The sequence below is a fragment of the Somniosus microcephalus genome, chromosome 6 (genome assembly GCF_052327205.1).
Source record: "Somniosus microcephalus isolate GS21.2 chromosome 6, FLI_Smic_1.0, whole genome shotgun sequence".
NCBI classification, from domain to species: Eukaryota; Metazoa; Chordata; class Chondrichthyes; order Squaliformes; family Somniosidae; genus Somniosus; species Somniosus microcephalus.
Genome location: NC_140992.1, coordinates 31,047,012 through 31,191,190, shown reverse-complemented (window position 1 = coordinate 31,191,190; position 144,179 = coordinate 31,047,012). Strand labels below are relative to the sequence as shown.

Genomic DNA, 144,179 nt, shown 5'->3' with positions numbered 1-144,179 from the left:
GGGCACGAGTAGGCTGCAGCAAGGCCAGGGGGAAAGGGTAGCTCAGGGGCCCGCTCCCCGGAGGGCGAGTTTGCGTGTGAGTTCTGCTGCACAGGACTCAGATGAGGACCTCGATGGGGAGGCCTTCAGAAGAAGGGTGATGGGCATGCACACGGAAATGATCGGTGCAATGGCAAGGCTGCCAGAGAGCCTCTTGGCAATGGCAAGGAGTGTGAAGGAATCCACCTCCAACATTGCATGTGGCTCTGTACAGAGCTTGGAGCCCATCATTTCCAGTCTGGAAATGATGGTAGACTCCCAGAGAGACTGTGGCGACCCAGATGTGATGGCGCACATAATGAGTGATGTCGCAGCTTCCATTGCAGCACCAGCAGAAGCGACCCAACGTCTTAGTGCAGCATTGGAAGCTCAGACTGCTCTCAGCTTGATGCCACCCAAGCTCTGATTGCTGCCATCGTGGCTGGGTCTACCACTGTCGACCGGGGCTTTCACAGTTTCGCAGCAGGCCAGCAATCTGTGCTCCAATAGATTTTAGGAATGCTGAGGTGCCGCCCCGGGGGAGTGGCAGTGGGTCAGTGGAGCAGGAACCTGCTGTCCTCTCTCAGGATGACAGCATTCCTACTCCCATCACTGCCACTCCGCCATTGCCCTTGCAGCTGCCTGTCAGCCAGCCAGCCCAGACTGCTAGCTACCGCACATGCTGCGGTGGTGCAGTCTACAGGTGGGCCTTCTAGGTCCACAGCTGGTCGAGGTCGTCCTGCAAGGCCATCTGAAGTCTCCCGCACGGACACTCTGCAGCCTTCCACTAGCCGTGCTGCAGCCACTGGGGGAGCACTGTGGAGGAGCATTAGCATAGGAAAAGGCACATGATCGACGGGCACTAAGGGATTGCACGAGGGTGACTAGTTATTAGTATGCTTGTAATATGTGTGATATGTTTATAGATAAATTTATTAATTGTGTTTGGAATCTTTTATGGTGTCTCTCACTTCAGCTATGCGCCCAGGAGGACGCTGTGATATGGCGTGAGATGGGGATGTGGTGTGCAATGGGGATCTAGGGCTTCATTCACGTGAATCAGAGTCTGATGAGCTGCTCATAGACAGCCCGTCTGAAAGGCCGATTGTCTCGATGCCTCTGCCCTCCCTCCTGTTCCTCTTCCTCCTCGTCCTCCTCCTCCTCATCATTCTCCTTTCCCTCGTCCTCCTCCTGAGGTAGTCCCGCAATCCCTGGTGGCAAGGGCTACGCCCTCATGATGGCCACGTTGTGGAGCATGCAGCAGACCACCACGAAATGGGATACCTGCTTAGCCGAATATTGGAGGGCTCCTCCCGAGCGGTCAAGGCAGCGGAACAGCCGATGGTCTGCTGGATGATGTTCCCGGTGGCAGCGTGGTTCTCATTATATGAGTGCTGAACACGAGTGTTCGGGTTGTGGAGGGGAGTCACGAATCAGGTGGAGAGTGGATAGCCCTTGCCTCTGAGTGATCGGGAAGCCAATGCAGTCCCTTCTCCTGGTGTAGAGAGCCTCTGTGACCTCCCGGATGCAGCGATGGACAGGGAACTTTGAGATGTTAGCTATGTCTCCTGCTGCAGACTGGAAGGATCAGCTGGTGAAAAAATTGAGGGCGATGGTGACCTTGGTGCCACTGGGAGAGCTGTGGTCGCCCTGGTCTGAGGCTGGAGGTCTGGTTGCAGGAGGTGACAGAGTTCTGTGACCATCTCCTTGGTGAAGTGAAACCATCTAATACACTGCTCCTTGCTTAATTGAAGGTAGAAGAAGTGATGTCGGAATACCCTCGGAGGGTAAGGCCTCCTTTTGAGAGCCCTGATGGCACTCCTCCTCCCTCTGCGCACATGTTCCCATCTTTCTCGTTGCCTTCGCTCCCTCCACCATAGATCCCGGCGGGTGAGGTCGATTGCCAGCACAGCCCCATTACTTTTAGCAAGTGTTGTAGGTTGAAGCGTTTCAAAAATAATTATGGAGTATTGTACTTGCCACAGAAAACTCCCTGATACCAAATAACCTTGAAATGACTAAAGAAAACTCTTGCAGTTGCAGGAAGTAGCTCACAGCCACTCAAACTGCAAAACCCTGGCAGGTGCGAGTGATTGGTGATGATCCCTTTAAATAGCATCACTGGAGCCGGCTTCCTGCTGTTGCCGCCACCTCAACCTGCCGTTGCTTTCTCCAACTGGTAAGTTCAATGGCCAAAACGAAATTGGGAGATCGGGCGTCAAGTGAACATTGCACACTCACTGCCGTCATGATCACTGTGATTGCAATGTCCCCAGCGATTGAGTTTAGCTGCAGCGCTATCAGCAAGGCGGAAATGGCGTGCGGTGCTGGAACTGCCATCAGCTAGCGGTAGAACGTCCACTGACGATTTAGCACTAAACACACAAATTTCTCCCCCCAAAGACTTTGCAAAAGTAACAGTTTTTTTTTATTTGGTGAACGTTTTTAAATTTACTTGAAAGCTGCAAGAAACTGTGTGACACAAGCTGACATTGATTGGTGATGTTTGGATTTGTCTTCTTTTGAAATGCAAAAAAACCTCTTCACAAGCAGTTGTGAACTCTTTTTAATTCACTCAGCAACACCTTTTACATTGCTGAATGCAAACATTTTGGACATTATTACATTTTAAGTTTTTAATTTGAGTGGATATTTCCCCACAGTGATGGAAGGGAATCAGGAATTGACGAATTAACCCATCGGGATCGCAGGAAAGCCACAATGGATTTTTTGTTTTTTGTTTTAAACAGAGGACCATATGTGTGGTGTTGGTGCAATATTACCAAGAGTGGTTCTTTGTAGACTTTATGCTCTTATCTGCAGACAGTGATGGATCTCGGATGCCGCAGCGTGGTGACAAAATTGGACTTATGACTTTGCCTTTCCAATACTTGGGAGTCATTAGTTATTTTCCAAGACGCATTGCTTGAGGGGGGAGGTAAAAGACTTGCTTCCAAATGCAATTGCAATTACTCTTGTCTCCTTTGTAAAACCACCAAGCCTTGGCATAATTTGTATGTGAAATTAAAATTGATTAGATAAATTGATAAGAGTTGCTGTTCAAGCACTCGGGAAGGGAAATTTATCTGACGCTTAAGAGGATGATCAAATTTTGTTTTGAAAAGGTCCAGTCTACATGGTTCCGTCCAAACTGTGTATTAAGATAGCAGTTTCGTGGGGGAGACTGTAATGTTAAAGGTAACTAACATCCCTCAACTTGCAGACTGAATTGTTCTCTGAAATATTTGGAGGAATAAAAGGCCCAATAAGAGGTTAAGTGGTAATGATCATATTGTATTGGATGGTAAAGTTTCTCCAGGGCTCATGAATGAGATGAAATGGGAATATAATGGGAATTTTTCAAAAATCATTTCCCTAGGTGATTATGGGTGAATTTCAGGAACTCAAACAAGGGTTAGGGAAAGATGTGTGAGTGTATCCCTGAGTAACATAAATCACATTCTATTGAAAGCGTAGGTGAGAATCATTAATTGATAGGTTTCTCTTGGAGATGTTTGTGTCTTTGCCTCTACTGAACAATGAGGAAAATATATTTGATAGCCTGGTCACTACTCTCGACATTGGGACCATGCAGGTGGAGATGAGAAAAGATCTCCGATCTTTTGGTAAGATAACTTAAAAGCCCAGGAATGGCTTGAATCTGATGTCAAGTGTGGTATGATATTGGGATACCGGTGTGTGCGCAAATGTGATATGTTGTGCGTGAGGCAACTAGCATGTGGAAATGCATGGTGAAGATGCACTGAAGAACGGGCCTCAGACATGCTCAGTTATTTGACACCAGCACGACATGAAATGGTTAATGTGGCTCAGGGGAGCGTGACAACTTTTAATCAAGGCACTAACATATGCCCCAATGTGAAACTGACTTTTAATGAAATAATATAGATTTAAATGTACTGGTACCTATCAGAGGGATTAAAATTAAAAAAGAGGGACATAGAATTTGGATTTCTAAATTCAGGTTTGAATTCCTTTGAGTTAACAATGAAATTAGGATGAATGAAATCTAGTGGGAAATGTTACTTAGTAAAAATATCCACAAGATGCATAATGGAAAGGAAAACTAGAGAATCTTTTAAGCTCATGATTACTTGATGTTATGGTACGTTGTATCATTACCCAGATAACACCTGGCAGAAAGAACAGAGAGAAGAATTGGGGGAGTGTGGGAATGAGGGTTCACACTAACTGGGTACCTTGCTATTCTTTCTGGGCTTTCTGTGAGACCAGCACACGATGAGTTAAAAGTTAAAACAGCTTTCTGCTGAGCATGGGTTGTAAATTGTGTAAGGAAATGTTAAAGCAAGGATATCCTCACAGGTAAGTGAAATAGTAGAATGCGAAAGGGCCATTCAGCTATATCTGTAATGATCTGGAATATGTCAGCTTGGTCACTTGTGTTTAGATGTAAGAAATCACACAACACCAGGTTATAGTCCAACAGCTTTATTTGAAATCACAAGCTTTCGGAGCGCTGCTCCTTCTTCAGGTGAAGTGGAGAAATGCATTGTGTTTAGGGGATGGGAAGAGTTTTATGACAGCAATAAAATAATTAGAGCAGTCAAATGCATGTTTATTGGGTTTATGTTGTTATTCTGTTGTCATTTGTATGTATCTTTGATGTACTATAATTTATTGGTAGTATGCATGGAATGTAGTGATCAAAGGTGAAAATTGGTATAAGAAATGTAAGGGAACGGCTGTTTAGTAGCTCACACTGGGCTCTGGGCTGGATTTTGTCAATGGGGAGTTTTTGGAGGCGGGACTCCCACTTGTTGGGTTTTAGTCTCGCCTCCATCAACTTGTGGCCAACCCATGCTATTTTCCCTTGATTGACCTTGTTAAGCCCACCCAGCGGGCTCAGCAGGCCAATTAAGGGAAAGCCGGTTACTGGTGACGTCAGCGAGTGACGTTTCATCTGTCAAGAGCTTTTGACAGATGAAATGTCAACATTTGACGGCTCTGTGAAGCTCTGTGAGCACTGACAATCTGTCCTCTAAGTTCAGTCCTGTCACTCAGGCTCAGTTAGAGAGCTCTCCTGAGCAGAAAGCAGAGGCTGCAGCTTTTGACAGTTCAGCGGCCATTCTGCTTTCTGTGCCGGTGAGCTGAGGGACTCCCGAGACCTGAAGGGAGGAAGCCTGCAGGAAGAAGTAAAGTTAAGTAAAACTTACTAAAACACTTTACACACCTCACACACTTACCTCTGCACACATGCACCCATTACTCACCTGCACACCGGACATCTCGGCCCCTCCGACCCCCGCAGACCGATGGCCCGCCTCGCTGACCCTGGCGAGGTTCGGAGCCCTCAGGAAGCCTACAACTCAGGGCTCAAAATAGGGATTAGCCAAAAAACTGCCTGTTAACTACCTGTTAACAGGCAGTTAATTGGCATAAATCCCCTTCCCGCCTCAGGGAGGCGGGACCCGGCGAGGGTCGGCTACCCGCCTCCTGGCAAGATGGCATGGAGGCGGGTTGGGCACCCGCCCCCAAATTCTGCCATTTTCCCAGCAGTCCCGCCTCCAAACCAGCCTCCCCAGGGCTGGCAAAATCTAACCCATAAAATGTGGTGTCACAGCAGCTCGCTCTCATACCGGAATGGATGGAAAGACCTGAGCGATCATACTGATTCTGTGAAGTATGAAAAGACCTGTAAGCTCATACTGGCATCGCAAAGTGTGTCTCACAAAGCCCATACTGCTTGTGGATAGTATGAGGTTTCAGCAAGGTCCTGATCCAGCATTGCTACAATTGAGTGTGTGTGTGTGTGTGTGTAATCTGGCATTTAAAGTAACGAGACGAAAAAGAACAAGAAAGCCATCCAACATGGGGCTTTCATCTGCCTACCGCCCTGTTTTCGACATGAATGAAGTGGTAGTGGATCAAATGAACAAAAAAACTGTGTGTAAATGTCACAGGTTGGGGAAGCTCCTGCGCCTGCACAATGCCGCCAGTGTCCACCAAACGCTAGCTGTGATGATACGGCATAGGATTGTCTCTGCTATCCAGCACCAGCCTTGTTACGTCCATGTATAATAAGATACAGACTGCAGCAGAAACGGTACAACAGGTGTTTACTCAACGTGGCTCACAGTTGAACTGACTGTACAGATTACTACTCAGTGCTATATACAGGTGTGGTCACTGCCGGTACTACAGTATACATGAGCTGTAAAAAGTAGTTCCCCCCCTTAAAGGTATATACATTACAATTCCTCCCCTTTTAGATTAACAGTACCATAACACTCATTTAACAATTAAATATCAAACTAATTACAATGAACACTTTTAACATGCAACATTAGCTGAAAATAGTCTATTTATATATTCAGTCTTTGGGGAGGCCTCCTGATCCTTTCTGGATAGCGCCTTTCCCGAGTGTCTTGCTCTTGGTGCGGAGGCGATTCTGGCCCCCTGTCGTCGGTTGGTTCATCAGCTTCCGATGCTACTGTTTCTGGGGTAGATGCGACCTGTACGTCGGGTTCATCACTAGGTACGTATGGGCGAGGCATGGGGTTGACTTGTTCCTGTGACTCTAGGATCTGGTCAGCATGGCATCTCACGATGCTCTCCCCAACGTCCACTGTGTACATTAGTGGGCCCTGCCGTGTGCATATCGTTCCTGGCTGCCATTTTTCTGTTCGGTAGTTGCGGGCCAAGACTGGTTGCCCTACATTGAAGCTCCTTGTTGGCTTCTCATGGATGTGCTGGAATTGCTTACTCTCAACATCTCTTCGTACGTTTGGTCTGAGCAAATCCAGGTGAGATCTTAACCTTCGGTTAAAGAACATCATGGCCAGGGCCTGGTTGGTGACTGCATGTGTCGCATTCCGGTAGGCGAACAGGAAATTGTCCACCTTGTGCTGCAGCGGAATGTTGTCATTGTACATAGCCTTTATTGCCTTCTTAAAGGTTTGTACGAACCTCTCAGCCAATCCATTTGTGGCTGGATGATACGAGGCGGATGTGTAATGCCTTACCCCATTCTTTTTCAAGAACCTCCGGAACTCTTCGGACACAAACTGTGGTCCGTTGTTGGAGCAAATCTGTTCTGGCAAGCCATTCCTGGCAAAAATGGTCCGTAGGACTGCAATAGTTTTCTCCGTGGTGGTGGAGGACATTTTGATGACCTCAGGCCATTTCAAGCGCGCATCCACGGCTATTAAAAACATTGAGTCCATGAATGGACCAGCAAGATCAATATGCACCCGTTGCCATGGAGATGAGGGCCACTCCCATGGGTGTAGAGGGGCATGTGGTGGTGCATTTTGGACTTTCTGGCATCCTGAGCAGCTCTTGGTCAGGTCCTCGATTTGTTTATCGATTCCCGGCCACCACACATAAGCCCTGGCTAGGCTTTTCATTTTTACCCCTCCCAGATGACCCTCATGAAGCTCATTGAGCACTCTATCCCTTAACTTGGGTGGAATTACCACTCAGGATCCACACATCAAGGTCCCCCGGCACACTGACAGCTGTTCTCTCCTTGTCGAGAATGCTGGCAACAGTGAGTCACCATGTGCTGGCCATCCCTTCACCGTCAAATCATATACCCGAGACAGTGTCGGGTCATTTCGGGTTTCCTTTTCGATACAAGCGTTAGTTATCGGTAGGTATTCAACTATAGTCGAATGGAATATTTCGACAGGATCCACTGCTGGTGCTTCCTCCGCAGTAGGCAGTGGCAGGCGTGATAGCCCATCAGCATTTCCATGTTGTTTCGTGCCTTTATATTCAATCTCATAGTGGTGCGCCCCTAGAAAAAGTGACCATCTTTGTAGTCGTTGCGCAGTCATCACCGGAACACCCTTCTTCGGATTAAAAATGGAGACAAGAGGTTGGTGATCAGTCAGCAAGGTGAATTTCTGCCCGTGCAGATAGTGATTGAACTTTTTCACTCCCCACACTAGGCTGAGGGCCTCCCTGTCAATCTGGGCATAGTTACGCTCGGCTGAGGTTAGTGATCGTGACGCAAAGGCTCTTGGCCTCTCTGAGCCGTCCGAGAATTTGTGCGACAGCACCGCTCCAATGCCATAGGGTGACGCATCACATGCCAACCGAATAGTAATGCTGGGTTGTAATGGGCCAATACCTCTTTCGATGTGATTAGTGTTTTGCTCTTCTGGAAAGCTCGTCTACATTCGTCACTCCACTTCCATGGCACCCCAGTTTGCAGTAGGGTGTTCAGTGGGTGTAGTATTGTAGACAAATTTGGCAAGAACTTATGGTAGTAGTTTACCAGCCCAAGGAACGACCTCAGTTGTGACACATTTCCGGTGCTGGAGCCTTGACTACTGCCTCAATCTTCTCTGGGGACTTATGTAACCCCTCTTTATCGATAACGTGGCCACAATACGAGATCTGTTTTCTAAAAAACTCGCATTTGGGGCGGTTAGCTCGGAGCCCATATTGCTGCAATCTAGTGAGCACCTGCTCCAGGTTGGCAAGGTGATCACTGTCATTTTCGCCCGTGACCAGGATGTCGTCCAAATAACACTGGGTCCCTGGGATCCCTTGCAGGACTTGTTCCATTGCCCTCTGCCAAATAGCCGGAGCTGATGCTACCCCGAATACCAGCCAGTTGTATTGGTAGAGGCCTTTATGGGTGTTGATTGTGAGGTATTTTTTTTGATGCTTCTTCTACCTCCATTTGCAGATACGCCTGGGCCAGATCAATCTTAGTGAAGCGTTTCCCTCCAGATAGCGAGGCGAAAATATCTTCAATCCGCGGAAGTGGATATTGTACGGTGTGAAGGACCGGGTTCACTGTTACCTTAAAGTCCCCACAGATGCGAACCTTCCTTGGTTCCCCAGGCGTGCTGTTCAACGACTTTTTCATCACAGGGACGATGGGTGTAGCCCACTCGCTCCAGTCTACCTTGGACAGTACACCTGAACGTTCCAGACTCTCCAGCTCTGCTTCGACGGCTGGGCGGATTGCATAAGGTACCGGTCTGGCCTTAAAAAATTTTGGGCTTGCGTTTTCTTCGATTTTAATTGTCGCTGTCATGCCTTTTAGTGTTCCGAGTCCTTGCTGGAACACTTCTTTCGCATCAGTTAGGATCTTTGACAGTCGCCCAGGTGTGACATCGTCATCCTTTTTGTCAGCCACAGTCAGTGCCTGTATGGAATGCCAATCCAGTTGTATTTTCCGGATCCATTCACGTCCCAGTAATGGTGGTCCTCCTTCTTGCAATACATACAGGTCTAGTTTTGGTGTTTCCTTACCGTTATATATAACGGTCACCCTTATTTTTCCTTTCGGGTAGACTTTTTGCCCCGTGTACGTCTTCAAAATAATTTTTGTGTCTCTCAAGTGTATGTGTGAGAATAGCCGCTCGTAGTCCCATCGGTTTATGACTGTTAGGGCTGATCCTGTGTCCAATTCCATCTTTACCTGGACTCCTGCTATCTTGAGAGTGACCCAAATGGTTCGGTGATCCTCCGTTGTGATCACATTATGTAGTTTCAGACAACTCAGTTCCCTGCTTTCGGAGCCGATATCACTCTTTTGTTCGTCTGAACTATTCTCCGTCATCTTATGTACCTTCTTGTACTTTCCTTTGGTAGGTTTCTTATTGCTGGTTTTCTTTCCTGACCTGCAGACTCGTGCTATGTGTCCTACTTTTCCACACTGTCTGCACACTTTGTCTTTGATCCAGCAATCATTCTGGTCGTGTGTTGTTCTGCCGCAGCGATAGCACTTCTCTGTTCCATATGACATTTCGTTTGTGCCATATTCTTGCGGTCTCTGTTGTATCTCTGCAGCGCCCCGTGCTGCTGCTTCATATGATACCGCAATGCTGAAAGCCTTTTCCAGCATAAGGTCCTTTTCAGATAAAAGCCGTTTCTGGGTTCCTTCACTTTGAAGCCCACACACACAAACTTGTTCCTTAAGGTATCTGCCAGTCCCGCTCCAAACTGGCAGTGTTTCGATAGTTTGCGCAGTTCTGTTAAATAATCAGCATTGCTTTCATCCTTATGCTGGTTCCGTTTGTGAAACTTGAATATTTCTGCTATCAGCAGCGGTGTGGGGTTTAAATGTTCCTTTAGTATCGTTACTATGTCTTCAAAACTCTTTTCCATTGGCTTTGTTGGGGTTACTAGATTTCGTAATAAACCATACGTCTTTGCACCCATTAAATTTAACAATACCGACGCTTTCTTGTCATCTGACGCCTCATTTGCCTTGCAGTACACCTCTATTCGTTCGACATATGTAGTCCAATCTTCGACTTCATTGTCAAATGCGGTGATACTGCCACTCTTTGGCATTTTGGGTGTGGTTTAAAATGGCATCTGCCAATGGCTTAAAATGGCGTCTCCCGCGCTTTCCTTCCTCCCCCGCTCCCGGCGGTTCTCGTGGCAATGGCGGCACCCTGTAGGTTTCATGCGCTTCTCCTGCGCTGCTGCCAACGCCGCTCTCGGCGGTCCTCGTGGCAATGGCGGTGCCTCGCGGGTTTCTGCGCGTCTCTCTCTCCCTCTCTCCGACGCTGCTCGGCCCCTGAACACCGGCTGCGCCCTGTGCGCTCTGCCCTCTCTCTCTCTCCCCCCCCGTCGACGCTGCTCAGCCCTTTGCTGTGCCGCTCGGTCGGGCTCTAGCCCGCCGCTGTCCGGGAAGGGTCTGCGCACCACCTGTTTCCAGCCCGTTTCGCTGGACCACCTCGACTGGAAAGCCAAGCCTGACTCTCGACAGCCTCCCCCGCAATTCTCGAGTCTCTGCTGGATGACTGGGCGGTTGCCCGTGGTCGACGCCCGAGTCTCTGGCCTTGACCTCCAATCCACTGATCTCCAGGAACGAATCCCCGGGAGGTGATGCAGAGTTGCAGGTAGGTTCGAACCTGCCTCGTCGCCAATGTTACATCCGTGTATAATAAGATACAGACTGCAGCAGAAACGGTACAACAGGTGTTTACTCAACGTGGCTCATAGTTGAACTGACTGTACAGATTACTACTCAGTGCTATATACAGGTGTGGTCACTGCCGGTACTACAGTATACATGAGCTGTAAAAAGTAGTTCCCCCCCCCTTAAAGGTATATACATTACAAGCCTGATCATTCTTTTGTGCTCCACAGGTCAGAGCTATTTCAATATTGAAATCATTCCAAAGCAGCACACTATACTGCAACCTCATATTTCTTTTTCACATGTCCAAAGTGGACACTTTATCCAAAGGCACAGCTTTCATCCCCAAACTACTGTAAATGCTGGCCTCCTTGGCCTCTAGAAACTGAATCGCACCCGTACCAGCTGCTGGTGTATCAGCAACTAGGTATACCCTGTGTTTTTTTTTGCAAACCTTCTGCTGGCCACTGTTCACTTGTTGACATCAATGGAAATAAAGATCGGGAGAGATGTAAATTGGGCTGCCGATTCACTATCGCCCGTTTTACATTATCGCGCAAAGTCAAAATTGAGCCCATTGAGTGTACATACTGTGTGAAATTCCTTAAAGTTGGAACCATCACACATTCATTGGTAATCTCATATCTCCTGGCAGCTGTTGACTCCTCTCTTTTTTGCATCAACAATATTTGATTTCCATCGAATCGCCCCACTATGATCTGCCGGGCTGCACCAACACTGGTTCGCAGGCTACCAGCCAATGATCTGGTTTGGTGAGTTGCCTCCCTCCCGGTTGATCGGTGTGGGACTTTTGTTTTGACATTTATCCATTGGCTCCCTGAGTCACCAAAATGGTCAGCTCATTTGGCCATCTGACTTTGGTCTTTAATCAAACATCCATGCCCTTTAATCATGTAGAACCACTTCCTAAAATTATCTCAATACTAATTGATGTATTTCATCATAAGACATAACATTTCCCTTTATCTAACCAGCATCTATTTTTATTGCCAGCTTGCAGCAACTGCTGTACTGAGCTTTCAGGAACATTTTAAATGTATGCCTTTATGCTTCTGACATTGAGTCACAATAGCAAAATTTACTCAATTCACATCATACTCTTAACCGTACGTCAGATTTACTCAAAAAAATGCTTTTTCTGCTCAGTGACAACGCTAGCCTTTATGCCCATATTTCTCTATGCTGCCTATGTGGTTTGCTAACAGTTCAGAAGCCCTTATAAAAACTATCAAATGTCCTCACCTTCATCACAGTTTGGAATAAGGTTAGATTTGATAAAATAGTTCCACACAGCGGTAGCGACTAGAACCATAAACAGTTACTGCACAAAAAGAGTCCATTCAGTGCAATACGCCTGTGTTGGCTGTTTGCTGTAGCAATTCAAAATGAATCCCACTACCCTGTTCTCTCCCCATAGTCTTGTCTTCCTTTGCTTCAACTGTTTATAGAAACATAGAAACATAGAAGATAGGAGCAGGAGTAGGCCATTCGGCCCCTCGAGCCTGCTCCGCCATTCAATGCGATCATGGCTGATCATCTAAATTCAGTACCCTGTCCCTGCTTTCTCCACATATCCCTTTAGCCTTAAGAAATATATCCAACTCCTTGAATTCCACAGGTTCACCACTCTCTGGGTGAAGAAATTCCTCCTCATCTCTGTCCTGAATGGCTTACCCCTTATCCTTAGACTGTGACCCCTGGTTCTGGACTCCCCGACCATCGGGAACATCCTTCCTGCATCTAGTCTGCCCAGTCCTGTCAGAATTTTATAAGTTTCAATGAGATCCCCTCTCATTCTTCTAAACTCCAGCGAGTATAAGCCCAATCGACCCAATCTCTCCTCATACGTCATTCCTGCCATCCCAGGTATCAGCTTGGTGAATCTTCGCTGCACTCCCTCCATGGCAAGAACATCCTTCCTCAGATAAGGCGACCAAAACTGCACACAATACTCAAGATGTGGTCTCACCAAGGCCCTGTACAACTGCAGCAAGACATCCTTGTTCCTGTACTCAAACCCTCTCGCTACGAAGGCCAACATACCATTTGCCTTCTTAACCGCCTGCTGCACCTGCATGTTTACCTTCAGTGACTGGCGCACAAGGACACCCAGGTCTCGTTGCACTTCCCCTTCTCCCAATCTATTGCCATTCAGATAATAATCTGCCTTCCTGTTTTTGACACCAAAGTGGATAACCTCGCATTTATCCACGTTATATTGCATCTGCCATGCTTCTGCCCAATCACCCAACCTGTCCAAATCATACTGGAGTTTCTTGGCATCCTCCTCACAGCACACACGCCCACCCAGCTTTGTGTCGTCTGCAAACTTGGAGATATTACATCTACTTCCCTCATCTAGATCATTAATATATATTGTGAATAGCTGGGGTCCAAGGACCGATCCCTGCGGTACCCCACTAGTCACTGCCTGCCACTCGGAAAAAGACCCGTTTATTCCAACTCTTTGCTTTCTGTCTGCCAACTAGTTCTCTATCCAAGTCAATACCTTGCCCCCAATCCCATGTGCCTTAACTTTACACGCTAATCTCTTATGCGGGACCTTATCGAATGCCTTCTGAAAGTCCAAATACACCACATCCACTGGTTCTCCCTTATCTATTCTACCAGTTACATCCTCAAAAGATTCCAGTAGATTAGTCAAGCACGATTTACCTTTTGTAAATCCATGTTGACTTTGTCCGATCCTGTCACTGTTTTCCAAGTGCTCTGCTATTACATCTTTTATAATGGACTCTAGCATTTTCCCCACTACCGATGTCAGGCTTACTGGTCTGTAATTCCCTGTTTTCTCTCTACCACCTTTTTTGAATAGTGGGGTAACATTAGCTACCCTCCAATCCATGGGTACTATTCCAGATTCTATCGAATGTTGGAAGATGATCAGCAATGCATCTACTATTTCTAGGGCCACTTCCTTAAGTATCCTAGGATGTAGATTATCAGGCCCTGGGGATTTATCGGCCTTCAATCCCATCAATTTCCCTAACACCATTTCCCTACAAATACTGATTTCTTTCAGTTCCTCCCTTTCATCAGACCCTATGTTCCCCGACATCTCTGGGAGGTTATTTGTGTCCTCCTTTGTGAAGACAGAAACAATCCAATCCAATTTTCTCTGAACAGAGATGACTGTCCCTGCCTCAACCATTTCTCATGGTAAAGCATTCCATGCTCCCCACAACCCGCTGTGTAAACAAATTACATCGAACCTCTTTCCTCACTATCTTAGGGCTGGATTTTGCCAATGGGGAGCTTTTGGAGGCGGGGCTCCCACTTGCCGGGTTTCAGTCCCGCCTCCATCAACTTCTGGCCAACCCACGCTATTTTCCCTTGATTGACTTTGTTAAGCCCGCCCAGCGGGCTTAGCAGGCCAATTAAGAGAAGGCCGGTTACAGAGAACGTCAATGTATGATGTTTCATCTGTCAAAAATTTTTGACAGATGAATTGTCATCGTTTGACAGCTCTGTGAAGCAGTCAAACACTGCCATTCTCTGTAGTTTGATGAGTTCTTGAATACAAGACCTCATCAAACCTCTTTCTTTTGCAGAAATTAGATGGTTATTGCATTGGAGAATGCAACGGCCATTTGTCATCTCTGCCGTGGAGGTGCGAGACTCTCCGCATACCCACCGACTGAAGCCTGCAGGAAGAAACAAAGGTACGTACACTTTTTCTAACACTTTCCACTTACCCCAGATACTCACCTCTCCACACTTGCACCCATCACTTACCTTCACAGCACACTTTTGGACCCCCGCAGACCCACTACTCGCCTCGGTGACCCCTGCGGATTTTGGAGTCTTCGGGAAGCCCGCACTTGTGTGGGCAAAATGGGGATAACCCTCTTATGTGACTGTAATCCCTTCCCACCTCCAAGGAGACGAGACCCGGCGCGGGACAGCTACTCGCCTCCTGGCAAGATGGCACAGGGGTGGGCTAGGGGCGCGTTGGCCACCCACCCCCAGATTCTGCCATTTTCCCGGCAGACCCGCCTCCCCAGGGCTGGCAAAATCCAGCCCTTAGTGACAGTTATAAATTGATTACCCATAGCACTGGCTTCCCCAACCAGAGGAATTAGTCTTCCCTATTTACTATCAAAATCATTATAATTCTAATGGCATCTATTAAATCTCTTCTCAGTCGTCTCTGTTCTAGTGGAAATAGTTTAATTCCCCATAACTATAGTTTATCATCCTCGGCATCATCCATGCTGTATGCTCTCTGCGGTTTTAGTATCTTTTCTATATTGGGATGCCCAAAAACTACACATAATACTCTAAGTGTGGCCTAAGCAATATTTTGCACAATTATCATGACTTCTTTCTTCGTTTATTCTTTGCCCCTATTAAACTCAAAATGTTGTTGATGTTTTTATGGTTTTACCTGCCTGCATTTTAACTTTCAAGGAATTATAGCTGAATCAAGTGAACCCCTATTCATTAGTTACATAGTTGATAAACCTTTCTCAGTCAATTCAAGTGTATGTCCGTGTTGTTTTTCCTTTTCCTCTGTCCCATGCTGATGCTGAATCTCCTCGTGCTGGTGTTGTTCTTTTGCTGCACCGTTCCTTCTCACCTTCCAGTTTAAGTACTTTTAATCAGTGTTCACATGCTTTATTTTTTTGCTCTACTCTAGGTGAGCCAAATGTAACTCCTGGTCCACATCTTGCTGGGATCTTAGTGCTCATCATCACTACTGCTTGCATGCCCTAAATGGGCCATAACCAATTTCTACCCCTGTAAATTTAACTTGGCTTCAATTAGCTGCAGCTGAGACACAAAGGGGATAATTTTCAACTTCACTGCCTGAGTGATAATCTAGTGATGGGATTGTAGAACCTGCCCGATTTCATCCCATTGAAATCCTGGTTGTTTGCCAGTACAAGTACAAAGCTGTGTTGCAGTTGGCAATATTTGTAAAGTTTCAGTTTTCTTTTTCTTAATAGTTTCACTTGCATTTTCCTTTGTGCATTCTTGTTGCTGTATATGCCGCATTTATTGTAAGACTTTTACTTGTTAATCCCTTTTGCAGCTACAGTTTCACTTGCAGCAAAGTTCTCAAGCTTAGAATTCCTTTTGGGGACTCTATACAGTGTGCTAAAATTTGGAGAAATTCAAATTCATGGCAGAAGAAGAAAGACAGATTAAAGTACAGCTCAGGCATGATGCATGCATCCATATTTACCCCTGGACCTAGATTTACAGGCCAAGGCAAACCTACCTGGGCATCTCAGAAGAGACTTGTCGTCATTGTCTCCACTTCACGTGATAGGTTGTTTCAGAGCTATGTCATCTGCTCCAGGGCAACCTACAGACAACTTCACCAATAGGGATGGCTTTTAGGAACATATAAAGTTGACAGGCAGGAAAGGACCAGGAGGTCCAACAAGTCTGCCCCACACTCAGGATGGCTGGAGCACCATGACTAAACACTTCCTCCCTCCCTTTCTCCTTTCTCTCCTCCCCGCCCCACCCCCACCCACCATAGCCATATAATCTCTTGGAAGAGGCAAAAAAAAACAGGGCCAATAAGGGAAAAAAGACCCTGGAAAATTCCTCCCCCACCCGCTCTGTCCGAAACCAGTCCAGGAGATCACATGGACCAAGCATTATCTATAAAGTTATCATAGTTGTGATGGTTTTAAGCTTTTATGCAACCTTCCAAAACAATGCACGGGACATATGCCACAACTGGCAGTCTGCTTCCTGTAGATGAATTAAGCAAGAGAGAGGCCATGTTGGCAAAGTACAACAACTTAATCACTTTCTATATGGAAAGGAGGCATCAGCTGGACAGAGTACAGAGCTTTTACCAAGTGACATGGGTTTCCAAGCATGCAGGGCACTATAGCAATCACCCTCCTCACATCAGTCCCATGACTTACATAAAGAACAAGTGCCTCCATTCCATTGATGTACAGGCAGTGCTGGACCAGAGAAACGTGCAAGTCAATGGCCAATACCCTAGAAGTTCCCATTATAGCTTCATTTTGCACCAGTCCACTGTCTTCAGATTCACTTGAAGGCAAGGGGAGGGAGACCAGAGCTAACCTCTTTGGTCCTGGCTGATGACAACATCTCTCCCCCTCTCCTAGATATTGCAGAACGTCGGCTGAATGGACTATGCAAAAAAGAATAAACTATGCAGCAGGACTAAGAGGAGGTTCATGTAGAACTAGTGCCACAGGAGGACAAGAAGAAAGAAGAAAAAATGAAGGACGGTGACATGCAGTCTGGAAAAATGGTGCACCAGAAAACTGTTTGAATTAAATCGCTAATCTTGCCCCTGCACAGGTAATCCTGCCCAATTTGTCAACATACAACAACAACTTATATTTATATAGCGCCTTTAACGTAATAAAACGTCCTAAGGCGCTTCACAGGAGTGTTATCAAAAAAACAAAATTTGATACCGAGCTATATAAGGAGATGTTAGGACAGATGAGCAACTGCTTGGTCAAAGAGGTAGTTTTTAAGGAGCGTCTTAAAGGAGAAAAGAGAAGTGGAGAGGCAGAGAGATTTAGTTGAGGGAATTCCAGAGCTTAGGAGCTAGGCAGCTGAAGGCATGATCACCAATGGTGGAGCATTTAAAATCAGGGATGTTCAAAAGGCCAAAATAGGCAGAGCGCGGAGGTCTAGGGGGATTATAGGGCTGGAGGTTATTACAGAGATAAATTCCAATAAGCACCATGCTATCTATTCTCAACTATTCTACCGTAAGTTCCATGCTTGCCTATCCTTCCACCTACTGCTACCATAATACATAGTGGATAAACTTCAAAAGGCTATAATATTAGATAAAATTAAAACCTAGATAGCCATGGTTTAATTAAGGACAGAATGCATGGATTTGCAAAAGGCAAGCTGCGTCTGACAAATTTAATAGCATTTTTGACGAAACAGTGGTATTGATAAAGAAAACACAGGGAATGTTGTGTATGGATTTTCAAAAGGTGCTGCATAGAAGGGTTGATGATAAAATTAAGGCACATGGTATTAAAGGGAATGTGACCACATAGGTAGGAAGTTTGTTACAGGGCAGAAAGCAGAGAGTAGTAGTGAATGGATGTTTTTTGGAGTACAGGAATATAAACAGTGGTGTTCCCAGAGGCTAATCTTGGGACCATATGTATAAATGGTCTGGACTTGGTTATAGGGTGTGCAATATCAAAATTTGCAGATGATCCTAAAATAATAGAGAGCATGGTTAATTATGAAGATGACTGTAAAATACTTCAGGCGGGCATAGACAGGTTACTTGATTGGGAAGATGTCAGATAAAATTAAATGCGGAGAAATGCGAGATAATACATCTCAGCAAGAATAAGGAGGACATACACACTAAATAAAAGTGGACGGACAAGTTGGTAAACCTGTTAAAAATAGCATATGGGATCCTAGGTTTTATAAATAGGGACGTAAAGTACAAAAGCAAAGAGGCAATGAAAAACCCTATACAAATCTTTGATTAGACAGAGTTAGAGTATTATGCCCAGTTTTTGGTGCTTTACTTTAGGAAGGATGTCAAGGCCATGGAGAGGGTACAGAAAGGAATTATTAATATGATAGCAGAGATGAGAAGCTTCAGCTATAAGGAGAGACTAGAGACATCTAGGCCTTTTTTATCAGAACAAAAAATGGACTGCCAGTGTACCATGGCTGCAGTTTGTTCTATCTACAAGATGCACTGCAACTACTCGCCAAGGCTTCTTTGGCAGCATATCTCAAACCTGCGACCTCTACCACCTAGAAGCACAAGGGCAACAGGCGCATGGGAACACCATCACCTCCAAGTTACCCTCCAAGTCGCACACCATCCTAACTTGGAAATATATTGCTGTTCCTTCATCGTCGCTGGATCAAAATTCTGGAACTCCCTCCCTAACAGCACTGTTGGGAGTACCTTTGTCATGTGAGCTGCAGTGGTTCCAGAGGAAGGCCCTCCATCACCTTCTCAAGGGCAACCAGAGATGGGCAATAAATGCCAGCCTTGCCAGCAATCGCCACATGCTGGGAATGAATATCTATATATTTTTAAATAAGAAACATTTCCTATTATTTAAAAAAAAAATCATTTATGGGATGTGGGTGTTGCTGGTAAGGCCAGCATTTATTGCCCATCCCTAATTGCCCTTGAGAAGGTGGTGGTGAGCTGTCATCTTGAAACACTGCAGTGTGTGTGATGAAGATACTCTCACAGTGCTGTTAGGGAGTTCCAGGATTTTATCCAGCAATGATGAAGGATCGGCGATATACTTCTAAGTCAGGATGGTGTGCGACTTGGAGGGGAACTTGGAGGTGGTGGTGTTCCCATGCACCTGCTGCCCTTGTCTTTCTAGGTGGAAGAGGTCATGGGTTTGGGAGGTGCTGCCGAAGAAGCCTTGGCGAGTTGCTGCAGTGCATCTTGTAGATGGTACACACTGCAGCCACGGTACACCGGTGGTGGAGGAAGTGAATGCTTAAGGTGGTGGATGGGGTGCTAATCAAGCGGGCTGCTTTGTCCTGGATGGTGTCGAGCTTCTTGAGTATTGTTGGAGCTGCACTCATCCAGGCAAGTGGAGAGTATTCCATCACACTCCTTGCTTGTGCCTTGTAGATGGTGGAAAGGCTTTGGGGAGTCAAGAGGTGAGACACTCGCTGCAGAATACCTAGTCTCTGACCTGCTCTTGTTGCCACAGTATTTATGTGGCTGGTCCAGTTAGGTTTCTGGTCAATGGTGACCCCCAGGGTGTTGATGGTGGGGAATTCAGCGATGGTAATGCCGTTGAATGTCAAGTGGTGTTGTTTAGACTCTCACTTGTTGGAGATAGTCATTGCCTGGCACTTGTGTGGCACGAATGTTACCTGCCACTTATTAGCCCAAGCCTGAATGTCATCCAGGTCTTGTTGCATGCGGGCATGGACTGCTTCAGTTGAGGAGTTGGAAATGGCACTGAACACTGTGCAGTCATCAGCAAACATCCCCATTTCTGACCTTATGTTGGAGGGAAGGTCATTGAAGAAGCAGCTGAAGATGGTTGGACCTAGGACACTGCCCTGAGGAACTCCTGCAGCGATGTCCTGGGGCTGTGATGATTGGCCTCCAACAACCACAATCATCTTCCTTTGTGCTAGGTATGACTCCAGCCAGTGGAGAGTTTCCCCCCACCCCCATTCCCATTGACTTCAGTTTTACTAAGGCTCCTTGATGCCACACTCGGTCAAATGCTGCCTTGATGTCAAGGGCAGTGACTCTCACCTCACCTCTGGAATTCAGCTCCTTTGTCCATGTTTGGACCAAGGCTGTAATGAGGTCGGGAGCCGAGTGGTCTTGGTGGAACCCAAACTGGGCATCAGTGAGCAGGTTATTGGTGAGTAAGTGCCACTTGATAGCACTGTCGATGACACCTTCCATCACTTTGCTGATGATTGAGAGTAGACTGATGGAGCGGTAATTGTTTGAAGGTGCAGTGCTTGACATTCTGTGCAGGCTGATTTGGGGAGTGGCGATGGGGAGATTGTGGCAGGATACTTTTACATTGAACCATCGTACCAAAGAAAATATCAATAATGGGAATTTCTTTGAAAGATTTTTTACCACCTTTACGTTTTAAATGATCAAATATACCAACAGGTGTGAATAGGGCAACGATCCATCCTTGCAAACATACATTGTGGTTATATACTTTGCAGGTGTCATAGCAATATCAAAATACTACGGATGCTGGAAAGCTGAAATAAAAGCAGGAAATGCTGGAAATACTCAGCGGGTCTGGCAGCATCTGTGGAGAGAGAAACAGAGTTAACGTTTCAGGTTGATGACCTTTCGTCAGAACCTATAGTAATATCTAACCAATCTGTACTAAAACTGATTAAATGTTTTCGAACATATTTATATATTTCAGAAAGCAAATGGCTAGCTAATAGATCATCATTCTAAGTTTGAATAAAATGTTCAAAAAACAATTACTGAAACTCACTCTGTCGATTCCCTTTATTCCTGCTTTGTACTAGTTCCAGTAAACTTAGAAAACTATCATGCGCCAAACCTGTCCCATGCGGCCCCCAGTCTCCATACATAAATCTCACTTTACAAAGTTGACGAGGAGTCCTACTGTACTTTGCACGATTAACAGTAAGCTTACGGTTGCGAAATGGAAAGATTGTATCTTCGAATAAAATGACTTGTCAGATTTCTAAAAGAGCAGATTTATATACAGGAAAGGCGGCGTGTAAAGGCTCACAGGGTCACATTCTATGCCCTCAGTCTTTCTATATCAGTACGCTGCTGTTTAAAGTTGTTTCCAAAAATCACATTCTCCAATGGGTTTGTTTGTATCTTCGAACCAAAATTAACCCAACGATGATGTCTCTGGTCACCATCTGTACGGAGGGGCGGGGAGGAATAAAAGCTGGTCACCATTTATCATTTTACTGCGGGCATCAGAGGGTTAAAGAATCCTCTAAATTCACGGGGATAAAGTTATATCACCAGCGTCTCGGCGCTTGTGTAACTTGCTGTGGGAGGGGTGAGTGGCAACTCGAGAGGAGTCACGGTTTAGCGAGAGTGTGTGCGTCGAGGCGCTCTGGGCTTGGCGCTGTGTGATTCCCTCGCCGAGCCGATCTCCCAGCCAGCCCAGTGAAAACCTGCCTGTGCGTGTGGAGCCAGAGGACATCAAACGGCAGGACCCGGAGTATGTGGCAGAGCTGAGGACAGATTCATCTCATGTCAAGTCGCCATCTAGCCCGACACCTGGTGACTGCACAACAATAACTTCACAATAAGAGAATAACCTCCCTTACCCACCCCGGCGTATCTCTGCATCTCAAACGCGTTTCTCTGCACCTTTTAACTTAGAAGAGAGGGAAAAAAAATAAGACATGCAACAGACTCCAGGGCAAAATCTACCCCACGCTGGTTCCCAACTATCCGGTGAGTTCGTAATTGTGTAGCTACGAATATCTCTGAATTAATTCTTTTCAAATTATGAAATGTAAGTTCTCTCTCTCTCGTCACGGCACCTATGTGTTCATTGGTTATCGAGTAATGCGAATCCGAATCGAGGGGAATGGGAAGCGGCGCTTTCAATGTGTAATAAAATTACAAAACGATACATTAAATCGTTTTGAAGAAAGACATCAATCAGAATCCATTGGAGAATGTAATCGCGCCTTGTCTTATCTGTGTGGGTGCAGTAATGCGGTGTGAGGCCGCGTCCAGTTTTACTATAGGAGTTCTCACTGCATTCGATCCAAAGTTCAGTCTATAGGGAAACCCTTTAGAAACTGAAGACAGCATCGAACCTAAACTCACCGGCCCTCGCCAGCTTTTTTACTATCATTACTCAATTGACACCCCTACCCCCACCTCCCTAAAAAATCCCAGGAAATGCTCGTTTCTCGACTAAACACTTTATACATATTTAAATTATTATTAATCCGGTTGCATTTTTTAAGGTCATTTAATTACTTTTCATTGTAATTTTACTTGTACATTTAAGACCAATTGTATTCGTTTGGAAGGACTGCATTTACCGGAAGGGTTTAAAAGTCATTCGCATTAATCTTTGCGGGGAGTATACATTTCGATTGACGATACGAAATTTTGTACAAAAACTTTGCTGATCACGTTAGTTTGCGTTTCCCCGTTACTGTGCACAACCCCCACAACGTTACACACACGCACAAGTGTCACCGCTATAATATTCGGATACTGCACCAGGATCAATTAGATTTTTGTTTACTGAAAGTGCATTACGACTTTATCCTCCAAATAAACGGTTACAAACGGCAAGTTTTTGAGAATGCGAAGAGTGAAATTTGCAAATGCTTTCAAATCGCAGGACCCGATTTATTGTGCGGTTTGTATTTCGTTTATCAAACTTTTTAGAGGCTGCTATCATTTCTGTTCAAGCCGCCAGTGTGAACTATTAAAACGTTGAAAAGGAAATTCATCTTCTCCTATCGCGTCACTCGCCGAATTTATGTATCTTTTTTGTGTTAACCTTTCTATTTTCTCTGTGCATTCCCAACACTTATGATTTTTATGCAGGTCTGATGTGCTTCCTGAGCTTTACAGACACACATCAAAATTAAATAGTATGGCAAGATACTGTTTCTTACCGTTAAACCATTCAGAATTAAATAGGACAAGATACTGTTTCTTACTGTTAAACCTTTCAGAATTAAATAGGACAAGATACTATTTCTTACTGTTAAACCTTTCAGAATTAAGTAGGAAGACAAGATATTGCTTCTTACTATTTAAGCTCTCCATTGAGCTGAACTTTAGAGCTGCCTCACACTGAATGATTGATTGTTCCCCAGGCTGGGTGACTGGTCATCTCTCCCCTACATTTCACTGAAGCTGAATTTTTTGAAGGTACGTCAATTTGTTAAAACTGTCTGTTGGAGTGAAGCTAATTGTATTCGCCCCAAAAACAACATGCTGGAAATGCACGACAGGTTGGTCAGCATTGATAGAGAGAAAATACAGGTTCACTTTTTGGACAGGGCCCTCCTTCAGAACGTTTTTATTTCCCACCATGTCCTCTGATGGCTGAGTGAGTTTATTCAGTGAATAGCTGAATCATACAGACCACACAAGTCACAGTTATGATCCCCAGTCTGTACTGAATCGCCTGATCTCGGCTGGGCCAGATTTTCAGTGTGCTGTGAGGCGGGCTTTCAGGTGTGCGGGGGGCTAAAATCCCGAATTCAGGGGTCCCGACACCATCCCGCCCAAAACCCGCCTCCACGTAAGTTTCAAGGGAGGCGGGTACCCGCCCCGCACTGGGACCCGCCGACCCGAGGCGGGAAGGGATTAGTGCCAATTAACTGCCTGTTAACAGGTAGTTAATAGGCAGTTTTTAGCCTAATCCCTATTTTGAGGGGTGTCGTATGGGATTCCCGACGGCTCCAAACCACGCCAGGTTAGAGCAGGTGGGCCGTCGGGTTGAAGGACTTAGAGGGGTCACGATGTCGGTGTTCAGGTGAGTGATGGGTGCATGAGTGCAAAGGTAAGTATGTTTGGTGTGTCTAAAGTGTGTAAAGAAGATTTAATTACCTGTACTTACCTTAACAGCCTTTCTTCCTCTAGGCGTCAGGGGTCCATCACTCAGCGGGCACTGAAAGCTGAATGGCTGCGATCTGTCAAAAGTGACAGCCTTCAGCTTTCAGTGCCGGTGACAGTTCTAACTGAGTCTGTGTAGAAGGACTCAGGTTAGAAGTCAGACTGTCAGTGTTTGACAGCTTCAAACAGCTGTGAAACACTGATATTTCATCTGTCAAAAACTCTTGACAGCTGAAATTTCAGTCTGTGACATCACCTGTTGCCGTGGCCCTTAATTGGCCTGCTGAGCCCGCTGGGCGGGCTCAACAAGGTCAATCAAGGGAAAATCGCGTCAATTGGCCGGACGTCGATGGAGGCGGGACAAAAACCTGAAAGTTGTAGTCCCGCCTCCTTCCTGACAGCTTAATGAAAATCCAGCCCAGAGTGTCAGTCCTGGGCCGCGGAGTGAGGGGTGAATTCAACCAAAGTTCCTGATTCCAGCTGCTCTCCAATGAACCGGGCTCAGCCGTGATGTATCTCATGGTTCGTTGTCACACAAATAATAATAATAGCCAGCTGGGTGAAGTACTGGAGCGTGACAGGAATCTAATCGTACTCCAACAAGGAGCCAATGGTTTCAGGAATGGGAAACACATTGGTGAGGGAAACAAAAAAAAAAGCCAATTATAAAATTATGGGTCTAAACACTTAAGACTGCATTTAAATGACTACAAATGAATATGTTTTGAGGTTATAATTAAACATAGTGGTTTCAATACTTTTACTTTACGAAGGAGCATTACATATGAACGTAAAAAAAGGACTGACATATTGCAGATCAGAGAAAAAAATAACAGAACCTCATTATTTTCTAAACAGTAATTAAGTTGCAGCTACAATCACCACAGGCGACTCCTGAGATTTAGACTTTAATGGTAATGAATATCACAACCTATGTATTTAAATAAGTAAAACAAAAAGACTTAATATACATTTAAAGAAGTTGCAGTGAAATGAACATCCAAAAGGGTGGCAGACATAAAACCAAAGTATTTGTACATGAACTATTTTGTGTATTCATATTGCAGAAACCATGCAATGAATACAATTTATCAGAATTGTTCAATATGAACATATTCTGTGATTAAACATAAAAAGATGCTTATTCAAAAATGTAGAGCAAATGAATTGAAATTAAAAAGAAGACATATATTGAAATGTACAAAAGCAAAATACTGCCGATGCTGGAAATCTGAAATAAAAACAGAAAATGCTGGAAATACTCAGCAGGTCAGGCAGCATCTGTGGAGAGAGAAACAGAGTTAACGTTTCAGGTTCTGATGAAGGGTCATCGATCTGAAATGTTAATTCTGTTTCTTTCTCCACAGATGCTGCCTGATCTGCTGAGTATTTCCAGCATTTTCTGTTTTTATTTTATATATTGAAATGTGTTTTAAGCAATGCAATGAACTATTTCCCAAACTAAATTTGTTGTAGGACTCTTTACAGTGTAGGATAATTATATTTACGCGTAAAAGATGTAATACTTCTGTAGCCAAATCATCTACCGAATTAAAACAGCAATAATAAAATGTTAATAATAAAATGTATTTGTTCACATTACATGTGAGGGTGACAGATACTTGCAATGCCCACTTAGGAAAAGGCCGAGGTGGAGAATATCCATGCCGTTATTGGTGTAGTTTCAGTGCGTAATTGGGGCAAGAATCTTCTTGTGGTAGGAAAATGGGGCAGAAACCATTTTTGCCAGTTTTCCATTGCGAAATCAATCCCGCCAGCTTCCATTGTGCTTTTTGGCCGATCCCGCAGTCCGCCTGCGGAGGTCCAAGTGACCTCATTTGAATATATCATAAGGAGGGCCAGTGGCACCGCAGTTCTGAGTTTCACTCGCTCGGTAACTTGGACTGGGAATTACAAGGTCCAGCTGTTGCTAGCATCAGTTGAGACAGGTAGGTGAGAGAAGTTTCTTAGCCTGAAGAGTGTGGAGTTTCACTAGTGATTTCTGCAGCTGCAAACCATTTTTTGCAGCTTTTTTTTGGTGCCATTCTGCTTACGCAGATCTGGACTTGGTTCTCACTGCTTCTCACAGGGTCCGACCAACAGCAGATTGCTACCCCCTCCCACCCACCCACAGTGAGGACCTTTCTGGATGAGGTATGGCGTTCCCTTCTCAAGGACTACTAGGGATGGGCAATAAATGCCGGCCTTGCCAGTGACGCCCACAGCCCGTGAATGAATTTTTTAAAATGTACAGATTGTGTATGACAACATGCAAAGGATTCTACACATTCATGCAGTTGTCACTTTGGATTCATCCTTTGAAATTCAGCCCTCCATGACCTCTTCAGGGAATAAAAATCAGGTCAACGGATGCTTCTGGGTAACAATGTTTACCCCCTGCGCCCATGGATAATGACCACTGAATAGCGGCAGAAGACTGCTACAGTGAGGGAATGCCTCCACAAGATTGGTCATCAAGCGGATCTTAAAGGGACATTTTTGCTGCAGGCAGGAGGGTCTCTGCAGTATGCTCCAGATCATAGAATCACAGAACGACACCGCACAGAAAGAGGTCTTCTTACGATAGCAAAATACTGCGGATGCTGGAAATCCGAAATAACAACAGAAAACGCTGGAAAAACTCAGCAGGCCAGGCAACATCCGTGGAGAGAGAAACAGAGTTAACGTTTCACCAGGCTGATACCTGGGATGGCAGGAATGACGTATGAGGAGAGATTGAGTCGATTGGGCTTATACTCGCTGGAGTTTAGAAGAATGAGAGGGGATCTCATTGAAACTTATAAAATTCTGACAGGACTGGACAGACTAGATGCAGGAAGGATGTTCCTGATGGTCGGGGAGTCCAGAACCAGGGGTCACAGTCTAAGGATAAGGGGTAAGCCATTTAGGACAGAAATGAGGAGGAATTTCTTCACCCAGAGAGTGGTCTTCGTCGAGAGAATCAGAGTTAACGTTTCAGGTCGAAGACCCTTCGTCGAGAGAAACAGAGTTAACGTTTCAGGTCGAAGACTCTTCGTCTTAATGTCTCTTCACCTCTCACAGACCTTCCCTTTTGTTCTTTCATCCCCTCCCCCATTTCCCAGCCCCCAAACTTGCTTTTTCATCCGTTTCATTTCCTGCTTTTTTCTCAGTTCTGACGAAGGGTCTTCGACCTGAAACATAGAAACATAGAAGATAGGAGCAGGAGTAGGCCATTCGGCCCCCCGAGCCTGCTCCGCCATTCAATGAGATCATGGCTGATCATCCAAATTCAGTACCCTGTCCCTGCTTTCTCCCCATACCCCTTGATCCCTTTAGCCTTAAGAAATATATCCAACTCCTTCTTGAATATATTTAATGAATTGGCCTCTACTGCCTTCTGTGGTAGAGAATTCCACAGGTTCACCACTCTCTGGGTGAAGAAATTCCTTCTCATTTCTGTCTTAAATGGCTTACCCCTTATCCTTAGACTGTGACCCCTGGTTCTGGACTCCCCGACCATCGGGAACATCCTTCCTGCATCTAGTCTGTCCAGTCCTGTCAGAATTTTATAAGTTTCAATGAGATCCCCTCTCATTCTTCTATACTCCAGCGAGTATAAGCCCAATCGACCCAATCTCTCCTCATATGTCATTCCTGCCATCCCAGGTATCAGCCTGGTGAAACGTTAACTCTGTTTCTCTCGCCACGGATGTTGCTTGGCCTGCTGAGTTTTTCCAGCGTTTTCTGTTGTTATTTAAGAGGTCTTCTTAACTTGTCCTGACACCTTCAAAGATTTGTGTCCGGCGAAGAGACTCGAGGTGTTCGGCGCCTTCCCCGATGCTTCTCCTCCATTTTGTGTGGCCTTGGACCAGGGATTCCCAGGTGTCGGTGGGGATGTTACACTTTTTCAAGGAGGCTTTGAGGGTGTCTTTGAAGCGTTTCCTCTGCCCACCTGGGGCTCTCTTGCCGTGCCGGAGCTCCGAGTAGAGCGCTTGTTTTGGGAGTCTCGTATCGGGCATGTGGACAATTTGTGTCTCCACTGAACAGTGGGCAGGCTGGACTAATGAGCGTAGGCCTCATTTCAATATTGTGACCATTTCAGGACCTGTTTGTAAAATTTGTGAAGACCAGTTGGAGCTTGCACAGCACAAGCTCCGACTAGCTTTTCAGGATACAGCAGCCTAACCAGCAGTCCTTAAAGGGACCGAAGGATGTCGCTGAAGAAATCATGAGGGAAGTTTTTTTATACTTACCTCATTGTGGAGCCAGGAGGATCAGTGCTTTTCCTGCCTCCATATTAATTCTGCAGTCCGCTCTGCTGGCCTGCAGTAGCCCCCCTTCCTGTTAACCCCCCCGCCCTCAAGATTTACCTTAGGGCCGCTGCTGACAAGGCAAGCAGTTCAGATTTGCCCCACAGAGCGAGCTGCCTCTGGAGCCATGACAAGCATTGGCAGCTCATCCGAATTATGTCAGTGAGACCAGAGGCTCAAATTCTGTTGAGTTCGGGCACATGCTGGGAGTTATGTGCTCGGAAAATAGGACATAACGAATTTTCACTCCATTGCACCCTAACTGTTTTTAAGTATTGTACTCTTAGTGCTTCTCTGTGCCTTACTGGTTCTATGTATTATTCAACCTGTAAATTCATCTATTCGTTTCAACCTGTATGCATTGGTCTAACAGCATGGAATTTTCTACCTTTCAAAACAGTCACAAGAAATATGGTGGGCATCCCCTATGACTGTCAATCAACATTTTACTTTTATATTCTTGGGACTTAAATAAAGTGCAGTGTTCTGAGCAGTTTTTTTTCTACAGCCTTCTCTACACATTTTCTCCTTCTGGAAGGAACCACACTCCTGCAGGAGAGGAGGAGAGGGAAACAATTAGTAAGAGTTCTGGTTGAGCTACGTATGACCTATATTGTATACCAGTCGTTAGAAGTTGTGCAAAACGTTCTGGCAATATTTAATTTGTTCAAATCATCCTAATTAGAATGCATCCATATATAGTAAAACATACAGACAAGACTCAGGGTCTCATCTGTAAAGCTTTATTTTCTTGAACATATTTACAGTTGCTGACACAATAATGGATCAGTACTGCCTATGAATAAAAAAAGAAATCAGGTGTCTAATCCTGTGTCTAAGCTTTCTGATAAACTGCAGTGTGTGCCATCTACCAAGATGCACTGCAGCAACTCGCCAAGGCTTCTTCAGCAGCCCCTCCCAAACCCACGACCTCTACCACCTAGAAGGACAAGGGCAGCAGGCGCATGGGAACACCACCACCTTCAAGCTCCCTTCCAAGTCACACACCATCCTGACTTGGAAGTATATCGCCGACCCTTCATCGTCGCTGGGTCAAAATCCTGGAACTCCCTCCCTAACAGCACTGTGGGAGTACCTGCACCACACGGACTGCAGCTGTTCAAGAAGGCGGCTCACCACCACCTTCTCAAGGGCAATTAGGGATGGGCAATAAATGCTGGTCTTGCCAGCGACGCCCAAATCCCATAAACGAATAAAAAAAATAACAATTTTCCCTTGAATTGCACTGTGATTGTCACTAGAACCGAATAATTATTCCCTATAATTAAATATTCCTGTTTCTTGGCATCCACTAATTAGCCTCTCTTGTACTTCCTTTTCAAAAAATGTTTTCTTTTACTGCACTGCAATATATTCTTCCCATACGTGGATTGTACCAATTTTAGATGACAACAGATCATTTTAAAGATAAGAAAGTTGAAATTGAAACTACATTTTGTAAATAATTTTAGATTGAAAGTTGTCAGATTAGTAGAATGAGCAATGACATTCTCTGGAGTGTAAGAAAACACCAAAATGTTTCACAACCCTATTATATAAATGTGTTCTAATTGGACAGCTTGTAACTGTTAGCAGCCACCTGCAAGTTTACTTCCTGAATGTAATCTGGCATGAAATGGCAAACTAATTTGTTAAGTTTATGATTGAAAAACGACCTGTAAGGCTTAAAATTACTGGGATTTTCCTTTTTTCAGAGTTACTGATGAAAAGAAAGAAGAGGGCAGTGTGGCTTTCAGGCATTCTGCTACTTCTGTCACTTCTAATCACTGCTGTTGGTATTTTCACTGCAACAAGAACAGAGAATATCAGCATTATCGGCTATGCTTCCGGAATAATTGTAAGTGCAAATGAGAAAATCCTCCGACTGAACAAATGTAATAGTCACCGTCCTCATATAAACACACTCTCTCCGAGAACATAGGGCATAATACCAAATGCAGTTTGATGCACTTATGTTAATACATGTTTTGTACTATGTCCCTAGTCCTCCCTCAAGTTACTTCGCCACTCCCCGGATCCAAGTTCTCCTCGTCAGTTGGGAAGGTGGTGAGATACATCCAGTGGCAGTGATGATCTCTACTGATATCAAAAATACCAAGATCCAGAAACTGATGCATTTCATAAGGGGTTGGATATGAAGTTTATACTCAACTCTTTCTCACTCTGCTGCATAGTCTGCACAGGGAGACAGCTTGAGTGACAAATCTAGTCGAGGCCATGCTTTAAAGTTGTGTTTCAAGTTGAGTACAATGTTCCAGAGTTGCAGCAACCAGTAGACCCAGATTCTCATTTGTTTATACAATAGTTTCTGAATTTTTCCTTTTAGATGCTCCATTGTACCTCCTTTTATATCCTTTACCTGGGAGACTGGAAAGATCTATGGCACCCATCATAATGGCTATAAATATGCTTTAGTGGAGCAGTTTTGGGTCTGCTCGTGTCTCCTAACTGAATTTATATACACTTAGCTCATTTGCATGTTACATATATTCTAATTAAAGGTAGCCCCATTACAAACCTACGTATCATATACTGTCCTATTCAGCTGGATGTTCTCTACAGTTCTGTGCGTTGTTGATCATTATGTTCAGCCTTGTCTGCTACATATTCTATTCAGCTCAATTTGCTGTACAATCCTACAATCTGAAATTGCCGATACAAAATAAAAATATTGACATTATAACTTTTTCAGACAATCTGACATAAACTGCAAACTATAGATTACTCTGGCAATCAGATTTTCTCTGATTGTAAACGAAATGATGCAAAATATTTAACTTTCCAAATTCCTCTTAAAATTGTCCTTGAGAGGTTTTCAAAATGGGCATCAGCTTCTTGGTTGTGAACTAATGAGCCTGTCTTGAAACAGATGTTGTTTAAAGTTCTTGGCAGTACAATGCATTGGAGCAGCACTGCAAGGCACCATGAAGTGGTGGCATGTTTTAGTGATTCTCCAGAGTCATTATATAAATGGAGGCCACATGTCTCTCTACAAACCGAGAGGGAGAATTGTCCCCAGGTTGCTCTTATGCACCTTTAAGTAGCTAGTTAAAAGCAACACTGGCAGCAGACTGGGGAGAAAATAAAAGGGAACTTACCGTAAAAAAAAAAAATCACATGATCAGCTACATATAATGTTATTTTGAAGGAGGCGGTTGTGACAAATAGGGAATTTTTGTTGTATATTTAATGTAGGCATTTGCCTACAAAACAGCAATAACTGCGCTTCAAAAGTAATTAATTGAGTGTGAAGTACTTTGGGGCATCCTGAGGGCATGAAAGGCACTATATAAATGCAAGTTATTTCTTTCTTTAGTAAGAAAGTCTAGTGCCCTGAAATGCTGTAACTTCAATGAGAGCCCCTAAAGAGGTTTGCCATTTTTTAGCCATTTATGCCATTTCTTTGAGAGTTCCATTGGTCTCCTACTGAAGTTACAGCAGGAGAACCAGCGTGAAAGTTTTGTCTATATATTTAAATATTTTTATATAGGAGACTGGCAGTCAGTTTAGATATAAGTTACTATTAGCTGCATTCTCAGGCTGCAGAGAATACACATAATGACCTGCTACGCAAAAGGCCATTTCAGAGGCATTGATACTGTGAATGTTTGCTGCTATCATTGTTCTAAGGTGAGGAAATGACTTGTAGTTCATCCAAATCCGATAAGCAGGTTAGTTTATTTTCAGGAATGGAGTAAGCCATTCCATTCAAATACAGACAACTTTTGCCTCTTTTAAAGTCTATGTTTGATTGGCTACTCTATTTGGGTTTGAGAAATAGATGTTTAATTTCCTTTGTTTCAGTCAATTTTCAAAAGGTACATCTCAGCTGATTTGCCCCAATTCAGGAGTCCCTCTAAAGCCATGGGAGAGAGAGATAGGCGGGAGAACCCTATGGAAGGTTAGCACTGAACCAGCATATAGGTGATGCTAATGAAACTTGTTTCCGGTCCAGTTCTACATTGAGTTTTGGGGCAAAAAACACAATTGATACTTTCAATACTCCAAGGAGAATATAAGTCTGTATATTACTATAAAACTTACTGGTTGTCTTTGCTACTGTTCACTATTTAATTAATAGCTTATAGCCTAAGTTAAGGAGATCACATAGGGCACATGATATATCCAATAAGCCACGAACAGTGACACGTGTTTTTGTTTGTCCCCCTAGGCTCTCTACATGTACTTAGATATTGGGTAGTTAAAGCACATTCCGATTCATGGGGGGCAAGAACTCACTTACAGAAGTGGTTTTGGCATTGAATCCAAGGAAAATAGTTGAGGTAAATGTCCCAGAAAACATAATAGTTATCGTTATTTTGACAGGCATGCTAAATACTATTAATATCTGGAAATCAATTACTTTAAAAAAAAACTTTTAAATCTATTTTCACTGACATTTTCCCTCTGTGGAATCCCATATATTCATCCATTTTATTCAGGGAGGTTGCTGAGTGATGCAAGATAAATTATTCCCTTTGGAGCGCGTCCGGTCCTTGTCACCAGTAGCAGAGGAATGGTCCATTTAGAAACTGACCTTGGGACATCTTCTGTCTTTTCAGTTTCTGCTTATTATTTACAGAGCTAAAAAGAGTACTGAGGACTCTGCAGAGAAGGTTAACACACAGAAAACTAAATGGAGGCAATTTTTGGCCAAGTGCTTATAAATAGTGCAAATAATTTGTTATATTCTTCAGTAGCATTGTATAATCTTGGCTGAGTTAATATGTCTCTAAAATCTAATCTATTATGTGTCAGATCAGAGGTTTGTCCTGTCTCAGATCAAAAGACAATCTGTAACAGGAATTTGTAGATATGCCAGTATTTTAACAGTTTTAAATCGGCTACTGTGCTAACTTGCTGGAAAGCATATCTGAGGGATTGTGGGGGCCAGAGAGAGAATAGATAAAGCTACCAAAAGCTAATGAGTCATCTATATTTATGTTGATTGTTGAAGGTCAAGACAAAATGATTTGATTTGTATTGTCTAACAAATGGTAGCAGATACAAAAATAAAATACTACAGATGCTGGAAATCTGAAATAAAAACAGAAAATGCTGGAGAAACTCAGCAGGTCAGGCAGCATCTGTGAAGAGAGAAACAGAGTTAACGTTTCAGGTCGATGACCTTTTGTCAGAACTGGAAAAAAGCAGGAAATGGAACAGATTTTTAAGCAAGTGAAGAGGCTGGGAAAAGGGGGAGGGGATGAAAGAACAAAAGGGAAGGTCTGTGGCAGGATGGAAGGCGGAAGAGATTAAGAGACATTGGCCTAGAAATTGGGTTGGTAGCGCCGGCGCTGAGCGCCTAAAGAGACCTAGAATTGGGGCGAAGCCCTATGTTGGGGCGAGCGCTATGAGGATAGCGCCGACTCAGAAATTGACTATACATTTAGCGCCTGCGCTAAGTGTTTGCGCGCGCCCATGAGCGCAAACGGCTCATGACGTCATTTCAGTGTGCAACGCCTTTTAGGAGCGCCTGAGCGCATATTGGGTGGCGCCCGGAGCCTTAGCGCCCAGCGCTATTAGTGACAGTTCGAAGGAGGGCTAACAGGCCCTTCTCGGAGTAGGGCGGCGCTATTTAAAGGGGACAGCTCTCGTGCAGAATCTTCTGCCACTTGGCCTGCTCATTGCGATCGCTGCTGGAGAGAGTTGGCGAGCTAATGTGGAGCGGAGTTCTGGGATTTGAGCTTTACAGTACTTGGGACCTTCAACCCTGTCCGAAGCACTTGCAGCACTACACCTAAAAGCCTTTTGACCAACTGGCATCGGAATGGGAGCTTGTTTGGAGGGCGACGGCCTCATCGCCCAACACTGTGAAGGGGCAGAGAGACGGCGGGAGAGAGGGCCGGGATTGGCCAGAAGGAGGAGGGGCAATGGAGGTCGGCCAATGCGACGGGAGGCTGCGAGGGTCTTTAGGCAGCAGGTGACAAGCCTTGACATGTCGGAGGAGCAGTGTTTGCGAAGGCTCCGAATCTGGAGGGACATTGTTACTGATCTGTGCCACCTGCTTGGTCAGCATCTGCAGCCGCGTGAACGCTGCAGAACCTCTCTGTCCGTGATGGCTACACTGACTGAAGGCCTCCATTTTTATGCCAACGGCTCCTTTCAGTCAGCCATTGGGGACAATGCGACTGTCGCTCAGGCTGCAGTCCGCTGTTGCATCCGGCAAGTGACAGATGCCCTTTATAGGCGAACGCGTCCATTCATAACCTTCCCTCGGACCCTGCACAAGCAGGCGGAGGAGGAGGAGTATGAGGAGGAGGAGTAGGAGGAGGAGGAAGAGCAGGCGGAGGAGGAGGAGGAGGAGGAGGAAGATGGAAGGGCTGCTGAAAGTGGAAGGTCCATTCGTCAGAGGCTCCTCTGGACTCGTCTCGACACCCCTGTGGCGGAATGATGAGAGCCTTACCTCATGGGCACTTTGGATGTTTGAGGGCCTCTGCATGCCAGCATCACTGAAAGTAGTCACATGCACCAAGCAACATTTAAACTTCTGTTTATTGACACAAAAATCTTTCATTACAGCTAAACAACGTAAAGTGAGCAGAAACCATCACTGCCAAAATAAAAGTGACCTGTTCGGCAAAGCAGCAAAACTCAACAAAAATCTGCACCTATAACAGCAGGTGAGGGTGTCTGTGAATTTGGACAAACAAATGTCTCAGCACCTCCCTCTACAACTGGCCCCTTGAGGGAGAACGACTTCTCTTTCGCGCCCGGCCCCTTCCCTCCCTGCTGCTCCTACGTAATTGCACCCCAGTGGCGGCCTCAAGGCTGGGGGACGCTTGCCGACTGTCTGGATGCACAGAAGCCCCTGAGGTACGGCCTGGCCGACCTCTGGGCTTGGAGGGTGCGGACACGGGATGCTTGCTTTGAGCATGGCTGGGAGCAGTGTGGCCTGCAGGTGGTGGCAGCTGCAATGCAGGCGTCCCAGCGTTGGCATGTGCAATGGTCTCCTGCCGAGAGAGGACACCTGCACCATGGTCGGACGACACACTGGCTATCTGAGGGGAGCGGCTCGGCTCATCCGCCACAATCGCAGGCTCCATGGATTCCTGGCCTTGTACGGGAGTGGAAGGGCCCGGGGTGATCCTATCTGATGCAGAGAGGGTGGCTGCAGTGAGACATCGCGTTGCGTCAATCTGGCTGTGGAGGAGCCCAGCAAGTGAATGCGTGGCAACAGTGAGGACCTGTGTGCCAGGTGCCAGTGCTTCGGAGAAGGCCTGGACAGTTCTTCCCATGGCTTCGGACAAGGCAGGAGCCGACCGCTCCACTGCCTCGGACAAGCCCTGCACAGACCTTTCCAGGGATTGTCCGAAGCCCTGAACAGTCCTTTCCATTGCCGACTCAAAGCCGTGGACAGTCCTCTCCATTGTTGGGCCGAAGCCCTGGATAGTCCTGTTCATTGTGGCCCCGAAGCCCTGGATAGACCTGTCCATTGTTTCCCCGAACACCTGGAGAGACCTCTTCATTGTTGCGCCAAAGCCCTGCAGAGTCCTCTCCACTGTTGCCCCGAAGTCCAACATACTCCTAGCCAATGAATCTATTGACTCAGGCATCTTCTCCACTGCAGCTATCAGCTCCGTGTGTCTGACCCGGGCCTGTTTGCTCATCTCTGCCAGGCGCCGGACCTCATCTGCACTCTGTGCAGCAGTCATGACGACCTGCCTTGCCCTGCGGGGTGATGGTGGCCGAACTTGCCTATCCCCCCTGCGTTGCTCCATGCCGCTTGGTCCGGCAACTGGTTCATCCTCAGAGCCACCCCCCCTCCCCTCCAGGGGACTACTATCGCCAGTCTGAAGATGTCTCAGCTCCCCGGATTCTGCAACGGCTGGTCCGGATTCCTCCTGGTCCTCGCCTCCGGTGGCACTGGCAATGGCAGCTTCAGCGCGTTGAGCCCGAGTTTGTGCTGCTTCATCTGAAAGTGGGAGGTGGAAGAGTGGCTTTAGCAAAAGGACATGTTTGCTGAAAGGCATGCCAGATTGCGGCAAGGCTCTGACATGGCTGCACACTGAGGATGCATGCTGGCGGGGGGACCAAGTGGAAGGCAACAGGTGAAAAAGGTGAGAATCTTACCCCCGCTGTCGGTAATGGGGTCGGCAGATGCAGTGGTCACAGGACCAGACAGACGTCCTCCAAGTATCTGGTGCACTCTCTCCTCCAGATCCGTGAGAGTGACCACTTGTGCAGGTCCGCCACCGGTTCGACGCTGTTCTTTTCTAATCTGCGCCATTTTCGACTGCAGGGGAAAGAAGGGGAGGTTCTGTTACATGAGGCCTTGAGACATCATCGCATGCCCCCCATGGTGCAAGAGCCCTTACATGAGGCCTTGAGACATCTGTCCATGTGTCTGCCCAGAAAGGGCCATGGGTGCATACTGACAGATGGCCAGTGGCGCATCATTGCAGCAGGGTGCCCGAAGTCAGCTGCAGATGGAGGGAAGCACAAGTTTGGTAAACCATCACTCACCCTAACGATCCGTGTCAGGTCGTTGAATTTCTTCCTGCACTGAACAGGGGTCCTGGTCGCCATGCTGCTGGAGTTGACCCTCACAGCAACCTCCTTCCAAGATCGTCGGTAAGCCTTCTGATTTGGCCTCTTGCCATTATCCGGGTACAGCACCTGTCGACGGTGTTCAACTGCAGCCACCAATTGGTCCAGAGCCTCAGTGCTGAAGCGCTCTGCTCTCTGCCTAACCTTCTCCATAATGATGAACTTTGTACTGCCAGACAAGGGCGAGCGCCGAATCTGAGGCCTACAGGGCATTGGGTGTTGAAGCTCAGTCTGACTGACCCACCCCTTTAAGAGCCGGCCGGCGCCTGCAGGTCTCGTGCTTTGTCGTAATTGAGTTCACCTGTGCTGCGCCCGTCCGCGTCGAAATTGAGTAGCGCCTGACCTTTTGCGCCTTAGGAGCACCGTGCAATGGCTGATTTAGCGCCTGAATCCCCTTTGGGGGCGATGCAACCCAATATCGCCCCAGGCGCGGATAGCTCTCGTCTGGCTATAAACTTAGCGCATCGCCAGTTCTAACGCCTCAAGCGGGGCTATACCCAATTTCTAGGCCATTAAGAGATATTCAAGGCAAAAGGAGATGGTAATGGAACAGGTTAAGAAACAAAGGATGGCTCTAGATGAAGTGTAAATTGTGCTGGCAGAATGAAAGACAGTTGCCATGTGGGGGAGAAGAAAAAAAGACACAGACCAAAGATGTGGATAAAAATATATATATATATATATGATAGGGGTTGAAGTAATGATCTGAAATTGTTGAAGTCTATGTTGAGTCTGGAAGGCTGTAAAGTGCCTAATCGAAAGATGAGGTGCTGTTCCTCGAGCTTACGTTGAGCTTCAGTGGAACAATGCAAGAGGCCGCAGACGGTGAGGTCTGAGTGGGAATGGAGCGGTGAATTAAAATGACAGGCGACCGGAAGCTCGGGGTCCCCGTTACGGACTGAACGGAGGTGTTCCGCAAAGCGGTCACCCAATCTGCGTTTGGTCTCCCCAATGTAGAGGAGACCACATCGTGAGCAGCGAATACTGTACATTAAATTGCAAGAAGTACAAGTAAATCGCTGTTTCACCTGGAAGGGGTGTTTGGGGCCCTGGACAGTGGGAAGTGGGGAGGTGTAAGGGCATGTGTTGCATCTCCTGCGCTTGCACGGGGAGGTGCCGGGCGAAGGGGAAAATGGTACCAGATGTTCAGTCCACTCAAATGGCAGAAATAATTAATATTGAACACCAGGCTATGAACAGGCTGTACTTATACTCTGTTATTTATTTGCAAATATTTCAGGCCTTTGAAAGGCCATTTTCTTTGATGTCTGACTCAATAGGGACTCACAGTTCTGCTTAGTCCTGAAGGTGAGTGATTTGCTGGAGTCAGGTATCTAAGAGATCACCCTGCTGCTTTTGAAACCAATGTTTTGCAGTGGGCCAACTTTGATAATTGTGAGCAATATCTGACTATCTCACATTTGTTCCAGCCTGGAACAAAGGAACGAGAGAGACACTGTGATTGGTGCCCTGTGTGTTGACAGCTCCCATCTTCCTGTCCCATTATATGGACCAGAGACAATGGAAAGTCTTTGAACCAGAGGGCCATCATGACTTTCCATGCATGAATGAGGGTATAGGCCCTATGTGCCAGGAGTAGTGGGGGCGGGGGGGTTGCTGGGGGGTGGGGGGGGTGGGTGTGGGTGCACCTGCATCTTGGGGTAGGGGAAGTCTCTGCTCCCATCAAGGGAAATATCCTGACACCACACCCCGATCTAGGAGTAAAAACTGTCCTGAGCAGATTGACCTCATGAGCCTATGTTGTCAATCTATCTAGGAGGGTTCAAGCCAATAATTGGATTGAGTTCCTAGTTTACAGCGGTGTCACAAGACAATTACCTGCCATCTGCTCAGCACTGTAGCGCAACCCTGGCAAGAGACTGTGATCACCTTGGCCATAAATGGGTTCAGTCAATGGACTTTCATCCTTGACTCCTCGCAACATGTTGCAGCCTTGCCTACTAGTCCTCTCATTGAGGCAACCTTCACCAGCAGGCAGAGAGTGAGACCAGCTATCGCACAGAGCTTCTCTCACTATAATCCACTCTATGTGGAGGTTTCTCAGTTGTCACATAATCTAGATATTTTACAACACCGCTAGATCTGCAGCCATGGCCAAGTGGTACAGGTATAGGATGTTACTGGGAGCACCTAGCCACAAACTTGCAATCTGGCCGGCTTAAGAGAGATGATCATTCAATGTTGATCTTGGAGCAACACTGTCGTGCGTATCCTCCTTCAATGACAGGGCAGCCATTTTCAGGGGCACCATTACTCTCCCCAGCTCAGGAAGGGGGAGGAAAACATCCCTAAAAATTTCTCACTCCATCATGATTCTGCTGGCCTGCTGCAGCAGTTCACCATACAGTCAAAGAACAAAACAATGATGGCACTTGCAAAAATGCACCATTAGCCTTGCCTCCTGGAATGTTCGTTCGCTACTCGACAATGTCAATGACCTCATAGCTGCTCTCAGTGAGACCCGGTTCCCTGACAAACTGTCAGTTCGAGGAGGTTGGGGCTGGCTACACCTTTTACTTCATCGGCAAGCTGTAAGTTAAACACTGCCGTTCTACTGTAGGCTTTGCTATCCGCACAGATTTAGTGCACAAGCTACAAGCTATACCAAAAGGCATCAATGACAGGCTGATGGTTCTTCACATCCCCCTTGGGCTACATGCCAACATCATTAGTGCCTACGCATCAAGCATGACCAACACCAATGACGTCAAAGAGCAGTTTATTGAAGATCTCACCAACATCATCAACAGCATGAAATGACAAATTACTAATCCTCGTAGAGTTCAATACTCGGATCGGCCGTGCTCACACCTCATGGTAAAAGGTAATTAGATGCTGTGGAGTTGGCCACAAAATCTCCAGTGGCACTCTCCTCCTGGCCACCTGCGTGGAACACCAAGCTAGCCATCACCAATACCAAGCCAACAAATACAAGACCATCTGGATGGCTTCTTGCTGTGGCCACTGGCATCTGATTGACTGTGTTATTGGCCCAGAAATTCGTGTCGGGGGCTTCCCGCGGGTGCAAGCCCCCGACCTACACTTACATTGCGCGCCGACAGTTGAGGCCTGGGCCTGCGTGGATTTCCTGTTTGTGGCCCGGTCCAGCTCCCGGCGCGCTGTGCTTGCGTGATCCAGCGGCGTACTTAGTGCGATGCGTCGGCTGGGATCACGTGAGCACTGGGCAACCAATCGGAGGAGGGAAAAGTCCATTCATGAGTTTGACATAAGACCTGTCAAACTCATGAAAACTCCGGGCGCCCAAAACAGTACTTAAACTTGAAATAAATTTAAAAAAAACATCACACTATTTAAATCAACTATAAATAACATTAAATAACCATTTTAAACAATAATTTAAATTTTTGAAAAAAACAATTTAATAAAAAATCAGAGCTAAAAATACACTTACCTTACTGTAAAGTATTTAAAAATAATAAACCTGTGGAAAAAAATTTCTAATTTTAATGAATTGACCACTTACCTTTTAAAATGAAGTCCTTACGTCTGCTTTTTTAATGTGTAAAAAGTGGAGGCCTTCACGCACGGGCAAACCTGTCAAAAAAAAAGGAAGTTCAACGCGCACGCGCTGCCTCATACGTCGCACGCGTTTCACCTCTTAACCCCTGCTTTCAGGGGACCGGAAGTGCCGTTTTCCCGCGTATGCGCTGTGCATGCAAGAAACCGGCACTTCCATCGGGTCCACGCGTGAGTACCCCGTGCGTACTCACGCGTTGGGACCCGAATTACTGGGCCAATGCGCCAGCGCGACATTCAAGATATTATAATCACCTGTGTAATGCGTGGCGCTAGTTGCAGGTCTCATTACCGGATGATGAGGAACACATTAAGATAGACCAGGTACCTTAAAAAGTCGGCCTAATACTGGGAGTAAGTAAGCTTCTAGAGGCCATAATATTGGACAAAGTTAATACTACACTTGGAAAGACATAGGTTAATTAAGGACAGTCAACATGGATTTGTAAAAGGCAAGTTGTGTTAGACATATTTAATAGATCTCTATGGGGAAATAACAGAGTGTATTGATAAAGGAAATGCAGTGGTTGCTGTGTATATGGATTTTCTAAAAGCATTTGATAAGGTGTTAAATAAGAGGTAAATAGGGGAAAAACTAGGAATGAAGGGAGAAGTTAGGGGAAAAAATGCAGAAGATTGGTAGAACACAGAAGGCATAGTGAATGAGTTCGGTTTTCAGGAAGGATTTGAAGGCAGGAAGAGAAATAACATCAAAAAGTGGTTTTGGAAGGGGTGGGGGCATTGTAGCTGACAGCTAAACCTCCAATGGTGCAGCAAAGGGAGTAAAGAAGAAGCATTACTTCAGAATCAGAGGGGTGGCTGATGTGGGCTGGGGCATTCAGCTGGATAGGGTAGATCAAGATCTTGGATGGGAAATTCGACCCAAAATTTAGATAATTGTGCAGATATGTTGCTTTTTAATGTGCTCGATTTGTGATTTTGGCAAGGAATCCCATTGACTTCTACTTGGTTTACAGATTTAATTATTTCTGCTTTCAGTCCAACATCAACAGGACAATGTAAACAGAACTCAAGGTTCATGTCTGGGGTGCAACTTGCTCTAATGGATCTGCATACTGGTGGGATGGTTAAAACAGCCGAACGCTTACATTGCCTAGCCTGGCATTACAACATCTATTACAATGGCAGGATATATTAGGTAGTGAATAATGTAACTCACAGAATAATTGTCATTTTCTTCCATAGCTTGCCTTTGGATCATTCCTTGGACTGCTTGGACTCTTTCTGGATGAAAACCGAAAACAGCTGGTAAGGTGTTTTAATAGTCTGGATGATAACAAATAGCATGTACTGCAGGATATTGAGACACGGGCGAAGTACCAGATACAAACACATAAACTAATGTGACACAGGCTTGCCCACAGTCAGTGGCTGCTTTGGAAAAAGTGACCACACTTCAAAAGTACTTCATTGGCTGTAAAGCACTTTGGGACGTTCTGAAGTTGTGAAAGGCGCTATATAAATGCAAGTTCTTTTTTTTCCTTGCTATGTGTTCTTCATAAAATGAACTATGTTGGTCTGTTAAATATTTATCAAATATTATAGTTACTTTTAATCAACAATGACAATGGCTGGAATTTTCCCTTCCGAGTCGGGGTGGGTGCGTGCGGGCCGCGTAGCGGGCCGGTATCGCGATGTCTTGATCGGCCCGCTCTTCAGAGTGACTTTAGCGTAATGTCCCCTATTAAAGCAGGCATGCGCGTCTCCCGGCCCTGTTAAAGGGTGCGGGTCTGATGACATCATGGATGACTCATTTCCAGCACCCGACCGCCGTGAATCCCGTGCTCTTGCAGTAAAACTCAGAAGCTGGTGTTAAAATCACTCTTAAGGGTCTGTAAACAAGCACTTAATGATTTCAATGAGGTCGTCCGCCTCTGCGGATCAGGCCCGTGTCACGCCTTCAAAGCCGCCCGAGTTAAATGCTTGAGGCGGTGGGATGACGGCGGGTTCCTGACGCGTTTGCTATTTCCGGCATTTTTACTGCCAACCCGCCCCTAAACCCGCACACGCGACAATGGGAAAGTTCTGGCCAATATTATTTTTTGATCCTCCCCATCCCAAATATATATATATATACACACACACACACACAAATATATAAACATGAATGCATATACTGGACAGGCTTCTTGACAGAAGGTATATGTCTTACTATATTTCTATTGAAGAATGTTCATGTGATTTCCTTAGCCCTGGACAGATGCATTTTCTAATGTGTCCCAGTATTAAGATTAGAGTCTGCTTGGTTGGAACTTCATGTGCACACGGTATAACTTTAAGACTTTGGACATAATCCTGTCATTTCCACTTGACTGATCAGATTGCTGATGCTGCAGAAATAACATAATGGGGTAACATTTTGTCCTTACAGCCTTGCGGTAAACTGGCAGAGCAGATCACCCACCCATTAGAGAACCCACCCGATTTTCATGCCATTGAGATCGATAAGATGCGGGCGATCTGCTCCACCAAGTTACATTCCAGTGGCGAAGACAAAAATTTACCCTAGTGTTTTGTGAATTAAATATTTGGGTAGTTGTGTGAACACTATGGGCTGGATTTTCCTAAGCCCCTGGAGTCGGGTTGGAGGCGTGCGGACGATAAAAATCGGAGATCCGGGGGTCCCGACCCCATCCCGCCTCCAACCCGCCTCCATGTCAATTTCATAGGAGTCGGGTTGCCGACAAGTGCTGGAACCCGACTCCCAGGGGCGGGAAGGGATTAAAGGCAATTAAACTGCCTGTTAACAGGTAGTTAACAGGTAGTTTTTTGCCTATTCGTGATTTTTATTGCTGGTTTGTGGGCTTCCCGACAGCTCCAAACCACGAAAAGTTTTCGAGGCGGGACGTGGGTCTGAGGTCTTGGAGGGGTCGAGATGCCCAGTGTTCAGGTGAGTGAGGGGTGCAGGAGTGCAAAGGTAAGTGTTTTGCAAGTGTTTAAAGTGTTTAAATAAGTTTAACTTACTTTTACTTACCTTTACAGGAGTCCTGCATTCCGGTGTCGGGAGTCGGCTGCAAGAACCACAGAAGCTCCGATTTAAAAAAAAAAAAATCAGCTTCTTGGTTTCTGCAGCAAAATGATTTTAAAGTTATCCTGAGAAAGGACTGAGGCTGAATTAGCAGTTTTTCAGTGCTTGACAGCTTCAAACAGCTGTTAAACACTGATATTTCATCTGCCAAAAGCTTTTGACAGATGAAATGTCAATCTCTGACATCACCTGTTGCCGGGTGGCCCTTAATTGGCCTGCTGAGCCCACAGGGCGGGCTCAACAAGGTCAATCAGAGGAAAATCCAGTGGGTTGGCCACATCTCCATGGAGGCGGGACAACAAGCCCGAATGTGGGTTTCCCACCTCCAACCCGCCCCCGTAGCAAAATCCAGCCCTATGTACTTACTCTTAAGAGGGCAAACTATAAAGACAGCAGCTGTATGACAGGTGTAGGTCTTGTGAATAAATGGTGTACATGTCTTGAATGAATGGTGTAGATCTTGTTTACAATATGTATGTTAGGTGTTACCAGTGTCAGTGTTTATGTGACGGTTTGTTTAGCTGATAGCACCAATTTAGGGCAGTCGCCAACATTTTTGCAGACCCTGCAGCAGCGAGGACATTAAACGTGGAAGCCTTTAAGGCTCACAAACCCACATTGACTGCATTGAAACTGTGTGCCAAACCTGCACCCACCTGCAGAAAACGGCTGCCCCCACCCCGCCACAATGTTTGGTGGGCGGGAGCAGGGACGAGCAGTAAGCATGCGGGCGGACATCAAAATAATGTTGGGGGTCATAACTATGTCATTTGACCCCGATTAACGGAGATTCATGAGGGTCCCACTTGTTTTCGGTGGGAGCTCTGGTTACCTGAACTGTGGTCCGAAAATCGGCACGGGGAGTGCAGTGATAAGTTGCTGCTTCCATTGCACACACTATTGTAATCCTGCTCCTGTCCTGATTTTAAGTGCAACCAGGATGGTAGGGAGGTAGAAATCACTCCCAAAGTCATTTACTGGCAATATAACCATTGTAGAATTGTGCTCAACTATTCTGGCATTCTAGCATTCTATTAGCTTTTTAAATTCCTTAACCACGTTGCTTGGATATTTGATAGTGGTGGGCCCAGAATTATTCCCTGCTCCCTTTCCAAGTATCCCTGTATTCATTCAATTATATTCATGGTATACTTATGAGACCCATTTTTGTGACCAACATCCAATTTAAATTTCTCACGAACAAGAACCCCACCTGATTAGCTGGCTGCTCTGAAACCTTGACCTCTTCAAAAGTCTCAAAGGCCAGAAGAAAATTGGTACAAGACATACAGAGCAGCTTGCCATTGTTGTCCCACATTGCAAGCTTGCTGCAGAGGCTGTGGAAAGAAAATGGATCCCTGTGAGATTGACAAGACAGCTGGCACTTCCTAAGGCCAGTTTTCTTCTGCTGTCTGCCTGGGGAGTGCTTATTACCTCAGTGCAAAACAGGAAGAAGGGGTGGAGACCCGTACCGTTGAGTTCCACCTTCTTTGTGTTACCTTTATATTTACGCGGCATCTCCAGAGGGCGCCTGGAACAACCACAGGTATTGAAAATCCATGCAAATAAGACAGGATTGACATCACCGTGCCTCCTGCCTCATTTTCCTGGGTCTTTGCAAGTGGGCCTTGGTTCTTGCACCCAGCCCCTCAGATTGGAGGGTCTGAGAGGGGCAACCAGCAAGGACACGGAGGGACCAAAAGTAAGTTTCTTTTTTTATTGAGCCGCAGCACCTAAAATCTTTGGGCTCGAGGCCTTCTGGTTGCTCTTTTTGGACACCAACCAGAAGGCTCCACTACCAGTGGCCATTAGCGCTGCTGCAGGCCTCTCAACCCAGACATACAGGTGGATGCGCTGTGCCTAACCTTGTGCCTAGGCAGGGACAGGGGAGAGGAAAGTTGGGTCTCCTGTTTCATTAGGCTTCAAGTGTGGGTGGAGAAGTTGAGCAGATTTTATTTACATATATATATATCTTCCTCCCTTTGCAACGTGGCTTTGTGGAGATTCCTTTAACTGAGGCATCCTATTCCGAGCTTTCTCCCCTTGAGCTGTGCGGTTTAAATATTGCTAATATCGCATAGCTCCAGTGGCATTGAATCCATGCTTTTCCTCTGTTTCTTCATCCATGTGTTTCTTTTTATGTTTATATTCATGTTCCTTCTTCCAAGAACTCTGTTGGTGTTTCAAATAATAATGAACCAGCTGGATGAATACTGAAGTGGATTTCCACCCACTGTGTATTTTTATTTGTGTGTTCTCCATTTCTAATATAGAAACATAGAAACATAGAAGATAGGAGCAGGAGTAGGCCATTCGGCCCCTCGAGCCTGCTCTGCCATTCAATGTGATCATGGCTGATCATCCAATTTCAGTACCCGGTCCCTGCTTTCTCCCCATACCCCTGGATCCCTTTAGCCTTAAGAAATATATCCAACTCCTTCTTGAATATATTTAATGAATTGGCTTCTACTGCCTTCTGTGGTAGAGAATTCCACAGGTTCACCACTCTCTGGGTGAAGAAATTCCTCCTAATTTCTGTCCTAAATGGCCTACCCCTTATCCTTAGACTGTGACCCCTGGTTCTGGACTCCCCGACCATCGGGAACATCCTTCCTGCATCTAGTCTGTCCAGTCCTGTCAGAATTTTATAAGTTCCAATGAGATCCCCTCTCATTCTTCTAAACTCCAGCGAGTACAAGCCCAATCATCCCAACCTCTCCTCATACGTCATTCCTGCCATCCCAGGTATCAGCCTGGTGAATCTTCGCTGAACTCCTTCCATGGCAAGAACATCCATCCTCAGATAAGGCGACCAAAACTACACACAATACTCAAGAAGTGGTCTCACCAAGGCCCTGTACAACTGCAGCAAGACATCCTTGTTCCTGTACTCAAACCCTCTCGCTACGAAGGCCAACATACCATTTGCCTTCTTAACCGCCTGCTGCACCTGCATGCTTACCTTCAGCGACTGGTGCACAAGGACACCCAGGTCTCGTTGCACTTCTCCTTCTCCCAATCTATTGCCATTCAGATAATAATCTGCCTTCCTGTTTTTGCCACCAAAGTGGATAACCTCACGTTTATCCACGTTATATTGCATCTGCCATGCTTTTGCCCAATCACCCAACCTGTCCAAATCATCCTGGAGTTTCTCGGCATCCTCCTCACAGCACACATGCCCACGCAGTTTTGTGTCGTCTGCAAATTTGGAGATATTACATTTAGTTCCCTTGTCTAGATCATTAATATATATTGTGAATAGCTGGGGTCCAAGGACCGATCCCTGCGGTACCCCACTAGTCACTGCTTGTCACTCGGCAAAAGACCCGTTTATTCCAACTCTTTGCTTTCTGTCTGCCAACCAGTTCTCTATCCAAGTCAATACCTTGCCCCCAATCCCATGTGCCTTAACTTTACACGCTAATCTCTTATGCGAGACCTTATCGAAAGCCTTCTGAAAGTCCAAATACACCATATCCACTGGTTCTCCCTTATCTATTTTACCAGTTACATCCTCAAAAAATTCCAGTAGATTAGTCAAGCACGATTTACCTTTTGTAAATCCATGTTGACTTTGTCCGATCCTGTCACTGTTTTCCAAGTGCTCTGCTATTACATCTTTTATAATGGACTCTAGCATTTTCCCCACTACCGATGTCAGGCTTACCGGTCTCTAATTCCCCGTTTTCTCTCTACCACCTTTTCTGAATGTGGGGTAACATTAGCTACCCTCCAATCCATGGGTACTGTTCCAGATTCCGTCGAATGTTGGAAGATGATCAGCAATGCATCTACTATTTCTAGGGCCACTTCCTTAAGTACCCTAGGATGTCGATTATCAGGCCCTGGGGATTTATCGGCCTTTAATCCCATCAATTTCGCTAACACCATTTCCCTACAAATACTGATTTCTTTCAATAGGACAAGTTACCTGAAACTTGCAGCTCTACATGTGTTCAAGTAGAACTGTAAACAGTTCATTTCAAATATCTGTAAATTTTACTTAAATTTGTTTATACCATTTCTTGCCAAGCTTTTCCAAGTCAGTGCTGTGACAGCTGGTACAGTTTGTTGCTGATTTACAGATGACAGCAATGTATATTATCAATTTGAAAATGGTATTATTGTCAGTAATTATGAATTGCTGACTTTAACTGAACCAATGCAGCTATAGTGTACAAGTTAGATAACTGCTGTGTTACATCACATAGCTACACCTTCTGGCAGCTTTGTGTCATTTTATGTAGAACTTATGGCAGTTTTTGGCCTAAAAAGATTAGTAAAGCGATTTTTTTCCCTCATAGTGTAAGTCAAAACTGGTTGAATTGTTGAATAATAGGCTCTGAATTCCCTCGTTGTCTTCAGCACTTAACGCCATTGTGACACTGTTACTGGGCTAAAAGCGATCGGGGAAATTTGCACTCAGCGCGGTACAATGCGTATGCGCTGTTGATACAATTGGGCCGTATTTTCCGATCGGAGACTTCCCGCGTGCGGAGGCCTCCGATCTGGAAAAAATCTATGCACTTACCTGAGGGGTCCTGAGGTCCGGACACTTCCACTCCTGGGCCTCTCCAACTCGAAATGCGCAGGGCCCACGTATCCCAGAGGTGCAGGCAGTTCGCCAGCGTCCCTGGGATCACGTGGGCCATGGGGAGCCAATCAAAGAAGGGACTCTCCCTTCATACACTGTCAAATGTATGAATGGAGATCACCCAATAAAAAAATGTTTTAAATCACATTTTAAAAATTAGTTGAAATTACAAAAATTTAATATTTTAAACAAAAATGTATTTTTTTGAAAAAATAATTAAAGTTGTTTACTGGGCTACAAAGAAAGTTACCTTTTTAAAAGTATTTTTAAATGATAAATGAGTGAAAGAATTTTTTTTTAAAAACTTTTTTCAAATCTTATGCTGGTAAAAGCAGGTCTCACGCCTGCTTTTACCAGACGTAAGATTTCTAAGGGTTTTCTGCGGGCGCAAGTTCTCCAGAAAGCGGAACTATCTGCCAGCAGAGGCCCTGCTGCAGTCGGTGTGGTGAAGGTACTCCCACAGTGCTGTTAGGTAGGGAGTTCCAGGATTTTGACCCAGCGACGATGAAGGATCGGCGATATACTTCCAAGTCAGGATGGTGTTTGACTTGGTGGTGGTGGTGGTGTTCCCATGCGCCTGCTGCCCTTGTCCTTCTAGATGGAAGAGGTCGCGGGTTTGGGGGGTGCTGCTGAAGAAGCCTTGGCGAGTTGCTGCAGTGCATTTTGTAGATGGTACACACTGCAGCCAAGGTACGCCGGTGATTGAGGGAGTGAATGTTTAAGGTGGTGGATGGGGTGCCAATCAAGTGGGCTGCTTTGTCTTGGATGATGTTGAGCTTCTTGAGTGTTGTTGGAGCTGCACTCATCACAGTATCCCATCACACTCCTTACTTGTGCCTTGTAGATGGTGGAAAGGCTTTGGACAGTCAGGAGGTGAGACACTCGCCGCAGACCTGCTCTTGTTGCCACAGTATTTATGTGGCTGGTCCAGTTAAGTTCCTTGTCAATGGTGACCCCCAGAATGTTGATGGTGGGGGATTCTGCAATGGTAATACCGTTGAATGTCAAGGGGAGGTGGTTAGACTCTTGCTTGTTGGAGATAGTCATTGTCTGGCACTTCTGTAGCACGAATGTTACCTGCCATTTATCAGCCCAAGCCTGAACATCGTCCAGGTCTTGTTGCATGTCGTGACGGGCCAGGAATCTGCAAGTGGGGAATTCCCTGCCAGTGGTGAGCCTCTGCCTGGCATTGTACAGCAACTAACCTTCCAACAATATAATTACAAAGGATTCCAAAGGATATACGGCACAGAAACAGGCCATTCGGCCCAACCAGTCCGTGCCGGCATTTATGCTCCACACGAGCCTCCTCCCGTCTTTCCTCATCTAACTCTATCAGCAGAACCCTCTATTCCCTTTTCCCTCATATGTTTATCTAGCCTCTCCTTAAATGCATCTATAGTATTCACTTCAAACACTCCCTGTGGTAGTGAGTTCCACATTCTCACCACTCTCTCTGTGTAAAGACGTTTCTCCTGAATTCCCTGTTGGATTTCTTGGTGACTCTCTTATATTGATGGCCTCTAGTTTTGCTCTTCCCCACAAGTGGAAAGATTCTCTCTGTATCCACTCTATCAAAATTTTTCATAATTTTAAAGACCTCTATTAGGTCACCCCTCAGCCTTCTTTTTTCAAGAGAAAAGAGACCCAGCCTGTTCATCCTTTCCTGATATGTGTACCCTCGCATTTCTGGGGGTTAATTAAATGAGGGTTAGGCTTGCAGTTAAGGAGCAGGTGGCAAGAGTAACAGGGGAGGTGAGAGAGGAATGGGTTTGAATATGTCCGACTGGAGGAAGGTGTTTTGGAGTTGTAGAAGGCAGTTGCTGTGTGCTGGGGGAGGTGTGTGACCAGAGTGTGGGATAAGGAGTTGTTAGTGCCCTTGCAGAGTGGAGTGTGAAGGTTACTAATGTGAGTGTTGCTTTTAGAGGGCCGAGCATGGTGGTGCCCAGGGCGGGCAAGGAAGAAAGGAGAAAGGGACAAAGTGCTTTGCCAGTCCTGGCCAAGCCGTTGAACATCTTCCAGCATTGCAGTGCAGTCCTTGGTTTAGGGGAGTTGGCATTGAGTGCCACGGTCACCTTCCACCGGGCAGCAAGACTGACACTCCTGGGTGTGCTAGGCAGCAAGCCATCCAGTAGTCCGTCCCTCCTGTCTTCCACCTATTCCAGGAGGGCTTGCAAGTCTTCCTGTGAAAAATGCACAATCCTTTGGCAAGATGCTGCACTGTCATGGTGCCCCGTGGGCACAGTTGGCCTGTGCCTGCGCGTGGTTCTCTGTGGCGAACAGTGTAACTTTCTGGTGCAACAATGGTGCAGCTAACATTGAGGAAATTCAGGGCCTTGGTTTAATTCACAATCCCCAATGCGCGATTAGCCCACGCCCATTGAGTCGTAAACTTCATGCTGCCTGCTAATTTAAATGATAGTAACGGGCAGCCCAGTGCTGAACACGCTGTTGAGTGGCTGCATCGAGGCTAGCACCACTTAATGTTAGCCTGCACTACTTAAAGCTAGCCTGCACCTCTTAAAGGGGAGGTGCATTCAGGCTGCAGCGGGTGCTGGAAGTGGCTGGGGAAGACATTCTGAGCAGGAAGAAGATGTACTAATGGCACAACAGGGGAGAGAGCAGGCTCCAAGATTTTACGATGGAGCACTGGAGGCCTTGGCACAGGAGGTGGACAGGAGGAGAGAGGTCCTCTATCCACGGGATTGCCCTCCAGACAAACTCTGAGAAGGCAATGGAAGCAGATAGCTGTTGCGGTCAATGCCAGCAGTGTAGTCCCGAGGACCTGTATGCAGTGCCGCAAGAAGATTAATGACCTCACACGAGTGGTCATGATGAGTGAATATTTCTTCAAATACCATATCCTTAGAACTGAATCACTAGGCTCAGACACTGCTCAATTCAGTTCCTTGTGCATGAAACACAAAAAAGTTAGCATGCAGGTACAGCAAGTAATCAAAAAGGCAAATGGATTGTTGGCCTTTATTGCAAGGGGGTTGGAGTATAAAAGCAGGGAAGTCCTGCTACAACTGTACAGGGTATTGGTGAGACCACACCTTGAGTACTGCGTACAGTTTTGGTCTCCTTATTTAAGGAAGGATATACTTGCATTGGAGGCAGTTCAGAGACAATTCACTCAGTTGATTCCTGAGATGAGTGGGTTAACTTATGAAGAAAAGTTGAGCAGGTTGGGCCTATACTCATTGGAATTTAGAAGAATGAGAGGTGATCTTATTGAAACATATAAGATACTGAGGGGGCTCGACAAGGTAGATGCAGAGAGGATGTTTCCTCTCGTGGGAAATCTAGAGCTCGGAGGCATAGTTTCAGAATAAAGGGTCGCCCTTTTAGAACTGAGATGAGGAGGAATTTCTTTTCTCAGAGGGTCGTAAATCTGTGGAATTTTCTGCCCATGAGAGCTGTGGAGGCTGGATCATTAAATACATTTAAGATGGAGATAGACAGCTTTTTGCAAGATAAGGGAATGAAGGGTTATGAGGAGCGGGCAGGGAAGTGGCTTTGAGCCCAAGATCAGCCATGATCTTATTGAATGGCGGAGCAGGCTCGAGGGGCCAAGTGGCCTATTCCTGCTCCTACTTCTTACGTTCTTATGTAAGACATCCCTGCTTGTGTACTCCTGTGCAATGTGCAACCAGGCTGCGTTGGTCGCCTGGGGAAGTGTCATCCACCCATTCGAAGGGAAAAGAACCTCCCTGTGTGCTGTGACTCCCTCCATATGGGAGAGCCTGGGTGCAGCCGTGCACCTTTGTGCTGTGCTTGTCAGTGTTTGCAGCACCTCAATGCTGTGGAACACTGACAGCACAACTGTCAAAATGAATGTGGACATGGTCCCTTTAAGGAAACCGGCTGATGAAGCATCATCAAATAGCGTCATCAGACCCGCTTCCTATTGGCTGGGAACCTCACAGGGCGGGCTTAATAAGCCCCATCAACGGAAAATCTTGTTGGAGGCCGGGATCGAGACAGATGCGGGGTCCCCACACGCCACGGACGTCGCCCGCCCCGGATCTGCCGAGGTTGGAAAAATCCAGCCCCAGTAGTGTGAGCACTTGGCCTAGTTGCCATTTTGAACACTAAACAGCATCTGTAATGCCAAAAAAACGGGTGCTACTTGTAGTGTATGTGCTTTAAGTCAGAACTACTTTTTACAGCTCCTGTATACTGTAGTACCGGCAGTGACCACACCGGTATATAAGCTGTGCGCATGCCTCTGTACCCCAGTCTAGAGATGACCCTCCTCCAGTAAAGACCTGTTATTTGTTTATGTACAGCATCCGTGTAATTATCTTTCCACTGAACCACGGATCTAACAGTGGCGACGAGTGTTGATGCGAATCTACCTGCAACATAAAAAAAATAAAAAAATAAAAATAGCCGAGTCCAGGAACATGGGCGTCGACCACGAGCAACCGCCCAGCAGTCAGGCAGAGATCGAACTTCGCTGGGAAGGCTGTGGAGAGCCGGGCTTGGTTCCCCAGCCACAACGAGCAGTAAGAGACCGACGACAGGTCCAGAGCAGACACTTCCTGAGCAGCGGTGGCTGGAGCCGACCGACGGCAGAGAGAGAGAGCCGGGCAGCGTCGACGGGGTAAGAAAGAGGGTGAAGAGAGCAGGGTGCAGCCGGGGGTTGATCACCGAGCGGCGTCGAGGAAAAATACTGCAAACCGGAGAGAGAGAGGGCAAGAAACAGCCGGGTTCTAGACTGAGCGGCGTCGACAAATATCAAGAGAAGAACGCGCAGAGCACAGCCAGGGATCACGGGCTGATCAGGGTCCGCGGGGTGAAGCAAGGGGAGACGCCATTGAGCCGCGGAGAAGAAGGAAGAGCGCGGGAGACGCCATTTTTCGAAGCCACAGCGGAGAAGACGGGCGAGCGCGGGAAGGAAGGAAAGCGTGGGAGACGCCATTTTGTGCCAGCGCAGAAGAAGGGGAAGCACGGGAGGCGCCATTGGTGATAGTTAACGCACAACCAAGGATGCCGAAGAGTGGCAGTATCTCTACGTTCGACAATGAAGTCGAAGGTTGGGCGACATATGTGGAACGTATTGAGGTGTACTGCAGGGCGAATGAAGTGCCAGATGCTAATAAAGCACTGGTTCTGTTAAATTCCATGGGTGCAAAAACTTATGGGTTACTGCGAAATCTAATAACCCCAGAGAAGCCGCTAAACAAGAATTTTGAAAGCATAGTAGAAATCCTACAGGACCACTTAAACCCCACACCGCTGCTGATAGCAGAACGATTTAAGTTCCATAAAAGGAACCAACACAAAGACGAAAGCAATGCTGAGTACCTAACGGAACTGCGCAAGCTATTGAAATACTGCCAGTTTGGAGCGGGACTAGCAGACACGTTAAGGGACAAGTTTGTGTATGGGCTACAAAGTGAAGGAACCCAGAAATGGCTTCTATCAGAAAAGGACCTTACGCTTTCAGTATGGCAGTATCACACGAAGCAGCCGCAAGGGGCGCTGCAGAGATACAACGGAGACCACAAGAATATGGCACCAATGAAATGACCTATGGAACAGGGAAGTGCTATCGCTGCGGCAGAACAACACATGACCAGAAAGATTGTTGGTTCAAGGACCAAGTGTGCAGACAGTGTGGGAAAGCAGGACATATAGCAAGAGTCTGCAGGTCTGGGAAGGAAACCAACAGTAAGAAATCTCCACAGGAGAAGTACAAAAAGGTACACCAGGTGATGGACAGTGGTTCAGACGAACAGAAAAGTGACACAGACTCCGGAAGCAAGGAGCTGGGTTGTCTGAAACTACATAATGTAACAGAAATGGAGGATCACCAGACTATCTGGGTTACACTCAAGATAGACGGAGTCCAAGTGGAAATGGAATTGGACACAGGGTCAGCTCTAACAGTCATAAATCAAAGAGACTACAAGCGGCTATTTTCACACATACCCTTGAAAGCTACAGAGATTGTCTTGAAGACGTATACGGGGCAAAAAGTCTACCCCAAAGGAAAAATAAGGGTGAAAGTGACATATAAAGGTCAGGAAATACCTAAAATGGATATATATGTATTGCCAAATGGAGGACCACCACTGCTAGGACATGAATGGATCCGGAAGATACATTTAGATTGGCATTCCATACAGGCACTGAAGGTTGAGGCCAAAAAGGATGACGATGTCACACCTGGACGACTGTCAAAAATGCTAACTGACGCAAAAGAAGTGTTCCAGGAGGGACTAGGAACACTAAAAGGAATAACAGCAACAATTAAAATAGAGGATAATGCAAGCCCAAAGTTTCTGAAGGCCAGACCAGTGCCTTATGCGATCAGACCAGCGGTTGAAGCAGAGCTGGAAGGGTTGGAACGTTCAGGAGTACTGTCCAAAGTGGACTGGAGCGAGTGGGCTACACCCATCGTTCCTGTAATGAAGAGGTCATTGAGTAATACGCCTGGGGAACCAAAGAAGGTCCGCATCTGTGGGGATTTTAAGGTGACAGTGAACCCAGTCCTTCACACGGTGCAATATCCGCTTCCACAAATTGAGGATATTTTCGCCTCGCTATCTGGTGGTAAACGCTTCACCAAAATTGATCTAGCCCAGGCGTACTTGCAAATGGAGGTAGAAGAAGCTTCGAAACATTACCTTACGATCAACACCCATAAAGGTCTCTATCAATACAACCGGCTGGTGTTTGGAGTAGCCTCGGCTCCGGCTATCTGGCAAAGGGCGATGGATCAGGTCCTGCAAGGGATTCCAGGGACCCAGTGTTATTTGGACGACATCTTGGTCACGGGCGAAAATGACGGTGATCACCTCGCTAACTTGGAGAAGATGCTCGCCAGATTAAAGGAATATGGGCTACGAGCTAATCGCCACAAGTGCGAGTTTTTCCAGAAACAGATCTCGTATTGCGGCCACGTCATCGATGAAGAGGGGTTACATAAGTCCCCTGACAAGATAGAGGCAGTAGTCAAGGCTCCAGCACCGGAAAATGTGTCACAACTGAGGTCGTTCCTCGGGCTGGTAAACTATTACCACAAGTTCTTACCAAATTTGTCTACGGTATTACACCTGCTGAACACCCTACTGCAAACAGGGGTACCATGGAAGTGGGATGACGAACGTAGACGAGCTTTCCAGAAGTGTAAAGAATTGACCACATCAAAAGAGGTGTTGGCCCATTTCAACCCAGCACTACCAATTCGTTTGGCATGTGATGCATCACCCTACGGCATTGGAGCGGTGCTGTCGCACAAATTCCCAGACGGGTTGGAGAGGCCAGTAGCCTTTGCGTCTCGGTCACTAACCTCAGCCGAGCGCGACTATGCCCAGATTGACAGGGAGGCCCTCAGCCTAGTATGGGGAGTAAAAAAATTCAACCACTATCTGCATGGACAGAAGTTCACCTTGCTGACTGACCACCAACCACTTGTCTCCATCTTTAATCCTAAGAAGGGCGTGCCAGTAATGACTGCACAGCGGTTACAAAGATGGTCCCTGTTTCTCGGGGTGAATCAATATGAAATAGAATATAAAGGCACGAGACAGCTTGGGAACGCTGATGGGCTATCGCGCCTGCCACTGCCTACTGTGGAGGAAGCACCAGCAGTGGACCCTATCGAGATATTTTATTCATCGATAATTGAACGATTGCCAGTAACAAATGCGGATATAGAGAAGGAGACCCGCAATGATCCGACGCTGTCACGGGTATATGAATTGACGGTGAGGGGATGGCCAACACATGGCAACTCACTGTTGCCAGCATTCTCATCCAGAAGAGAACAGCTGTCAGTATGCCAGGGGACAGTGATGTTTGGATCCAGAGTGGTGATTCCACCCAAGTTAAGGGAGAGAGTGCTAAATGAGCTACATGAAGGTCATCTGGGGGGAGTGAAAATGAAAAGCCTAGCTAGGGCTTATGTGTGGTGGCCGGGAATCGATCAACAAATCGAAGACCTAACTAAGAGCTGCTTAGGATGCCAGAAGGTCCAAAATGCACCACCACATGCCCCTCTACACCCATGGGAGTGGCCCTCCTCTCCATGGCAACGGGTGCACATTGATTTCGCTGGTCCATTCATGGACTCAATGTTCTTAATAGCAGTGGATGCTCATTCAAAGTGGCCTGAGGTGATAAAGATGTCTTCAACCACTACAGAGAAAACGATTGCAGTCCTACGGATCATATTTGCCAGAAACGGGTTGCCAGAGCAGATCTGCTCTGATAATGGACCACAGTTTGTGTCCGACGAGTTCCAAAAATTCATGAAAAGGAATGGGGTAAGGCATTACACATCCGCCCCGTATCATCCAGCCACAAATTGATTGGCTGAGAGGTTCGTACAAACCTTTAAGAAGGCGATAAAGGCCATGTGCGACGAGGAAATTCCACTACAGCATAAGATGGACAATTTCTTATTAGCCTACCGAAACGCGACACATGCAGTTACCAACCAGACCCCGGCCATGATGTTCTTTAACCGAAGGTTGAGATCTCGTTTGGACTTGCTCAGACCAAATGTGCGAAGAAATGTTGAGGACAAACAATTCCAGCACATCAACGAGAAGCCGACAAGGAGCTTCAATGTAGGGCAACCAGTCTTGGCCCGGGACTATCGAACAGAGAAGTGGCAACCCAGAACGATATGTACAAGGCAGGGGCCATTAATGTACACAGTGGATGTCGGGGAGAACATTGTGAGACGCCACGTCGATCAGATCTTAGCATCACAGGAATGTGTCAACCACATGCCTCGAGTACCTGGGGATGAACCCGACATACCAGTGGTATCTACTTCAGACCCCGTAGCAGTGGAACCCGATGAACTACCCGATGAAAGGGGGTCAGAATCGCCTCTGCACCAAGAACAAGAACCTCCGGAAAGGTGCTATCCTGAAAGGGTCAGGAAGCCGCCCCAAAGACTGAATCTATAAATGGACTTTTGTTATTGAATGTACATGTAAAAATGTAATTGTTATTTGAATATTAAGGGGGTATTATTAATCTAAAAAGGGAGGAATTGTAGTGTATGTGCTTTAAGTCAGAACTACTTTTTACAGCTCCTGTATACTGTAGTACCGGCAGTGACCAAGCTGTGCGCATGCCTCTGTACCCCAGTCTAGAGATTACCCTCCTCCAGTAAAGACATGTTATTTGTTTATGTACAGCATCCGTGTAATTATTTATCCACTGAACCACGAATCTAACACTACTGAGCCGAATTTCACTGTCCTACCTTCTACATGATGCGATCTCTGCCCCAGTCCAGAACCAGTCCAGCTCCCTTTTGAAGGCGGGCAGAGAGTTAGCACCCACCACACCAGCTGGCAATGTAATCCAGAGGGCCACTGCTCTCTGGGAAAAGGAGAACCACCTAACAACCAGTCTATTACTACTCTTACATAGTTTAAACAGGTGTACCCTGGTCCTCCCGAATCTGCTAAACTGAAATCACCTATCAATCGGCACGCTATCCAACCCTTCAATTATTTTATAGACCTCTGTCAGGTCACCTTTACATCTACACTGCTCTAAAGTAAATAGACCAAGGACCTTGAGCCTACCTGAGTAGCTGAGGTTCTTTAAGCTTGGAATTATTCTTGTGGCTGTCCATTGGCCCATTATATCACCCACCATGTGGGTGGGGGGGGGGGGCAAAACTCGATACAACACTCCAGATGTGGTATGAGCAGCAATCTGTATAGTGTCAAAATAATATCCTTTCATTTATACTGAAGGGTTCGAGTAATACAACCCAATACCCGATTAGCTTTAGCTACATTTTCTCTACATTGGTCATGACCCTTCAGTGATCTGTGCACAATAACATCTGGATCTTTTTCTCTCTCAACCTCTTTCAGTATTGTTCCCTGCAAATTATACATGTATTTCTGTGTTGGCCCTACCAATGTGCATGGCACTACAGTTATCTAAATTAAACATTATTTGCCATTGTGTGGCCCACTCCCCTAGAACATCTAAATCTTTTTGCATTTGATTGCACTCCAACATAACAAAAACAGATTATTTGGTCATTATCACATTGCTGTTTGTGGGACCTTGCTGTGTGCAAATTGGCTGCCACGTTTCCTACATTACAACAGTGACTCCACTTCAAAAGTACTTCATTGCCTGTAAAGCACTTTGAGACGTCCGGTGGTCGTGAAAGGCACGATATAAATGTAAGTCTTTCTTTCTTTCCTCTACTGTTTTAGCCCTTGCACAGATTTTGGTGTCATCAAATAGAATATGAGAGTAAGCTTGCAGGGAACATAAAAACTGACTGTAAAAGCTTTTATAGATATGTGAAGAGAAAAAGATTGGTGAAGTCAAGCGTAGGTCCCTTGCAGTCAGAATCAGGGGAATTTATAACAGGGAACAAAGAAATGGCAGACCAATTAAATACATATTTTGGTTCTGTCTTCACAAAGGAGGACACAAATAACCTCCCAGAGATGCCGGGGAACATATGGTCCGATGAAAGGGAGGAACTGAAAGAAATCAGTATTTGTAGGGAAATGGTGTTAGCGAAATTGATGGGATTGAAGGCCGATAAATCCCCAGGACCTGATAATCTACACCCTAGGGTACTTAAGGAAGTGGCCCTAGAAATAGTAGATGCATTGCTGATCATCTTCCAACATTCGATAGAATCTGGAACAGTACCCATGGATTGGAGGGTAGCTAATGTTACCCCACTATTCAAAAAAGGTGGTAGAGAGAAAATGGGGAATTACAGACCGGTAAGCCTGACATCGGTAGTGGGGAAAATGCTAGAGTCCATTATAAAAGATGTAATAGCAGAGCACTTGGAAAACAGTGACCGGATCGGACAAATTGTGCTTGACTAATCTACTGGAATTTTTTGAGGATGTAACTGGTAAAATAGATAAGGGAGAACCAGTGGATGTGGTGTATTTGGACTTTCAGAAGGCTTTCGATAAGGTCCTGTATAAGAGATTAGCGTGTAAAGTTAAGGCACATGGGATTGGGGGCAAGGTATTGACTTGGATAGAGAACTGGTTGGCAGACAGAAAGCAAAGAGTTGGAATAAACGGGTCTTTTTCCGAGTGGCAGGCAGTGACTAGTGGGGTACTGCAGGGATCGGTCCTTGGACCCCAGCTATTCACAATATATATTAATGATCTAGACAAGGGAACTAGATGTAATATCTCCAAATTTGCAGATGACACAAAGCTGGGTGGGCGTGTGTGCTGTGAGGAGGATGCCAAGAAACTCCAGGATGATTTGGACAGGTTGGGTGATTGGGCAGAAGCATGGCAGATGCAATATAATGTGGATAAATGTGAGGTTATCCACTTTGGTGGCAAAAACAGGAAGGCAGATTATTATCTGAATGGCAATAGATTGGGAGAAGGGGAAGTGCAACGAGACCTGGGTATCCTTGTGCACCAGTCGCTGAAGGTAAGCATGCAGGTGCAGCAGGTGGTTAAGAAGGCAAATGGTATGTTGGCCTTCGTAGTGAGTGTGTTTGAGTACAGGAACAAGGATGTCTTGCTCCAATTGTACAGGGCCTTGGTGAGACCACATCTGGAGTATTGTGTGCAGTGTTGGTCGCCTTATCTGAGGAAGGATGTTCTTGCCATGGAAGGAGTTCAGCGAAGATTCACCAGGCTGATACCTGGGATGGCAGGAATGACATATGAGGAGAGATTGGGTCAATTGGGCTTGTACTCGCTGGAGTTTAGAAGAATGAGGGGGGATCTCATTGAAACTTATAAAATTCTGACAGGACTGGACAGACTAGATGCAGGAAGGATGTTCCCAATGGTCGGGGAGTCCAGAACCAGGGGTCACAGTCTAAGGATAAGGGGTAAGCCATTTAGGACAGAAATGAGGAGGAATTTCTTCACCCAGAGAGTGGTGAACTTGTGGAATTCTCTACCACAGAAGGCAGTAGAGATCAATTCATTAAATATATTCAAGAAGGAGTTGGATATATTTCTTAAGGCTAAAGGGATCAGTGGGTATGGGGAGAAAGCAGGGACCGGGTACTGAATTTGGATGATCAGCCATGATCGCATTGAATGGCGGAGCAGGCTTGAGGGGCCGAATGGCCTACTCCTGCTCCTATCTTCTATGTTTCTATGTTTCTATCTGCAAACTTACCATATTCCCAACACCACTGCCCAGGTCATTAATAAAGACAGTGGACAGTTGCAGTCCTAGGACCGATCCTTGGGGAACACCAGTAGTAATATGCCTCCAGGCTGAACCACATCCGTTAACTGCAGCTTTTTGGCTGTGGGATTGGAGCCAATCCAGCATTTCAAATTCCTGCTGATACCACAAGTTTCTATCTTGTGAAGTAACCCAGTGGGAGGAACCTCATCAAAGGCTTTCTGAAAGTCTAGGTCAACCATGTCTACCGGATTTCCCTTATCCACTACTTACAGTGTGCTCACTAATAATGCATTGCTGATATGCCTTGGTACAGTGAGCTCATTAATAATCTATTCCAAACATCCGCTTGATAGAGCAAGCTCACTAATAATGTGCTGTAGCTATGTAATTGGTATAATCTTCCATCTTCAGTTGATATCATTGACTAAACATTGTCCCGCATAAAGTCTTGCTTGTCTATAACCCCTGTTCTCACTGACCCAAATAGGCTTCCTATTCTACAATACTTCAAATTTAGAATCCTTATCCTTGAATCCCTTCATAGCCTAACCCAACCTAACTTTACAATTTCCTGCGGTCTTACATAGCCCCCCTGTCTCCCCCACCACAAGTTGCCCATTCCTCTGACTCAGGCCTTTTGCACATCCCGCCTCCCTTTGCCCCACTATTGGTGGCAGAGCTTTCCGCCTCAGAGTCCTATTCTGTGCAATTGCCTCCCTAAAGCTCTCTGCTTTTCCATCTTTCTTTCCTCCTTTAAAAACCATCTCAAAACCCATAACTTTGATCTAGTTTCCAGCCTTAGGGTGCGATTTTCCCCAGATACTTTAGGCGCTAAAGAGTCTACGAGGTGGCCAAGATGTGGTCTTGAGTTACAATGGCTGGTTAGCCCTCCTTTAGCACAAGATGCCATTTGGTAAAGGAGTTGAAGCGTGCGCCAAGAATGGCTGCCCCGAGGATCATTAAGGCTCAGATGACCAATTAAAATGGCTCCCATCACTCATTGAAGAGGCTGCACGCCATTTTGCTGGCTAGCACTGCAATTACCGACCTCCTAACAGCGACCAGATGAACAGGAGTAAAGAAGTCGTTAGTGAGGATTGCGAGCGCTACTCACAGCCATACTCAGCTTTCACTGTTGACTTGCTACTGGAGATCGACTGGCTGCACTACGTTTGAAGAGGAGTTTTGAAACACATCGGAAGACTTTCTGGGACACTTTGTCAAGACTTCACCAACACTTTATCAACAATTATTTTGCAAATTCTCTAAGGACTTCACCTAAACAGAGTGAGTGCTGTGCTACTCCACCTTATTGGAGACCTTATCGGAGTCACCAGCAGAAAGGGAGTGCTAGGTCATGAGGATCTTGTTAGGGGTCCCCTTGGTCTGAAGGAGGAATGGGAGAAGGAGATGAGGCCAGGCAGAGCACCAACAACCGCTGGAGGAGAGAGGGAGAGGAGGGTTGCAGATTGGTGCTGACTTGCTCCTGCTCCACAATCTAACAATCATGAGAGACCAGCCGTTACCACCAGCAATTGTGCCAGAGGGTCAAGCTCAGGAGCCACAAGAGGAGGAGGAGAAGGAGATTGAAGAGGAGGAGGAGGAAGACGAGGTGGACCAGGGGGAGCACCAGAGGGTTCCAGGTAAATGGCCCACACCTGGGAGGGATGCTCGCCGCCATCTGATTGAAGACTGCTTTTGAGAGATGTCCTCCACCATCAGACTGCAGAGCACTATTACCTCATGCCTTACCTTCCACGACAGAGGATCCATAAAGAAGTCCACCATCTGCACTCAATCCTTTCAACCCCTTTGCCATGAACAACACAATAAAAAAAGACCACCAATTCCAGCATTGCTCAATTACCATAATCGCTCTTTATCTAGAGCAACCAAAAACAATGATAACTTGACATAACCAACAGCACTTACAAATATTAAACCATTCGCCCTGGTGCTTACCCTTAGTGGCTATCCTATAAGTGCTCTTGCCTACTCTGGTTCTTCTATGAAGTGCAACCCGAGTGGCAGCAGCACACGAGGTGGATGGCTGCTGAGATTCGGAAGAGGGCAGTTCAGATATCCTCCTGGGATGCCCTCGAGAGGCTGTGGGCTGTGAGGGCCCTGCCTGCGATTGCACCATCTCAGCAGGGGCTTGAGCAGTCTGGGCTGCCTGGCTGACAGGCAACTGGAAGGGCAATGGTGGAGTGCCAGGGGAGGAAGCAGGAATGCTGCCAGCCGGAGAGAGGCCAGTAAGTTCCTGCTCCATGATTCCCACGCCACTACCTTGGGGTGTTATTTCAGCCTGCACAGTGATCTACTGGAGGACAGATCTATGGCCAGCTGAGACACTCTGCAAACCCCTTTCAACCGACGAGCCCAAAGCCACCATGGCAGCTGCCTGAGCTTCCATTGCAGCACTTTGTCATTCCATGGAAGCTGCCATGACTGCAGTGGAAGCTGCAACCTCAGCCATCAGATGCTGCTTGATGTTGGGCTCCACAGATTGCTGGATAGAATTGACCAGCCTCCCCACACTGGAGAGGATGGGTTCCAGGCTCTGCGCCAAGCCACGCAGGCGGACTCTTCCATCCCCCTAGCCACGAACTGTAAGCTTTCAGGCAGCTCTCCATTGCACCAAGCATTTGGTTTGTCAGACCCATCAGCCGTCTTCTGAAGCTTGGCCCTGCAAGGTCCTCATCTGACTCCTCTACAGCTGAACTACAACGTCCTTGTTCCCCCCCCCCCCACCGCAAGGTGGCACCTGTGGTGTCCCTTCCACCTTGCATGGCTGCTGCCCACTAGTGCACTGTGCATGCCACTGTGAGGAGCCGTGTTCTACCCTAGCCTCTGAGTTACGCATGGTGCCGGTCTCTGAACTAGTGCGACAGTGGTAGCAATTGATGCAGTGCCATCTGCCTCGGTTTTCGCCTCCACCTTCTCCTCTTCCTCCGGTGGGGGGGTGGGGGGGGAGGGGGTGCGAGGTGGCTCTTCTTCCTCTTCCAGTTCCTCCGGGGTGGAGGGTGGGGGGAGCGAGATGGATCTTGCTCCTGGGAGCCTGCAATGTTGAAGCTAGAAGGGTTAGGGTGCAGTGCATGTGGCCACTATAGGAGGATGTGTGTGATGAGACCATATGGAGCTTGTGAGTGAGGATAGGTTTGGGGGATTAGGGATCAGGAATAGTTGTGGCTATGTAAGGAAGCTGGAGTGGCCACATACCTCTTGGCAAGATGTCCCCTGCTCTTCCTGTGGCCACGGCATCTGCCACTCCCCACCCGATCACTGCTAGCACTGCCTCCTCAAGGGGGTCTTTTCCCTCCCCCGGTCAGGTACTGCTGCTGCCTGTTATGTGCTATATTGTCCTAGAAGAGAAAGGGTGGTGATTGTGAATGAGTGTATTGGCAGATGTGCGTGTGATGCCTCACATGGTTAAGAGCTGTGAGATGTGTCTGAGGTGTGTTTAGTGCCTGTGAAGGATGCAGTAGTGTGGGGTGCATGAATGTTAGTGCGTAGTTAGATGGTGGATGAGATTGTGATGCTGGTGGTGGTGTAGTTATTGAGAAGTGTATTTGTGACATGGGATCTTTCCTTGACCATTTGCGTCAAGTCATTACATTTTTCGCGGCACTGGACCTATGTCCTGGGGGCAAGGCTCCTGGCTGTGACCTCCTCAGCGATCTCCTCCCTCATTTGCCACATTATTTGCCTCTGAGGTCCCCTTCCCCCTGTGGGTACACAACATCCCTCCTCTGTACCTCCTCCATCAGGATCTCCAGTGCCGCATCCGAGAACCTTTGAGCCCTCTCCCTCGGTCCCTGAGCCATGCTGATACGTGCCGTTATCTGTCAGGCAGCACACTCCACACCTTCAGTGGAATTGGGTGCATGGAGGCTACAGATACCGCTCCACAAAAAATGCTCCTTTTGAACAGGTGTGTCTTATTAGCACAGCACTCACTTAGTGCCTGTTTTCACTCTTTCCCCAAAATAACCCCCTCAATATTTCATTTTCTTGGCTACTCTCATTCTTTATCTGTGAACTGCCGTGAGACATTTTTTGTCATTTATGACATTTTTTATAAACTGAAGGTGCTATATAAATACAGATTGTTGTTGGCGTTGCAAACACAATCTATACCCAGCTTGCATTGGTAACTCTTTTGCATTATTGTTTTTTGTTTGTAGTTATTATGACTGCAATTTATGAATTACACCTACGCACTGGCACTGAATTTCCTTTCGAGTCATGCCGAATTACTGCCCCTTTTTTCTTTAGCTTTGATGGTTTTTACAAAGTACACCAATCGCATTTATCAACATGCATGGCCGCAGAGGAGGTCCCCCATTGGTAGCACGTACCTGGAATTTTTCCGCATTGAATGTTCATTTGATTCAGAAGGAAAGGATTCTTTACTGTCTTTTGGTGCCAAAATGAGGAGGAGTAGGGCTTATTGTGAGTAACAAAGGCAGTAGCCAATCAGGGCATTTACAGAGAAAACAACAACAACAACAACTTGCATTTATACAGCGCCTTTAATGTCGTAAAACGTCCCAAGGCACTTCGCAGGAGCGTGAGCAAACAAAGTTTGACACCGAGCGACCTAAAGAGATATTAGGACAGGCGAAAGTGGCAGGTTTTAATTAGCATCGTAAAGGAGGAGAGAGAGGAAGATAGGGAGAGAGGTTCAGGGAGGGAATTCCAAAGCTCAGAGTCTTGGCAGCTGAAGGCACGACTGGCAATGGTGGAACGTTGAAAATCGGGGATACGCAAGAGGTCAGAATTGGAAGAGCGCAGAGATCTCTGAGGGTTGTAGGATTGTAGGCTACAGAGATAGGGAGGGTGATTAGCCAGCAAAGCCAAATCCAATAAATCAAGCTCCAGTCAAGTGCTACAAATTGAAACCAAAGTAAAATACTGCGGATGCTGGAAATCTAAAATAAAAACAGATGATGCTGGAAACACTCAGCAGGTCAGGTAACATCTGTGTAGCGAGAAAAAGAGTTAATGTTTCAGCTCGATGATGTTTCGTCAGAGCATTAAACTGATGAAAGATGAGAACTGAGTTCTGGTGAGAGGCCATCGACCTGAAGTGTTAACTCTGATTCTCCACAGATGCTGCCTGACCCGCTAAGTGTTTCCACCATTTTCTGTTTTTACTACAAATTGAGGCTCATCACAGGCATTTCCAGGAAAAGATGTCTCAGGAATTACTAGCAATGTACAAGCAGCTTTAAGTGTGAGAATCAGCATTTTATTCAGAACTGTTTTTATGCGTTACTTATTACAAATGTTGCTTTTGCCTGTAAAATTCTCAGCTGATGAAAATTCCAACATAGCAGCTCAAATCAAGTGTACAACATTTTTGGAATGATTTGATTGGCTCAACTTCTCCTTTGCTTTATACATAGATTTCTTCCCTGCTCATTCTTGGTTAGTTGCTTTGATATGGGCTTATTACTTACCCATTAGTAAATCTCTAGTTACTTTGCTTACTATTGATTCCTACATTCTCTCTCACCCCAGTTCTGATTTTTTTTGTTGCTATTTTATGAATAAAAATCTGAGCCAGTAAAACGTGTGATGCGAAAATGTAATTCCGAAGTGGAACACAGGAAGCGTGATGCTGAAAGACAGGAAATGTGCACAGTTATGCCATTTAAAAAAATAATAATATTGTCATGGATATGTAATGGCATTGCTCACAGCAGGTCAGATGGTATGCTGTTGTATGAGGACCATGTCACACTATGTAATGCAGAATGTATTATTCTGCTGCAGAGGGGTTTGAAGGTCAGAAAGCAACCATGGAGTGAGATCAGCCATTGGGTGATTAGCTCGGCAGGCTGCAAATCAAAACTTGGACTCCTTGTATGTAGAAGCTTAAATGTAGACTGAAATATCAGTTATTGAACTAGGGTTGTTGTCATATGTATTAGATTGTGGTGAATCTCTGACAGTGAAGAAATATCGTGCCGTTTCACAATATCAACGGACGTCCCAAAAGACTTCACAATTAATTACTTTGAAGTGCAGTCACTGTTGCTATGTATATGTGCACAGCTATTGTTTCATAGATTCCATAGTTTCCATAGCAGGATTCCACAAACAGCAGATTACATTAGTGTCCAATTAATCTGCTTGGTAATATTGGTTGGAAAACAAATGTTTGCCAAGATACCAGGAGAATGCCTCCTGAGATTTTTAACATTTGCCTGAACAAGCAGGTAAGGCTTTGGTTCAACATCTCCTTTGAGGGCTGACACCTTTCCACAATGTAGCATTGCCTCAGTACTACACTGAATTCTCAGCCTAGTTCATATACTCATATCTTTGAAGTGAAATTTGAATTGTAACCTTTTGCCATAGAGGCAATGCTCCTACTCATTGCTGATTCTAGTGCCATTGCTCCAAATCTTTCCGCGACAACATGGTTAAAGTCATGACACATCTGTTTTTGTTACAGTTATGTCAAGCTGCAGCGAGTTGTTACACCACCTAATATACAAAGTAAAACCAAATCAGAAAAATTAAGATTAGAAAATGAGATTAGAAAATTAGAAAAGCAACACTATTGCTATCATGCTCAGGTGCTCAGGCAATCAGTTTGTATAGTCAAGTCAGACTTATTAGCATAGGATGTGGAAAGATTACTGTTACATAGTAAACAAAATATTTTGAACATGATTACATATCTGGAATTCTTTTACCCACCAATTAGAGAAAGTTACTACGAGTGACTTTGGCTCTTCGCATTTATAAAAGGAATGCATTCTTTAAGCACTTGCGACTTTTTTAAACACCTCTAAAGGAGCTATTCTTTATTAAAAACCCAACTGACAAATCTTTTGCTGCTTTACAGAAACACACAGGACAATAACGTAAGTGACTTTGAAATGCATCATTGGGTCAGTTGTGCATAATGGCACCATGATGAAAATGTTGCACAGACCTGGCTCACATTCCTCCCCAGACAAGATAAAAAATTTCCCAGACACTTTTTCACAAGACAAATGGCCCAGAAATTCGGGTCGGAGGCTTCCCACGGGTGTAAGCCCCCAACCTGCACTTACCTTGCGTGCCGGCCGTTGAGCTGTGGGCACCCGTGGAATTCCGATCCTGGGCCTGCTCCAACAGGTCCAGCATCTCGTGAAGTGGTGCGCCGATAACAACCTGGCCCTTAACACCAAGAAAACAAAAGAAATCATTGTGGACTTCAGGAAGTCCAAAGGCGGAAGCCACACCCCCATCCACATCAATGGGGCTGTGGTGGAAAGGGTGGACAGCTTTAAGTTCCTCTGAGTCCACATCACGGAAGACCTCTCCTGGTCCCTCAACACCTCCTCTCTGGTGAAGAAGGCCCAGCAGCGCCTATATTTCTTAAGGAGGCTGAAGGGATGTAATCTGTCACCCCTGATCCTCTCTAACTTTTACCGCTGCACTATAGAGAGCATCCTGACAAACTGTATCACAGTATGGTATGGCAGCTGTAGCTACTATGACCGGAAAGCCCTGCAGCGGGTAGTCAAAACTGCCCAACGCATTACCGGCACCCGGCTACCGACCATAGAGCACATATACCAGAAACGCTGTCTACGGAGGTCACGGTCCATCATCAAAGACCCTACCCACCCCAGCCACAGTCTGTTCGCCCTCCTACCATCTGGGAGACGCTACAGATGCATTCGCACCCGTACGACCAGATTTAGGAACAGCTTCTTTCCCAGGGCTGTCATCCTACTGAACTCCACAAATAAACTCTAAAGCCTGCACATCTGCCAATGCACTTTATTATGGTCATATTTATGTTAATATACTACAAGCCAAATGTATGTTGAATGTTTAAATGTCTTAATCCAAATGTACACTCTCGGGAGCCGCAAGCCTACATTTCGTTGTACTGCACTTGTGCACTAACAATGACAATAAAAGTTGATTTGATTTGATTTGATTTGAACTGCTGGTGCGCAGTGCTTGCAAATCCCAGGGGCGCAGTTAGTTCGATGCCAATCGTAGCAGGGAATGCCCATTCATAAGTTTGACAGGAAGACTGTCAAAACTTATAAATACTACTGGCCCCAAAACATCACTAAATCTTCAAATAAATTTTTTTTTAAATCACATTTTTTAAATAAGCTATAAATTACATGAAATAACTTAACAATAATTTAAATTTTTGAAAAAAATAATTTTATTTTCTAACGGGGCTAAAAATAAACTTACCTTGCTTTAAATTATTTAACAATAATAAACCTGTGGAAAAAATGTTTTAATTTTAATTAATTCACCACTTACCTTGTAAAAAGCAGGCCTTACGCCTGCTTTTTAAATGTCTAACTTCTGGAGACTTACCCTCCCGGGAAAACCTGTAAAAAAAACGTAAGTTCGATGCGCACGCGCTGCCTCTCCCGCGCACGCGTTCGAACTCTGAACCCCTTCTTTCAGGGGAACGGAAGTGCCGGTTTCCCGCGCATGCGCAGTGCGTGCAGGGAACCGGCACTTCCATTGGGCCTACGGGTGAGTACCCCTTGCGTACTCACCCGTGGAGACCCGAACTTCTGGGCCATTGCCTGTTTAAATCCAACATCATGATGTAGTGATAGTGGAATACTTGGAATCAATCCAGTTTCCCCAAGCAGAACTTTGTTCTTAATTCAGTTCTAATTTTATAAATGGGAAATTATAAAGCAAAGCTGCTCTTACTGAATGTTTAATTTATTATTAATTGGAGGGGGGAGGGTGTAATCCAAATTTTTAACAAACAACAGAATTCAAAAAGATGAATGTAGTGAGGAGTTTTCTGCAGTATTGCAACTGGAAAACTAGGGTGCATGATTATCAGTTAAGGACGCAATGAGCTAAATGTACCTGGAGGAATAGCTTTATTCCATTCACAATGAAGTTTGTCGAACAGGCTGTCACCCATTCACTGAATGCCAGCTCAGTTATAGCAGCTAAATGAGAGGTGCTCCTCAGTGATTGTTGTTCTGTTACATTTCTGAGACAGTTTAGAGGAGGCTTTGCTCTGCATTTTTTTCATGCAGCAATAAAAAATTGAATGCTCGATGCTGAAACTGGATTCAAAAATGACGAGAGCACAACCAAGCTTGGAGCGGGTGAATGCGCTCTTAAATATTTCCTTGAACATCTGGCTTCATTCTTCATCTGTTGGTTTTAATGAATACCACAAAGTAGTGCCACGTTGCACAAGATGCAACAGCGAGCAGTATTTTTGTCAACTTTCTTAGGTTTGTGCTGTAATGTCTTTATACTACTACAACAACAACTTGCAGTTATACAGGCCGTTTAAAGTGGAAAAAAGTGTCCTAAGACAATTCACAGAGGAGAAAAAGATTCGGCGAAGAATTTTGCAGGAAGGTTAGAAAAAGTGACCAAATGATTGATGCGCTTTGAGAAGCCTTTTAGAGGTGGATAAATAGGTAGAGCAACTTGGGAAGGGAATTATAAAGAATAGGGCTGAGGTAGCTGAAGACTCTGTCACTAAATGTGGAGTAGTGGGCTGGAGGGAGGAAGGAAAGGGGATGCACAGGAGGTCAGAGTCAGAGGACAGGAGAATGCTGAAGGGCGTTGTTTAGCAAGTTAACGGTAGCAGTAGTGTCATGACAAATGGAGGACCAGAGGATGGGGACCTGGGAGTTAGGGAGTGAATTGATGAGAGATCTGGGGGGCAGGTTATTTTCCAGTGGCGAAGGGTAAAGGGTTAATCTAGGTAGGGAGATGAGTAAGTGGTTGGAGATGATCGTAACAGGGAATGAGGCCTTGGAGATGGTGAGGCCACATGAGATGGTGAGGTTGAGGAGGCGTTTATAGATATGGCTGGAGAAGTTGAGGTTAAGGGAGGACAGGAGGGCAGAGAAGCCAGAAAAGAAGAAGGAAGGGGAATTAAGATGGAGGTTGAAGTCACTGCGCAATCATGGTACATAGTGTGAGGAAAGAGAGAAGGAAGATCTTGGTCAGGAAGTTGTCCGGGCACTTCAGAGGCTGGTAATCAACAAAGAGTTAAATAAAAGGTGGGGGTGGTGCTTGAATAAGGAAAAGATGTATGAAGAGTATGAGGAGAGTCCACGGTGGGACATAGTGGTGAGAGCCACACACTTTCTGCTACAGTTTCAGCAAGGAACAATTGTGAAGTTAGCAAGGATAACTAAGACATTGATGTCGCAAATGTAGTTGGCATGTTCATCCATAATGATGCTTGGGCATCAAGTGCCACCTACAGTCATAGTATGAAAGCCTTTTGTACATATTGCTAGCAACTGCATGGATAGATAGATATGTGGGTGCAGCCTGTGGACTTGAAGGCCTAGAAATTGGACAAGGACCGAAAATGGGCGCAGGGATCATGATGTGTGATTAACATGCGCCTGTTCCTTCTGATGCAGGCAGCGCGCAAACTTTCATAACGTCAGCTGTTAAAAAAATACTTTGTGGCTTGATGCCCCGGTGAAGAGGTGCTGAGAAGCTGATTTAATGAGGTTTCCTTCTGGGAAAAGTTGCTGTAAGTTGAGAAATTAATTTAGAGGCCACACACTTGCTCTGGCAGAATCTGAATAGTGCCATAGGAGTTCATTAGCGTTGGTCGGACTCCAAACCTTCTTTTAATTTAACACACTTGTTCAAAAATTATTTTCTTGTCCTCCACAAACAGTAATGTTCCAACGAATTAAGAAAACTAACGTAATGTCTGTAAATTCTGAGGGGTTAGATCTAGTGTGCTTGCGTTACGATTGACTGCCGTTTATTTTGGTACTGCCAACAAATTATTGATCTAGCACTTGCAGTTTAATCTTCATCAGTCGCTCCGCTCTGAATTGTGGTAAGGAGTTGAGGGCAACATTTCATAAAATCTTTTGGAGAATCGAATCATGATTTTCATTGAAGTATTTAATTTTCGGAGAAACTGAATATGAAGACACACAAAAAAATGCCAGCTCAAAAAAGGGGGGGGGGGAAATCTGACATACATCTAACAGCAGGAAACAATGCAGAATGCACCAAAAATAAGCACTCAACAAAAAGCAAAATGTCTTGAGGAACAGTGAAATTCAGTTTAACCTATAAACTTAATAACCTCGCAACTCTACCTGTGGTATAGATGTACAGGAAACTCTTTTTTATCTGGCACCGACAGGACCTGCGTGGTGCCGGTTGGTCAAAAAGTCCGGATTACAGAGAGGTATAGTAAAAGGTACGAGAGCCCCGTACACGGCCACAGATCCAGGCGTCCCTGTTGCATGGAATCTTTCATGCATTTCCTTTACACCCCAAACCTTGAGGTTGAAATGTACAATTAATAGCTATAAATACAGAGCTGGAGATTAAGAGAGGATCCATAATGTTGAGCATTATAAGAAAGGATCCTTTGATACGATTCAAGAAATATGCTCGGTTTTATTTTCTTATTATGCACATTCATTCTAGTAACAAAATAAAAAAATACAGCTTAAGGGAGGCTGTTTTGAGGGAGTCTAGGCTGCAAGTCATTCTTTATTCTATTCATGTATAGACACGCTCGCTAGCTCTGAACTTGTTTGTGAATTTTCTACCATACACTTATATTTGGGTCTTTAGTGTTAACGATTCTATTTGGACACTCTCTTCCAAAACACATAGCCTGGAATTTCCACGGGGGTTCTCCTGATCTCCTGCCGTAACTTCGGCAGAAGATTGGTGGAAACTCTGGTGAAACGACGTACGGTGAAACTGCCTATCCTTCTGTCAAAGTAACGGCGGGAGATCAGGAAAACCTCCGTGGAAATTCTACCCCATAGCGTCTCCATGGAATTCAGATATGGTATTTCTTTTTCCCTCTTCTATTTATTTTTTAAATATTAGTGACTTCTTGACTTATTCTCTGAAGCTATAATTTGGGCTTCATTCAAACTTGTTTTGGGACTTAAAGGAGGTTTATACTCTCTCTTTCTCTCTTTTTGTCTCTCTTTGCCTTTCTCTCTCTTGTCCTCTATTGGAAAGTCTTATCTCTCTGTCCCCCTTAATATCTTGAAAACTTCAATCAAGTCACCCCTTAATATTCTAAATTCCAGGGAATACAACCCGAGGTGGACTGTGGTGGGATTTCCGCCGTTGGGGTCCTAGGGGAATGGTTCCCAGCATAAGGTAGGTGGTGAAGTGGTGGTCTGGAGGGAATCACGACAGGGGCGGGGGATGGAGACCTGGGGCAGGGGAGCACTCCTGCACATCTTGGCCCACAAGGAAACCATGATGACATTAAAATGACTCACATTCCTGTGCCTCTTGTAGCCCCACTCCCAGTTGCCGTGATCGGGAGTTAATATCACATTGAGCTCCTAATTGCGACATACGACCCTGACTTTTATTTATCAATGAGGCCACTACCTGCCTGAGGTGGGTGCCCCAAAAATCCAGCAGTGTGGCGGAGCCACCAAGAGACACCGGGCAATCAGTAATCATTCCTTTAATTACCATGTAGTGCAGCTGTGGACTGCACCTTTAAGCTGTATGTCGTTTCTTGCATTTTCGCGTGAGGACGTCATGACGCCGATCACGTGACCCCCAGTTGGCGCGGAGAGCGTGATGACATCATGACGTCAGTTTCCAGTATTTAGTAGCAGTCTTAGAGAGGCTGTGGTTCTGCACAGACCTGTTTACATCTGCTCCTGTAGTTTTACCAGTTGAGTTGTTTGTTTATTAAACTTGGTTATTTTGTTTCACTGCGTCGAACTTCATTATTCGGATAGGAACTTCCGTTCCTACAGCAGTTAAAATAGCAACAGGTGGGATGGTGCTAGGAATGGAGAGTGTTAAATTCGGGCAACCTTTTCTTTGAAATTCATTTGAATTTGATTTCTTTGAAGTCTCATGTTGAAATAATGTTTGCCAGTGTCTATAGCATAGCTATTTGTGATTTATGAGCCCACATGCTGATAGAAATGTAGATGTTTGCAAATGTCTGCACAGACGTACATTCCTGTACTTGCATAATTGAAAACACGTCAGATTCCATACGTATGCTGATGACATACAGCTCTACCTCACAACCACCTCTCTCGATGCCTCCACTGTCTCTAATTTGTCAAACTGTTTGTCCGACATCTGGTACTGGATGAGCAGAAATTTCCTCCTACTAGTTATTGGGAAGACCGAAGCCATCGTCTTTGGTCCCCACCACAAACCCTGTTCCCTAGCCACCGAATCCACCCCTCTCCCTGGCAACTGTGTGAGGCTAAACCAGACTGTTCACAACCTTGATGTCATGTTGGACCCCGAGACCCCAGGGTTGGCGGGGGTGGGGTAAGAGGGTAAGAGGAGGGGAGCTGGCTGTTTCAGCTGAAGAGTTACATTATTAAAAATTCTGGAAATTTCTCTGGAGCTGTTTCCCTAATTGCAGTCAATCACATGAAGCCCCACGTCGATATTTGAGTACATCTTCGTCACGTTTTCACCTGGCACCAACAAAGATGGAACCAGCAGCATATCTGACGATGGACCCCATCTGGCCAGTCCCACCTTTTTGAGTGGCATCAGGACAGAATTATCCCGCTCAACGATGAATGCTGTTGCATGAGAGTAAGAGGCCCACGTGGCCACATGAGTAAATTGGATTAGGCCTTGAACCTGCGGGGTTCCTGCCACTCTGTAAAAGTGCTGGGCCCTCTCCTGCTGCTAGTACAGTTTCTTAGAGCATGTGATAAATTTGTTTGCCCGCTTAAATAATTCCTCATAACCTGCTGGATGCAACAGTGCACTCCATAGTGACCTCTCTCCCTGTGACACTTTCAAAGGATCCAGTAATGTAAAAATTTCAGGCAGTAGTAACTTTTACCACCACAGACTTAGCAATGCCAGTCCTAGTGATGGTTTGTAGGCCTTTCTGTCAGAGCCGATGCAGTTTTGTTACAGCTTCTCTGGTGAGCCTCAATCTCCTGAGACACAGCTGCTTTGACATTTGCAGAAAACCGTGTCTGAGCCTGTACACACATGTCCTGGGAAAGGCTCCACCCTCTGTCCTTCAGATGAGATGTTAAACCGAGGCCCCGTCTGCTCTCTCAGGTGGATGTAAAAAAAATCCCATGGCACTATATCGAAGAAGAGCAGGGGGGTTCCCCCTGGTGTCCTGGGCCAATATTTATCCCTCAACAAACATCACTAAAACAGATTATCTGGTCATTATCAAATTGCTCTTTGTGGGAGCTTGCTGTGCGCAAACTGGCTGCCGTGTTTCCTACTTTACAGCAGGGACTACGCTCCAAAAGTCCCGAGGTCATGAAAGGCGCTATATAAATGCAAGTCTTTTGTTCTTCCTGCAGGTGCTCCCTACCTGTCGGTTCCTCCTTATCCTCCATACTACAGAGAGGCCAGTGGAATCTGTAGGAATTATGTATGACTTTCACACCTCCCATGTTGGGCGTTAGGGTGGGGTTCATGGACCTGAATCTGCCTTAACAGAAACACAGATACACTATTATAGTGTCCGTGTATCAATAACACACGGACTGCAGGAGAACGGTAATAACAGGTATTTACTGAACAGAGGGTATGCTGGAACTGAAAGTACAGAAGTCTGCTACGGCTTTATATAGAGGTGTGGTCACTGCCGGTACTGCAGCAGTTCTCCCTTAAAGGTACATACACAACAATTCCTCCCCTTTTAGATAAACAGTACATAACATTCATTTAACAAGTAAATAATAACTAATTACAATTACAATTTTCTTGTACTATATACATCAGCTGAAAGTAATCATTTATAAATTCAGTCTTTGAGGGGGCTTCCTGATCCTGTCTGGATAGCGCCTTTCTCGAGTATCCTGTTCTTGCGGCGGAGTCGATTCTGGCTCATTGTCATTGGTTGGTTCATCAGCTTCCAATACCACTGATTCTGAGGTAGACGCAATCTGTACTTTGGGTTCATCACCAGGTGCGCCTGCTCGTGGTATGGGTTTGACTTGTTCCTGTGACTCTAGAATCTGGTCAGCATGGCATCTCACGATGCTCTCTCCAACGTCCACTGTGTACATTAGTGGTCCCTGCCGTGTGCATATCGTTCCTGGCTGCCATTTTTCTGTTCGGTAGTCGCGGGCCAAGACTGGTTGCCCTATCTTGAAGCTCCTGGTTGGCTTTTCATTGATGTGCTGGAATTGCTTATCCTCAACATCTCGTCTTATGTTTGGTTTGAGCAAGTCCAGGTGACATCTTAACCCGCGGTTAAAGAACATCATGGCTGGAGTTTGGTTGGTGACTGCATGTGTCGCATTTCGGTAAGCAAACAAGAAATTATCCACCTTGTGTTGCAGTGGTATGTTGTCGTTATACATCGCCTTTATTGCTTTTTTAAAGGTTTGAACAAACCTCTCAGCCAATCCATTTGTGGCTGGATGATATGGGGCGGATGTGTAATGCTTTACCCCATTATTCCTCAAAAACCTCCGGAAATCCTCGGACACAAACTGTGGTCCATTGTCGGAGCAAATCTGTTCTGGCAAGCCATTCCTGGCGAAGATGGTCTGTAGGACTGCAATAGTTTTCTCCGTGGTGGTGGAGGACATTTTGATGACCTCTGGCCATTTCGAATGTGCATCCACGGCGATTAATAACATTGAGTCCATAAATGGACCAGCAAAATCAATGTGTACCCGTTGCCATGGAGATGAGGGCCACTCCCATGGGCGTAGCGGGGCCTGTGGTGGAGCGTTTTGGACTTTCTGGCATCCTGTGCATCTCTTGGTCATTTCTTCGATTTCTTTATCGATTCCCGGCCACCACACAAACGCCCTGGCTAGGCTCTTCATTTTCACCCCTCCCAGATGACCCTCATGAAGCTCATTGAGCACTCTTTCTCTCAACTTGGGTGGAATTACCACTCGGGATCCACACATCAAGGTCCCCCGGCACACTGACAGCTGTTCTCTCCTTGGCGAGAATGCTGGCAACAGTGAGTCGCCATGTGCTGGCCATCCCTTCACCGTTAAATCATAGACCCGAGGGAGTGTCGGGTCATTTCTGGTTTCCTTTTCTATACTTGAGTTTGTAACAGGTAGACATTCGACTATGGTTGAATGGAATATCTCAACAGGGTCCACTGCAGGTGCTTCCTCCACCGTAGGCAGTGGCAGGCGCGACAGTCCATCAGCGTTTCCATGCTGTTTCATGCCCTTTCATGTCGTATTGATGTGCCCCTAGAAAAAGGGACCATCTTTGCAGCCGTTGCGCCGTCATCACCGGAACGCCCTTCTTTGGGTTAAAGATGGAGACAAGAGGCTGGTGATCAGTCAGTAAGGTGAATTTCTGCCCATGCAGATAGTGATTGAACTTCTTCACCCCCCACACTAGGCTGCGGGCCTCCCTGTCAACCTGGGTGTAGTTACGCTCGGCTGAAGTTAACGAGCGTGACGCAAAGGCTATTGGCCTCTCTGAACCGTCAAGGAATTTGTGCGACAGCACCTCTCCAATGCCGTAGGGAGATGCATCACATGCCAACCGAATCGGTAGTGATGGATTGTAGTGGGCCAATACTTCTTTTGAGGTGATTAGGCATTTACATTTCTGAAAGGCACGCTTACACTCATCACACCATTTCCATGCTACTCCAGTTTGCAGCAGGGCGTTCAGCGGGTGCAGAATTGTAGACAAGTTTGGCAAGAACTTATGGTAGTAGTTCACCAGCCCGAGGAACGACCTCAGTTGTGAAACATTTTCCGGTGCTGGAGCCTTGACTACTGCCTCAATCTTGTCTGGGGACTTATGTAACCCCTCTTCATCAATCACGTGACCACAATACGAGATTTGTTTCCTGAAAAACTCGCATTTGGGGCGGTTGGCTCGTAGCCCATATTCTTGTAATCTAGTGAGCACCTGCTCCAGGTTGGCAAGGTGTTCACTGTCATTTCCGCCCGTAACCAGGATGTCGTCCAAATAACACTGGGTCCCCGGGATCCCCTGCAGGACTTGTTCCATCGCCCTCTGCCAAATAGCCGGAGCTGATGCTACTCCGAATACCAGTCGGTTGTACTGGTAAAGACCTTTGTGGGTGTTTATCGTGAGGTATTTCCTAGATGCTTCTTCTACCTCCCTTTGTAGATACGCTTGGGCCAGAACAATTTTCGTAAAGTGTTTCCCTCCAGATAGTGAGGCGAAAATATCTTCTATCCGTGGAAGTGGATATTGTACTGTGTGAAGGACTGGGTTCACAGTTACCTTAAAGTCCCCACAGATGCGAACCTTCTTCAGTTCCCCAGGCCTGCTGCTCAATGACTTCTTCATTACAGGAACGATGGGTGTGGCCCACTCGCTCCAGTCCACCTTGGACAGCACACCCGAACGCTCCAGACTCTCCAGCTGTGCTTCGACGGCTGGGCGGATCGCAAACGGTACCGGTCTGGCCTTAAAAATTTTGGGGTTTGCGTTATCTTCATTTTTTATCGTTGCCGTTACGCCTTTTAGAGTCCCCAGTCCTTGCTGGAACACCTCTTTCGCGTCAGTTAGAATTTTTGACAGTCGTCCAGGTGTGACGTCGTCATCCTTTTTGTCAGCCACAGTTAGCACCTGAATGGAATGCCAATCCAATTGTATTTTTCGGATCCATTCACGTCCCAATAATGGTGGTCCTCCATCTTGTAGTATATATAGATACAGTTCCTGTGTTTCCTTGCCGTTGTATTTAACGGGCACCCTTATTTTTCCTCTGGGGTAGACCTTTTGCCCCGTATATGTCTTCAAGACAATGGAAGTATCCTTCAAGGGAATGTGTGAGAATAGCCGCTCGTAGTCTCGTCGATTCATGACTGTTAGGGCTGATCCTGTGTCCAATTCCATCTTTACTTGGGACCCTGCTATCATGAGGGTGACCCAAATGGTTCGGTGATCCTCCTTTGCGATCACGTTGTGTAACTTTAGACAACTTAGTCTCCTGCTCCCGGAGTCATTATCACTCTTCTGATCTTCCGAACTACTGTCCGTCATCTTTTGTACTTGTACTTTTCCTTAGTAGTTCTTTTAGTGTTGGTTTTCTTTCCTGACCTGCAGACTCGTGCTATGTGTCCCACTTTTCCACATTGCCTGCATACTTTGTCCTTAAACCAGCAATCCTTCTGGTCATGAGTTGTTCTGCTGCAGCGATAGCACTTTTCTGCTCCATATGCCATTTCATTAGCGCTATATTCTTGCGGTTTCTGTTGTATTTCCGCAGCTCCCCGTGCTGCTGCTTCGTATGATACTGCAACGCTGAAAGCCTTTTCTAGCGTAAGGTCCTTTTCCGAAAGTAGTCGTTTCTGGGTTCCTTCACTCTGGAGCCCGCAGACAAACTTATCCCTTAAGGTATCTGCCAGTCCTGCTCCGAACTGGCAGTGTTTCGATAACTTGCGTAGTTCCGTAAGATAGTCAGCATTTCTCTTGTCTTTGTGCTGGTTTCTTTTATGGAACTTGAATCTTTCTGCTATCAGCAGCGGTGTAGGGTTTAGATGTTCCTATAAGATATTGACAATCTCATCAAAACTTTTCTCCATTGGTTTAGCTGGGGTAATTAAATTCCGCAATAGGCCATACGTTCTCACGCCCATCAGATTCAATAATACCGACGCCTTCTTTTCATCGGCCACCTCATTTGCCTTGCAATACACTTCAATTCTTTCCACATACGTGGTCCAGTCTTCTATTTCGTTGTCGAAAGCAATGATGCTGCCACTCTTCGGCATCTTGGGTGGTTTAAAATGGCGCCTCCCGCGCTTTTCCTTCTTCCCCAATGGATTAAAATGGCGCCTCCCGCGCTTTTCCTTCTTCCCCAATGGATTAAAATGGCGCCTCCCGCGCTTTTCCTTCTTCCCCCTGCTGCCAATGCTGCTCTTAGTGTTCTAACTCGTAATGGCGGCGCCCCGCGGCTTCCTGCGCGACTCTCTTCTGTTAATTAATTTTTCTTTGACGCTGTCCACTGCGCGTCTCTTTTCCTTCCCCTTTTTTTTCTTAACACTGCCCGACTCTTGAGCACCGGCCGCGCCCTGTGCGCTCCACCCTCTCTTTTTCTTCCCGACGACGCTGCTCGGCCCCTTTGCAGAGCCGCTCGATCGAGCTCTAGCCCGCCGCAGTCTGGGAAAGGTCAGCGCACTACCTGCTACCAGCCCGATTTGCTGGGACACCTTGACTGGAGAACCAAGCCCAGCTCTCTACAGCTTCCCCTGCGATTCTCTGAACTCCGATGGATCGCTGGGCGGTTGCCCACGGTCGATGCCCGTTGCTCTGGCTTCGACCTCCAAGAAGCTTCTTTTCAGGGATGGATCCCCGTGAGGTGATGCAGTACTGCAGGTGAGTTTGAACCTGCTCGTCGCCACTATAGTGTCCGCGTATCAATAACACACGGACTGCAGGAGAACGGTAATAACAGGTATTTACTGAACAGAGGGTATGCTGGAACTGAAAGTACAGAAGTCTGCTACCGCTTTATATACAGGTGTGGTCACTGCCGGTACTGCAGCAGTTCTCCCTTAAAGGTACATACACAACAACTATCCCTCACAGAGATCTTTTATTTAACCATTAAGACACAGATTAAATAAGAAATACAGCTTAACCTGTCCTGGAGTCTTCAAGTGCCCGGTAGCCAAACCGACAATCACTTGAAGTCTGTTGAATCTTTAGATGTCTTCTTTCCGTTAGATCAGGACATGTTTGTCCTAGCCGACTGCAGTAAAGGAGCTAGTTATTATTAAGTTGTTATATTCTTTGGGCGTGAAATTCGGCACCTTAGCACTGGCCGTTAAGGCCGGTTTTGGCAAGAAAATGGCAGCCGCCTCACTTCTGCCCACTTCCGGCCCGTTCCACGGCGGCCGCCATTTTGGGCATGTCGGCAGCGTGGCCGTTGCCTGCGTCACTAGAAAAATGGTAATGAGGCAGATCGTGATGTCAATCAGTGTGCAACGCTGATTTGACGCACAACTTGCCTTTTTCAACATCACCGCTCCATTCAATGCTCTCTCCAAATTCAATTTAATGTTGCCTGCCAATCTTTCCTTGTAACCTCTCTGCCTCCTGTAGTAACTTTCTCAATTTCGTCCTGTACTTTCCATCCCCATCTCTTCCTGCATTTTACTATCCGTTTGTGTATTAATGGATGAAAGGGAAGGGGGTGTGCCCCTGACTGATCTTGGTGCCTCGGGCTCGATTTCTTTGGGGCCAGGAGCAGAAGCAACTGCTGGTTAGGCCACTCAGAGTCAAGTACCAAATGGCAGAGCAATGCTGAGCTTCCAACCCCATATGCTTTCTGTCACAAAGACTGCCTACATCCTCCTTCACCTCGATAACATCACCAGTTTCTGCCTTAACCTCAGCCCATCTGTTGCTGAAATTCTCATTGATACCTTTGTCACCTCCGGACTTGACCATTCCAATGTTCTCCTGGCCAGCCTGTCATCCTCCATCCTCCGTACACTTCAGCTCATCCAATACTCTACTGCCTGTATCCTATCCCACACCAATTTCCACTCACCAATCACCCGTACCCTCACTGTCCTACATTGGCTCCTGGCTGTCCAAAGCCTCAAATTAAAAAAATCTCATTCTCATGTATAAATCCCTTCGTAGTCTCACCCCTCCCTATTTCTGTAAACTCCTGCAACCGTATATTTTTTGATTACAACTCTGTGAACCACTTTGGAAAGTTTTCTACATTAAATGCACTATATAAATGCAAGTTGTTGTTGTTAAAAAAACCTGAATCATAGCGGTCTTCATTGTTTAATGTTTAAACATTTATTTGTATAAAGAAACCTGCAGTGCCTCTTGAGTTTAAAATGAAAATGACTAAAGTGTCCACTTATTAATCTGCCTTTGTTTCTTCCTCCCCACCACAGTTGGTCGCAGCCATCACTTTCCTCAGTTTTGGAGTAATAGGAGCATTCTTCTGTGTGGTTGTGGATGGCGTCTTCACAGCTATGAACATTGTGAGTCATATTTTTCTTTCAATTTAGGAAGAATTAACAGACACATTGGTCCTCAAGAAGCAGGATAGATTTGTTACCCTATCCCAGCACCCACCACCAATAAAACAGCCTTATCCGGAAACATGCAGTATTACTACTGATCTTTGAATGAGACATTGGGCAGGATTTTCATTGGGCCGTGGAGGCAGGATTGGAGGCGTGTGGGGGGTTAAAATCCCGAAATCGGGGGCGGGGGGGCACGAACCCAACCCGCACCCAACCCACCTCCATGCCAGTTTCAAAGGAGGCGGGTACCCGACCCACACTGGGACCCGCCTCCCTGAGGCGGGAAGGGGATTAGTGCCAATTAACTGCCTGTTAACAGGTAGTTAATGGGCAGTTTTTAGCCTAATCCCTATTTTTAATGTTGAAGTGTGGGATTCCCGACCGCTCCAAACCACGCCAAGTTAGAGGAGGCGGACCGTCGGGATGAAGGGCTTGGAGGGGTCGAGATGTCCGGTGTTCAGGTGAGTGATGGGTGCATGAGTGCAAAGGTAAGTGTGTTTGGTGTGTGTAAAGTGTTTAAAGAAGTTTTACATACCTTTACTTACCTTTACAGCTTTCCTTCCTTCAGGTCTCGGGAGTCCCTCATCTCACCGGCACAGAAAGCAGAATGGCTGCGAGCTGTCAAAAATTGCAGCATTCAGCTTTCTGTTCCGGGGAGATCTCTAAATCATCCTGAGAGGAAGGGATTAACTTAGAATACAGATTGTCAGTGTTTGACAGCTTCAAATAGCTGTGAAACGCTGATATTTCATCTGTCAAAAGGTCTTGACAGATGAAATATCAATCTGTAACGTTACCTGTTGCCGGGTGGCCCTTAATTGGCCTGCCGAGCCTGCTGTGCGGGCTCAACAAGGTCAATCAAGTCAAAATCGCGTGGATTGGCTAGAACTCGATGGAGGCGGGACTACAACCCCGAACGTTGTAGTCCCGCCTCCTACCCGACTCCTCAATGAAAACCCAACCCATTAAATCTAGGCTTTGTCTGCCCCTTCCAGTGTTTCAGATGGATATGAATGATCCCATGGGACTTTTCAAAAAGAGCAGGGTGCTCTCCAGTGACCTGGACAGTAATTTAAACGGAGGTCAGAAGCAGGGGATGTTAGTTGGGATAGAAGCAGCAGGTTTTAGAGTAGGGTGGTACAAGGTCATGAAGGGATTTTGAAATAAATACGCTGGGAGATGGGGGGAGTATCAAATAGAGGTGGGTGACAAGAACAGTGGTAGTGAATGGGAATAATTCTTTAAAAATAATCTTTAAATAAAACTCTCTTAAATAAGAAGTTAGTTTGGACTGTTTCTGAAATTTATTGAATGATGACATTTATTGAAGATTTTTTTCCCATCTTTTTCTACTCCTAGGATCTAAGACCACTGCATGTAGCGAGATGCCAATATTACACCAGCGGACAGAACTATATTTATGAGAATTATCTGGCTACTGTAAGTAGAAGAAATCTTTGGCGACTGAATGGTTTAAATGATCGAATATTGTTTGGAACTGAAATTTTGACAGAAAAATTAGTCACCGTTTTCTAATATTGTAGGTTGATTTAAAGGCATGCATCTGAACATTGATATATGGAATGGAGAAGAGACATCTGTTCCTGGCTGCCCCCCCCCCCACGTTCTATCCTATGTAAACTTGAGGTCAGCCAAAACTCTGCTGCCCATGTCCTAACTCACACCAAGTCCCGTTCACCCATCACCCCTGTGCTCGCTGAACTACATTGGCTCCCGGTTAAGCAATGCCTCGATTTCAAAATTCTCATCCTTGTTTTCAAATCCCTCCATGGCCTCGCCTCTCCCTATCTCTGTAATCTCCTCCAGCCCCACAACCCCCTGAGATATCTGCGCTCCTCTAATTCTGCCCTCTTGAACATCCCTGATTATAATCGCTCAACCATTGGTGGCCGTGCCTTCAGCAACAAGGCCCAAAGCTCTGGAATTCCTTCCCTAAACTTCTCCGCCTCTCTACCTCTCTTTCCTCCTTTAAGACACATCTTAAAACCTACCTGTTTGACCAAGCCTCTGGTCATCTGCCCTAATTTCACCTTATGTGGCTCAGTGTCAAATTTTTGTCTTATAACACTCCTGTGAAGCGCCTTGGGACTATGTTAAAATAAAATAATATAAAATAAAATAATAATTCAGAGTCATGATAATTTCAAATCAGAATACTTACGGTGGTAATTTCTAAGCTGTGAAAATGCAACAATTTTAACAATAATTCCAATTATAATGAATCCGGTTTTGATAAATCTCCTTTTTTAATTAATTCTGTTTTTGATGAAATATCTCAAATTAAATTTTATTCCAGCAAAACATTGCTGTTTCCTCTGCCCCCAAGTCTTATCCCTCCTCTTCTGAAGGTACTGACTCACGCTGACATATATGGGTGTAGTATTGTACACTATGAGTGCTGCCCTTCAGACTGTTGAGCAGGGATTTTGAATGAAACATGTTTGGGTTCCAGGAAATCTCCAAAGGACCAACAAATTATTGGCCACCAGAACATGTTCTTTACAGGTTAACAACTCATAAATGTTTAAATCGAACCCAGCGGTGGGGCTCTACTGTCTAGCACTAAGGTGGTACCTGAGCATCCTGTCACTGACCCTATGTGCCACATGACGTAATAAAACTCACTACACACTTGGTTTGAGCAGAAAGCAAGGCTTTAATCAACTTGTTTCAGAACATGGAGGTCTAGTTGTACTTCACTAGTTCCTTGTCTTTACAAAATGTCCCTGGAAAGCTGGGGCCGACGCCCGAGTATTTATACTCCTTGGACAGCGCCACCAGCTGGCCATCCAGCATTATTTCATAAGTAGTTTCTTGATGATGAGATTTCTAACACCACTTTTGGACCACTTAGCCTTCAATTACTAAAATAGAACAGTTCCACTCTACTCTGATATCACACAACCATTTCTCTTTCCTATTTTCTTCACGAATCTCTTTTTTAATTTGTTTTCAGACACGGTTTAACCTATGGACAACAAAAGAGATTATATAAAAATGTTATTGACCTATATTTGAAAAGTTGCAATTGTTCTTTTGGACCTGGATAAAAACTAATCCTCAAGGGCAGCACATCCTTGATATTTCTTGCCTTTGCAGGCTGGATGTCACCATGGGACTAATGCTTCAAGAATAGCTTGATCATTGGCTGCCCAATTGCTCAGTGAGTTTATGTGGCTGACTGATACGGAGCTGGCAGCCAGCAACTATATTTCCCGTAGGTTTGGCACACAGGACACTTGACATAAAGAAAGACCACTTTAAATGGGTGACCAGGGTTTCTGGGCAGCAGTAAACATCCTGTGGGTGGCGAAGGGGATCTTGGAGAGGACACAAATATAAAACCAAGTAGACATTAGCCATTTCTTAACTGTTTTTCTTTGTTTTCCACATGGGACTTAGCTTCTCATGGGTTTGTTCAGCAAAGAGACTGCTGTGCTGCACCATCTTATGCTGCTATCATGCAGCGTAAGCCATGCCCCTGAAGCTTGGCTCCACCACCTTGCCAGCACATTGCAGTGCTGATCCATCCAGTGCTGTGGAGTGGCACAGAGAGCAAGCCTCCTGGCAACCACCTCATGTCTCCACTTCAGCAGTGGGGTTCTGGGCTGCTCTGTCAATGCTTGCAGATTCATGCCAGTACCTGGGTTTAGTTGCCAGTCTCTTTTGAGGCCGCTGCCCTTTCACCTTTGGCAACTTCTCAAGGCACAGATGAATTAGCTCATGATATTGATTTAGGTTAAGGCCGTCATCTAATTATAAGAATCAAATTAGTTACATGTTCTTAATTGAACAATTACAGCACAACCACCAGTACTGCACTGGGGTGTCAGCCTAGATTTTGTGCTCAAGTCCCTGGAGTGGGGATTGAACATACAACCTTCTGACTCAGAAGCGAGGGTGCTACCATTGAGCCACAGCTGACACTATGTAGAGCTCTCTTACGGTCTAATTCACGCTCCGTTATCCTTGTTTCACCAACTGTGATTAATGTCATCTCTTTTTTTTTACAAAAGTTGAAATGCAAAATCCTGTGTGATAACACAAGTCTGCAAAAGAGTTTCTCAGGGCCGTTTGTGTAGCTTTGCCACTTGGATTGATACAGAACATTGATGCGCAACTGCAGCCACTCTTGTGTTTCGAGCATAAAAACATAGGTCCCATTTAAGTGTGGGCAATCTTTGACGTTCCTAACTTGTTGGACTGGATTTTGCCAATGGGGAGCTTTTTTGACAGATGAATTGTCATTGTTTGACAGCTCTGTGAAGCTGTCAAATACTGACATTCTCTGTAGTTTGATGAGATCTTGAATTCAAGACTCATCAAACCTCTTTATTTAGCAGAAATTAGATGGTTGCTGCATTGGAGAATGCAACGGCCATCTGTCATCTCTGCCGCGGAGGTGCGAGACTCTCCACGTAACCAACTCTTGAAGCCTGCAGGAAGAAACAAAGGTAAGTAAACTTTTACTAACACTTTCCACTTACCTCACATACTCACCGCTCCACACTTGCACCCATCACTTACCTCCACAGCACACCTTTGCACCCCTCTGACCTGTGCAGACCCACTGCTTGCCTCGGTGACCCTGGCGGGGTTTGGAGCCTTCGGGAAGCCCGCACTTGTGTGGGCAAAATGGGAATAATCCTCTTATCTGCCTGTTAACTACCTGTTAACAGGCAGATAAGTGGCACTAATCACCTTCCCGTCTCCAAGGAGACGGGACCTGGCGTGGGTCGGCTACCCGCCTCCTGGCAAGATGGCATGGAGGCGGGTTGGGGGCGGGTTGGGCACCTGCCCCAGATTCTGCCATTTTCCAGGCAGTCCCGCCTCCATACCCGCCTCCCCAGGGCTGGCAAGATCGCGCCCGTCATGTCTGATCAAGAACCATGCGTCTGGTCAGAACATGAATATCTTTTGGCTGCTCAGAACCTACTAACAAGGGAAATTTTCACTGCAAGCTGTCAAATAGGGTGACAATAACTTCATTCTTGAGACCATTGGAGTTAATTTTCCATATAGAGAATCTTGTGCTTTGTGTTCCTTTCAGGCTACCAGCAAAAGGCTGCTTAGATGCAGACCAAGTGGTTATAAGAAGATGGATGATTTAGATTGAAGTGAGAATCAACTTTTAGAACAGTAAGCAAGATGGGTGAGGCCACCAACAAATGTGAAGAAGAGCACATAGTGGTCCATTTTGCAGGCCAAAAGTTCCTCTGCAGTGTTCAAATAATGCACTCCAACATCAGAATAGCACTCAGCATTGTACCAGTGGGATAACTCTACTTCAAGCACCAGCCTTCCTAATGCCTTCTCCGAGGGAAGTGTTGAACTTGTGCCTAATTATGGTTAGTTTTGTGCTGGTAACTCAAACACATTGAAAACTAGGTTAAGATTGGGAAAAGTCTTTTCATTAGGCCATCAGACAGAAGAGACTTTCAACCAATCAATTGGTGTTGAAAGAGTATAAGGGGAAGGGGTGTGGGTTGTGAGGGATACAAGGAAATGGTTGAAGAGGAAGGAATAACGAAGATTATGCAGGGAGAAACATGGCTACGGTTGGGGAGAGGGTAGGGGGCATGGTAGACAGTAAGGAAAGTCAAAAGAGGTTGTAACAAGGTAAGGTGCTAAAAGAAGGAAAAGGTGCGAGAAGAATAGGGAAACAGACTAAGGTGCATTAAATGTTTGTGCAGGGGAAGCCAGTTACAAAGGCTGTCATCACTGTGTGCTTGGATATATGCATCATACAATGTGTGTCACAGTTTGAGAGCACATAAAGGTTGAAATGAAAGAAAGTTAGAAGCGAAAGCCTGCATTTCTTTCCTTTCTTGATGCACGTGATTTTCCAAGGTGTTCCGGCTGCGTGCGAGGCCCTAAAGAAAGAATGGGCACTTGTACAATTTGATAAATGGAAATCAGACAAATTCTACAAAATTGGGGCAATCCACCCAGCCAAATTATCGCTGAGGTAGTGAAGACAAGAATCTATCCCCACACCTGGAGGAAGGTGTTGAGTTACATAAGATACATAAATCAAGGATCTATTACTTTTGTAACCATATGATATTAAAAAAGGGCTGGATGTAATTACTTGCACACAACTAGGATGTGCAAAGCCTCAGTCATATGTGAGCAATTCATTCGCACTTGCATGACTATATATGAAATGTTGATTATATCTATGTTTAACACTTGATCCTTGAGTGTGCACAGATAACCAGCTCCCACATTCTCTAAATGATATTCTTCACCCTTAGCGTCTCCCTGTCTCTTGCTTGACTCATTTCTATCTCTGCCAATTTCCATCTCATCCTCTTGATTTCTGTGTTTTGATTCAATTTCATTTCCTCCCCTTGCTCCCATTGGTTTGCGTACCACTCTCTCAGATTCGTGCCTTCATGCCTTGGCTTCAATACATGCTTGGGATATCAAAACCAGCGAGAATGCATCTTGACTGATTTATGAATGGCAGGAGGAGCCGCAACATTAAAGCGCCTTACCAGCATGTGATCATTTTTTAAGATTACAGTCTTCACTTCACTTCATAGCTGCGTTTGAAATGTTATATATGCTCATATGGGTTTGAAATTGGAAAAGTGAGATTGAAACATAGAAATATAGAAACATAGAAACATAGAAGATAGGAGCAGGAGTAGGCCATTCGGCCCTTCGAGCCTGCTCCGCCATTCAATGAGATCATGGCTGATCATCTAAATTCAGTACCCTGTCCCTGCTTTCTCCACATATCCCTTGATCCCTTTAGCCTTAAGAAATATATCCAACTCTTTGAATTCCACAGGTTCACCACTCTCTGGGTGAAGAAATTCCTCCTCATCTCTGTCCTGAATGGCTTACCCCTTATCCTTAGACTGTGACCCCTGGTTCTGGACTCCCCGACCATCGGGAACATCCTTCCTGCATCTAGTCTGTCCAGTCCTGTCAGAATTTTATAAGTTTCAATGAGATCCCCTCTCATTCTTCTAAACTCCAGCGAGTATAAGCCCAATCGACCCAATCTCTCCTCATACGTCATTCCTGCCATCCCAGGTATCAGCCTGGTGAATCTTCGCTGCACTCCCTCCATGGCAAGAACATCCTTCCTCAAATAAGGCGACCAAAACTACACACAATACTCAAGATGTGGTCTCACCAAGGCCCTGTACAACTGCAGCAAGACATCCTTGTTCCTGTACTCAAACCCTCTCGCTACGAAGGCCAACATACCATTTGCCTTCTTAACCGCCTGCTGCACCTGCATGTTTACCTTCAGCGACTAGTGCACAAGGACACCCAGGTCTCGTTGCACTTCCCCTTCTCCCAATCTATTGCCATTCAGATAATAATCTGCCTTCCTGTTTTTGACACCAAAGTGGATAACCTCGCATTTATCCACGTTATATTGCATCTGCCATGCTTCTGCCCAATCACCCAATCTGTCCAAATCATACTGGAGTTTCTCGGCATCCTCCTCACAGCACACACGCCCACCCAGCTTTATGTCGTCTGCAAACTTGGAGATATTACATCTACTTCCCTCTGTGGCAGAGAATTCCAGAGGTTCACCACTCTCTGGGTGAAGAAATTCCTCCTCATTTCAGTCCTAAATGGCTTACCCCTTATCCTTAGACTATGACCCCTGGTTCTGGACTCCCCGGCCATCAGAAACATCCTTCCTGCATCTAGTCTGTCCAGGCCTGACAGAATTTTATAGGTTTCGATGAGATCCCCTCTCAATCTTCTAAACTCCAGTGAGTATAAGCGCAATCAACACAATCTCTCCTCATACGTCATTCCTGCCATCCCAGGTATTAGCCTGGTGAATCTTCGTCGCACTTCTTCCATGGCAAGAACGTCCTTCCTCAGGTAAGGCGACCAAAACTGCACACAATACTCAAGATGCGGTCTCACCAAGGCTCTGTACAACTGTAGCAAGACATCCTTGTTCCTGTACTCGAACCCTCTTGCTACGAAGGCCAACATACCATTTGCCTTCTTAACTGCCTGCTGCACCTGCATGCTTACCTTCAGCGACTGGTGCACAAGAACACCCAGGTCTCTTTGCACTTCCCCTTCTCCCAATCTATTGCCGTTCAAATAATAGTCTGCCTTCCTGTTTTTGCCACCAAAGTGGATAACCTCACATTTATCCACATTATAGTGCATTTGCCATGTTTCTGCCCAATCACCCAACCTGTCCAGATCGTACTGGAGTTTCACGACATCCTCCTCACAGCTTACCCTCCCACCCAGCTTTGTGTCGTCTGCAAATTTGGAGATATTACATCCAATTCCCTCGTCCAGATCATTAATATATATTGTGAACAGCTGGGGTCCTAGGACCGATCCTTGCGGTACCCCACTAGTCACTGCCTGCCACTCGGAAAATGACCCGTTTATTCCAACTCTTTGCTTTCTGTCCGCCAACCAGTTCTCTATCCAAGTCAATACCTTGCCCCCAATCCCATGTGCCTTAATTTTGCACGCTAATCTCTTATGCGGGACCTTATCGAAAGCCTTCTGAAAGTCCAAATACACCACATCCACTGGTTCTCCCTTATCTATTTTACCAGTTACATCCTCAAAAAATTCCAGTAGATTAGTCAAGCATGATTTACCTTTTGTAAATCCATGTTGACTTTGTCCGATCCTGTCACTGCTTTCCAAGTGCTCTGCTATTACATCTTTTATAATAGACTCTAGCATTTTCCCCACTACTGATGTCAGGCTATAATTCCCCGCTTTTTCTCTACCACCTTTTTTGAATAGTGGGGTAACATTAGCTACCCTCCAATCCATGGGTACTGTTACAGAGTCTATCGAGTTCATTATAACCTTTCATTATAACCAGACTCCCTCTTAATAGAATAGGATGCCCTCGAGAAAACTGCTAATAGGAGTAAGTAATGTTTAGGAAACAGTATGAATATATTTCATATGTATTTAATTTGGCATTTTGTTAATACAGGAAACTTTGTTATATCCGGCACCGACGGGACCGAGCTGTTGCCGATCTATCAAAACTGCCGGACATACCAGTGTTAATGTTGAAACATACGGAGGTTTTCATCTCCGTATCTGACAACAAACACTGTTGCTTAGCAACAGCTTCAAACAGTCGGCCCATACCTTGGAAGCGTCTCTGTAGCTTAGCAACAGCTTCAGAGAGACTTTCCAGAGCCTGGCTGTTGGAAAAAAAAGCCACGAGAAGAAAAAAAACCTAACAAAATGGCTCCTGATTTCTGCCGGTAGATCGAGGTTTCCGGACATACAACCTCCGGATAAACCAAAGTTTCCTGCAACGTGGCAGTCTCAATGCTGGCTGCCACAATAATTTGTATCGCTGTTTATGATGTGTGAGATACCGCTGTCCAGAAGAACAAGGCATACACCTTTTATGTAATAAAAACAAACTAACAAATTTATTCATGCAAAAAACAGTAGGCTTTGAGAATGTTGCTCCTAAAAATAAGAGCAGGCATCGGTTAAAATGAGTTTATAAAAACAAGACTTCAGTATCTAAAAACAAAACTACATGGGCAGAATTTTATTTGAAAATTATCAGCTAACTGAAATGGTTTATTTTTAATATATCTGCTTTCACAACGATACTGGAGCACAAAGATATTGGCCCGTATTTTCCGATGCCTATGGGTGTGTATGAGCTGTGTACACACCCGTAGGGACCTCGCAAATGCCGGTTTCAGGCATGTGAAGCACATGCACTAAAAACCGGTATTTCCGATCTGTCAGGAATCCTCTTGACAGCTCCTCCGCCTGCCTTGGAGAAGGGCCTCTGCGGGGGGAGAGTTCCGCTTTCTGCAGGACCTCCGCCCACTGAAATCACTTAAAAACCTTACACCTGGTAAAAGCAGGCGTAAGGCCTGCTTTTACCAGCATAAGAGTTTAAAAACAATTTTTAAATGTTTTTTTCACTCATTTATAATTTAAAAATACATTTCAAAAAGGTAAGTTTATTTTTAGCCCTGTAAAAAAACTTTCATTTTTTTTTCAAAAAATAAAATTTTTGTTTAAAATATTTAATTTAATGTAATTTTAACTAATTTTAAAAACGTGATTTAAAAAAAAATGTATTTAAAGTTTTGATGTGTTTTTGGAGTGATCCCCATTCATATATTTGACAGGTCTACCTGTCAAAAGTATGAAGGGAGATTCCCTTCTCCCATTGGCTCCCCATGGCCCATGTGATCCCAGGGACGCTTGCGAACCGCCTGCGCCCCTGGGATACCTGGGCCCTGCGCATTTTGTCATGGAGAGGCCCAGGAGCGGAAATGGCCGGACCTCTGGAGCTCTCAGGTAAGGACGTAGATTTTTCCGCACGCAGGAAGCCTCCGATCGGAAAATATGGGCCATTGTTTAGGGACACACACATAAGGATCAGTTTTAACCCCCCTGCCCCAATGCAGGTGGGGCGGGCTAGGCGTTAAGATGACAAGTGTATTCACGCCACCATTGTGCCACGCCACGTTCCCGCGCCACCCCCCCCCCTACCACCATTTTTACTTGCCTGAATTCAGGCACGGGATGGCGCCCCGCCCCAGAGGAGTGGGGACCTAATTTCAATGGCAAAATTGTATCCCGATGATGTTATTGGGATGAGCAGGCCATTTTAACCACGGGCCCAGATGGTCTCGAACCTGCCAGTGAAAGTGGTGGCAGGAAGGATCCTGGCCACAGAAGGCCTAGGTATGTGATTTTTGAAAAGATTTTTTAAGGTTCCTTGTGGGCCAGAAGGATCAGAAGTGCTCATCCAGGGCTCACAAGGATACTATGGGCCTCCAATACCCTGCCCCCATCGATACTTTTGGAACCCCTCGCCCCGCCAAATTCTTGCTGGACACCGTTTCCATCGTCCCCAGTGGTGACCTGTGCCCCCCTCCACCCGCCCCCCCCACCCCTCCCCCCACGAATTTGGACTCCCACCTGCCCGTGATGATGTCATTCTCGCTGGCTTCAGGCCGATGTCAGTGAACGAGCATGTAAATGAATCCCGGAGTTAAAATCGCACCCCTGGGGGTGGGGGATGGACTGTTCACCGCCTGCATTGGCGACTCACATCACAAATTAAAATCGGGGTATCGTAGTAGCTGGTCCAATGTGATTTCAAATAGCAGTACAGACTTGCACAAGTAGGTGATCAGTAATGGGCATAACCAGAGCTGGACTGTGAGTAACTCCAACTGTCAGCGGCACACAGCAGTATTGTTCTGGTTATGATATTTAACAATCTTTGTTGCCACCCATAGTCATATAATTTTTACGATGCTTATCAAAAACATTTATTTCCAGCTCTTTTATTACCAAACGTATGGCATTCATTTTATACTTTCCTGTTTTTCGATTGGGAGCAGGTGCCTTGCCAGAGCCTCACGGAATCATGCAGTCTGAAAGTGCGGAGTAACACTTGCTATTGCTGTGACCTGTACAACTGTGCAAAGTGAGTATTCTGCCTTCTGTATCGTACGGATTGGTTGTGTTTATTTAGATAGAGTGCTAGGAGAGGAAGACATAAAAAGATGAGAAAGAGACAAGTGCACAAAAGCAGAGAGATGCACACGCACACAATAAAAAACAAAGACAAAAATGCATACAGAAGCTAAAGACAGACTGAAATTGATTTTAGCCACAATCCATTTCCAATGCTTTGAAGATTTATGACGAGATGATGAGGATTTTGTTTATATTAGCACATGTGCAATTTAAATCTCAATTACTAATGGTATGACTTCAGCAAGCTTGTTTTAGAAGTCTCTATTTCTAATAATTAGGTCTTCACTAAGGTAAAATATTAATTACCAGCTACAGCAGACATATTAATTACTCACAAAAGAAAATTGTTAGCATTAGTCTGATACAAGTCAACCCATGTAACAGTAAAGATGAGTTTCCACGTAATGCCTGAGTCCAGTGTCAGGATATAGTAAGTAAAATGCCACTAATCCTTTTCATTACTTTCCCTCTGTATACTTCTTATATTGAAACTGTTCTGGCATTCATTAAAATCCAATATTGAATTTTTTTTTAGAGTTTTGTTCACCAAAGATATTAAGGGATATGGGCTAAGGCGGTTATATGGAGTTAGGTCACTGATCAGCCGTGATCTCATTAAATGGCGGAACAGGCTCGAGGAGCTGAATAGAAACATAGAAACATAGAAGGTAGGAGCAGGAGTAGGCCATTCGGCCCCTCGAGCCTGCTCCACCATTTAATGAGATCATTGCTGATCATCAAAATTCAGTACCCTGTCCCTTCTTTCTCCCCATATCCCTTGATCCCTTTAGCCTTAAGAAATATATCTAACTCCTTCTTGAATAGATTTAATGAATTGGCCTCAACTGCCTTTTGTGGTAGAGAATTCCACAGGTTCACCACTCTCTGGGTGAAGAAATTCCTCCTCATCTCTGTCCTAAATGGCTTACCCCTTATCTTTAGACTGTGACCCCTGGTTCTGGACTCCCCCGCCATCGGGAACATCCTTCCTGCATCTAGTCTGTCTAGTCCTGTTAGAATTTTATAAGTTTCAATGAGATCCCCTCTCATTCTTCTAAACTCCAGCGAATATAAGCACAATCGACCCAATCTCTCCTCATATGTCATTCCTGCCATCCCAGGTATCAGTCTGGTGAATCTTCGCTGCACTCCCTCCATGGCAAGAACATCCTTCCTCGGATAAGGGGAGCAAAACTGTACACAATACTCAAGGTGTGGTCTCACCAAGGCCCTGTACAACTGCAGCAAGACATCCTTGCTCCTGTACTCTAATCCTCTCGCTATGAAGGCCAACATACCATTTGCCTTCTTAACCGCCTGCTGCACCTGCATGCTTACCTTTAGCAACTGGTGCACAAGGACACCCAGGTCTCGTTGCACTGCCCCTTCTCCCAATCTATTGCTGTTCAGATAATAATCTGTCTTCCTATTTTTGCCACCAAAGTGGATAACCTCGCATTTATTCACATTATACTGCATCTGCCATGCATCTGCCCAATCACCCAACCTGTCCAAATCATACTGGAGTTTCTCGGCATCCTCCTCACCGCACACACGCCCACCCAGCTTTGTGTCGTCTGCAAACTTGGAGATATTGCATCTAGTTCCCTCGTCTAGATCATTAATATATATTGTGAATAGCTGGGGTCCTAGGACCGATCCCTGCGGTACCCCACTAGTCACTGCCTGCCACTCGGAAAAAGACCCGTTTATTCCAACTCTTTGCATCCTGTCTGCCAACCAGTTCTCTATCCAAGTCAGTACCTTACCCCCAATCCAATGTGCTTTAACTTTGCATGCTAATCTATTATGCGGGACCTTATCAAAAGCCTTCTGAAAGTCCAAATACACCACATCCACTGGTTCTCCCTTATCTATTTTACCAGTTACATCCTCAAAAATTCCAGTAGATTAGTCAAGCACGATTTACCTTTTGTAAATCCATGTTGACTTTGTCCAATCCTGTCACTATTTTCCAAGTGCTCTGCTATTACATCTTTTATAATTGACTCTAGCATTTTTCCCACTACCGATGTCAGGCTTACCGGTCTATAATTCCCCGTTTTCTCTCTACCACCTTTTTTAAATAGTGGGGTTATATTAGCTACCCTCCAATCCATGGGTACTGTGCCAGAGTCTATAGAATTTTGGAAGATGACCAGCAATGCATCTACTATTTCTAGGGCCACTTCCTTAAGTACCCTAGGATGTAGATTATCAGGCCCTGGGGATTTATCGGCCTTCAATCCCGTCAATTTCCCTAACACCATTTCCCTACACATACTGATTTAATTCAGTTCCTCCCTCTCATTAGACCCATGTTCCCCGACATCTCTGGGAGGTTATTTGTGTCCTTCTTTGTGAAGACAGAACCAAAGTATGTATTTAATTGGTCAGCCATTTCTTTGTTCCCCATTATAAATTCCCCTGATTCTGACTGCAAGGGATCTACGCTTGACTTCACCAATCTTTTTCTCTTCACATATCTATAGAAGCTTTTACAGTCAGTTTTTATGTTCCCTGCAAGCTTACTCTCATACTCTATTTTCCCCTCTCAATTAATCCTTTTGTCCTCCTTTGCTGAATCATAAACTGCTCCCAATCTTCAGGTTTGCTGCTTTTTCTGGCCAATTTATATGTCCTCTCCTTGGATCTTATGCTATCCCTAATTTCCATTGTTAGCCACGGTTGCGCCACCTTTTTTGTTTTATTTTTATGCCAGAGAGGGATGAACAAATTCCGTAGTTCATCCATGCGATCTTTAAATGTTTGTCATTGCCTATCCACCGTCAACCCTTTAAGTAACATTCCCCAATCCATCCTAGCCAACTCGCGCCTCATACCATCATAGTTTCCTTTATTTAAATTCAGGACCCTAGTCTCGGAGTCAACTACTTCACTCTCCATCTTAATGAAGAATTCTATCATATTATGATCGCTCCTCCCCAAGGGGCTTGCACAACAAGATTGCTAATCAATCCTTTCTCATTACATAATACCCATAATGGCCTACTCCTGTTCCTATGTTCCAAAAGAGATAGATTTAATCAGGTTTAAAACAACTGTACAAAAGCAGCTTCTCCTAGCTTACAAACTCCATCTTGCAGGCTGACAGACTCCAATCCAGTTCTAAACGGTTCTGTCTAATTGATGCATTGCCGGGTACTAATTGTTAAGGAACCATCTATAAGTGCTCATACGCAAATTGATATGAAACACCGACATTACTATCGTCCAAATTTCAAATTGTCATTTAAAAATGCTATTGGCAAGCACTTTTAGTATGGACAGGATGTCTGTTATTTATTAGTGCTGCTCTCCTTCCAATGGGATGCTTATAGTTATACAGGTGGTTTTTGGAGCTTCTCCAAACACTTCTCAACTAACAGAAATGAACACAACTGTAGTAAAGAAAGAATTATAAATGCTCATACTATTTTACTACATCTTTAGCCTCTCTGGCAACGGCACAGTCCATTCCGGGTCCTCTTCGAACGGGGGGGGGCGAGGTGGGGGGGGGGGGGGGTGGTGCGGTATAACCTTAAAATTAGAGCTAGGTCATTCAGGGATTTTGTCAAGAAGCACTTCTGCACACAAAGGGTAGTTGAAATCTGGAACTCTCTCCCCAAAAAGGCTGTTGAGGCTAGGTCAATTGAAAATGTCAAAACTGAGATTGATAGATTTTTGTTAGGTAAGGGTTACGGTACCAAAGCGGGTAGATGGAGTTAAGATACAGAACAGTCATGAGCTAATTGAAGGGCGGAACAGGCTCAAGGGGCCGAATGGCCTGCTCCTGTTCCGATATTCCTTTGTTCCTAGAGTGCTGCACTTTGTCTCATCCTTCTCTCTGAAAGTAGATTTTTAGCAGTCTCCTGAGCTGTCAATTTTACTCTCTGATCATTCTGCAGAAGGCATGATTCAAGTGGGCAAAAACTTTCTAATAGCCAGATTTTCCTCTTTCTGCTCTCACTCCATGAAACACGTCTAACTCCACTGACCTGGCTGTGAGCTGATTAAAAGGGATTGCATCATCTAAAATATCTCCTACAAAAAAAGTAAGTTTTCCCAATATGGGAATTGTCATTGAGGTTGCTATACTTTTCATCATAATTGATATGTGTACGATTACCTGGCAGAGGATATCTGCTTCTGTACAGAGAAGAAGTGAAAATTCAGGCACGTCAGCGTCACTCTAAGCAACTCTTAGCCCATTCTTCATATCCAGATCAAATGCAGCAATACAGAGAGGAAAGTTATCACCTGGCATCAAGCAAAGAATTGACATTTAATAGATGGAGTCAAAATACATTCAGTGGGTAAAGCAATGTCCTTACGTCTTTGAGAATGTTTTAATCCAGCCCAGGCAGATGGCACTCTCCTCTCTCTGCCGGCAGTATGGGCCCTACACAAAATAACTTGGAGTAGTTTCAATCCACTTCCTAGCAAGTGTGGGCCCACAGCACAAGACAGTTATCAAGTTGATATAAACAGACTCTAATTTGGCAAGCACACTCAGAGAGGCCACAAGAATGGCTAGAATGGGAATTGGAACAGTCGATGCTGGCACACTAGGGGAACTTTTCTGTGCTTGTAGTTAAGGCACCTGTTGGAACCAACAGTCATAGAATCATACAGCACAGAAGGAGGCCATTCAGCCCATCGTGCCTGACCCAGCTCTCTGAAAGAGCTACCAATTAGTCCCACTCCCCTGCTCCTTCCCCATAGCACTGCAAATGTTTCCTTTTTAAATATGTATTCAATTCCCTTTTGAAAGTTACTATTGAATCTGCATCCACCACCCTTTCAGGCAATGTATTCCGGATCATAACAACTTGCTGAGTAAAAACATTTTTCCTCATCCCCCCCACCCTCCCTGACATTTTTGCCTATTATTTTAAATCTGTGTCCTCTGGTTACCAACCCTCCTGCCAGTGGAAACAGTTTCTCCCCATTTACTCTATCAAAACCCCTCATAATTTTGAACGCCTCCATTAAATCTCTGCTTTAAGGAGAACAGCCCTAGCTTCTCCAGTCTCTCCAGATAACTGAAACCCCTCATCCCTGCTACCACTCTAGTACGTCTCCTCTGCACTCTCTCCAAGGCCTTGTGAGGGCTTTACACTGCACCTGGCTCCTGCTGTATCTGATCTTTCAGCATTTGGTGGTGACGCTGCAAAAACATTATATTTCCTAGCACTGATCAGCCTCGCCTCATTGAGCATAAAACGTAATCAATGACAAATTGGCTAAATGAGCCTATGACATTTGCTAGTTAGAAATACACTTGAATAGCAGCGGTGGCTTACACGTGGGACTCTAACTGCTCCATCAGGTTTGTGTCAGAAAATCTCCTGCATTACAAACTGATTTAAGATGGGTGGCCACTTAATCAAGAGATCAGAACTTAAGTCAACTCGTATCTGGTAGAAAATTATTCATCAATTAAGCACTTTTCTTTCTACAGTGGCGGCTATTTGAACAATTACTTTGAATTTGTTGGAGTGAAGAGTTGCCAAGAGGTGCACTTTGTATACATCATGATTTGGCTAGTAACAGCACTGAATGTGTCCGCCTTTCTTTTGGGAGTTATCACCACTGCCATTCTTGGCAGCTTTAAAAACATGGTAAGACAATGTAAAATTGCCAAGAATGATTTGATGTTCGATGAGGGTTGTTTTTTCTTTCAGGTGCAGTCAGTTAGTGGTCAAAGTATTTATAGGGTGAATGCTTAGATTTATTAAAATGAAGTTATGTTTTTTGATGTGCTTTAATACCTGTGTAAACACATAAAGCACATATAAAGAAAGCTTGCATTTATGTAGCATCTTTTATCCCCTTAGATAACTCTCTATTCATGTTGCTACATTACCATATGACTGAATGTTTGTAACAAGCCTCCTGTGAGACACCTTATCAAATGCCTTCTGTAAATCCACAGACTCTGCATCTGCTGCATTTAATTTATCTACCCAATCATTGACCGCCAAGAAACTGTATTAAACTTGTCAAATATGGGTAAAGTCCATGTTACCTGGTGTTTGGGGGAGGATTCTGCTTCAGAATTATTTCTCTGGAAAAGTCTAGAGGTCATGTACATGCCTCCTATTCCACTTCAATTTTGGGCGATGCCCTTGTCACTGTTTCTGCTAAATTTTATTTTTAAATTCTAGAGAGACAGAGAAAATACAGGCATAAAGTTAAAGCTGCAGCACCCCAAGTTAATAATTGTGTCCTAGTTCATGACCACTCACCTCCAACACACTTGTATGCTTCTTCTATCCTGTTTCCATGGTGATATCATCAACAGTGTTGCGCATATACAGTATTTTGTTTGCATTTGACGTTGACATTACTTCAGCTAATTCCTGCAAAGTTACCAAATAGCTGTAATAGGGTAAATCAGCTACAGGAGGGTAGAAACAGTTAGGGGCAATTTATCCCATGCCTGCTGACTTTCCAAATTGATCAGTGTAGAAAGCACATTTTTGGAGCAGAGCAGGAGCCCGGCCATTGGATCATCTAATAAACTGAAGTCAGGTTCTATACAAGACAACGTCTACAACTAGAATCACATTAATGGCCCAGAAATTCGGGTCTCCACGGGTGAGTACGCGCTGGGTACTCACGCGTAGGCCCAACGAAAGTGCCGGTTTCGTGCATGCACTGCGCATGCGCGGGAAACCGGAACTTCCGTTCCCTTAAAGGAAGGGGTTCACAGGTCGAACGCGTGTGCCGGAGAGGCAGCGCGTGCGCCTGGAACTTCCGTTTTTTTTGCCGGTTTCTCCGGGAGGGTAAGTCTCCAGGAGTTACACTTTTAAAAAGCAGGCACAAGGCCTGCTTTTAACAAGGTAAGTGGTGAATTAAGTAAAATTAAAACATTTTTTCCACAGGTTTATTATTTTTAAATACTTTAAAGAAAGATAAGTTTATTTTTAGCCCTGTTAAAAACTGTAATTAATTTTTTCAAAAATTTAAATTATTGTTTAAAATAGTTGTTTATGTAATTTATAGTTATTTTTAAAATGTGATTTTAAAAAATTTTATTTGAAGTTTTAGTGATTTTTGGGGCTGATTTGTATTTATAGTTTTGACAGCTCTTCCTGTCAAATTTATGAATGAAGCATTCCCTGCTACCATTGGCTCTCCATGGCCCAAGTGATCCCAGGGGACGCTTCGAACTAACTGCGCCCCTGGGATACGCAAGCACTGCGCGCCGGCAGTTGGAGGAGGCACAGGATCGGAATCCCACGCGGGCCCACAGCCCAACGGCCGGCACGCTAGATAAGTGCAGGTCGGAGGCTTGCACCCGCGGGAAGCCTCCGACCCGAATTTCTGGGCCAATATCTTTAAATATCAATGAATGAATAAGTCAGATTTTAAGGAGTTTGAACGTACTGGAGGAAAACACTTAAAAACAACAATAGTTATAGCTGAAAAATTGAAAATGATGAATCAAGTACCAGACCAGCATTAATAATTGAAAGGGGTATGAAAAAGTATATGCAAATCCTTTTTTTTGTTTTGAGGAGCAGAAAGTCAGCTGAGTTGTGTATCATTTTCAATCTGATGGCGTCACTTACAGTAATATTCTGATGTATTTTGATACAATTTATATTATTTCATCATGCGTTTGTCAAACCTTTTTTTCATTTGTTATCTATTTTCCTGAAGATGATGCCCGTTTAAAAAATAATTGCAGAATTGTACTGTGAATTTATTTAGAATAGATAAAGGCCTAGAAATTGGGTTTTGGCGCAGCGACGGCTTTAGCGCCGGAAGTTAGTGCCGGAGCTAAGTCGCGCTGGGCGGGCCAAAAATTCACTAGTTCTGCGCCCAAACGGCTGCCGGCGCTGCTGAAAGCTGTTTGCGCCTGAAAACTGGCGCTACGCGCTGAATTGCGGCGCTATTCCGGCGCTGCGGCGCCCGCTGCGGTGCGGCAGGTTCGGGAAGTGCAGGCCTCCTCCTTCCCTTAAGGAGGAGCTGCCTGCACCCGGCCGCGGCCCGCGAAAATCATTGTAAAAATGAGCCCGGCACCTCGGACAAGTGCCGGGCTTGCATCTGTCCCAGGGGGGGGGGGGGGAGAAGTCCGGGGAGGGAGCTGCGGCCAGGCGGCCGGCGGGAAAGCGGCCGGCCGCCGCGGGGCCTTTAATGCGCCGGCGCAAAGTCCAGTAAGGCACCTCTGCCAGAACGTTGCTTGCGGCTGCCACGGGCGAGGCGGCCGCAAGTCAATTTCGGAGTTCGGGCGGGTTACCATGGCAACCGGGACGCTGCGCACACCGATGACGTCATCGGTGCCGGCGCAGCGCTAACGGCCTAACGCCGATTTAGGGACCCACTCAATTTCCAAACTGGCCATAACTCCGGCGCTAGGCCCTCTAGCGCCTCAAAAGCGGCCCTAAGCCTACCGAATTTCTAGGCCAAAGTGTTTTGCTTTAAGCTAGCACGGTAATTGCAGTGTAGCTTATCTTACCAATAAAGCCACTGCTCGCTTTGGTGCTTTCAAACATTCTGTCTGCTTTTGCTAGGAGTCTCTCATTGGATCTGATGTTAGCATCCAGCTCTTCAACATTCAAAGTTCCAGACATAAGTCCAAGGAGCAGATGCAGCCCACACTATCTCCAACAGCACCTCTCCTACTACAAGAACAAGGGGTAGACACAATGGAGCAGGTATGTTGTCTTTTTGTTTTGTGCATTTAGAAGAGGGCATACTATTCCAATGTGGCTTCACCAGTGATCTATAGAAAGTTGGAATTAACCTGTTTTGACTTTTGACCAGATACCCTTAAGTCTCTCCTTATCTTGGATTTGTTTTGCTGATATCTTGACATTGTCTGGAAATGGTCAGTGAAGAAGATTTTTTTTTCCTTTTCCATTAAGATAATAGCATCAGTCTAAGTAGGCTGTGTCCTTCCCTGAATTTCTCATACTGGCCCATTGCGAAATGTGACCCTTTCATCGTGCACAAGATAATCACTCCTGTTCAAATATGCATTACCATATATTTGTCTGCATTAAAATCCACCTTCTGTTACTTAGCCCAATGGCTTAATTGCACAAAATCTCTTTGAAAGGATAGGAAAAATAAATTAGATAGAAAAAACAGTAAAATTGTAGAATAGGGCTGAGAAAGTGCTAAAGAGGAATGTTTGCAAACAGGCAAGATGGAACAAGCAGAATTGAACCGTTAACGTTTTAAAAAAATGTTGGTTCCCATGTTTTAAGTCTTCATTTTTGTTGTTTATTGGATATTACTGAAATATGATTGAACATTGAACTGACACTGAACAGATTTATTAGTGTAATATTATTGTTTGTTTTAGTATCATAGTGCATGAGCTGAAAACTTACAAATCCAGCTGGTCCGGGTAGACCATCGTATCTCTGAACTTGCAAACAATCACAAAGGTTAAATCAGCTGGAGGTTCTCCTATTTCAATGTAAAATGAGGCAGGAATCCAATTTTTCAAATTCCTTGGTCTGCAGCAGAGCATTGTCCTGAGAGAACTTGGTTGCTGTACCTTCACAAAAAAAAATTGCAAAGAAATTTCAAACACGCCCACATCATTTCCTCGGTGATATAACTGCTGTGGTGATAGTACACTGTCTGGTGGATGTAAGTTATAATGAGAAAAAATAACTTGCATTATAAAAGCATTTCTAGATTATTACATTTAACATTTGTATTAATTACAGAAAAAATGTACGTTGTAAAAACATACATTGAAATGATAATCACTACTGTTGTCTTTCTCTCCTCAGAGGCCCTCTGTTCAGTACATGTCAATGCCAGTGGCTGCATCTTTGCCTTGCTGCAATTTTAACCGTACCAAGATGGACAGCAACCCTCCACCATTTGCCCCATTATATAATTTGTTGCCAGAAAAACCAGTGGGGTATCCAATATGATCACTTATTGTCTTCCTGTGTGTAAAGGCAAACTACCCTGGTACAAAAATTCTGGTATACAGATCTGAGGCCGAAAAAGATTAGACTTCAAGGGGAAGATCTTGACTTTGCGCTAGTGTAAAACGGGTGATAGTGAGTCAGCAGCCCGTTTTACACCACTCCCGATTTTTTGTTCCATTGACTTCAATGTAAAACGATGTAATATGGGCTGCCAACTCGCTATTACCCATTTTACAATATCGCACAGAGTCAAGATCTACCCCAAGAAGTTTTAGTCAAATGTGATCTATGTATTGGTTTCACTTTGTTAAACAATTGTATATATTTATATCGTACAAATTGTATTTTTCAATATATTAGCTGCTACAATAGAACTCATTTATAAAGAAAATATGTAACATTCCAGCTAAATTTACCATGGAATGGAATGGAATAACACTCCTGTTACTCCTGCTTGTAATGCAGCTAATCTGACTTTCAGCCCACGAGGAATAGTACAATGCACCATACAGACCAATGGGACTTTAGTTTCCGAGTACATAATCATCCTATATGTACTGACTTGAATTGAGTTTCAGGACTAACCATTCCAGTTCCCCTGGAATGCGCTCCTGTCCGGCCTCCCATCTTCCACACGACCACAGGTACAGGAGCCCCGGTTACACAGCCACAGGTACAGGAGCCGCGGTTACACAGCCACAGGTACAGGAGCCCCGGTTACACAGCCACAGGTACAGGGGACCCGGTTACACGGCCACAGGTACAGGGGACCCGGTTACACCGCCACAAGTGCTGGAGCCCCGGTTACACAGCCACAGGTACAGGAGCCGTGGTTACACAGCCACAGGTACAGGAGTCATGGTTACACAGCCACAAGTGCTGGAGCCCCGGTTACACAGCCACAAGTATAGGGGTCTCGGTTACACAACCAGAGGTACAGGAATAACAACAGAAAATGCTGGAAAAACTCAGCAGGTCAGGCAACATCCGTAGAGAGAAATTTGAGTTGACGTTTCGGGTCGAACCCTTCTTCAAAACTGGAAAGAAAAGAAAATAGATCGAAGGCAGGGCTGTGATCGGACAGAAGAAGTGAAAGAAACAAAAGAAGTAAAAGAGACAATGAAAGGTATTAGAAGCTAGACGAGATGGTAATAGGCTGAGATTAGGTGTAAAGTGTACTGGCAGGGCAAGAGATAGCTGCCAGGTGTGAGAGAGAAACAAAAGGAAAGGGGGGTGGGGGGAAAGGAGTGGAAAAATTACAAGAAAAAATATGTAATAGGGGCCGAGGTTATGATCTGAAATTGTTGAACTTGATATTGAGTCCGGAAGGCTGCAGAGTGCCTAATCGGAAGATGAGGTGCTGTTCCTCGAGTTTACGTTGAGCTTCTGTGGAACAATACAAGAGGCCAAGGACGGTGAGGTCCGAGTGGGAATGGAGCGGTGAATTAAAATGACAGGCGACCGGAAGCTCAGGGTCACCCTTACGGACTGAACGGAGGTGTTCCGCAAAGCGGTCACCCAATCTGCGTTTGGTTTCCCCAATGTAGAGGAGACCGCATCGTGAGCAGCGAATACAGTATACTAGATTGCGAGAAGTACAAGTAAATCGCTGTTTCACCTGGAAGGGGTGTTTGGGGCCCTGGACAGTGGGAAGGGGGGAGGTATAGGGGCAGGTGTTACATCTCTTCCGCTTGCACGGGAAGGTGTCAGGTGAAGGGGAAGGGCTGTTTGGGGTGATAGAGGAGTGGACTAGGGTGTCTCGGAGGGAGCGGTCGCTACGGAATGCTGAAAGGGGAGGGGAGGGGAAGATACGTTTGGTGGTGGGATCACTTTGGAGGTAGCGGAAATGCATTGAATGTGGAGGCTGGTGGGGTGAAAGGTGAGGACAAGGGGAACCCTATCGTGGTTCCGGGAGGGAGGGGCAGGGGTGAGGGCAGAAGTGCGGGAGATAGAACTGACACGGTCGAGGGCAGTGTCAACCACAGTAGAGGGGAATCCTCGGTTGCGGAAAAAGGAAGACATGTCTGAAGCACTGGTGTAGAAGGTGGCATCGTCGGAGCAGATACGGCGGAGACGGAGCAACTGGGAGAATGGAATAGAGTCCTTACAGGAAGCGGGGTGGGAGGAAGTGTAGTCCAGGTAGGAGTCAGTGGGCTTGTAGTGAATATTGGTCGATAACCTATCCCCAGAGATGGAGACGGAGAAGTCGAGGAAGGGAAGGGAAGAATCAGAGATGGACCATGTGAAGGTGAGGGAAGGGTGGAAATTGGAGGCAAAGTGAATGAAATTGTCAAGTTCGGGGCGAGAGCAGGAAACGGCACCGATACAGTCATCAATGTATCGGAAAAAGAGGTGAGGGAGGGGACCCGAGTAGGACTGGAACAAAGATTGTTCCACATAGCCCACGAAAAAGCAGGCATAGCTAGGACCCATGCGGGTACCCATGGCAACACCTTTGATTTGGAGGAAATGAGTGGAGTTAAAGGAGAAGTTGTTCAATGTGAGAACAAGTTCAGCCAGACGGAGGAGGGTGGTGATGGATGGGGACTGGTCGGGCCTCTGTTCAAGGAAGAAGCGGAGCGCCCTCAGGCCATCCGGGTGGGGGATGGAGGTGTAGAGGGATTGTACGTCCATGGTGAAAAGGAAGCGGTTGGGGCCAGGAAACTGGAAACTGTTAAAGTGGCGGAGGGCGTCCGAAGAGTCGCGGATGTAGGTGGGAAGAGACTGGACCAAGGGGAGAAAAGATAGAGTCAAGATAGGAAGAGATAAATTCTGTGGGGCAAGAACAGGCTGAAACGATGGGTCTACCAGGGCAGTCCTGTTTGTGGATCTTGGGAAGGAGGTAGAAGCGGGCTGTGCGGGGTTGGGGAACTATGAGGTTGGTGGCAGCGGGGGGGGGGAAGATCTCCAGAGGAGATGAGGTCAGTGACAGTCTTGGAAACGGTGGTTTGATGTTCGGTAGTGGGGTCATGGTCTAGGTGGAGGTAGGAGGAGGTGTTGGAGAGTTGGCGTTCAGCTTCCGCTAGGTAGAGGTCAGTACGCCATGGTTACACAGCAAAAGGTACGAGATCCCCGGTTACACAGCCACAAATATACAGTAAAACTTACCTTTGGGTTCCTGAACCTACTCCTGAATTTTGCTGGTTATTAGGGAATTTCGGATAATTAGGTGCCGTTTAAATGAGAGTTTACTGTATTTAGTTTAAAGCCCTATCTACTAAATAGTGGGGGGAGGGATAGAGAAAACAGTGAACCAAAGGCCAGTTAGCCTGACATCAGTAGTAGGGAAAATGCTAGAATCCATTATTAGAGACGTGGTATCAGGGCATTTAGACAATCATAATATGATTAGGCAGAGTCAACATGGATTATGAAAGAGAAATCGTGTTTGACAAATCTTTTAGAATTTTTTGGGGTTGTAACTGGCAGGCTAGATAAAGGGAAACCAATGGATGTAATGTATTTGGATTTTCAAAAAGCATTCGATAAGGTGGCACACAAGGTTATCACACAAAATTAGGGCTCATGGGATTGGGGGTAATATATTAGCATGGATTGAGGATTAGTTAATGGACAGAAAACAGAGAGTAGGAATAAAAGGGTCATTTTTGGGTTGGCAGGCTGTAACTAGTGGGGTACCGCAAGGATCAGTGCTTGGGCCTCAGCTATTTACAATCTACATCAATAACTTAGATGAGGGGACCGAGTGTAATGTATCCAAGTATGCTGATGATACAAAGCTAGGTGGGAAAGTAAGCTGTGAGGAGGACGCAAGGAGAGTGCAAAGAGATATAGACAATTTAAGTGAGTGAGCAAGAATGTGGCAGGTGGAATATAACATGGAGAAATGTGAAATTATCCATTTTTATAGGAAAAATAGAAAGTAGAATATTTTATATCAGTTGAGAGACTGGGAAATGTTGGTATTCAGAGGGAACTGGCTGTCCTTGTACATGAATGACAGAAAGTTAACATGCAGATACAACAAGCAATTAGGACAACAAATGGTATGTTAGCCTTTATTAGAAAGGGATTGAGTATAAGAGTAAGGAAGTCTTATATAGGGCCTTGGTGAGACCACACCTGGAGTATTGTGTACAGTTTTGGTCTCCTTACCTAAGGAAGGATATACTTGCCTTAGAGGGAGTGCAACAAATGTTCACCAGACTGGTTCCTGGGATGGGGGGATTGTCCTATGAGGAGCGACTGAGTAGACTAGGCCTATATTCTCTAGAGTTTAGAAGAATGAGAGGTGATCTCATTGAAACATATAAAATTCTTAAGGGGCTTGACAGGGTAGATGCAGGGAGGAGGTTTCCCCTGGCTGGGGAGTCTAGAACTAGGTGTCACAGTCTCAGAATAAGGGGTTGGCCATTTAGGACTGGGATGAGGAGAAATTTCTTCACTCAAAGGGTTGTGAAGTTTTGGAATTCTCTACCCCAGAGGGTTGTGGATGCTCAGTCGTTGAATATATTCAAGACAGAGATCGATAGATTTTTGGATACTAAGGGAATCAAAGGATATGGAGATAGGGCGGGAAAGTTCAGTTGAGGTAGAGGATCAGCCATGATCTTACTGAATGACGGAACAGGCTCAAAGCGGCAAATGGCCAACTCCTGCTCCTACTTCTTATGTTCTTATAAACTTGAGCTCATCCGAAACTCTGCTGCTCGTATTCTAATTCACACCAAGCCCCGTTCACCCATCATCCCTGCACAAGCTGACCTACATTGACTCCCAGTCCACCAACGCCTTGATTTTATACATTTTCATCCTCGTGTTCAAATCCCTCCATGGCCTCACCCCTCCCTATCTCTGTAACCTCCTTCAGCCCTACAACCCTCTGAGAACTCTATATTCCTCCAACTCTGGCCTCTTGTGCATCCCCTACTTTCTTCTCCCCAACATTGGTAGCCCTGTGTTCTGCCGTCTAAGCCCTAAGTTCTGAATTGCCTCCTTAAAGCTCTCTGCCTCTCTACCTCTGCCCACTTCTTTAAGACTGAATTTCAACCCATTTTTTTTTTTCAAAATCTGCCATCAATTTCAGGCAAGACTCACAGGAAGTGAAGGATGCAACACCTTCTGTGGATTAAGAGTCTCAGATTCATTCAATGATCTCGTGTTAAGAAAACAACGAATTCAACATCTGTTTTGTGTACTTGAGTGTGAACTCTCACCCAACCTCTGCATTTCATCAAGCTACCATTCAGAAAGTAATATTGAATTCGCTCTTTTTCAGGCATTGAATGCATTTATATCGTGAAATTGTATTTCAGTATGAAGGGAATTTACCGTATGGTAATGTTAACTAATGCAATATGAATATTAAAATAAAAAAATTAAAAATGTTGAATTTCTCACTTTATTGCACCTGAGGGATTGTGGGACCAGTTCCTATAGCATGCTAGCCATTACATACCAGAACAAAAGTAGAGGTTCTGTAAAAATAACTCTTGCCTCTTGCGTACCCCCAATTTTCATCGCTCCACCATTGGTGGCCGCGCCTTCAGTTGGCCAGGCCCTATGCTCTGGAATTCCCTCCCTAATAATACATTATGCATTATATAGTATAATAATACTCCCGTCATTATTGAATAGAATGGGATAGATTTCAATCTGACACCTGTGCGTAAAACTGATGTTGCAGATCGGCTGTCCGTTATAGGAACCACCTGGTTCCCATTTCCGTTGACATCAACAGACTGTAGGCCATTTCTATAACAGGCAGCCGATTCGCAATGCCAGCTTTATGCCTTGGCATCAAGTTGAAAATCTACTCCTATAACCTTTGGCTTAGCTTAAGAAATGGGATGGGAATACCATGACTGGAATTTTCTTTACCTGGGCGGGTCAGGTGTGGGCAATCGGCATGGCGGGTTGGGACCCCGTTCTTTTCATCGCGCTCCTCAGAGCGACTTTCCCTTAATGGCGCCTATTAAAGCAGGCCTGCGTGTTATCTGGCCCTGTTAAAAGGTGCGGGCCTGATGATGTCATCGATGACTCACTTCCAGCCGGGATATTTAAAGGAGCCACGGCCACATTGCATTTGAAGGTTCATCTAGGAGTGCGCAGACACTACATTTTAGCTTTTCGGTCTTGCTCAGCGCTCAGCCTCATGCACATGACTGCACAGAGGCAGAGGGCTGCACCCAGGTTCTCAGATGACTCCCTGCATATGCTTGTGGAGGGAGTGAGAGCACGCAGCGAGGTCTTACCTTCTGATGGGCGCAAGAGACCTCCCCAGGAGACCAAAAGAGCCTGGCTGGAGATAGCAGAGGAGGTCAACAGCAGGGATGTTGTGAGGAGGACCTGGGTGCAGTGCCGGAAGTGCGCACTCAACTTCATTCCTGCTGTGCCTCTCATCACATCCCCATCATGCCTTCTCTTTACAACAGTGACGACACTTCAAAAGCTGTAAAGCGCTTTCAGACATCCGGTGGTCATGAAAGGCGCTATATAAATGCAAGTCTTTCTTTCCCAAGCCTACTCCTGCACATCATTACTCACACCAATATACCTTGCACATCCACCCATCCCTCTCTCTACATAATCACATCCCCATCTGACTTACCACCCCTCACACTCACCCTCATCCTAATGCAATCATACCAACTAACAGCACACAAGGAGGCCATTTGGCATTGGCACCCCACTCCCTCATAGTCACCTTCTACAGATGTAACCCATCCATTCCTTATACTCATTCCATCACTCTCAAACTTTTCTCCTTTCCCTCCTTGCAGGAGAAGAGAGCCCACAATAAGAGGGAGAGGGAGAGAACCAGAGGTGGCCCTCCATCATTGGCCACGTTGACTCCAGCAGAGGAGGTCGCCCTGGACATCTCAGGAGCTGCAGAGCAGCTGGCGGTGGGAGGCAGGGAGGGGGACATCTCAGGAACCTGGTGACAGAATTATATCTCATACGGCCACATGGCATACAGCAGTCACTCATATCTGAGGGGTCTTGACAGGGTGGATGTGGAGAGGATGTTTCCTCTTGTGGGAGAATCTAGAACTAGGGGTCACTGTTTAAAAATAAGGGGTCGCCCATTTAAGACAGAGATGAGAAATTTTTTCTCACAGAGGGTCGTCAGTCTTTGGAACTCTTCCTCAGAGGGTGGTGGAAGCAGAATCTTTGAATATTTTTAAGGCAGAGGTAGATAGATTCTTGATAAGCAAGGGGGTGAAAGGTTGTCGGGGGTAGGCGGGAATATGGAGTAATCAGATCAGCCATGATTTTATTGAATGGCGGAGCAGGCTCGAGGGGCCGAGTCGCCTACTCCTGCTCCTAATTCGTATGTATGTTCGTAAGTATATGGGGTCTGATGTCAGCAGCCAGTGAATGTTCATCATGTGCATAATAGTATCATTATCCATTCTTAATATGATATTTCTAAATAATGGCTTTACCCTGCCACAGGTCCATCAAAAGCACCCCCCCTCCACCCCCCCACCACGCAACTGTCCAGGTGGAAGAGGAAGAACATTCCTCAGAGGAGCCTCCAGCCTCTGAGGGCGCACCATCACCAGACCCAAGCGCACTCAGCACCATTGCAGATACGCACACCTCAGTGGGTCCTATGCGACATAGACTAGTGTTGTCACCTGGTGCCTCACAAGTCACAAGAGAGCAAGAGCAGATGTTGGGGACAGGGACAACAATGGAGACTCCTCACCGGAGGGCGCAGGACGCTCCCAGCTCTGCTCGGCTGCATGGAGACGCTCAGCTTCAGGGGCCGTCCAGAAAGAGGGCAATCCTGGAGCTGCAGGAACAGGTGCAGGAGGCTCTGACAGGTTTTGCGACCGGGATGTCAGCAAATGTTCAGAGAATGGAGGAGTCCATCTCCAACATGAGCACCACCGCGTCGTAGGCAATGGTGACTGTAGGCTTTTCCATGGATAGGATGGCCACCTACATGGAGCAGCTAATGCGCCACTCACAGGAGCACATGCTATCTAAGGAGAATGGATGGCTATTTACAGAGAATAGATGGCAGAAGCTCATAGACCTCCTCTCTAGGAGGGATGTTAACATAGACGTGGGTCCTCATGGCCCCATTGCTGTGCAGCAAGGTGCTCTCCAGCTCCTTGCTAGCAGGGAAGTGCGGGTGGCCCGTGAGAGGGATGATGGTGAGAGGAGAAAGGGAAGTGGGGGCTCCTCTCAAAGTGCTCCCACTTCTCCCCCGCTGTCCCCCCTCAGTCAGAGCCCCAGATGCCTCCTGGGATCCTGATGGCTGAGTCTGCCCCTGCACAGTCGCAGGAGGAGCAAACTTTGGCGAGGCCATCACAGGCTCCAAAAGTGCCTATGCAGTCGCAGCAGGCTGCCTCTACCTCTGCTGAAGCCACAGGGATTGCACCTCGTAGAAGCACACGTAAGAGAAAGATGACACAGAAGTAGATGCACAAGGATAAGCACACGAGTGTTTAAAGAACTATTTCTGTTAAGGTTCCATTACTCTTATGCCAGATATAAAACTACTTACTTTCACCACTTTCCAGCTATGCCCAATTTTCTCAGCTACTTTGGAAGTAGCTTCCTGAGTTGGAGTGAATGGTGAGACATAAGCCCCGATTTTCCCCCAGCCGTCGGGCGGGTTTTCAGGCGTGTGCGGGGGGGGGGAAATCCTGAATTTGGGGGTCCCGACACCATCCCGCCCAAAACCCCGCCCCACGTAAGTTTCAGGGGCGGCGGGTACCCGCCCCGCACTGGGACCCGCCAAAACCAGGCGGGAAGGGATTAGTGCCAATTAACTGCCTGTTAACAGGTAGTTAACAGGCAGTTTTTAGCCTAATCCCTATTTTGAGGGGTTTCGTGTGGGTTTCCCGACGGCTCCAAACCACGCCAGGTTAGAGCAGGTTGAAGGAGTTGGAGGGGTCGCGATGTTGGCGCTCAGGTGAGTGATGAGCGTAAAGGTAAGTGTGTTTGGTGTGTCTAAAGTGTGTAAAGAACTTTTACTTACCTGTATTTACCTTCACAGCCTTTCTTCTTGTAGCCGTCGAGAGCCCATCACTCACCCGGAACTTAAAGCTGAACGGCTGCGATCTGTCAAAAGTGACAGCCTGCAGCTTTGAGTGCCGATAAGAGTTCTAACTGAGTCTGTGCAGAATGACTCATGGTAGAACTCAGACTGTCAGTGTTTCACAGCTTCAAACAGCTGTGAAATGCTGATATTTCATCTGTCAAAAACTCTTGACAGATGAAATTGCAGTCTGTGACATCACCTGTTGCTGGGTGGCCCTTAATTGGCCTGCTGAGCCCACTGGGCGGGCTCAACAAGGTCAATCAAGGGGAAATCGCGCGGATTGGCCGGTCGTCGAAGTAGGCGGGTCAAAAACCCGAAAGGGGAAGTCCCGCCGTCTTCCCGACAGGTTCGGCAAAATCTACCCCATAGTGTTACCTCCAGCAATGGGGGCCAGTGTGAAAGGAATGGCTTGGTCATTGCTTTATGCTGTTGTTGTGTTGTGTTGGGGGGGTGGGGGTGACCTGGCGCAGCATGTGGCAGCCATATGGATGTAATACTTGAAGTTAAGTATGTTAGATCCGTGTATCTTGATGTTGTGTGTCCTTCAATAACTAGACAAGAGACTGCAGGGAACAATCAACAGGTGTTTACTGGATGAGGGTTACTCTAAAACTAACTGTACAGATCCCTACTCAGGGTTTATATACAGGTGTGGTCACTGCCGGTACTACAGTATACAGGAGCTGTAAAAAGTAGTTCTCCCCTTAAAGGTACATACACTACAATTCCTCCCCTTTTAGATTAACAGTACCATAACATTCATTTAACAATTAAATATCAACTAATTACAATTAACACTTTTAACATGCAACATTAACTGAAAATAGTCTATTTATAAATTCAGTCTTTGGGGAGGCTTCCTGATCCTTTCTGGATAGCGCCTTTCCTGAGTGTCTTGCTCTTGGTGCGGAGGCGATTCTGGCCCCCTGTCGTTGGTTGGTTCATCAGCTTCCGATGCTACTGTTTCTGGGGTAGATGCTACCTGTATGTCGGGTTCATCACCAGGTGCACGAGACATGGTGTTGACTCGTTCCTGTGACTCTAGGATCTGGTCAACATGGCGTCTCACAATGTTCTCCTCAACATCCACTGTGTACATTAGTGGCCCCTGCCGTGTGCATATCGTTCCTGGTTGCCATTTCTCTGTTCGGTAGTCACGGGCCAAAACTGGTTGCCCTACATTGAAGCTCCTTGTCGGCTTCTCATTGATGTGCTGGAATTGCTTATTCTCAACATCTCTTCGTACATTTGGTCTGAGCAAATCCAGACGAGATCTCAACCTTCGGCTAAAGAACATCATGGCCGGGGTCTGGTTGGTGACTGCATGTGTCGCATTTCTGTAGGCTAACAGGAAATTGTCCACCTTATGCTGCAGTGGAATGTCGTCATCGCACATGGCCCTTACTGCTTTTTTAAAGGTTTGTACGAACCTCTCAGCCAATCCATTTGTGGCTGGATGATACGGGGCGGATGTGTAATGCCTTACCCCATTCCTTTTCATAAATTTTCGAAACTCTTCGGACACAAACTGTGGTCCGTTATCAGAGCAAATCTGCTCTGGCAAGCCGTTCCTGGCAAATATGGTCCGTAGGACTGCAATGGTTTTCTCCGTGGTGGTGGAGGACATTTTGATCACCTCAGGCCATTTCGAGTGCGCATCCACGGCTATTAAAAACATTGAGTCCATGAATGGACCAGCAAAATCAATATGCACCCGTTGCCATGGAGATGAGGGCCACTCTCATGGGTGTAGAGGGGCATGTGGTGGTGCATTTTGGACCTTCTGGCATCCTGAGCAGCTCTTTGTCAGGTCCTTGATTTGCTGATCGATCCCCGGCCACCACACATAAGCCCTAGCAAGGCTTTTCATTTTCACCCCTCCCAGATGGCCTTCGTGAAGCTCATTGAGCACACTCTCCCTTAACTTGGGTGGAATTACCACTCGGGATCCACACATCAAGGTCCCCTGGCATACTGACAGCTGTTCTCTTCTGGATGAGAATGCTGGCAACAGTGAGTCGCCATGTGTTGGCCATCCCTTCACCGTCAAGTCATATACCCGAGACAGTGTCGGGTCATTTCGGGTCTCCTTCTCTATATCAGCATTAGTTACTGGCAAGCGTTCAATTATAGTCGAATAAAATATTTCGACAGGGTCCACTGCTGGTGCTTCCTCCGCAGTAGGCAGTGGCAGGCGTGATAGCCCATCAGCGTTTCCATGCTGTTTCGTGCCCTTATACTCGATTTCATATTGGTTCGCCCCTAGAAAAAGGGACCATCTTTGTAGCCATTGCGCAGTCATCACCGGAACGCCCTTCTTTGGATTAAAGATGGAGACAAGTGGTTGGTGGTCAGTCAGCAAGGTGAACCTCTGCCCGTGCAGATAGTGGTTGAACTTTTTCACTCCCCACACTAGGCTGAGGGCCTCCCTGTCAATCTGGGCGTAGTTACGCTCGGCTGAGGTTAGTGACCGAGACGCAAAGGCTACTGGCCTCTCCGAGCCGTCCGGGAATTTGTGCGACAGCACCGCTCTAATGCCATAGGGTGATGCATCACACGCCAACCGAATTAGTAGTGCTGGGTTGAAATGAGCCAACACCTATTTTGATGTGATCAAATCTTTGCACTTCTGGAAAGCTCGTTTACATTCGTCATTCCACTTCCATGGTACCCCCGTTTGCAGTAGGGTGTTCAGTGGGTGTAGTACTGTAGACAAATTCGGCAAGAACTTATGGTAGTAGTTCACCAGCCCGAGGAACGACCTCAGTTGTGACACATTTTCCAGTGCTGGAGCCTTGACTACTGCCTCAATCTTTTCAGGGGACTTATGTAACCCCTCTTCATCAATAACGTGGCCACAATGCGAGATCTGCTTCTGGAAAAACTCGCATTTGTGGCGATTAGCTCGGAGCCCATATTCCTTCAATCTAGTGAGCACCTGCTCCAGGTTGGCGAGGTGATCACTGTCATTTACGTCCGTGACCAGGATGTCGTCCAAATAACACTGGGTCCCTGGAATCCCTTGCAGGACTTGCTCCATTGCCCTTTGCCAAATAGCCGGAGCTGATGCTACCCCGAACACCAGCCGGTTGTATTGGTAGAGACCTTTATGAGTGTTGATCGTGAGGTACTGTTTCGAGGCTTCTTCTACCTCCATTTGCAGGTACGCCTGGGCCAGATCAATCTTAGTGAAGCGTTTCCCTCCAGATAGCGAGGCGAAAATATCTTCAATCCGCGGAAGCGGATATTGTACAGTGTGAAGGACTGGGTTCACTGTCACCTTAAAGTCCCCACAGATGCGAACCTTCTTTGGTTCCCCAGGCGTATTACTCAACGACCTCTTCATTACAGGAACGATGGGTGTAGCCCACTCGCTCCAGTCCACTTTGGACAGTACTCCTGAACGTTCCAAACCTTCCAGCTCCGCTTCGACGGCTGGGTGGATCGCATAAGGTACCGGTCTGGCCTTAAAAAACTTTGGGCTTACATTTTCCTCTATTTTGATCGTCGTTGTTATGCCTTTTAGTGTTCCGAGTCCCTCCTGGAACACTTCTTGTGCGTCAGTTAGCATTTTTGACAGTCATCCATGTGTGACGTCGGCATCCTTTTTGGCATCTACAGTCAGTGCTTGTATGGAATGCCAATCTAGCTGTATCTTCCGGATCCATTCACGTCTTAGTAGTGGTGGTCCTCCATCTGGCAATACATATAGGTCCATTTTTGGTGTTTCCTTGCTGTTATATATAACGTTCACCCTTATTTTTCCTTTGGGGTAGACTTTTTGCCCCGTGTACGTCTTCAAGACAATCTCTGTATCTCTCAAGGGTATATGTGAGAATATCCAATTGTAGTCCCTTCGGTTTATGACTGTTAGGGCTGATCCTGTGTCCAATTCCATTTTCACTTGGACTCCGGCTATCTTGAGTGTGACCCAGATAGTTTGATGATCCTCCGTTTTGATCACATTATGTAGTTTCAGACAACCCAGCTCCTTGCTTTCGGAGCCTGTATCACTTTTCTGTTCGTCTGAACTACTCTCCGTCACCTTATGTACCTTCTTGTACTTCTCCTGTGGAGATTTCTTGCTGCTGGTTTTCTTTCCCGACCTGCAGACTCTTGCTATGTGTCCTACTTTCCCAAACTGTCTGCACACTTTGTCCTTGAACCAGCAATCCTTATGGTCGTGTGTTGTTCTGCCGCAGTGAAAGCACTTCACTGTTCCGTATAACATTTCATTTGTGCCATATTCTTGCGGTCTCCGTTGTATCTCTGCCGCGCCCCGTGCTGCTGCTTCGTGTGATACTGCCATGCTGAAAGCCTTGTCCAGCGTAAGATCCTTTTCTGATAGAAGCCGTTTCTGGGTTCCTTCACTTTGAAGCCCACACACAAACTTGTCCCTTAAGGTATCTGCTAGTCCCGTTCCAAACTGGCAGTGTTTCGATAGCTTGCGCAGTTCCGTTAAAAACTCAGCATTACTTTCATCTTTATGCTGGTTCCTTTTGTGAAACTTAAATCTTTCCGCTATCAGCAGCGGTGTGGGGTCTAAGTGGTCCTGTAGGATTGACACTATGTTTTCAAAATCCTTTTCCACTGGCTTCTCTGGGGTTACTAGGTTTCGCAGTAAGCCATACATTTTTGCACCCATTGAATTCAACAATACCAGCGCTTTCCTCTCATCTGGCACTTCATTCGCCTTGCAGTACACTTCTATGCGTTCGATATATGTCGTCCAATCTTCGACTTCATTGTCGAACGCTGTGACACTGCCACTCTTCGGCATCCCTGGGTGTGGTTAGACTGGCTCAAAATGGCGTTTTCCCGCGCTCTCCCTTCTTCTCCGCTGCAGCTCAAAATGGCGTCTCCCGCGTTTTCCTTTCTTCCCTGCTGACGCTGCTCGGCCCTTGAACACCGGCTGCACTCTGCGCATTTTCCTTTCTTCCCCGCTGACGCTGCTCGGCCCTTGAACACCGGCTGTGCTCTGCGTGTTTTCCTGCGCGCCTCTCTCTCTCGTTGACGCTGCTCGACCCTTGAACACCGGCTACGCTCTGCTCTCTCTCGTTGACGCCGCTCGGTCCTGAACACCGGCTGCGCCCTGTGCGCTCTACCCTCTCTCTTCTCCCGTTGACGCTGCTCGGCCTTTTTCTGTGCCGTCGGTCGGCTCTAGCCGCCGCTGTCCGGGAAGGGTCTGCGCCGTACCTGTTGCCAGCCCGTTTCACTGGACCACCGTGACTGGAGAACCAAGCCCAGCTCTCAACAGCCTCCCCTGCGATGCTCACGTCTCCGCTGGATGGTCGACGCCCGTGCTTCTAGACTCAGCCTTCTTCTTTCACTTTTCTCCAGGAGCGAATCACTGGGAGGTGATGCAGAGTTGCAGGTAGGTTTGAATCTTCTCGTCGCCAATGTTAGATCCGTGTATCTTGATGTTGTGTGTCCTTCAATAACTAGACAAGAGACTGCAGGGAACAATCAACAGGTGTTTACTGGATGAGGGTTACTCTAAAACTAACTGTACAGATCCCTACTCAGGGTTTATATACAGGTGTGGTCACTGCCAGTACTACAGTATACAGGAGCTGTAAAAAGTAGTTCTCCCCTTAAAGGTACATACACTACAAAGTAAATCTGGACAAGATGAGGCCAGCCCCGGCCTCCCAGGCAGCAATGTGCACTGGCGCTGGTGTCATCTGGACCTCAGGTTCCTCCTCCTCATCTTCCAGCTGATGCTGCTCCTCCTCCTCTGAAGAGGCTGTGCGCTCAGAGTCTTGCTCCTCATGCAGTGCTAATCCTCGCTGCTGCGCTATGTTGTGCAGCGCGCAGCAGATGGCGATGATTCTGGAGACACTGGCTGGTGTGTACTGAAGGACTCCTCCAGATCTGTCAAGGCATCTGAAGTGCATTTTCAGCATGCCTATTGTTTGCTCTGTGACACATCTGGTGGAGATGTGGCTTTCATTATAATGCTCCTCTGCGTCAGTACTTGGCCTTCTCAAGGGTGTCATGAACCACGTCTTCAGTGGATAGCCCTTGTCTCCAAGCAGCCAGCTGGAAGGTCCGTTTGGAGGTGTGAAGAGCTGAGGGAGGCTGGACTGGCGCATGACAAAAGAGTCATGACAGCTGCCAGGGAATTTGGCGTACACATGCATGATAACCTTCCAATGGTTGCAGTCCAGCTGCACATTGAGGGAGTGGAAGCCCTTGCATTTCACGAACACTCCTGGGTTATGGTATGGTGCCCTGATGGCCACATGTGTGCAGTCAATGATGCCCTACACCCGTGGGAAGCCAGCCAGAGCAACAAAGCCCAGCGCCTGCTCAGTAACACTGGCGTCATCAGTGGCAAAGTTGATGTAATTGGCTGACTTGTCAAACAAGGCATCGGTGACCTGTGTGATTCATCTGTGGGCGGCCGACTGCGAGATGCTCCAGCAAGCTGCAAATGTCGGCGACGACCTGGCGCGAATGCCTGAGCCTCCTTTGGCACTGCTGCTCAGTCATGCTGAGGAAGCTCATTCTCTGCCTGTATACCCTGTGTTGGGGGTATTGCCTCCAGCGCAGTGCAGCCCTGCGCTGATGCCCTCTGTTCCATGGAGCATCAGGTGGTTGAGGAGAAGGTTGGTGGTGTTGTTGATGCTGCTGGTGTGCCTGCTGCTGGTGTTGGGCCTCATCGTGGTCTGATTCTGAGGACCAAGGTGAGACAGTATAAATGGCACCCATGCTTATGTAATAGATTGCAGGTCATGTAGAAATCAGAGAAGCAATCTGTCAATGGTGTGATAGGTAGTAGCAATGAGGTGACAGTGGTTTCTGAATTTGCAGAAAAGACTTGCAAACTCTAAAGACCTAAATCTGTGTTGAAAATGCACTCGGCAGCAGCTTTTCTCTCAGGAAAGTAAGCAGGTGTCATGTGGCAGTATTTATTGTGGTTTCCATGCTCTGCAGTAATGACCTCAATCAATGGCCACTGAACTTCCGCCTCAGCTTGACAGACGTGGTTCCCGAGCTGCGTGATTCCCGTGGTCATGCAGTGAAATTTAAAAGGTTTGGTTAAAAAGACAGTTAAGGGTCTGACAACAAGCTGATAATGATCTAAATTAGGATGGCCGCCTCTGCCGTTCGGGTTGCTGCTGCGCTGGCAAACGTGCCCGAGTTAAAGGCGCGAGGAGGCGGGATGATGGTGGGTTCCCGACCCGCTCCGATTTATTTCCACTTTCACTTCCGACCCGCCTCCAATCCTGTATGCATGGACGAATGAAAATTCCGGCCCAACAGTTTATAATTGATGTTGAATGGCTCGTGACACCTCTTGCTGTTCTGTATTATTTTCTTCTCAGGGTCATAACACTTGTGGGGACTAGAAATTCAGCTCCGTAGCGCCCAATTTTTCAACGCTATCGGTGCCGTTTTGTGTCAAAAATGGCGTCCGCACTGCACTGCACGCTTCTGGTGCGGGCTGCGCTGGATGCCATTTTGTTGAGGGTGTTAGGGCGGCCGTTAGGAGCATGTGCCGGAAGTATGTAGAGTACGCAGATCACGACGTCAATCAGCGTGCAACCCTGATTTGACGCCACCCTGCTATTTTCATCTTCAACACTGCAGCTAACATCCTGTCTAAACCTCGCACAGCTGAACATGCGTTCAGCGGCACCAAGGATCCCCCACCAGTGATATTTAAAGAGATCAGCAACCACTCTCAGGCTAGTTGCTGATTAATTTCTACTGGTTCTGTGTAATTTGTAGAAGTGTTTGGTGTTTTCCAGAGTTGTTTAAAGTTGGCGAGGTGACAGGGAGTGGGGCTGCAAGTGGAGAAGGCCTTGGTTCTGATTTCAAGGGCTCTGGTCAGACCACCTGCTCCCAGTCATGGGTGCTCTAGTTATCATCCCCCTTGGCCTGCAGCATGACAGGGAGATGAAGCAGAGGCAGTGATGAAGAGGACCAGCTGCTCACAGAAGGAGGAGCAGGAGGAAGAAGAGGAGGAGCAGGAGGAAGGGAGGAGGCAACCAGCACACCCTGTCTCCGGCCGGGCTGTCCATAATCGCCTCATTCACCTATGGTTCCACGTAACACAACACCAAATCCCCGTTGTACAACAGTCACACACCTTCCACCCTCTATTCTGGACCATCACAGCGTCCTCTTGGCCACAATGCTGAAATAAAAGCCACCACAAAAGAAACATTCCAAACCAACTTTATACATGAATCCATCCAGTATTACATACCAAAGTCAACTAATCACCCTTGTGCATTCCCTTAGTGCCTGTCTTCCGTGTGCCTTTGCCTGTCCTAGCGCTCCTATGCAGTGCTACCTCAGTGGCTGCAGAATGGCTGGTGGAAGGCTGCTGACTTTCAGTGGGGGAGACTGCAGATTGCCTTGCGGGTCACCTCGAGCAGCTCTGGGCCTAGTAGGCCCAGCTTTAGTCTGCACCCCCTTGGCATGGGCGGCAGCAGCCTGGGCTGGCTGACTGACAGGCAACAGCAAGGGCACAGGTGGAGTGGCAGTGGGGGGAGGACGAATGCTGTTATCCAGGGAGAGGACAGCAGGTTCGTGCTCCATGGAGCCACTGCCACTTCCCGGGGCGGCGCTTCAGCAATCCTAGTAATCTGTTGGAGGACAGATTGCTGGACTGCTGTGACATCCTGCAAGCCCCTGTCCACACTGATAAATGCAGCCACGATGACAGCAGTCTGAGCCTGCGTGGCAGCAAGCTGAGCCTGCATGAGAGCAGTCTGAGCTTCCATTGCAGCACTCAGACGTTGGGTGGAAGCTGCTTTTGCTGCAATGGAAGCTGAGACATCGGCCATCAGTTGCTGCATAATGGTTGGGTCCACAAGTGCGCTAATGGAGTTGTCCATCACTTCCATGCTGGAAATCATGGGCTCCAAGCTCTGCGCAAAGGCGAGTGTAAGTTTGGTGCTGGACTCCTTCATGCTCCTTGACATTGCACTCAGGCTTTCTGGCATGCTTGCCAATGCACCAAGCATTTCTTTGTGCATACCCATCAGTGTTCTACTGTAGGCCGTCCCATCAAAGTCTTCATCTGAGTCCTCTGCAGCGGAACTTGTGTGTGACCTCACCCTCCAGGAGTTGGCACATGCGCTACATTTTCCCCCTGCCCTGGCTGCAGGCCACTCATCATGTGCAGGTCCCGCCTCTAACCTATCCTCTAAAATATGCAGAGTGTCAGTATCTGAGCTGGTGGCTGCAAGTGTGAAATTGAGTGGCGGTGCTGTGTCTTCATCAGCAGTGCCTTGGTGCTCTTTTATTTCGAACTCCTCCACCAGTGACTGGCCTGATGGCAGTTCTTGGCTACCTGAAAGGAGCAAGGCACAATGGTAAGGTTGTGGTGAGGGGAGGGTGGGGGGGGGGGGGTGGGGGGAAGCAAGAGGTGCACGCTTACATAGTGTGCAGCTTGTAAATGAGAAGAGATTGTGGGATGAGGAGGAAGTGGGAGTGAGAAGGAGGATTACGTATGAGGATACCGTTATCTTGTATTGTTTGGGTGATATGCCTGTCATGGTTAAATAGCTGACAGTGTGTGCAAGCTGTGAGATGTGGGTGTGAGGCTTGCAGCAGTGGTAAGTGTGTGAGGGTAGGTGAGGATATAATTGTGAGGTATGAGCTGCGTTTGATAGAGATTGTTGGTAGGTGAGTGATGGGGGCGTGGTGCATTGAACAGTGTGTGAGGCTAGTGGTGCAGATGTTGGGATATGGCATTTGAAGATGAATTCACTGACCTTGACCACTCGTGTGAGGTCATTAAACTTCTTCCTGAACAGCATCCAGGTCCTCAGGGCTTCACTGCCAGCATTGACCACGATGCCTATCTGCTCACATTTCCTTTTCAGCATTTGCCTGGAGGGCCTTCTGGCCGCCTGTGGAAACAGGACCTCCTCTCCTCCTGTTCACCCCCTTCATCAAGGCCTCCAGTGCTGCATTCGAGAACCTTGGAGCACGCTCTCTCCCCTGTTGTGATACCAGTAGTACTTTTTCCTACTCAGACTCTGTTCCCCAGTCAGTTGAATCACCTGCTGCAGGCAGAATGCACCTCCCCTTTAAGAGAAGCAGACTGCCTTTAAGAAGTGCAGACTAGCTTTAATTGGTGCTAGCCTTGCATGCACCTGGGCCCTCTGCTGAGCATTCAACCATTCCGCAGTGTGTTCAGTGCTGGGCTGCACACCACAATCATGTTAATCAGCAGCCAGCACAAAGTTAGCGTGAATTACTTTGAATGGACGTGGGTTGATCCCACAAGGTGATCCCTGTGCCTGTTTTCGGGGGCAAACGAATTTCTAGTCATGTATGTCTTTACCTCCCTCAACTTTGGTATCTCCTGCTCACTGCTTCTTGTCTTCCTTCCTACTACTTTCTGCATCAATGGTGTCCTGCATTATGGTCCTTGGCCCTCCAATTAGGTTTCTGAATAACAAAGAAAATTCTGTCTTTAAAAAAAGACATGTTAGTACAGTAATAGTAAGACGGGTCCTATCTCATGCTCAGCTTTAGTGCCTTTTGACATATGCTACCTCTACAATGCAATTGCATGCAATGCCCCCACAACAAGAAAACTAAACTTATAAAAAGACATAATATAAATATGCAATTAAAAGTTACAAGCTCTGAGCATAAGGGAGTAATTTATTTTCAGACTTTTGCTGTTTATAAATCCCATAAACTTTCGTAATGGCACGATCAAAATTGCTCAACTGAATTATGTGCTTCTAAATCATTACGTCCAATTTTCCTACATCCTCTCTCTGACATTGGTACTAGAATCCATTATTAGGGACATGGTAACAGGGGACTTAGAAAATCATAATATGATTGTGAAATCGTGTTTGACAAATCTGTTAAAGTTTCTGAGGTTGTAACTAGCAGGGTAGATAAGGGGGAACCAGTGGATGTAATGTATTTGGATTTTCAAAAAGCATTTGATAAGGTGTCACACAAGAGCTTATTACACAAAATTAGGGTTCATGGGATTGAGGGTAATATGTTAGAATGGATTGAGGATTGGTTAACGGACAGAAAATAGAGAGTAGGAATAAACGGGTCATTTTTGGGTTGGCAGGCTGTAACTAGTGGGGTACTGCAAGGATCAGTGCTTGGGCCTCAGGTATTTACAATCTATATCAAAGGCCTGGAATTTGTGGTGGGTAATAACAGTTAACGAACAGTGTTCGCTGTCATTACTCCTTTGAAAGTGACTGCAACTTCAAAATGTAGCGCATGCGCATCCTAACACGGAAATCCTGAAGTTGCGGTCAGTCATTCACTGCTCCAACACAGGCTGCACTGTGCCCTCCACCCACCCTCCCCCCACCAGCCCCTCCACCCCCACAGCCGGCAATCAGTGTAATCAGTCAAATCAGGGAAACTGATGAAAACATCGGCTCTTCCGCTGTAATGCCGCTGTTAAATATCCCATTAAAAGTTAGACCCTTTTGGATTAGGTGTAACTGGGGTTTTAACAGCACATCGACTGCTAAACAAAAGTTGTGGCCCTGAAAAACTAGCTTTAGTTTTGTGTAGTTTCAAATTTACCCATTTTAATAAAAATTAAAATTTTTAAGAAACTTAAAAAAAAATGTTAATCTTTTTTTGAAGTTTGTTCATCTTTATCTCAGGTTTGCCTCTTCCCCATGTGACAGCCCCAATCTTTGCTTTGCTCTTTCTAACATTTTCAAAAATTAGAATCAAAGGAGCTTCCCCACTTCCTGGTTCGCTGTCTTGTGAGAATTCTGCATTTTGATTGGCTGCTTAGACAGCCTGTTGATGTAACAGCAGCTAGCCTTAGGGATTCCCCACTAACTTGCGCTGATTTCAATTACGTGTCGGAAAAACTGAACTTCTCGCCACAGAGATCGTGAGATCTTTGTGGGAAGCTTACTTCTCCGGCCAGCGGCGAACGCCTTTGCTTTGTTGCTGGCCACAAATTAGATGAGGGGGCCGAGTGTAATGTATCCAAGTTTGCAGATGATATAAAGCTAGGTGGGAAAGTAAGTTGTGAGGAGGACGCAAAGAGGCTGCAAAGAGATATAGACAGGTTAAGTGAGTGGGCAAGAACATGGCAGATAGAACATTATGTGGAGAAATGCGAAGTTATCCACATTGGTAGGAAAAATAGAAAAGCAGAGTATTTTTTAAACGGTGAGAGATTGGGAAATGTTGGTGTTCAGAGGGACCTGGGTGCCCTTGTACACGAATCACAGAAAGTTAACATGCAGGTACAACAAGCAATTAGGAAAGCAAATGGTATGTTAGTCTTTATTACAAAGGGATTGGAGTATATAAGAATAAAGAAGTCTTACTACAATTATATAGGGCCTTGGTGAGACCACACCTGGAGTGCTGTGTACAGTTTTGGTCTCCTTACCTAAGGAAGGATATACTTGCCTTAGAGGGAGTGCAGCGAAGGTTCATAGACTGATTCCTGGAATGGGGGGATTGTGCTATGAGGAGAGAGTGAGTAGACTAGGCCTATATTCCCTAGAGTTTAGAAGAATGAGAGGTGATCTCATTGAAACATATAAAATTCTTAAGGGGCTTGACAGGGTAGATGCAGGGAGGATGTTTCCCCTGGCTGGGGAGTCTAGAACTAGGGGGTCACAGTCTTAAAGTAAGGGGTCAGCCATTTAGGACTGAGATGCGGAGAAATTTCTTCGCTCAAAGGGTTGTGAATCTTTGGAATTCTCTACCCCAGAAGGCTGTGGACGCTCATTCGTTGTGTAAATTCAAGACAGAGATCAATAGATTTTTGGATACTAAGCAATGTTCCCGCTAATTTTTTTGGAGCGCGTGGCCCCATTAACAGGTTTCGCTGCCCATGCTGATTTTCGCGCGTGCGTAGTTTTTCCATTTAGAAGCCGCTGAGCGACATGCGCGGAACCTCCAGACTGCACGGCCGTGCAGCTTAACAGAAACATTGATATTAAGGGATATGGGGATAGTGTGGAACGGTTTAGTTGAGACAGAAGTTCAGCCATGATCTTATTGAATGGCAGAGCAGGCTCGAAGGGCCGAATGGCCTACTCCTGCTCCTATTTCTTATTTTCTTATCATTTCCTATGCTATGTACTCAAGCTAGAAGAAAAATTACTTAGTTGACCTTAACGATTTAACACCAACCTCTCAAGTGTGCCAACCCCTACTGGCTATAGCTATCACTGAACCCCAACCAATGACAGACTGATTTTGCCACAGAGATTGATAGGCACTAGACCCTAACTATTATTGAAACCTTTCATATTTAGCATCCTCAGAGTCTAGTTGGAGTTTGTGGTCCCAAACAAAATTGAGAATTGCTGGCTCCAATTGAGAGAGGTTCCTTTATTCCCACAGTCCTGCTGAACCTTCCTAATCTCAACAATAACCCAAACATTTATAGCCCCCAACCTGAATCCCTCCCTGACATCCACTATCCTAATTCTAGAATCGGAATTATGTCCTCTAACCAGTTTCTTCCCCAGGGCCTAAGATTAACCTTGAGGGATCTTATTTTTCTCACAGTCTGTCAAATCTTCAACAAAATCTTCAATATTATTGGTTGAAATAAAAAAGTTCATGTCAAAGACAGTACAATGTTATTCTAATTCAATGCTGCACTATAAAATGTCTGTTACTTGACCTCAGCTTTAAACCCATTGCAAATTTACTGCACTATCTCATTTCAATACCTTAAATAAAGTAAATAAGTAAATGCCAATAAATAAGCCTGAGAAAAAGATAGTCTAGGAAACCATGAGTAAACAGGACAGAAAGTTTTTCAGTGTCTAATTTTCATATATTAACACTTAGCTTTTTAAATTTTGTATGCCAACACAGGTTATTTCCTTCAGTAATTAGGTCCTACTTTTGTAATTAAATTTACATGGAAAATATCAGGCAAGTCTGCATATACCTTCCTAAAATTTCCTCTAAATACTACCAAATAATGAGGTGATATTCCAAGAGAATGAGGGTGGGAAGTGGGGTAGGAACCCATTATGCTGGATATCTGCCCCACTTTCCTACCATCATTTGTAACTAGTACCAGAAAAAACAGGCAGTAAAATGGATGTATTTAAATGGGGTAGTAACAAATTGCGTCGTAACATCAAGAGGTAGGTTTTCAACTTGTTGCACAGATATTAAACTGCCCGGTATAGAAACGTTATGAAGTCAATGGAAATGAGAATCAGGCAGTTTTCTATAACAGGTGAGCAATCCACAATGCCAGATTCAAGCCTCGGCGGTAAGTTGGAAATTTACCCTCTTATGTCTAAATTTCTTTTATTACTGCCTCAGTAACACCGGACATAAATAACATCCATGTTTTTAAATGGTGAGAAACTATTAAATGTTGGTGTTCAGAGAGATTTACGCGTCCTCGTACAGGAAACACAGAAAGTTAGCATGCAGGTACAGCAAGCAATTAGGAAGGCAAATGGCATGTTGGCCTTTATTGCAAGTGGGTTGGAGTATAAGAGTAAGGAAGTCTTGCTACAATTATACAGGGCCTTGGTGAGACCACACCTGGAGTACTGTGCACAGTTTTGGTCTCCTTATCTGAGAAAGGACATACATGCTTTAGAGGCGGGTCAACGAAGGTTCACTAGATTGATCCCTGGGATGTGAGGGTTGTCCTATGAGGAGAGTGTGAGTAGATTGGGCCTATACCCTCTGGAGTTTAGAAAAATGAGAGGTGACCTCATTGAAACATAAGATTCTGAAGGGGATTGACAGGGTAGATGCTGAGAGGTTGTTTCCCCTGGCTGGAGAGTCTAGAACTGGGGAGCATAGTCTCAGGATAAGGGGTCGGCCATTCAAGACTGAGATGAGGAGGAATTTCTTCACTCAGAGGGTTGTGAATCTTTGGAATTCTCTGCCCGAAAGGACTGTGGATGCTGAGTCATTGAGTATATTCAAGGCTGAGTTAGATAGATTTTTGGACCCTAGGGGAATCAAGGGATATGGGGATCGGGCGGGATAGTGGAGTTGAGGTCGAAGATCAGCCATGATCTTATTGGATGGCGGAGCAGGGCCGAAGGGCCGTATGGCCTACTCTTGCTCCTATTTCTTATGTTCTTATTAACAGGAGTCCAACGTTGTTCAATGGTAAATTAAAGACAGAAGCAAAATTAAAGGACCACAGTAAATGCTTTAAAAGGTCTTGTAAAATCTTATTTTTCAACCACTTTTCTTAATATTTTCAGCTACTGACCAGTGCTTCAACATCTACCTTTGTGTCTTCTGTTGTGGGGCTCCACCCATTTTAAAGAGCCCACAATGGGTTTCCCATTGAGAATACCACTGTAACGTTGTTTTTTGGAGGAAGAAGAGGAACATTAACTGAGAGAGTTCAGCCTGGTCAAGCACCACAGGAGGCATATGTCATCTACCTGCTGGTATCCTCACTCCATACAGACCAAGGTGCTCCTAACTCCAACTGACCAAGTAGCAGTCCTTGAAGAGCACAAGAGAAGCCATCAATTAGTTATTTGACTATGGACACTGCCAACAGATCAACATTCACCAGTGCTCTCCACTTTTCCCTCCAGAATGCCCATTCACTTGCGAACAAGGCCCTTGCCATCCACGACCTGATTGCAGGTGATTGCATTGACATCTCGGCTTTACTTGAAACTTGGTTCACAGGTGGCTACACCTTATTGAAGCCTCCCTGCCCGGCTATTATTTACACCACCTGCCCCACCCAAAATGCTGCAGTGTCATTGTGGCCCTTATCACCAATCAGACCATAGTTGCTCCTCCTACTCCTTTGGTACCTTCTCTGACTTTGAGAAACTCACCTTGTTCCACCTCTCTCAGCTCTCTAAAACACTCACTGTCTACTGCCAACCAAGGCCCATCCCAAGTTTCATCCCCAAGATAGTCTTCCTCAATTCCTCCGTCAGCCTCTGCACTCAATTACTTCTTATTTTCAATGATTTTAATCCCTATCTAAGCTCACAATGTGCTCTCTTCTCTGACTTCACTGCTCTCCTGTACTTCCTAAACCACTCTCTCCATGTAAATTCTCCTACCCATATTCACAGCCACCTATTGACCTTGCTATGTCTCGTAGCCTCTCTACTTCCATGATCTCAAATACAGACAATGTCATCTCCGATCACGTCCTTAGAGTCATAGATTTATACAGCACAGAAAGAGGCCCTTCGGCCCATCGTGTCCGCGCCGGCCATCAAGCCCTATCTATTCTAATCCCATTTTCCAGCACTTGGTCCATAGCCTTGTATGCTATGGGGTTTCAAGTGCTCGTCTAAATGCTTCTTGAATGTTGTGTGGGTTCCTGCCTCTACCACCCTTTCAGGCAGTGAGTTCCAGATTCCAACCACCCTCTGGGTGAAAAAGTTTTTCCTCAAATCCCCTCTAAACCTCCTGCCCCTTACCTTGAAACTATGCCCCCTGGTTATTGACCCCTCTACTAAGGGGAAAAGTTCCTTTCTATCTACCCTATCTATGCCCCTCATAATTTTGTACACCTCAATCAATTGTATCTATCACCACCCATATCCCTCTAACTCCTTCCAACTTCACTTTCTTCTGTCCTTGGGGAAAAATTTCCCCCAAGTCACTTACAACTGCACTTTCAAACTCCCAACTATTGAGTCTTTGAGCCCCCATTTACCAGAATACTTCTGCAGTTGTCAATTTACTCAATCACTCCCTTACCTCCACCTTTAATGTCCTGGTCCCCAGCAAAATCTATACTCGCTCACATCTCAATCATTCAACTGGTATGGCCCCCATCTTTGCTATCTCCAGTTCAAGTGATGCAGATTTGAACACATTTGGCGCACACTTGGTTTAGCCATCCATCACCAGATCTAGCTGGACCACATCAAGCGCTATTGAGCCTCACTCTCCTCTGCCCAAACCACCCACTACACCAGGATCATCCTGGAGAATAAAGATAACCAGCCGCTTCTTTTTGCAAAGCGTTTCCTTAAAGGGAGAGCCCACTGTATCTGAGCAAACTGCCTCTAAAGGGCTGATGCTCAAAGTTAAAGAGATGCAGCTATTTTAAGACAAGTAGCAACACATTGGGGGGTAAATATGTTGGCCCAGAAATTCGGGTCGGGGGCTTCCCGCGGGTGTAAGCCCCCGACCTGCACTTACCTTGCGCGCCGGCAGTTGAGCTGTAGGGCCCCGTGGAATTCCGATCCTGGGCCTGCTCCAGCTGCCGGCGCGCAGTGCTTGCGTATCCCAGGGGCGCAGTTAGTGCGATGCGTCCCCTGGGATCACGTGAGCCATGGGCAGCCAATCGGAGGAGGGAAAAGCCCATTCATAAGATTGACAGGTAGACCTGTCAAAACTTATAAATACTACGGGCCCAAAATAGCAGTAAACCTTCAAATAAATTTTAAAAAAACATCACACTTTTTAAATAAACTATAAATTACATTAAATAACTATTTTAAACAATAATTTAAATTTTTGAAAAAAATAATTTTATATTTTAACGGGGCTAAAAATAAACTTACCTTGCTTTAAAATATTTAAAAATAATAAACCTGTGGAAAAAATGTTTTAATTTTAATTAATTGACCACTTACCTTGCAAAAAGCAGGCCTTACGCCTGCTTTTTAAATGTGTAAATCCTGCAGGCTTACCCTCCCGGGAAAACCTGTAAAAAAAAACTAAGTTCAAAGCGCACGCGCAGCCTCCCCTGCGCGCGCATTCGAACTCTGAACCTCTTCGTTCAGAGGATCAGAAGTGTCGGTTTCCCGCGCATGCGCAGTGCATGCAGGAAACCGGCAATTCCATTCGGCCCACGGGTGAGTACCCCGTGCGTACTCACCTGGGGAGAGCCAAATTTCAATTGTTTTTTCAAGGCTCAAAAATGGTAACAGCAGTTTGCAGCCATTACAAAGGCTGTATGAGGTTTGGGGAAGAACTGATGGGCGAGTCCAAAAGTATAGATTACACAATATGGATTCTGTGGACAAATGAGTGAGCAATGGTGCCCCCCCCCCCACCCCCTGCTTGATGACTATCAAAGTGAACAGTTAGCCGAATGAGGTGGCTGCGGGGAGACTTGCCCTATTTGGCATTCTAGGGCACCCTCCCCAAAGGATGACAATGCACCATGCTTGGCAAGAGGTGACAGCCAAACTGATTGTTGCCTACAGTATCTGTTGGCCTTGAAACAAATACAGGAGAAGTCAGCACATTTTAAAGGAATCTGGTATGGCACGACCAGCCAACAGTACCATATACCAGAAGTAGATGGCACATGCCACAAAGTATAGCCTGTCAACATAGTTCTGCTCACTCATGCCAAACCTTCATAAAACATTACAGCACTTTCATTGCAATGCATGCATCTTCACAACTCAACAGGGCACACAGTCAAGATTCAATGTACAATTGAAAGACTTGGCACAGTCGCAACTTCCAAGCACTTCAGGTTGAACAGATGGCAGCCATGAAGGATGCCCTACACTTTGGAAAATGCACCAAAGTGTTGATGATATTCATTGGGAAAGGAGATAGAAGTGTTGACCATTGTTTTAGTCAACTTTTTGAGCCATAAATACCTGATATTGTGGTGCTAACTGTGGCTGAGCCATAAGCATAACAACTGAGGACAGTGGTGACCTTGCCAACTACTAGCCGATGACAAAGCTGTGTCCTGCTGTGACAGTTGTCCTGGGTCATTTGCGGTATAGTGTGCCATGAGCTGCCAAATGATCTGGGTTGGCTGATCTCCCTGGCATGCCTTTATTCATCTTGTGCTACTTCAACCATGAGGTACTTTATAAACAAACATACCTTTTGAAAAATGAATGGCCCAGATATTCCGATCCTACGGGTGTGTACGCGCTGTGTACCCACCCGTAGGGACATCGAAAATGCCGGTTTCAGGCATGCACTGCGCATGCGCTGAAAACCAGCATTTCCGATCTGTCAAGAATGGTCTTGACAGATCCTCCGGCTGCCCGGGAGAAGGGCCTCTGCGGGCGGATAGTTCTGCTTTTTGGAGACCCTCCGCCCGCAGAAAACCTTACAATTCTTACGCCTGATAAAAGCAGGTGTAAGGCCTGCTTTTACCAGGATAAGAGTTGAAAAAGTTTTTTAAAAACTGTTTTTTCCACTGATTTATCATTTAAAAATACTTAAAAAAAAGTATTTTTAGCCCCATAAAAAACTAATTATTTTTTTCAAAAGATTAAATTTTTGTTTAAAATACTTAATTTATTGTAATTTCAAGTCATTTTAAAAATGTGATTTAAAAAAAAAATGTATTTAAAGCTTTACTATGTTTTGGGGGTGATCTCCATTTATATATTTGACAGGTCTTCCTGTCAAGTGTATGAAGGGAGATTCCCTTCTGTGATTGGCTCCCCATGGCTCATGTGATCCCAGGGACGCTGCGAACTACATGCACCCCTGGGACACGTGGGCCCTGCACACTTGGAGTTTGGAGAGGCCCAGGAGCGGAAGCGTGTGCGTCCCGGGAGCCCTCGGGTAAGGGCGTAGAGTTTTCCAGATCGCAGGCCATTGCCCGCGGGAGGCCTGCGATCGGAAAATACAGGTCAATATACTAACAACAGTGTGAGAAAAGCATTGCATTGTACCGGTACTTGAAGCATTATAATTAAAAACCTGGCAAAGGTTATTCCTGCGTCGATTGAGCTTCCTTTGCTCTCATTACAAATGGATGCAGAGAAAGAGCAAACTTGGCACAAATACCACTGATTTGTGCCAGGTGTACATTTGATCATTTATGCAGATCAGATTGTAAGATCTTAACGATCTCTGAGTTCTTGGACAAGACACCCATAGGCAGCAGCCAGTATGTTTGAGCAATAGATCAAGATTTATTAAGCATACAGCGTAATATACTTAATATTAGGCGATAGTTTTAACGAGTAGCTCGCAGCCCTGGGTCTCTGGAACCTCTCGGACACAGATGATGTCGTCTTAAGTCTGTTCCTTTGTCCTCGCAGTACGTCTGTGTAAAGTTGTTCTTTGGGTATCGAGGTTTTAACCCTTTTATCAAAAGTTGGTTTGGCCAGTGTCCATATATGGTCTTTAACAAAATCACCTTTTTTAATTGGTTCTAATGGTCAAAATACCATTGTCACTCAAACTAAGGTAGCATCCCGCCTTTCCAGTATTTTTCCACCAACTTTGCCATGTTCAGTGTTATCTTGTTTATACTTTTTCACCCCATTGGAATTTACTTTATCGCTTTCATTTCTAGCTTCCCTGGTACAAGGCCTTTATACCAAGGGCCCATATCAGTGCTGTTTCACTAGTCTTGAGGTATCCAAATTATCTCACTTTAATCGACCAGATAAATACCTTAACTTCCATGATCTCTCTCATTTTATGTCTTTATTCTAATTATCCTTTAAATATTGTTGCAATTAGTTTTGTTAAGTGAATTCTAATTTCTACTTAGCATCATTTAATAATTTAACCTTCACTAGCAGTCTGTAGCTGTTTGTTATCAAAACTGCTATTGACTGTTCTTCGCAGCTGCATTTTGAACAAGGTTCTTAAAGCATTATAATTAAAAACCTGGCAAAGGTTATTCCTGCGTCGATCGAGCTTCCTTTGCTCTCATTACAAATGGATGCAGAGAAAGAGCAAACTTGGCACAAATACCACTGATTTGTGCCAGGTGTATATTTGATCATTTATGCAGATCAGACCCAAGATATTACCGGAGGGAAGAAAATTCTTCAAACTTGTAAGAGCTCCCAAAAGCATTGGAGTGAAAATTCAAACCATACTGATGCTGTACATTTTACAAGGTCTAATGCTTCCAGAAGCCTCGCACGCAGCCACAGCATAATAGAAATTTATGGGAACCATGGAGGGAAAATAGCAACTTTTCTTTTCCAATTATTTTTAAAATTGTGACCTAAAGCAATTCTCTACACAAATACACATTTTTAACATTAGCAATTAGACTGTAAGCCACAACTGAATGCCCGGGTTTCGCATTTAGTTGATTTCTAAGATTGGCACTTTTATGGCGCTCAAGTTGTTACATACCTTGTATGATGCATATATCTAAGCACACAGTGATGACAGCCTATGGAACTGGCTTCCCATGTACAAATAATTCTAAACCTTGGCCTCTGTCCTTACACTTCTAGCACTTTTTTCTCCGTCAAGCACTTCACCTGTTACATAAACTCCTTGCTGTCTACTGCTCCACCTCCCCACACTCTTAGGCAAGTTTCACCCTGGATAAACACCCTTTTTTCCTCACTCTCTGACCATTTTCTTGTATCCCTCACACCCCACTCCCATTCTCTTTCAACTCCACTTTCTTCTGCACTACCCCTGGAAAAAACACTTCCCCAAGTTGCTTACAACTACATTCTCAACCTGCCTAGTCTTTGGTCCTCTATTCACCATGATACCTGTGCAGTTGTTGATTTGCTCAACCAGTCCCTCTTCTACACCTTTGGTGTAGAATCAGTATAGGTGGAGATAAGAAATAACAAGGGGCAGAAACAGGGACGGGAGTAGTGACGTAATAAAACTCACTACGCACTTGGTTTGAGTATAAAGCAAGGCTTTAATCAACTTGTTTCAGAACATGGAGGTCTAGTTGTACTTCACTAGTTCCTTGTCTTACAAACTGTCCCTGGGCAAGCTGGGCCCACGCCTGAGTATTTATACTCCTTGGACGGCGCCACCAGCTGGCCGTCCAGCGTTATTTCACAAGTAGTTTCTTGATGAATGATGAGATTTATAACAAGTAGTTTATAGGCCCCCTAAAAGTAGAATAATAGTAAGCCTGAGGATTGGGAGAGCTTTAGAAACCAGCAAAGGATGACCAAAAAATTGATAAAAAGGGAGAAAATAGAATGAGAGTAAATTAGCAAGTACAATATAAACAGATTGTAAGAACTTCTACAAGTATGTAAAAAGGAAGAGAACAGCAAAAGTAAGCTTTGGTCCCTTAGAGGCTGAGACAGGAGAAGCTATATTGGGGAACAAGGAAATGGCAGAGGCTTTAAACAAATATTTTGTATCTGTCTTCACTGTAGAAGACATAAAATGTATACCAAAAATAGTGGGGAACCAAGGGGCTAATGAGAGTGAGGAACTTAAAGTAATTAATATTAGTAGAGAAAAAGCACTTGAGAAACTAATGGGACTAAAAGCCGACAAATTCCCTGGACCTGATGGCCTACATCCTAGGGTTCTAAAAGAGGTGGCTGCAGAAATAGTGGATGCATTGGTTGTGATCTTCCAAAATTCCCTAGATTCAAGAACAGTCCCAGCAGATTGGAAGGTAGCAAATGTAACCCCGCTATTCAAGAAAGGAGGGAAAGAGACAACCAGGCTCTATAGGGGAGTTAGCCTGACATCAGTCATCAGGAACATGCTGGAATCCATTATTAAGGAAGTGGTAACAGGGCACTTAGAAAATTATAATATGATTAGGCAGAGTCAACATGGTATTGTGAAAGGTAAATCGTGTTTGACAAATTTAGTAGAGTTTTTTGAGGATGTAACTAGCAGGGTAGATAAAGGGGAACCAGTGGATGTCATGTATTTAGATTTCCAAAAGGCATTCGATAAGGTGTCACATAAAAGGCTGTTAAGCAAGATAAGGGCACATGGCATTGGGGGTAAGGTATTAGCATGGATAAAGGATTGGTTAACAGACAGAAAACAGAGAGTAGGGACAAATGGGCCATTTCCAGATTGGCAGGCTGTAACTAGTGGGGTGCCACAAGGATCAGTGCTTGGGCCTCAGCAATTTACACAGACTTAGATGAAGGGACTGAATGCAATGTATCCAAGTTTGCTGATGATACAAAGCTAGGTGGAAAAGTAAGATGTGAGGAAGAAGCAAAGAGCCTGCAAAGGGATTTGGTAGGTTAAGTGAGTGGACAATAAGTTGGCAGATGGAGTACAATGTGGGGAAATGTGAAATTATCCACTTTCATAGGAAAAATAGAAAAGCAGAATATTTTTTAGTTCAGAGACTGGGAAATGTTGGTATTCAGAGGGACCTGGGTGTCCTTGTACATGGATGACAGAAAGTTAACATGCAGGTACAGCATGCAATTAGGAAAGCAAATGGCATGTTAGCCTTTATTACAAAGGGATTGAGTATAAGAGTAAGGAGGTCTTAGTGCAATTATATATGGCCTTGGTGAGACCACACCAAGGCCTTATATAATTGCAGTATATAATAGAAAAGCAGAATATTTTTTAAATGGTGAGAAACTATTAAATGTTGGTGTTCAGAGAGATTTGGGTGTTCTAGTACAAGAAACACAGAGGGGGGAAAATTCATCCCCTTAGCGCCAGTAGATTGCGCTAATGAGGTGCTAGACCAGTATCGCCGGGTCGAGGTGAATCCGGCACTGCATACCAAATCCGGCACCCCCGTAGCGCCGCCAGTAAGAAGTATCGCCGGGATCATCAATGCCAGGTAGATCGTGACGTCAGTGACTGTACAACGCTCACTGACTGCCTGATTTGCAAAATTGATTCTTGCCACTTACCTCACCACCTGGAGTAAACACCGACAGGGAGAGCTGGCGTGCAGCACCAGGAAGCCGGCTCCAGGGATGTTATTTAAAGGGATCATCAGTAATCACTCGCAGCTGTCAGGTTAGTGCAGTTTCAATACTTTTGTTAGTTTCACCCACTGCAACAGTTTCATTCAGTAATTTCAAGGTTCTTTTGTATCAGGAGTCTTCTGGCAACTAAAAAGTAGCTACATTTATTCTTTAAAGATTCAAACTGCTACACTTGGTAACATTAATGGGGGCTATACTGGCATGCCACCTCATCCTCCAGGATCTACAGCAGAAGACGCGTAGGCAGCGAGAAATACGGGAACATGTGCGCAGATAGGAAGGACATTGGAGAATCTGCGGACTCTCTCCCTGGGGCATGGATCTGCCATGAGCACACCTGCTTCAGTCCTCCGGCAACTTCTCCTTGTTCTGCTTCTGCTTGCAGCTGCACAGCCAGCAATGCTGAGAGTGAGGTGCTGCAGCATCAATGAACCTCCCCTTTAAGTAGTGAAAAAAGCCTGTGACAATGATGAGTTGTGATTAGACTGCACCCGATTATGGTCCACCCTTTAAGTGTAACGGCAATGAGCTTGGGATTTAAGTCTTGATTTAGGACTCCAATCATTTTATTGAGTGAGCATGAATTTTTCATGCAGTCTAAAGCATTTGTGCCTGGCGTTAATTCTCCAACTTTTCTACTGACACCGCCCATTCCTTGGCAATAATGAATTTCCAGCCCGCTAGAGAGTTAGCATGCAGGTACAACAAGCAATTAGGAAGGCAAATGTCATGTTGGCCTTTATTGCTAGAGGGTTGGAGTACAAGAGTAAGGAAGTCTTGCTACAATTGTACAGAGCCTTGGTGAGACCACACCTGGAGTACTGTGCACAGTTTTGATCTCCTTATTTAAGGAAGGATATACTTGCCTTAGAGGCGGTGCAACGAAGGTTCACTAGATGGATCCCTGGGATGAGAGGATTGTCCTATAAGGAGAGATTGAGTAGATTGGGCCGATACTCTCTGGAGTTTAGAAGAATAAGAGGTGATCCCATTGAAACGTAGAAGATTCTGAGGGGGACTGACAGGGTAGATGCTGAGAGATTGTTTCCCCTGACTGGAGAGTCTGGAACTAGGGGGCATAGTCTCAGGATAAGGGGCCGGCCTTTTAAGACTGAGATGAGGAGGAATCTCTTCACTCAGAGGGTTGTGAATCTTTGGAATTCTCTGCCCCAAAGTGCTGTGGATGCTGAGTCATTGAGTATGTTCAAGGCTGAGATAGATAGATTTTTGGACACCAGAGGAATTAAGAGATATGAGGATAGGGCAGGAAAGTGGAGTTGAGGTCGAAGATCAGCCATGATCTTATTGAATAGTGGAGCAGGCTCGAGGGGCCGTATGGCTCACTCCTGCTCCTAATTCTTATGTTCTTATGATGGCCTTGTCCCCAGCATGAAGTCTTCATTGACTCCCATTCCTGTTGTTCCCCCTCATATGGCCCCCATCTTCACTCCCTCAAGCCCAAGGCACTCAAACTTGAGTGTAGTTTGTGCACAACTGGCTTTGTCACACATCACTAGAGCTGCCTAGACCACATCAATCTCTATGGGTCTCACTTATCTCTGCCAAAACCGCCCACCATGTTAGGATCATCCTGAAGAGCAAAGAGCTCTTTATCACGACCAGCCACCTCCTTAAACCCCTCTCCCTGCCCCCTCCACTCTCAGCGCTAACTAGTGTGAAGAGCTCATGAATTTCTTTATCAAGACAGAGACCATCTGTTCAGCTTCCTCTGCTGCTTTCCCCCTCCCCCAAATCCAAACCTGCCTCCAGTCACCTCTGCCCCCTAACTTAGCCCTGATCCTTCGTCTCTTTTGTTTCTGTTCCATCTCCCCCCCTCTTACCTTGTCTGTGATACCCACCTCTTGTCTCCCTCAATGCCATTCCCATGAAGCTACTGACCACCCAACTTCCCTTTCTAGTACCCCTGTGATGCGCTATCAATTACTCATAAAAGACTGAGAGTTAGAAGAGTAACCAAAGGCTTTTATTAACAACAGAATGGAGGTCTGCCTCGAGTGGTCGACCGGTCCAGGATACAAGGGCTGGGGAGCAGTCACCTTTATACAAGGACCTGTGGGAGGAGTCAGCCGAGGCATGTCCAGGCATGTACACAGTGGAATACAAACAGGACAAACAGGAATACAAACAGTGGTTTACCACATTCACCCCTTGTTTAAAATTGAGTCCAGCGGGGTGAAGTGTATTAAAAGTTAGTGTATTGGAGTCTCTCCGGAGGTCTTGTCTGCCGCTGTGATCGGCGTGGCGACGGCAGGGGTAGTGAAGCTTCCGGCGTCGAGTCCAGCGTAGGCTGTGGCACAGGCGTGTCGTCCTCGTAGATGTCGAGCGGGTCGCGGGGCCCAGGCCTGCCGTCTGCTGGGGCTGGATATCGGATCGTGGGGGGGGGGGTGGTAGTGGGTAGTGGGTTACTGTGGTCCCCGAGGGTGCAAGGTCTCTTATGGAGACTGTGTCCTCCCGCCCGTCCGGGTATGCGATGTAAGCATACTGGGGGTTGGCGTGGAGGAGGTCGACCCTCTCGACCAGGGGGTCCGTTTTATGGGTCCTCACGTGTCTTCTCAGTAGGACCGGCCCTGGGGACGTCAGCCATGGCGGTAGCGATGTCCCTGATGTGGACTTCCTTGGGAAGACAAACATTTTCTCATGGGGGGTGGCGTTAGTGGCAGTGCAGAGCAGTGACCGAATAGAGTGGAGCGCATCGGGGAGCACATCCTGCCAGCGGGAGGTTGGAAGGCCCCTAGACTTTAAGGCTAGCAGGACGGCCTTCCAAACTGTCGCATTTTCTCTTTCCACCTGTCCGTTCCCCCGGGGGTTGTAACTGGTGGTCCTGCTTGTGGCAATACCCCTAGTTAGCAGGTACTGACGGAGTTCGTCGCTCATAAACGATGAGCTATGGATATAGCTGGGGAAGCCGAACAGGGTGAAGAGGTTGTTCAGACATTTAATGACCGTGGCACTGGTCATGTCCGGGCAGGGGAAGGCGAACGGGAAACGGGAGTACTCATCAATAATATTGAGGAAGTACACATTGCGGTCGGAGGAGGGGAGAGGCCCTTTAAAATCAACGCTCAGGCGCTCGAAGGGGCGAGTGGCTTTTATCAGGTGGGCCCTGTCTGGTCTATAAAAGTGTGGTTTGCACTCAGCGCAGACTTGGCAGTTCCTGGTCATGGTCCTGACCTCCTCAATAGAGTAAGGCAGGTTGCGGGCCTTGATGAGGTGGAAGAACCTGGTGACCCCCGGGTGGCAGAGGTCATTGTGGAGGACCCGTAGTCTATCGATCTGCGCGCTGGCGCAGGTGCCACGCGATAGCGCATCCGGGGGTTCATTTAGCTTCCCTGGCCGGTACAAGATCTCGTAGTTGTAGGTGGAAAGTTCGATTCTCCACCTCAAGATCTTGTCATTTTTGATTTTGCCCCTCTGCTTGTTGTTAAACATAAAAGCAACTGAACGCTGGTCAGTGAGCAGGGTAAATCGTTTTCCGGCCAGGTAGTGCCTCCAATGACGCACAGCCTCCACAATCGCCTGGGCCTCCTTCTCAACAGCGGAGTGTCTGGTCTCCGGGCCTTGGAGGGTTCGTGAAAAGAAGGCCACGGGTCTCCCCGCCTGATTGAGGGTAGCGGCCAGGGCAAAGTCGGACACGTCGCTTTCCACCTGGAAGGGGATGGATTCGTCCACTGCGTGCATGGTGGCTTTGGCAATGTCCTCCTTGATACGGTGGAAGGCTAAGCGGGCCTCTGCCGTCAAGGGAAAAGAGGTGGACTTGATCAGCGGATGGGCCTTGTCCGCATAGTAGGGGACCCACTGGGCGTAATAGGAGAAAAACCCTAGGCACCTCTTCAGGGCCTTGAGGCAGTGGGGCAGTGGAAGTTCCATAAGGGGACGCATCCGGTCGGGGTCGGGGCCGATGACTCCGTGTTCCACAACACAGCCAAGGATGGCGAGGCGGTTTGTGCGGAATATGCACTTCTCCTTGTTATATGTCAGGTTTAGGAGTTGGGCGGTGCGGAGGAATTTTTCGAGGTTTGCGTCATGGTCCTGCAAGTCACGGCCGCAGATGGTCACATTGTCCAGATATGGGAAAGTGGCCTGCAACGCATTTTGATCTACCATCCGGTCCATCTCCCTTTGGAAGATGGAGACCCCATTGGTGACGCCAAAGGGAACCCTAAGGAAGTGATAGAGGCGGCCGTTTGCCTCAAAGGCAGTGTACTGGCGGTCCTCAGGGCAGATGGGGAGCTGGTGGTACGCTGATTTCAGGTCAATGGTCGAGAAGACGCGGTACTGCGTGATCTGGTTGACCATATCAGCTATACGGGGGAGTGGGTAGGCGTCCAGCAGGGTGTAGCGATTTATTGTCTGGCTGTAGTCGATGACCAGGCGCTGCTTCTCGCTGGTCTTAACGACCACAACCTGGGCTCGCCAGGGGCTGGTGCTGCCCTCAATAATCCCTGCTTTCAGGAGCCGCTCCACTTCGGTTTTAATGAAAACCCTGTCCCCGGCACTGTATCGCCTGCTCTTTGTGGCGATGGGCTTACAGTCGGGGGTGAGGTTAGCAAACAGTGGTGGGGGGGTGACTCTGAGTGTGGAGAGGTTGCACCTGGTGCGCGGCGGGCAATTTGGAAGCTGCTGGCTGCGGACTGTGAGTGGGGGTAGGGGTCCACCGTACGCCATCGTAACACTTTTAAGGTGGCACTGAAAATCTAACCCCAGCAGGACGGCAGCGCAGAGGTCAGGCAGGACCAGAAGTTTAAAATGATCGTACACGGTCCCGTCTACTACGAGTGTCACCACGCAGTAGCCGCCGATGTCCGCCGACTGGGACTCGGAGGCCATAGAAATCCGCTGTTGCGCAGGCAGGACTGGGAGAGAGCAACGCCGCACCGTGTCGGGGTGGATGAAGCTCTCCGTGCTCCCAGAGTCAAAAAGGCAGATTGTATCGTGACCATTTACCTTAATGTCCATTGTGGAACTGGCCAGTTGGTGCGGTCTCGCTTGGTCCAGTGTAACGGATGCCAGCGTAGGGGTCGGTGTGTCGCTGCGGGTATCAGATGAGGCGGTGTCGGGGGCCTGCTGCGTCCCGGCTGTCGTCCAAGATGGCGGCATCCATGATCCCCATGTGGCTGGAGGCGTCCAAAATGGCTGCTGTACCGGTGATTCGCACACGGCCGGGGAGGTCCAAAATGGCGGCCCGCATGGCCCACACGCGGCGCTGCTGGGGTTCGGGGTGGCTTTGGCCCTGCAGACGCTAGCGTAGTGTCCCTTCTTCCCGCAGCCCGAGCAGATCGCGTTTTTCGCCGGGCAGCGCGCTCTGGGGTGTTTTGCCTGGCCACAGAAGTAGCATTTCTGGCCTTGGGGCACTGCTGTCTGGCCTTGGGACACTGCTGCGGTAGTTGGGCCGTTGTTGGGGTGTGGCTGGGGTGGCACGGCGCTATGAGGCGGTCCTACCGTGTCCCAGGCTGTCATTCCCCGCGGCGTCCACGGTGCAGAGGAGTAGGCATCCATGCCCTGGTAGGCTGCATCCAATGATAGTGCGAGTTCAGAGGCCTTGTTGAGGTCGAGGTTACTCTGCTCCAACAGTCGCTGTCGTGTGTAATTGGATCTGTGGCCCGCTACAAAAGCGTCCCGGATAAGTTCCTCTGTGTACACGGCGGCCTTTACATCCTTACAACCACAGGCCCGGCCAAGCACAGACAGTGCCTGAAGGTATTCCACGGTCGATTCCCCAGGTTGTTGTTTACGACTCCCCAGGAGGTGCCTGGCATACACTTCGTTCACTGGGCGCGTGTACTGGTCCTTGAGGAGCTTGATAGCATCCGCGTACGAGGTCGCGTCTTGGATGACCGAGTACACTCGGTGGTTCACTTTGGAGGTCAGGACATCCAGTTTGTCCTCGTCCGATTTGATTGCTTCGGAGGCGGTCAGGAATTTTTCGAAACACTTAAGCCAGTGAGTAAACTTGGTGGATGAGTCCGCCTCCCGATGATCTAAGTCCAGGCATGCTGGTGTGAGGATCTTCTCCATTATAAAAATGTTGTTAATAAAATTGATGCGCTATCAATTACTCATAAAAGACTGAGAGTTAGAAGAGTAACCAAAGGCTTTTATTAACAACAGAATGGAGGTCTGCCTCGAGTGGTCGACCGGTCCAGGATACAAGGGCTGGGGAGCAGTCACCTTTATACAAGGACCTGTGGGAGGAGTCAGCCGAGGCATGTCCAGGCATGTACACAGTGGAATACAAACAGGACAAACAGGAATACAAACAGTGGTTTACCACACCCTGCTAGCTGACATGATCCCTCTGCTTAGACACTGTCCCCTTCCTTTCCAAACCATCATCATCACCACCTCCTCAGAAATTTCTCGTTCAATCCCTTGGGGGAGAAATTCATTATAGCCCAGGAATGGGCGCTAACTTTAGAAAAGTTTGAGATTTAGCGCCAGGCTAATGATTCAGACTGTATGCAAAATTCAGTCTCATTGCTGAAAGAAAGGATTGGAGCACTAAATCAAGCGCTAATGGCCTAGCTCAGTGGCGTTAAACTCAAAACACTGACCAATATCGGGTGCAGGCTAATCTCAAATCATCATCGCCACAGGCTTTTCCCAGTACTTAAAGGGGAGGTTCATTGATACTGCAGCACCTCATTCTCAGCAAAGCTGGCTGTGCAGCTGCCTCAGCAAGGAGAAGCACAGCAAGGCGAAGGAGCTGGAGGACTGAAGCAGTTGTGTTCATGGCAGATCCAACTCAGTCGGGTGGTCAGGATGATTGAATGCTTCACCAAACGCTACATACCACCATCTGTACCACAAGCTTCACACACTGCCCAAAGCACCACACCCCCAGCACTCACCCGCCAACAATCTCCACCTACCAACACTCACACCCACATCTCACACCTTGCACACAATGACAGCTATTCAACTATGGCAGACGCAAGGATCATTAGTTGTTGGAATGATTGTGATATGTGTGATATGTTTATGCATAAATTTATTAATGGAGTTTGCAATATTTTGTGGTCTCTCTCATTTCAACTTTGTGCCCAGGAGGACACTGTAATATGGCATGACACAGGGATGGTATGATGAGCATGTGGTGAGCAAAAGGGATCTGGGGTTTAAGTCATCCTGGTGTGAGGCTGGAGGTCTGTTTGGAGGAGGTGGCAGAATTCTGTGGACGCTGCCAGTGTCCCTGACGACCATGTGTGCGAGAAATGCATCCAGCTGCAGCTACTTGTAGACCACATTGCGGCGCTCGAGCTGCGGGTGGATGAATTTTGGAGCATGCGCGATGCTGAGAGGGTCGTGGATAGCACGTTTAGCGAGTTGTTCACGCCTCAGGGTAGGGCTGCACAGGGGGTGACCATCAGGCGGAGCAACAGAGGCAGGCAGGAAGTGCAGGGAACCCCTGCGGACATCCCCCTTTCAAACAAGTATACCAAGTTGGATACTGTTGAGGGGGATGACTCACCAGGGGAAGGCAGCAGCAGCCAGCTTCCTGGCACCAGGGACGCTTCTGCTGCTCAGAAAGGGAGGAAAAAGAGTGGGAGAGCAATAGTGGTAGGGGATTCTATCGTAAGGGGAACAGATAGGCGTTTCTGTGGCCGCAAACGTGACTCCAGGATGGTTTGTTGCCTCCCTGGGGCCAGGGTCTGGGATGTCACTGAGCGGCTACAGGGCATTCTTAAGGGGGAGGGGGAGCAGGCAGAGGTCGTGGTCCACATTGGGACCAACGACATAGGAAGGAAGGGGGATGAGGTCCTGCATCAAGAATTTAGGGAGCTAGGTAACAGATTAAAGAGCAGGACCTCAAAGGTTGTAATCTCTGGATTACTCCCAGTGCCACGTGCTAGTAAGTATAGGAATGGGAGGATAGAGCAGATGAATGCGTGGCTAAAGAGTTGGTGTAGGGGGGAGGGTTTTATTTTCCTGGATCACTGGGCCTGCTTCTGGGAAAGGTGGGACTTGTACAAGTCGGACGGGTTGCACCTGAACCAGAGCGGGACAAATATCCTTGCGGGGAGGTTTGCTAGCACTGTTGGGGGGGGTTTAAACTAACTTAGCAGGGGGATGGGATACAGAGGGGAGCTGAAAGAGGGGGTGATGTGCTGCCAATTATAGAGAATAAAACAAGTCAGCTTGGTAGACAGGGCAAATATATAAGGGCAAGGCTGGATGGCATCTATTTTAATGCAAGGAGTCTTGCAAATAAGGTGGATGAACTGAAGGTGTTGATAAACACATGGGAGTATGATATTGTTGCTATCACGGAGACATGGTTGAGGGAGGGGCAAGACTGGCAGCTCAATATTCCGGGGTACAGAATCTTCAGGCGAGACAGAGGGGGAGGTATAAGAGGAGGGGGTGTCGCAATATTAATTAAGGAGTCAATTACTGCAGTAAGGAGGGATGGTATATTAGCAGGGTCCTCTAATGAGGCCATATGGGTGGAGCTTAAAAACAAAAAGGGGGCAAGCACTTTGCTGGGAGTGTACTATAGGCCTCCAAACAGTCAGGGGGAGATAGAGGAACAGATATGTAGGCAAATCTCAGAGAAATGTGCAAATAATAGGGTAATAATAATGGGGGATTTCAACTTCCCCAATATTAACTGGGATAGTCAGAGTGTGAAAGGCTCAGAGGGTGTAGAATTCTTAAAGTGCATCCAGGAGAGCTTTTTGAGCCAGCATGTAGAAAGTCCTACAAGAGAGGGGGCGGTACTGGACCTAATTCTAGGGAATGTGACCGGCCAAGTGGAAAAAGTGCTAGTAGGTGAGCACTTTGGTGATAGTGACCATAATATGGTAAGATTTAAGGTGGTCATGGAAAAGGACAGGGATGGGCCGGAAATAAAGGTTCTAAATTGGGGGAAGGCCGATTTTAATAGGATAAGGCAGGATCTGGCCAAAATGGACTGGGATCAGCTACTTGTAGGAAAATCCGCATCGGAGCAATGGGAGACTTT

The 144,179-nt window shown here is 46.1% G+C and overlaps 1 protein-coding gene across 1 annotated transcript; it reads left to right on the top strand.

Annotated features, from left to right (window-relative positions):
- Nucleotides 1-40,696: 40,696 nt before the first annotated feature.
- Nucleotides 40,697-107,953, top strand: LOC147115572 (transmembrane protein 255B; the record flags this gene model as incomplete). The annotated part of the gene is made up of 8 exons (XM_085989604.1): nt 40,697-40,732; nt 41,615-41,677; nt 81,036-81,125; nt 82,530-82,610; nt 92,561-92,646; nt 98,164-98,323; nt 101,225-101,368; nt 102,461-107,953. Coding segments are annotated over 8 exons (807 nt in total), but the record flags the coding sequence as incomplete, so codon positions are not given.
- Nucleotides 107,954-144,179: the final 36,226 nt, after the last annotated feature.